Source organism: Apteryx rowi, unplaced genomic scaffold, assembly GCF_003343035.1.
Source record: "Apteryx rowi isolate R43461 unplaced genomic scaffold, aptRow1 scaffold_298, whole genome shotgun sequence".
Classification (NCBI taxonomy): Eukaryota; Metazoa; Chordata; class Aves; order Apterygiformes; family Apterygidae; genus Apteryx; species Apteryx rowi.
The window spans coordinates 430,198-574,376 of NW_020449396.1; the positions used below are offsets into that span (position 1 = coordinate 430,198).

Below are 144,179 nucleotides of genomic sequence, written 5' to 3' on the forward strand. Positions count from 1 at the left end.
GTACGGGAAGCCAAAATGTTTTATTTCTGATGTGCAGCTGTTCTTTTAAATGGGTAGCCCTTCTCCGGCTTTACCTTTTGTGATGGGGTATTTTGCTTGTGCCCCAAGAAAGCTCTCGTGAATAGGACAGTTCATACTTGTCAAAGCACCAATGTTGCCAGACCTGGTACACGGCATAGATGTACAGGGAGGGGGATAGGGGGTGGAAGTCCTGTTGACCAAAGGCCTCTCTCCTGTTCTTTTTCCAGCTGCTACTCAAATTATTATTCGCCTTTCAGTGAATTTTAGTCCAACACAGGAATAGACCGTCCCCGCACTAATGCATCTAACCTAAATTGACCAAAGTACTGTTATCCCCTCTGACAATGTTGGGAAATGAACCCACACAGAGACTCCCAAAGTCCACGGAATTTGTGCAGCATTTCAAGGAAAAACGCAAAAGGAGTCCTAATTTCCTTTAACTCATTTATCTAGCTCTATAACTAAACTGGACAAGTACAGTTAAAAGGGCCATTTATTAGTTACTGCCATGGGCAAATATTCTTCTAGGGGAAGCTGATGAAGTTTAGCCATCTGAAGTCTACTGACTGATATTTCAAATGGGTTAGAGATACAAGTGCTCAAGTCCTATAGGCATCTGATTACCTCCAAAATTTGAGGTCTATGTGGCTCAATTAAATAATCAAGAATTCTCAACCTAGTCAGTGTTTTTCTCACTTTGTATTTGCCATGAAATGAGCCTAGCCTAAAAATAGAGACTAGTCAAAGAGATTCATAAGTTTATCTAATCAGTGCTTTCAGGATAGCTGGTATGTGAAAGAAAATGAAGTCAATTATTTTGTAAATTAATTTTTTAAAGTATTTTTTATAAAAATATCCAATGAAAAGCTTGTTTAAAATATGAATAAAATGACTAGATTTTCACTAAAAAAAAAATTTGTTCCTCAAAAGCTGTGATTTTTTTTCTAACTGAAAAACATTATATGTGAAATAGTTCAGTGAAGAAATCTTGCCAGCCCTGGCTTAGCATACTGAGACTCTTATTATTACTAATGTGGGGATAAACACACACAGGGCAAAGGAATTACGTATCAAAGACTCTTATTTGTCTGCTCTTTGAAACCTGTACACATCTTACATTTGATGCCTACAAAAACTACAGTGAGAATGCAAACCTATGGTCTGCAGCATTATACACAGTAATGCAAAGGCACAATGAAGAGAACAAAGGAAAACAAAAAGGGAAAAGATGAAAGAAAGCAGTGCACAAAAATCCCATCTCAAGAACCGGCTGGGAATTTTCCATCAGGAGGATTCCTTGATGGAAAACATAACTTCCACAAAATCCCAGATTCCATCTTTACAGTAAAGATTTCAACTCCACAGTGGGGAGAATTGAAGTTACCCGATTATGCCGTTTTGATGCACACAGAGGAATTTCTTTTTAACCTACAGACTAAAATTATTTCATTCTAAATTTTTGCTCAAACTCCATTTAGTGATGCATCGAGATTGGTCAGAGAATTCACACTGCAGTCTGGGAGATACAGTGCTTTAAAGACCTCAGCTGGCAGGAGACAAGAGGACTTAAATTCCCAGAAGGCAGCACCCGGTTGATTATAGCTTACTGCTCCTTTGAATCAAAAGTATACCCATCAACTATGTCCAAGAATACATCAGGTTATTTTTAGAGAGTCAAAAAAGGTCTTTCTAAAATCTATTCTACATGAAATATTTCTGTTGCCGATTCAAAAATTTGCAACATTTTTAAATTCTATTTTAGGGCAAAGACAAATGCTGGAAGATTGCAATATCACTTAGGAGAAAAAAATCCAGATTTTGCTTATCTCTACATTTAATTTGACCTTCCTGCTTAAGCTTTTCTTTTAACAACCAAATTCCCAAACAGAAGCAAACCCAATGCTTCAGAACAAACTGAGATGTCATTTTGTCATTTTGGGCTCTGATAGCTTGTTTCCTAGGATGTTGTTTGGAAGAGTATTATTCAGAGAAAATGCAGAGAGTAAATCTGTTTGAGGTTGCATTCATTTGCTTTTCAGAGTAACTGGGGACAAACTGGAACTGACACAACCCATAAATGAACCATCCCTCTTGTTCTGTACACTGTTCTGACTTCCCACAATGGTGTAAGAGAGTAGGTTATTTGCTGAGCCTGTTCAGTATCACACAAACATATCACAAATCTTCTGCTACAATTGTTAATACTTTTATAAAAGCTGCTCACTTTCTTCACGTGCAAAATTTTGCAGCTGCTTGAAAATCCCATATGAAAATCATATGTTTTTCACACATTTATTTTTGCTTGGTGAGAGGTCCACTCTCACACAAGGAACTAGACACATGATATGGAATTTTGCCAAAAATGCAATCGATTCCAGTTTCATGGCAAAATTCAGCACCACGTACCTTTCAAGGCCCTTATTTCAAAGAATTAAAGATAATAACATTTGGAAGCATATCTGTCATCTCATTTACATGCCTAAGAGCCAAACTCTCTTTGAAACCTAGCCATAACTGTGACGTTGGCTGAGTGGATGTTTTACTGGATGGTTAGTAGACCACAATGCATTTCTGCAGGTCAATAAAACGGTTATAAGATTCCAGTGTGCGTCTTTCCATTACCTGGTATCATGATCTTCAGAGCTAACCAAAATCTTTCCTTAAGCACTGTTTTACCATGATAAAACTGATACTACAGAAACTTTCTAATGCAATTTAAAATGTATCCTTAGTATAAAGTATGATCAGTTCCAAGCTACACAGCTAGGCAACTCCTTCTCTCTCATTTTAATTCATAGAACTTCACCTTTGCCTACCTGGGCTCTTGCAGGAAGAACTGGACTTGTCCTTCTCACCCTGAGCCATCCTGCCCAAGGGCTGAGAGCCAGGAGGTGTGTTTTCACCCTGCTTGGGAAAGCTGTGCTCAAGCTGGTGGACTGAGCACACCATCTAGCGATGGTCACAGGCTCCTGCAGTTCCTCTCCTTCCTGAAGGACAAGTGAATCCTGACTGAGGATGCTAAAGATGTGAAGGAAAAAAAAAACCAAGCCACTTAAAAAGATATCATAAAAGGAGACAGTATTCTCTCAAGTGTCACAATGTTTAACTGGCTTTTCTTCTGACACATCATATATCACTAGGTTAAGGGCATTTGTATCAAATCTGTACTGATATCTGATGTGAGTTATAGAGAGCTGACAGGGCACAAGACAGTGGGACTGGACTGAACTGGAGAGAGCAGGAGGCAGTGGAGAAGGTCAAGGACATTTCCACATGCATTTTGTGTAAATCCAAAATAATACCATTTCAGACCAAAAAGGATCATTTACATTTCTTGGTAAAACACTTTTTAGATTATAGAAACCAATCACATCTTCTGCGTGAAAACATTTTCAGCACATTCCTCAAGCTTTTCTATGAAGTCACCTACCTCTAGAGAACTCCCAGTCCTTCTGGAAAGCCGTAAAGAGCCAACTCATTCTGTGGAGGGAGTAATGTCTCCATAGATATGTGACTTTGCAAAGAGCCAGATTGGAAACGCGTCCAGAGGATAAAAGAACATCCCCATTGAAGTAAAATCCAAAAGATCACTAACTTAATTTGGCCCAGGAATTCATACCTATAATGCAATGAACTTCAGTGGGAACAGCAGTATGTTATAGAAGGCAGCAACATTTTTATCAGAAGTGGGACACAGAGCAGTTGCAAGTTTCAGGTTCTGTGCTGCAAGTTACTAAGCACTTGTTTTAACTTGAGAAGTACTGTCCATCTCAATTCACTCTGGTAAAAAAGGGGTAATTCTGACCTGCATTGCCAGAGTGTTTCCAGGCTTTGTTTGCTAATGCTTGAAAGATGCATCAAAATCTCTGAATGAAGAATGTGTAACAGAAATTCAGGGTATCAGAATTAAAATCGAGCAAGAAAAAGAACAGTTTTGTGTATCCAAACATTTCTCTAGTTGTGCCTGGCTTTTGTTCACATATTCACAGGGAGAAGGGAACCTATTTATCTTAAACCAAGTTATTAGCCATTGGTAATTTCACAGTGATTGTAATTTTTTGTGTTAAATGGTGTTGGATGGCAGGGAGAATGGAAAGGCAGGAGGGTGCCAGCAGAAATGTGTTCTCCATTCATCCCAGTACTATATTAAAATCCAGGTTGAATTTGTGTTCCCAGACTCTAACTCAAGTATCTACTCACAGCCCAATCTTTTATTACAATTCTCAAAAGAGATCTCACTTAAAGTGGTAAGTTGCTGAGTGATAGCTATATGAGCTGATATATGCACTTTCAGAGTCTGCATCAGTCTAGGAAAGAGCCATGTTAGCTTTTTCATTGTATTTGGGGTTATGAAGAGACATTTCTTTTTCTTTGCCAAACCTCTCTGATGACTAGTCACTTACTTCCATTAGCAGTTAATATTAGGCACTCTCCCATCTGTGACCACAAAAATGAAAATGCTATTACTTCAGGCAAGCCACAGGTAATTGGGCCTGAATAAGTGGGTGGGGGTGAAATTTTCTGGTCATTATTTTACAGGCAATCACACTTGATGGTCTTTTCTGGTCTTGATTTCTTTGGTTCTGGCATTTAAAAGGGCAAAGCTCTTCTGGGCTTTAAATCAATCCTTTTTATTATTATTAACTTGCAAATACATTAAGGATTTCATATGTTATTTGCTTTTCAGTGAGAACATTATTAAAAATTAAATTAAAAAATAGAACAGACTTTTCCGAATCCTCCAGCAAATACAAATACAGATGATATTAATACTGCTCTGCTTCTCTTATAATACAAAACCATTCCGTTGCTGTGTTTCAAACTAATTGAATGTTTATTTGAAAGCCTTCATTATGCTAATACCAATAGGATCCATCTTGATGCCAGCTTCTACTGAGATGACTCATTTTCATCTATGTTGTTTGTAGAGCTCCATTGCACAGTAATATGAATTTAATGACAGAAGGCCTCAATTAAATCTCAGAGGTTTCCAGGAACCTCTTCAGCTCTTCTAAAAATTATCTCTGAACCAAGTTTATTGGCCAAAGATATTTTAAAGGCAACCTCCTCCCCCATCTCATTATGAAGGCCTGGACGGAACTGTCATCAAAACAAATGGTGGTTAGTGAATTAGTGTTTCTGTAATGATAGCGAAAGTTAATGGAGTTTGGACATCTTGATTTTAACATTCACGCTCCTATCCTTTGAGATGGATCTTCCTTTTTCTCCTGACTTTGCCACTTTGATGTTGACCTTTCCTCACTGTTATAGTCACCCTTCTTTCCCCTGTATTCACACAACCACATAGGTGCTTATGTGAAGCATGTACTCCACACTAGTAGTCCCATGTGATTTTCTTGTGGTTGTATAAATGCCTAGATGAGATCTGCAGTGACAACAAGAGGGCATCCGTAACTCCACTCTTTTTGAGCTCCAGAGTCCGATTTCTAAAGCCTCCTCACTTAATCCTTACCTCTCTTGCCCACAAGGTGGGCACTTCGAGACAGATCTTCTGCTGGCATAGCTCTTGTGAAGGCAGTGGAGCTGTGCCAGAGGAAAATTCCAGAAATGTTAAAGCCCTCAACTACAATTTTGTTGTTCAGCCTGCTTTATAAACTCGAGGACAGAATTTCACTCAGTTAATAATTGGAAAGAGCCCAAATATTCCTAATATTTTAGAATTTAATGCTCAAACATATGCACCTCCGATCTGAGGACATCAAATAATTGAGCAACCCTCTCCATCTATAGTACACATTCTCTTACACTTCCAGTTGTTAACTGACCTCACTATTAACAGCTGATTCTTCTTTCATTTACATTTCTGTTTTTACAACTACTGTGTCTTCCTGGCCTAAATCAAAGTGTTTTTTTTCCCTCCAGAACAGGTACGTTTACACTATTGCAAATCATGTCTCAATCAGCATCGTGTCTGGCTGAATAAATTCCATTCCTTCACACTCTCATTTTAAGGTCCTATGGATAAAAATCATAATATATGAAAATAGTATTACTTGTTAACATTTTTGTGTCAATATAACTTTAGTGTGCTTGACAGCTACTGTAATTTTACATCATGGCTCTCAAACATGCTCCAAGGCTGTTATACCTGAAGATACTGAAGCTGGGAACAGTTTCCTCTCAATGTGAGTTGGATTTGACTCGAAGATGAAAAACTCCCAGGCAAAAGCTTTGCTGTCTGTCACTTCCTGCCACACGCACTTCTAATGTGACTGCATGCATACAAACACCAAATCCCTTATTACTGTGCTTTGCAACTGTGTGGCAGACATGAAAAATTCCATGTCAGTCAGGAGAAATATGAATAAATGCCTTGTCATCATTGAAAGAAAAGCTCGATGAACTAAAATTCTTTTATAAGCACCAGGTTCATGTATAAATCAAGCTGAATAAAAGATTTATCACATCTCTATCTGCATTATACACACATCTTTCAGCAGAGTTATATTTCTTTAAACATATTTGTCACAGTATTTCTGACATATGCAGGATTTTTGTATCAGTAATAATGTCTGAGTGGCATTAGAATATCACCGAATATTTTCAAACCTGAGGATCTTTATTAGACATTGCCAGGAATAACTTGGTTTTCGAAGACATTGAAAACATACGAGTTACTTTAAGTAGCTGAGTGGGCTTAGCCATCCTCAGAATCAAGTTCTGTGTGAATATAGATGTGGCACCTAGGCAGGGACATGCTGGGCTTGGCTTCTGTTCAGTCCCTGTGATGGGAACTTGCACAGACTCTTCAGATTGAATATACATATGCATTTACTGAGGAGCTGAATGGCCCCAGCTCCTCCAATTACTGTCACAGTTCAATGACTGTCAAATACAATCTGCATTTTCTGTACGCAGGCGGCAAATTTTTTCAGAGCTGCCAAGATCTGGAGGAGTGTTGATACTCCAAAGCAGTAGAACCAGTGCTCTGAGCATAGGACTAGAAGCCTAAGTCATGAACCAGTAGCCAACTGCATATGGTCTGTACAGAAACTTGAGGTCTGCATTTCATGTTTGTTCACAAACTGCTTTATTTCAACGTGTGGGGGGAAAAAGGGTCCTCTCAAAACAAAAGCTATGTCAGCAGTTCAGTAGCAATTCCAATGGGCATCCTTCAAGAGGCACTGATGATCTCTTCTAATCTTTGAAGTGGACTGTCATGGAGCTGAGCACCGAGCAGACCTGTGGGCCTCTGTTACTCAAAGTATGAAAATGGGTCTGTGAACAATTTTAGCATCCTCAAGAGCTCTGGAAGTCTCCAAATCTGTGACTTCGGAATATTTTAAATTGCTAGAGCAGTAACAACCTTAATTTTTCAGACCAAACAGCTGCTAGATGTTGTGTTTATACGTTTTTTCAAACGATTCTATGGACCACTTACTACACCACTGCCTCACAGTGTGGTGCTGAGAGCAGACTGTAATTCTGTCACTATAGCATCTCAGCCAACAGGTATCTCCATGCTACATTTCTATCACTTCAACATAGATGCACTTGTTGAATTGAAGTGCTCAGTGAGAAGCAGAAAACAAAGAGGATCATTGTGTTATCCACAGAGATGATTGCTTCCTTTCAGAGAATGACAATCCGACCTCCACTTATCCCTTGGAAGAGCTATGCTGGAAGGCCATCAATCTGTTTCAATAGCAATTTAACACTGACTTTGCATAGGTATAAATAACTTAAGAAGCTGTGAAAGTGCAATGGTGAAGAGGGATTGGAGATTTTCGTCCCAAAATTAAAGATTCTCGTATAAGCAGAATTTAATCCAAAACTTCCAGACCTGCTTAAGAGACTCAGTATTTTTCTGTGCAGTTTGAAATGCTATTGTTACTTATTTGCATTGCTCACACAGGTGAAGATAGTACCCTGTGATACTGAACATAAAACAACTCCTGCCCAACAAGTTTAAAAGGACCTAAATACAAAATAAGATCCTTTCACAGAGACTGAAATTCTACAGCCCAAAGTAGGCAGCCTTTCTACAACTCTTGGTCCTCCTCTTGACAGAGGATGCCTTACCACATCAACCTCCCCCTCTCTAAAGAATTACTGTACTGTCAGGTCAGTTGGGTATTACTGGCAGAGTTAAAGGCACTTCTTGCTTCCTGCAGAAAATCTATCAGTAGTGCCCTGCACACAGTCAGTTTTAGAACTGATGCACTACTTCACTAAATAGGGCCAGATCCACCCTTACTAAAAATAGGCAAGGCTCACCAAAGTCTAGCTCTAGACTGACTTCCCACACAGACAAACATGAACTTGGTCACAGGTATTTTCTCACTGTCTGCAAGTAGCAGTAAACAGTCACACCCAGTCACTGCAGCTAGTTACACTGTAATCAGAGGCACAGAAAAGTGAGGTCATGCAAAAGGTCAAAAGCTGAGGTAGGACAAGGGCTGCTGTTTTGCAAATCTTAGTCCAGTGCTATTATTTACCACGTTCCACAACTAAACAGGTGAAAATGATTGTTGGGGAAACCCACCTGCTCTGAGAAAACATCTGCCTGGAGAGATTTTTTTGGAGCTAGGATGGCAAAATCATGACAAATTGAAAGGCTGGTAGTACACTACTTACAGACCCTTGTGAATCTATTTGATTATGTTCCTGCCCTCCTTAATTCAGACTCAAACCTCAACCTTTTCATCCCATGGAAGCGCATGGATCTGTTTTGAGGCTGGTCTCTTACACACTCCCATGAGTTGCACTAGGTGACATAGGAACGGATATTTAAACTTCAGACTTCACAGCGCAGCTTTAGTTTTTAGCACTACAAGCCACCAGTCCAAGCAGGTTTCATTTCATTTTGGGAAACTAGCATCAACAGAATTGCCAGTTAAGTCAGTAACCCTGCAAAGCATGCCAGTGCATGCTAATTGCCTCTTGTTGGATCAAGGGCTAAATTCTACCTGTAGAAAGACCTACATATCACCAGCACAGTGGTTTATCTTTTTTTTTTTTCCTTAAGAGACCTGACATTTGATATTAATATAGAAAGAGACAAGTACTTCAATAGCTGTGCTCCCTCCTGGAATTCTTGCACGCAAAATTCCAGCTTTCTTTAAAAAAAGCCACTCACCCTCTTCCTAGCACTTAAAGATGCAGAAAGAAGCTTGAAAATGACAGATCTTAAGGCTTAAAAAATAGCGAAAAGAGCTGCTGTTTTCTTTGCTGCTGTTAAAAAAAAAAGCCCCCCAAAGCCCCATCATCTGATGTCTTCGCTAATTATTTTCAAAAGGCCAGACTGCGTGACTTCAGAACACTGGCAGTGCAGGAATACTATCCCCAGAACAGGGGAAACAGGAACACACCAACTCTTCTGAGAAACTACTCTTTAAGCACTGGTTACATGTGATTTTTTTTTCCCCCCCTGAGTACTGATAAGGATATCCTGAAATGGGTAAGGCAAATACTAGCTCAGTGACCACACCAACTATAAGCATCTTCTGTTATGATGTACTTGGATGCATGAGTCACCCAAAGCAACAGACACACCTTTATTACTCTTCAGCAATTGCTATGCATGGAAAAGTCTGCTTTGGAGGCGATATTGTTATGCATTAAGATACTATTTAACACACATGATGCCTTGTGCAGAGACACCTGCCTATACAGTGATCTATACATTGCTTTATTCTGTAGGGTAATACATTCTTTCTGATCCAATTTGTTCTGTGTCTCTTCCCCATGCTCAAAGACGGGTGACTATGTACATTACAGCTTTTTGGATTCTGACTAAACGTAATTTCCTCTTCTGAAAATATATTCATTACAGTCAATGCATGCTAACCAAACTGAGAAGAAACATTTGATTTTTAAAGCAGCTGGATTTTTCCCTTTGCATTTCAGTTTTGAAAAACCCAATCCGATTTTTTTGTTGTCACATCAGCCTACTACCTACTGCTACAATCCAGAATGAGCACACCAAACGGCGGCATCAGTTGAGATAAAGGCAGGAAGAATCTCTGGGGAAGGAATGTGATGACATTTCAGTATTTTATCACTTAAATGTTGATAGCTTCCCTAATTAAGGGCAGAGTATTTACAAAATAATTTTAAGCCTATGATGCTTTCCAGTGAAGGTCTGCACCATTTTTACATTCATCAATTAAACTATCACTGCATTTCACAGCTTTTCCTTATGGAAAAATATAAAAGCAAAAAGCAGTTAGATGATTTGTCCACGATCAGATAGTGTATCAGAGATGGGACTGGAGATTCAGAGCTCCTTTGAGTAATATATTACTTTATGCTACCAGCTTTCAGCAGGGGAACAAATCAAATTCTCCATGTGGGTGCTTTTTTATTTTTATTTTTTTAAGCACACAATGACTATCATATGGGGAATGAACTACTTTGATTTTTTTTCCCTCAAAAGCAGGTGTTCTGGGTCAAAAGTCTGTTCTGAGGAACGAAAATCTGTCCTGCTTGCCTTGCCACTTGCTAACAATACCTGAAACAGGGCAGGAAGGATGCCAGAGGGGCAGCAGTAAGGCCAGGCAGCCGTTAGCAATGGCTCCTCACATCACCAGCAGGCGTTTTCGTGCAGCAAACGTCCGTTTGTCCAACTTCCCTGTGGGGGCATGACAATCCTCACTTCGCTCCCCCCCTCCCAATACCTGTTTAAATCCTACCCCCCAAAACCACACGGCTTGTTAGGTCTCAGCAAAGGACCAACTGTCCCAACGCAGGCTGAGCTGGGGTTGGATTTGAACCTGGCGGACTCATTCCCTAAAGGTCGGTCCAACGGCTCCAGCGGTCGCGGGCGGCTCTCCACACACCGGCTTGGCGGGAGGCGCCCTCGGCAAGTCGCCCCCTTTTCCTTTTCCTTTGTTCGGCGCGTTTACACCTGGAATAGAATTAAACGTCAGACCTAGCTTTTGCATTTTACCTGGATAACGTTTGCGGACGCTAGAGGTCACTCCTGCCCCGCAAAAAGGCTCTTTCCAGGCAGCTCGAGTTGAGAAAGCGGAAAGCGGCCCCGGGAAGCACGCGCCGCGCCGGCGAGGCCACGCGGGCGGGTGGGCGGGCAGCGGCCATTTTGGGTCCCGGCCCCGAGGGCCGTTAGAGGAGCTAGCGGCGGGTCGCAAGATGGCGGGGGAGCGCGGGCATGGCGCAGTCCGGCCGAGGGCGAGGTGAGGCACCTTTGGAAAGCGCCTTTCCTCTTCGCCTGGGGAAGCAGGTGTCAATGCGGCTGCAGCAGCAGAGGAAGGGCCCCGGCGTCCTCCTCACCTACAGGGCAGCAGGCAGGCGGCAGGGGAAGGGACCTCCCTTGTAACCGTCGGGAGGGTACACTCACGCTATTTTTTTTGATTCATTACGACTCTTCAGTTACAAAAATAATCCTCATAAATAACAGAAATGAGCTATTTTGAAAAGGATATGCCAAGGAACCACTAGTAACAGGAATGCTTGTTTTGTGAGCTTACAAAAAATGAAGTTAAAGCAGTTATGGAAAATGGCTTCCAAGTTCAAAGCCCAGCTGCTTTGGAAATTCTCAAAATTTCTATCTTGATTTCTGTTGTTGTGTAAAATAAAGTGGAAGATTCGGCACATTTGCACAACACACTGTGCATGAGAAGGATGCCTTTGCTGGTTGAGCTGGCTTGGATTGCCTGAGGGAAACCAGCCTTTCAGCCTACCTCAAAGCACATGGCACTTTTCCAACAGCTTCTAGAAAACTTGCCCACACCTCTTGTGCTAACCAGAGGGGAATCTCAGAGGCAGCAGTAGGTTCAGTTGTCTTCACTGTAGATCCAGTCACAAAGCAGCATGCCAGTTCATATTTCTGTGGTGTCTGCAGTCTACCCCGCCTCTGCTTGAAGCCTCTCCATCAGTGCCTGTAAATGGAGTTAAAATGATGGCATGGTGTGGCAATGGTCTTAGACAAGAAGAACACTTGCCATCTCAAGTCCATGCAATATATTACCAGGTGTCTGGGTTTTGGACCTCATGAGGCACAGGAGGAGAGTTCAGAATAACTTTGTCTCTGCTCTGTAGCTGTAATGCATTTCATTATGGGCCTGATCATCAGTGTGGTGGGAATCACATCTAAGTAGCAGTTCTCCACCACAAATCAGTTAAGTTTCTTTGGGCTGCTGATACCTTCTCAGTGCTGAGCTGCAGCACTCAACTCAGGGCTGAGCTGATGAGTTAAAGGTGTCACTGTTCCTCTGTACAAGGGCTACTGCTGGCCTGAGACAATTCAGTGTATTTCTTGTGACTATCAGCAGCTTCCTTGTATCCCCCCCCCACCAGTGGGAGAACCAGCACCTCATTGTCAGCTACTGCCTTTTGCATATCTGACAGCCACTTGTTTAGCAATGGATTGTAAAATGAAAGGAGGGTTGGGAACTAGATGCAAAAAATTGATGCAAAAAATAAAGACGAATCCTTTAATATTTCTTCTCGTTCACCAGGGAACTCTTTGGCAGAGTAGTCTGTTCAAGTACTCTTCAGCTGTCACTACATCTTGTCTTAATGTGATTAAGGTAAGATATAATATGCTTAGCATATGAGAGTAAAGTCACTAAACCAAGTGTCTTGCAGGTGTAGGTCAGGTGCAGGTGTCTTGCAGTTAGAGGTCAGATTTGGATCTTGTACATACCAGAATAGATCTGGAGTACCTGCAGCAGAGGACTGCAGACTTAATAGGTACAAGTGACAACAGAATTTGGCTGGGTTAATTTTAATCCCCCATCAAGAGCTGCTGAGAATCAACCAGCAAATCATTAACTCCTTAGGGAGTACCTTATGCTTGCTCACATTTTTCTTCTTCTCTCACTAGTAAGCCAATTCATTGAGCAGTGCTCAAATGGGGCCAAGGAAGGGAGAACTGTATTTGTGGCTGAGGGCTGCAAGGAAAGCATTTTTGAGATCTACCAGTATAAGTATCAGGAAGATGATTTCTGTTCTTAAAGAAAACGTCAATGCAACTTCATTTCTAAACAGAAAACATCTTGTTCCAAGCTTTCCAACTATGATGGATATTTTAGCATTACTCAAATAACTGTAGGCAAAATATTTCCAGATCTTTGTCTTCCTCCAACAGGCCAAAATAAAGATAGCCAATTGCAAGAAACAACTGCCACAGAACTCCAAACATTTTTTCCAGTTCAGTGTCTTCACCTTCCTCTGAGTGACTCATGATAAAGATTTGAAAATGGGAACAAAAAAGTTAGAAGGGCAGAACTGACTGTAATCCTGTTGTCATAAACATAGTAAGGATTCTCAGGTGACACAAAAGGTAGCAAGAATTGCTACTTATGGTTCCTTGGTTCTGTGTATGAAATCTGAGTGTATTCTGGATCAGTAGTGCTACTACAAATAAAGAGGCAAGACAAAAGGATGAAGTATGGAGACTACTGAGCATGAAAAACAAACAATAGAATAACCAAACTAGTTAAAGTAAAATTGCTCCTTCTCTTGTACTTGTTCTTTCAGAATATTAGCTGTTGCCATTAACTCAATCCATCAAAATGACATGGTGCTTCACATCAGCTTAAGCATCAGTCCAATCAAACAGCAAGACAGGAGGAGCCCAAAACATGCCTGGGGCTCAGAGGTGCTCTAGAAATGCAAATGATAAAACAGGTGCAGAAGCTATGCATTTTAAGTGGAGTTTGTCTACAAAAAACAGCAGAAAGAATGATTTAATAACATGGCAGATGAGTAATGAAACCTGTGTAGAGCTGTTAGCTGATTTGGTGTAGGCAATCTGGTAAGTTACTTGTCTGATGAGCAGATACTTTTTTTTTTGATTGCATTCTAGGAGCATTTTAGTATGTGTATTAGCATGTAACAAAAAGCGGATCTAAGTTTCTGAAGCTAGAAAGCTGCTTGGGGGAGTAAATAACAGAAAGGCCAGAGCTAGTCTACTGCGAGTTTCCAAGACCCTGTAGATGCCTCTCCCTTATCTGACATCTGCTGTAATCTTGGTTATTTCCAAAGACCAGGAGCCACCATCTTAAGCTGTGGGATGTTATGACTTGTGGGGCAGGATTTGAAGGGTGTGAAAGGGATTTTCTGCAGACCCTTCAGCATTAATAGGCAGTTGCACATTTGCCTGGGATGACAGAACGAGAGTCAGTGCTCAAGGCGGCTTCTCCTGATCCTTGTTGCTGGCAGTTATTCACACAGCCTATTCACCCTCCCACACTGTGTTAAGACTTTGAGCAGAAACTGGGAACTAAACTACTGTGATACTTTAAAGGAAAAAACAGGCTTGGAAAATGGAGATATTCAAAATTAGGGTTACACCTGTAAAGCAATGCACAAAACTTATTACGGTGAAGATCACTGCCCCAGGGAGTTTGCATTGCTGGCTCTGATGTTCACTCCAATTTCCTTAAGCTGAATACTGATACTGACACCAAGGGACAGTTGTATCAGTCTGGAAGTATCATGCAAATTTCAGAAGCATTTTCACACCTACTTTTTTAAATCAAGAGTTTGTATTTGAGTCTACAACCCAATGCAGTAATTTTGTTCTACAACATTATATTTCAGAGGAAAAACCTGAGTTCTGTGAGAGGAAATATAATCCTAGCATTTGCCTTTCAGTTATTTGGTGCAAATAAAGAACAGTTCTGTATTATCCACAGCAGTGTCTTATTATTAAATTCATTGAGTGTGTGGATATATTTTAAATCTGCAGATACTTGCATAATTAGCATACTTGATAAATAATTACCAAGTTATGCAGTTAATTGTCCAATTAATTATGACAAAATCAATTTAGAAATCTGAGAAGCCTTACAAGTTGCAATGAGAACACTGAAGAGCAGATGAAAAGGAAAAGAAGGTAAATTCAATTAAAACCTCATCTTTCTAAATCCAACTTCTTCATTTTTAAGCCATTTTTAAGAGGGGTGGACAACTTTTATCCTACTGCTGTTAGACACCACTCCTCTGCCATTCAGAATTCTGGTAATATTGGCCCTGATCCGCTAAACCTTTGCATAGTAGCTTAACCTATTAGATAGAGAGTTAGGTTCACTGAACTCTCTGGGACCACTTTCAGTGAGGAAAGCTACAGAGGTGCCTGAAAGCTTTGCTGTTTAACAAAACATTATCAGGAAATAGCTTTTTGTGAATTGAAATCTTTCTGTTGTTTTTTTGCAGGCTCAGCATAGGGCTCATAGCAAATATAGCTAGACAAACAGCACATATCCCATGCTGTCTGGAACACTGTTTCCAACTTGAATGACCTGTTGACACAAAGCTGTTAGCAACAAACTTTAGACTGGGACTTCTACAGGAAGCTAAAGTCTGGGCTGAACTGGGTGTTTAGGATAGTGCACTCAACCTGCATTACGCTATCTGCTTTGGGGGAAACTGGAAAACTCATTCAAGGTTTGCTTTTTAAAGGGAGGGGGAATAAAGGTGTTAGAACAGAAGAGCTGGAGACTAGAGTGTAAATCAACCTTTCTGTGAAACAGCATTTCAGTCACTGAAGAGCAAGACAGAAGGAAGAGAGAAGGCTAAGCACAGTAGGAGGGAGACAGCATCTTAGAAGAGATTGAGAAGTTCTCATGTTCAGTTTTTGACCTCTTTAAAGCACAGCCTCTACTCTTCACATATTGCTTTGCAGTACTCCCATGCCTTATGAGCTCTGTCTTTGAACAGGAGCAGGTTTACTTTTCCAACAGCTTTTGAAGTGAAAAGGAGAAAATAACTGCAATTTTAATAATGAATGCTTTCAGATGTATATTTTAGTGAACAGTCTGTTCCTCCCTTCTTGCCTTGCTTTCTCAGGTAATTGGGTACACGTGTCCTATTGAATTACCTTTCATTCTTTACCATTGTCTTCTGATGAACTTTTTTGTCACTCATTTTCTTAGTAAACAATGTTTGCCAGTATGCAACTTATTTTACTGTTTTATTATGCAAATAATGAAAGTCCCCCCATTGTCTTTCCAATTTTCCTGGACAACAGATTATATGACATGCAATTATGGACTCTTTACAACCTTGGCATAGTATTTTTTTCGCTAGTCATTTAATTCTCAGAAGTGCAGTTGTCTATTGGACATAGATATTGTATTGCCACTTCTTCTCTTCCCCTGCTCTCCTCTCTTCCATCTCCAGATCCCTGTAAATGCAGATAACACTGAGGATACATCTCTTGGGTATTTCAGGATGTCAGTATTATGAATACCCCGAGTAACAAATGAGGGGCCCCCCCCTCCATGCCCCTGTGACTTTTTTCCAGAGGTTGACTATGGCTGAGAACAGATACAGCCAGCTATTATGGCTCAGCTGACCAGAGGTAACTGTTAAAAGTCTTAAGTCTTTGAATTAGTGAAATAAAAATGTTTCCTAGTGCTTTGGACAGCAAGAATAAGCTGCTTAAGAACTCTGTTTAGTGAGATTTTTGGGACAAAGCATTGTGGTCCTGTTTCAAAACATTTGTGTTGCTAGCCACAAATTACTGATGCTCTCCAAACAATCATTCAGTCATGGCTCATATTCTTTCCTTGACATTTTCCTAGTCTGTTATTTCAAATATCTGCTTCAACATGGCTGTTATCACCCAATAACCACACACAATTTGTCTTATGGAGTTGCACTCCACAGTTGCATTACCCTTTTTCATCAAGGGAAGCAGGCAGAGTTGACATGTGTGGCATCAGGCAATATCCAGGGAAAAATGTTTGAGTGAAGTTCAAGGTCACCATAACAGAAATTCAACCTGTGTTTGGAAGGTAACTTTGTCTCAATCATTTTAAAGAATCTCTACATGAGTGTTAGCCAAGCAATGTTTATTATTGTTACTCACAGTGCAGGGTTATACTAAGAATGCTGAATATTTGATCTTTCTTAGAGTTTTTTGTTTCATTCAGCAAATACTGGAAAGTTCTAATTAAGATGGAGGAAGAAAGAAATCAATGAACATTGTGACATGTTCATCTCAGCTGCATCAAGCAAATGCTGTAAAAATCTGGAACAAGTGTAATTGCCAGCAGAAATGGTTCTGCATAGAGTAAAACCTGCTGCTCTGCCAGAATTGAAAATGCAGTAGTAACGCCTAAGTGTCCTATATATAAGCTAAATGCCAATACACCAGCCTACCCTGAAAACTGTCAGACCCCCTTTATGGTGCTATTGGTCTCAGTCCACTAACCTAGTACTAGGGAAACCACGATTTCTTGCTCCGGTCCCAAGTTCTTGTATGCTCTTAGGCAGATCACCTACAACCATATTTCTAAGGATATTTAGGCGCAGTCAATCTCCAGTGATTTTACTGCATGCAGGTGCTTTAATAGCTCTTAAAATATGACCTTTGCCTTGTATGTTCTCCACTTACCCACATGTAAAAGAGCAGTGGAACAGTTCCTCATAGTAACATATGGATTGATATATTAAAGTTGCTGAGAAACTCTGGTAGTTTGGTGATGGAAAGGTACAAGTTCCTGATCAATCACTGATGGGGATTCTGCATGTACCTAAATTAATCCCTTCATATCGCTCTCCCTAAACTGAGGCTTCTGGGCCTAACTCATCAGGTCCAGCAAGGCTGGAAGGAATGTGAGGAGGAACATAGAGGATCCTTGAACCTCCTTCCCTCCACCCCCCCCCCCCCCGGTCTCCTGGTGGCCAAATATAGGTGCACAGCTCTTTGACAGACCAGACAGACTCGCAGCACCTACACTACCAGCAGGTTCTGAGCTGAACTGAGCTTCACTGAACTCAGCAGCCCCTGGCTGAACAAAAGCCTACAGCTAGTCAGTTCCTTCAAAGGGTCATTGAAGACCTGCCTTTTGTCATGTGGCACATACACCATGCTGTATAATAGTTTGAGACTTGGGCAGGCTTTAAAAAGACTTTATTTTCATGCCTTTTCTCCAAGCCTGTTGAATTAATAGAAGTTTTTCCACATGGCTATGGCCCAGTAACTCCAGCCATAGAGCTCTTATATGCCACAAAAACTATTTGTCACTTTAGTTATAAAAAAAGTGGCACTTAGAGACATTAAGTCTCCTGTATTTAATGGGCTTGAAACTGGAGGATCAGTTCTTTGCCAGGTTCTTCCTTGCTGTACCACTTGATGGCACACTTGTATTGGCACACTACAGGCTGAAGTCAGGACAAAATGAACAAATCCCATCCAAAGTTGTTCCACTAAATTTGTTTTGCATCATGAATGTACCTGTTTAATTGATTACAGGAATATAACACTATAGTACTGAGTGGGAATAAACAGGGCATACAAAATAATTACACCAAGAAAGCCATGTATTTTGCAAATTTAATCCCAGATATTGTCTGGATAATTCATTACTTATTCATTCCTACAGTAAGTTTGATAACAAACCTGCCTTTGCCTTACTGAGCCTTTTCCAAGGGTGGTAAATTGTCCTTGCCCAGCATTTTCTTCTTTCTCTTCATCAAAAGGTTTATAGCAGGTTTGTTCAGTGCATGTGTTCCTGTATGGTTTTGTGTTTTCTTTTGTCCTTTTTATTCAAAAGCAGCAAAGCAATAAATCGCTGCTGAAACTAAACAAAGATACCTTCCATTTGACTAGACAAAAAGAATTTAGTTCATGTCCTCTGAGAACATAAAATTTTGATTCAACTTTATATCAAAGGAACATTCTCCAGTGGCTTATGTGAAGTTAATAAATGAATATGAGATGTTATCACATATGCCACTTATCTCTAGGTAGTTATAAATACATTGGTGAATGCTGCAGATGGTTACAGGCCATGGATAGAAGCAACTTGCTGGTCTGCTGGATTTTATGGCTTCATGAAGAATGTATTAAAACATTTATTAGCCCTTTTTACAGGGAATCTTAATGGAAAACATAACTGACTAGGATCTGAAGTTTGAATGTTTCAGGGACTGGGGTGAAATCTTCAGAGGGTGACTATCTTAAGAACGTCTTCCATTCTTGGGCTTGGATCAAAGATCTGAATGACAAACTCAAAAATCTGAAAATGTGTCTCAGCATAAATGATTGAGTGCTGAATGACCCTTGAATTTACGGAGGCCTTAACTCCACAAATATGTTTTAACTTCACCTGGTCCAAAATGCAGTTGCTAAAATAATTTTTCCTCCTTATCACTGTTTCTTCCCCTCCTTTGATACTCCATCTGCTCCCCAGAGGATTAAACATTTAGTGATTGCAGACTTTTTTGCCCTTGCTTTGTAGTTACCTTTGACTTTTTTCCTCCAACACTCCTTCCCCAGTCCTTCAAGTGTGTGGATAAAAGATGGGCTAGTAGTTAAACAGTGGAAAGCTCGTGCTCTTCATCCTGCCTGGAACAATGGAAGGGCAGAGTAGGAGCCCCAGAAATAAGTGTCATAGGCAGCAGCTGAGAGTTTTTGAAGAATATACTTTCCTGACTTCCTCCATTACCCAGTGAATTTCATTGGTAGGGATAATTGCAGCTTTAGGAAAAATAACTGCTAAACAATGATAGCAGCCTTCCTCAGTTACATTAAATGGAAATTTAGTCCTTGAGTACTCCTTCCAAAACTGAAGGAGCAAAATAAAGCAAGTGCTCTGGATGGTAGGGAGATAGTCTGGGACAGGAGAACCAGGTTGTAAGCTTTGCTCTGACCAAACTTCTCTCCACGCCCCATCTGAGAAGCTGTAGCTACTTCTGCCCTATATCTAATACTGGCATGATAGTAAAAGCAATGCATTCCAAGTTGGATCTACTGTTACAGAGGCCACCAACTGGTGAATTTAGGAAAGGGTCATTGTTCTCTCCATAGCCATCATCTCTTCTGGTTTCTCATCATCAGCTTGTACTTTCGCCATTATTCATCTTTCTCAGCCTCAGCCTCTTGATCTTTGAGGCCTATTCTGGTATTGTTAGCCTTCCCTCTCTCTCCCTCATTTATTTCTACTTTTGGCTTGTCCTGATACTCCTGTTCTTTATCAGCATTGTCTGCAAACACCTTGTAATTAAAAATGGGCTTTAGTCTTACGGAAGTTCAACTTTTTTGTCTTTTTACATTTCTGTGCAAGGGGAAACTGAAGTCATTTTCAGTAACAAAGGAAATGTCCTTACAGTGATTTTATGTAAGCCACAAAGTGAAAGGATGAAGTGAACAAGAAACTAGGAAGTCATTGTCATAATGCTCAGTGAATTCAGGAGATGATTCTCTTCAAATGATATGTAAGAGAGCATTTACATCAGCCTTCATAAAGGGAAGGGAACACTGCCCTAGTGAACATTATATGGGGTAAAGATGGAATAGGAAGGACAGGGTTTTTTTTGGAAGAGAGCAGCCTGTAAATTAATGTAGCCTTTTAACCTTTCTGCAGTGCCAAGAAGCACTAATCTAAATGAGTAGAAAGGCTTTTAGCCAAGCTTTACAGAATAACTCTTTAAAAAGTTTTGTCTCAAAGTGGTGTTTTCACCTTAGTGCCTATTAAACAAAGACAATGCAAAAATAAACAAACAGGATTAGATGAATTTAATGCCTTTTCCATTGCCACTGAAGTGTGATTTCCTACAGCTAAGAGCAGGCAACTTGTCTGTAGCATGTGCAGGGTAATGTGGGTTTGCATTCAGAATATGAGGTGTCTTGTACCAATGCAAATGCCTTGGGGGAAATCTGCATTAACAGTTGCGTGTTAGCTGGTAGGATAAGCAGCCCTATAGGGACTTTTGGAAAGTCTGCTCAACATACTGGAGGCCAGACTGGTTCAGGTGGGACTCCAAGGGACATGGACTCCAGCTGGTGCTAGTGAGAGGAGGCTAAGTTCTTCCCTCCACTTCCTTGCTGTTTGCAGGTTCTTGCCCTTGGGCACACAGAGGCTCTGCTCCCAGTGGACAGTCAGGAATTTATCCTACTAACATTTGCCAGGGGATAGTATTACTTCCTTATGCCTCCAACTGCATAATTATGTGCTTCCTTGGAAGGAATCTCTCTGCTGCTCAGGGCAAAGGGAAAATGGGGACATGACCATACTTTCTCAAACCTCAGGACAGGCGATCCTCATGTAATACATGAGAGTTCTTATGTGAAGCATCTGGGCACAGATATTTCTGTATCCAAATTGTTTGCAGTGCTTGGAAAAGCTATATGAACCTTTGGAAAACAGGTAGGCACAGCACATAGCTGTAATCTACAAAAACTGGGTGCATGCACATTTGCCCACCATTCAAGGCTCATCCCCTGAGCTGAATTTGTGCAGTGTCCCCATAAGGTAACCAAACTCCTGCAGCACATGCATCTACCTCAACTTTCCTTTCTCATTTTTGTGATCGTTTCTTCTGCCAATTGCTCATTACTTTTGGTTTATTTTGGGCAGCACTTAACCCCAGCAATCTGTGACAGGCACTTTATCTGTATAACATGGTATCTCTGGACTTGTGGGAAGCAGAAGTAGTCATCTGTCTGGAAGTGGCTAAGACTTACTACAGGTCACCTTGCAGAGTCAAAGGCTGGACAAAGCAAACCTGTCAGCTTTACCTTGATAAGCCCATGAGTGTGAAAGACACACCACATGCAATTTCCTTTAGAGATCACCAGGAATCCATGAGAAGCATGAATGAGTCCAAGGAGTCAGGCATACAGAAAATTACTCAGACCAGAAACCCTTGCACAGTTTCAGTTGCTATTCTAGCCGGGCCAATAAGAATTAAAGGGGTTCTCAGAATTGCATTACAAGGTTCAGAGAAAATAATCCACTACAACACACATCAAGATAGCAAGGTAACGTTTTCAGATTGCCCTCCCTATATTTCTTCAAGTCAAAAGAAGAAAATTACTCTCACAGTAGGAAAGCAGTTTTAATTTCACCCAGAAGTGTTTTATGGTCATAACCAAGTGGAAGAGCACTCTTTGTGGTGCACTTAAGAGCAGCGTACTACATTCTGCTTTTCTGTCCCCGAAACTGGCAACTTCTATCCACACATAAAAGCATCCTCTCCCTTTGTGCTGGAGGCAGAGTATGGACAGTTGGTAGAGTTAGAGGTTGTTTCTAAGAATCCCAGCTATCCTCATGATGAAGGATCAGGAAGTTAACAGGATCTCATTTTGAAGCTGAGTGAGCAATCTCTGGGCAGAGGAGTTATCATATGCCACACTACTATACAGGAAGATCAACATATAGGAGTTGACAAACTCAGCAGTGAAGAGGACTGGCTGTCAGCCAGACACCTACCAGCCCTTTTCCTCCCTCTGAGCTAGAGCCATGAATCATGATTTGCCATAAATACTTATACTGTGACACCAGTGCCAAACAGTAGCAGATATCTATCCCTGCATTTTGGTTTTCTCTTGTATGAGAAACCAAGATGTGAGACATTGTGTATTCATACAGCAGACTAAGTCATGTTTGTACCAGGCCTACAGTGGAACAGGTCATGAAAGAAAACAGCTTGGGGGGGGGGGGGGGGGGGAAACACAGCAGTCAGCAGGCTAAAGCAGCTGTGGTCCCCTACATGCACTCTGCATATCCCCCATTGCTAGCCATAGGGTCTTGTAACTCAGCACCCTTTTTGCACCTGATGCAAGACCATCTAGGAGATTTAGGCTTATATTCCTAAAGTTGGCTTTGATGTCACCTGGGCCTTGTGGAGACAGAGGGTGTTGGGAGATGCAGGGAAGCTATGAAGTTTCAAGACACCTATCTGTGGATGAGCTGACCTAGCTAAGAGAAGGGGCTACCTTTGGCCTGTACTAAAAGGTAGGTCAGGCCAGCCCTGAGCTCAGGCTTTTCAGTGAGGCAAGTATAGGTGCCACTGTGGGTTTTGACCAGTACCTAAAGCCTACAACATAAGCATGCCCAAACGTGCTCTTTTGAAGAACCCTAGCTGGCTTTATCCAGAGTATGAGTGCTTGGTTTCCAAGCAGCAGCTTTGTTTTAAGAACTAACTGCAGTTATTAGAAGGCAGGGAAAACAAGTTCATGCAGTTTGCATTCACTCCCTCACAAGAGGCTTCTGCACCTGGAAGCTGATAACAGCACAACACCTTTGTGCAAATTAAAGAACTCTTTTGCTTAAGAAAAAATAATGTCCTTTTGAAAACTGCAATTAGTTGAAATAGTGATGCAATATTCATATAAGGTCTTTCAGCTCAATGTTACTCCCAGACAAAATGTTTGTTGATCAATATAACACTAAAATAACATCACTAGAAGAGTTCAGCAGCATAGTTTCAAGAATGGAAGTCAGATAATGGTTACTTTTGCAGGGCAAGTAGAAACAAAGTCTGCTTGTATCAATCAGTATGAAAAATGTAATTTTATTCAGGGTGACAGAAATCAATTTTTCTCCTAAGATAACTAAGTATCACACAGCTTAATTAGTTTCTGATATTTGTACAACTTCACCTTTAAACTCTAGAAAAAGCACAATTCATGTGTTTGTTCTTTATAATTCTTTTCTGTTTTGCTTTAGTGCTTAGAAGAACTAGGCTTAGAGAGCTTCATAGTCATGATAAAGTCTTACTCAAATTCAGACTTTCTTTTCGAGACCAGGAGATGGAATCAATGCTCCATCAGATCCCTAAGCCATCTCATTAGCATCACTGAAACAAGCTAAACAGAAGGAAAAATACAAAACCACAAGTCCTTAAGCCTTTTAGAAAACCTTTTCCCATCAGTTGCCTTCCCAGGAGGAGTGATCAGCATATAACACAAATGAGACTTTCATTCTATCAGCCTTTAGTCCTCCACAGAGTCTATGGCTAGCCTAGTGCTTTTCACCATCACTGGCTTTTCGTATAACCACTGCTTGGCCACCTTCTAGTCCAAGGACATTCAGATCCCCAGGTTTGGGCGAGGCATTCTCAGAAAACAGCCCAAGTCTCTCTGCCACTAACAAGTTATTCAGAAATCCTAAACAGGGTCCTGTACCTTGGTGTCACCCTACCCAGTACCTGCCCCAGGCACATTTCCTGGACTCTTACACCACATGTGGCCCTTCCGGGGGCATTAAGCCACACACAGAACAGATCTCACGCTCATGGTAGAGCAAACACCCCAAGGAGTGCTTGGCTCTCTAATCAGTCATTAAAGCACAGGGTACTCACTGTGCAGATGGGAGGCCAGCAACAGGGGGAAGAAAGAGCAGGGCTGCTCCACAAGGGAGGATGAATCAGGAAACAAGGACAGCCACACCACGGGCAGGGCAGCAGCCTCACCAATGAGGACACAGTCCCAAGCAGGATAAGCAGAGCAGGGATGGCGGGTAGCAGCAACAAGTCCCAGTCTTGCAAGCAAGTCAGGCTCAGTATGGGACAGGGAATGAGTAAGGGCCCCAGGCCTGAGCTTATACAGAGCTCCTGGGCCATGGATGGAGGGTGTGTGCCTGGAGGCCCCAGGGGGGCTGATCAGGGCAATTAGCACCTATTAGCACCCTCAGGCCAGGCCACCTGGCTCTCACCTCTCCTCAGGCTGTTTAAATCAAAGATTTTACCATTGGTCCTCCACATACCCTAAGAGGCTGTAGATATTTTGATTTCTGAAATTGTCTGGATTTCCTCTATTAAAGTAGTTTTGTCATAAATGTATTAGTCAGACTCCTGCGCTCATCCCTCATCCCAGAAGAATTTTGTAGTGGTTGATCTAAACTGGCTCTTTCACTTGGGTTTGGGCCTCTCAGCCCAAGAGAAGGGTTATTTCTGAGACTCCTCCATGGTCCCCTTTTCAGTTCATCCTGAAATACTATGCTTCATTCTTTTCCTCATGCTTCCATCTGGCTGTACCAGTGTCTCTGAAGCCCATTTTAAGGCTCATAAGTTCGCAAGGAGTGAAAGAATAAAGTTGGACCTGTGAATTATTTTGCAGGTCTTCAGACCGGCCATGGTTCTGCTGTGCCTGTAACCCAACCTGAACTGCATCAGGTCACACAGAAAGCACAGGGTGAAGCACAGATTTGAACCCCATATGATTACTGTTGTGTTCTCCAGACCAAAATAAGCGCCCTTATAAATCCATGCTTACTGAGATTCACAACGTCCTGCAGCTATCCAGAGCTTTCTTGGAGATTAGCAGCTGGGGAGAGAAGGGATGGTTGCTTTAGCAGAACTGTGCAGTGCTGTAAGTGCAAAGTCATGATGTGATAAAATGAAGGATGGAAATCTACACGGCTGTGCAACGTGCAGTGATAAAGATGATTATAACCTCCAGGTCTCTTTAACTTACCAAGGGCAATGGGGTGAGAGCTTAGTTAATCAATCCAGAGGAATCCTTTCGTGCTATCTTTTCCATCAGCAAAAGAATGGAAGCACAAATGATGAAGATGATTTATACCCAGCAAACAAAGGCATAAGAAGCTCAAAGTGCAGTTGGCTCAACACAGCTTAATTAAAATAGGCATTACAGGAGACTATTGATAATGCCCTCTGAAATCTCTTCATGCACCCTGAGTTCTTGGCTGGACTCTGACTGCTAGGTAGAGCCTCCTTTGTGCTACTTGAAGGGGCTGAATTCCAGTCACAAATGCTGTGTGGATTATTCCTTGGTTGGAAGGGCACACATAGGTCTCGCACACTTCTCAGCTTGAGAAAAACGAGGCTATCTGAGGACAGGAGAGGTTCAGGTCAAGAGTTAACAACAGCCTTTTTGGAGCTCTGTGACTGTCACCTCATTTGGCCTCGATCAGGGCCAGCCTCTTGGCGGCTCAGAGCAGAATTGACCTTGGAGATTATTCATGGGACAAATATTAGCACCCATTTGAGTATTAAAGCATCTAATAATGATGTAGAAAAAAATATGCAGCCTATATGGAAGAAGGGTACAGACCATATCTTTTTGGGGCCTGCTGATTTTCATCCCCTCGTGCTGTCTGTATTAGGATCTTCATATGTATGATGTAGCTTAGAGCAGCCCCAGAACAACTTTAAGTGATAACATCGCTGGTTTTGATCTTGAGAATCATGGCGCTGGAAACAGTTTTCTAATATTCTGCACTCAAGAAGTTGTCAGCATTCAGTCCTCTGTATTTGAAAGTAAAGAATAGGATTTCCTAAAGCAGTCATGGTTAATGCTGGTTATTTAAAGAGACATGGCAAGGAATTGTTTAATTAGCAAAGATTGTCTGATAGTAATTGTCCAATACTGGACATCTGATCCCCTGCCTGATCTTCGGTGAGCATGAAGGGCTGTTTGATACCAGTGCTCGTTTCTGCATTGTTGAGAAGTCAATTTTTATTCTGTTAACCTGCACACGGGTAATTCTCAGATCTCCATCCTGTTCTGCCTCTGCGGGGCATATAGCCTGTTCAGAAGGATGCCCCGCAAAAGGTGTTCACTTTTAGTGTGGAAGGGCTACAAGTAGACTACAGTCCTCGTTCTAGAAACTGGCAAAGTCAAGTCACCGGCCCTTATGTTGCTGCTCTGCGAAAATGGGTAGGATGTAATTCACTTCATCACACACAGAAACTACTTGGCCATGTTGACATTTGCAGCCCTCTGGGATAGCCCCGGCTACTGACCTGTTTGCTAAACACTAGTTCAGCTGTGTCAGTTCTGTCGAAAACTATTTCCCGGCATTTGTGTTCTGAGCACACTATTTTGCAGAACCCCAGCTGTGGTTGTTTTCTTTCTTGGAGTAAATAACCTCTCTGCTTAGGCCATTGAAAAACCTGTGTGTTAAATGTCTTTCATGTCTTTTATCTGCACCGTGTCCCAGTGTTCTCTGTTGTGAGAAATCTCTGCTGTTCATAGCATGCCCATTTGTCATGCTTCAGGTCCACAGACTGTTAGTGGGGTTGTTTCTGAGACGCTGCATGGCACAGAACGACCCTGCTCCTTTAACCTTTATTCTCACTGCAGCGAACACACTCATCTATGCAACCGCATTTACGCTTAGAAGCAAAACTCAGAAGCACTGTTTCCCGTTCAGCAGAGACAGCAACATCTGCCTTGGTCTGGGAGGGAAGCTGAATCCTCGGAGGCACAGAAGCCTGAAGCCATTTCCTTCTGTCAGTTATTCAACTGAAGTCACTGGGAACTACTGTGGACAGTATGTTTAGAGAGATACAGTGCAGTTCACCACAACGTGACAGCAGTATGCAGTATGCAAAGTCCTTCAGTAGCAAGCAATATAAGTTACGCACAGGAATGCCTGCAATGTTTTTGAACTTACGCTGCAAGCAGTGTAGGTGAGGACCAGCTTTTTATTTGTACGGCAGTTGTAGCACTGACTTTCTGGCCCATCAGTGTTATCCGGAGTTTAGATTTGCAGTGCAAAGGACAGCACTTCCTTCTCCTGGCTCTGTACTGTAGACATCTGCACGCTTCACAAGTGATCCCCACATGTCTCCAGCTGAGCAGGTCTGAATATATAGTATGTCACTGCATTTCAGAAGCAGCTAATCCCTTCCACTTAACTAGCACACACTCCAATGAGATTGTTTTGGCGCTTATGTTTTATTCAATTATGTGAACCAACCTGAGATTCAACAGAAGAGACAAATTCATGAGATCAAGGAAAAGCTACGTAACTGTAGGCAGAAATAAGTTAAGTTGTATTAAATTGTGTTTTTTCCAGTGATTTTATTGAAAACATATATATGTATATACAGCATGAGAGCAAAAACTTGAAGGAGATAAAAAGCTGATGGTAGACCTGGATTAGACATTTGTTAGTAACCCATTTAGAAAAAGCCAGTGGTATTGTGGGCTGCATGTACAGAAGAAGTATCCTGGTGCAGTCGTTTCTTGAATGCTGTGCTGAGTCTGGACATTGTGTTATCAGTAGAGAGGTCAGAGCTGAAACAGAAAAATTGATGATCAGATCAGTGACTTGGAATGAGCAACTTGTACAGTATGAGAAAGATTAAAACTATTAAACATACTGGAAGAGAATTTCAACTTGTCCAAGTTAGCGTAGTTTTGCTGAAACCAGTGGACCCGCAGTGATTTACAGCAGCTGAGGATCTGAGCTGGCTAGTTTAGTTTTGGCAACTAACCAACCTAAAGGATAAGAATGGAGCTTAGCAGTCTGCAAATTACTGAAGGTTGTTAAATACCAAGGAGGAAGCGAAATGATTTAATGAAGCACACAAAGGTATAACTAGAAGTAGCTGGACTTAATTAAGGAAGGGAAGATTGTAAATGAATATCCAGAACGCTTCCTGCTGATGAAATATGACAGTCTGCAGAATCGCCTTTGCTTGAAACTTTTAAAACAAGGTGTGATGGAATACAAATGTCCTGCAGGTCAAGAGAGACTGTTTATGTTGTATGCATTTACATCTTCTATGGGACTGAGCTAGCTGAAGGCTTTGCAGTTTTGGGCTCGTCATATCTTATACATCCCAATAGACAAGCCAAATAATGCAAGTATACAAGCTTCTTACCAGATACATGTTATCATGTATGTCTCAGAGTCATAAACATGTGCCTAATGTATGTTTTTGCTCCTTTTAACACATATCTGCTCCTCTCAGATCTGAAAAAAACCCAGCTTGTATGGCATGCTTAGCAGAGGACGTGTTTTATGGTGAAATGGAGAAAAGTGATGACCTGTTTTATGATTACATGGAGAAAAGTGATGATAAATATGTGGAAGGATAGCCAGTACAGCCTTTCCCGAAGTTCTCTGCTCAAACTACCTTCCCCGGTTTGTCTCACAATTCTTCAAAAATGTCCACCTTGCAGTGAAGGCACATGCAAAGTGCCTGTGCAGTCCCTGGCTAAACAGAACTGGAGCTCAGCTGGAGCATTTAGGTTATGCCCACAATGCAAAGAAGAGCTCAGATATTAGAGAGATGGAGATTATCCTGAATTTACTAAAAGGGCCAAATCTGAATTTATTTCACAGCTCATTAGGGAGCTGTGTATAATAAATTACCCAGCATGTTATGTTCAGCTAACCTGCCAGCTCCCCGGTTTGTTTTATGCTCTGGGTTGTGGAATGTGAATAAGCAAACAGTGCTTATTCGACCACTGTTTCAGTGTGTGAATGACACAGATGGTGACTTCCTAGAGCTTTTCTTCTTTCCATCGAACCTAAAGTGGGCTTCTTGCAAATCTAGAGGTGATTTTCTGTGGTCTACATCGCTGAAGGCTGTTCCAGTTGATAAGAAAGGACACATTAGCAGAAAGATTGAGCTACCTAATAAAGGCAGGAGGGTCTTTTTTTTCTTTCCTAATTGGTGCCTACAAGGCCCGTTCCTCTCTGCCAAGTAAATCCCACCATCCAGTGGACAGACTTTCCAACCAGGCTTGAGATGCCTTGAGACCTTGAGGACATGATGGGCACAGGCCCAGCCTAGTTGTTACTGGGGGGGCGGGGGTAGCGTTTGGTTTGCTATCCCAGTTTGCTTTGTGGTCCCACCTCATCATCTCTAGAGTTGTGGCAAGGCACAGTGGCTGATGGGGAGGAGAGCTGGCAAAGCAGGATTCTGTGTGTTTCTCTTTTTTTAATTAATTCAACTTTTCGAAGAGGGCTTTTTAATTTTTTTTTCTAGAATTTAAACCCTCTTGGCATTTTTTTTTTATTGTCACTTCATCTTTTTTTCCTTTTCTGTTTTACAGTTATGACCTAGAATAGGTCTCCACAGAGTGTGAAAATGTTTCATTAATTTCTTTGGTCCTTCCTAGGAAAAAATAATTCATTACTGGAACAGTAAAATATATATATATGTATAATAGTAATGTATTTATTCTTTCTAATGGCAAAATCGTTTGATGAAGAACAAGGAGCTTTTGTGAGATGTTTCGCTAAGAAATATTTCCATTTTCTGTCAGTGCCGTTCATTGATGCAATTGATTTTTGTCACCGGCTGATTGTTACAGGTCGTAATTCTGGCTGCAGGAGGCTGTGTGGGGGCAATTTCTGTTTCCTGCTCTCTGGTATGTTTGCATTAAATCTGGGCTGAACACAAAAACTGAACTAATTTTCTGTGCGGATTTCTCTGTTGATTTCATTAAATCAGCAACACCTATGGCTTTCGCGCTTAAGCACTTATTTTGTATCGACTACACCCCATGCAGTTTTCTCTGAAAGAAAAATCAGACAAATATTGTGCATTCTTACCTCATATCAAGTGCCCTGTGAAAGAAATAGATGTGTCCTTACCAAATCAGATTTCAAACAGATGTGGGTAGGTTAGTGCTCACATTAACTCAGATTCTTCCGTAAAGTAAGTGACAATGTAGCCTTTAGTTTACAGGCCACTGTGAAGGGATCAGTAATATTTATAGGCACGTGAAAACACTATGCAGCTGTTAAGGCCACATCTAATGGCCACACTTTTAAAACCGGCCACTGCCATCCGTTGCCAAGACTGTTACAGATGTGGCAGCTGGGATTTTGTCCACTTGTGTGGTTGTGTGGCTGAGTAGCTGTAGCGCTGGGCTGGCGGCTGGGGACCGTGGGCGCCTTGCAGCAGGCAGTAGCTGTGGCAGACTGTGCTTTGCCTCAGTTTCACTAACTCTAGCTTGGGAAAATAATACTCACTCCTTTATATTTGTGTTGGTGACAAGTGCTCCGTTACAGCTAGGCGATAGGGCTAAGAAAAAAAAAAAAAATCACCTGTCTATTCCCCTATGCAATTGCTAACACTGGTAAACCCCCCCACCCCAAACTTCTGACTAATGTTTTCTGATGCTGACGTAAATAGGGAATGGAAACAGCATGTTCTGTGCAACAGAAGAGAGGAATTTCCATTTTCTGCAGATCACACAGTCTAGCTTAATTGCTTTCCTGTAATAATATAGTGTTGGATTTGTATGAATAATTTAGGGAAGTGAAATGATAAAGTTATCAACAAAAGACGGTTTACAGTGATTATTTAATGCATTTCATAGATATTTCAAAGACAAAAAGATATATCTGCAGGTGGAATGTGAAATACTATGTTGAGAATGCATACAAATGTATTAACCCTATTACTGGGATAGAGGGAAAATAAGAGTCACCTGAAGATAGTGAATAAAACATTTTCATATTCCATGAATGTATGCTATCTTGTTCTATTAAATAATGAACAAAAGATCTTTGAAGAATTCAGGGATAATCTCTTCTGCTATAGGTACACTTTTTTAATGAAAAGGAATGGGAAAACTTGAAGAAGGTACAGGATTCTTCTCTAGTGGGCTAGGGAATAAGCGTGGCACTATGAATACAGCAGCAATATATAAGGGGCCAGATTTTATGTGTGGGCTACACAGATCGATGAGTGCTGGGGATTTACATTAGTAAATATCCCCCTGCATGCAAACGCTCTTCTTTCTTTGCACCTTTCTTCCCCCCCGCTGAACCAGTCTTTTGCAAGCTGCGTGATATGGGAATGGTCACCTGAAGTAGCAGCAGGTTAAAAACAAAACACGAAATGTCGCAGCTTTGAACTTTCAGGCTGCGGTAGAATTTTGCACTGCCCCTCTGGCTGACACTAGTGCTAGAACTGAAGGAACATGGGAGTCTCCTCCCTTCAGAGCAAAATCCAGTGGCTACTGAAGTCTCACCTCCTGAGGGTTTCAGCCGTGGTGACAAAATGTGGATGATGTGGTGAGGAGCAGCCCACATTTCCACAGATGCCCGGTTCCTGGGACAGAGCCAGCCTGGGTGCTTTGCCTCCTGCTCTGAGCATGGGGAAGGTGGGGGTACCTTCTTGTGACATGAAGCAGGATGGCAATAGCATGTGCTGCTTTTGCAAGCCAGCCACCAGGAAAACAGACAAAACACGGTGCTTTATCTGGAGAAGCATCTTCCTGCATGCTGAATCCCCACTTCCCTTCGAGGAAGATATCTCTTCCTCTCACAGTCCTGAAATAAGCACTTGCAGGGGGACGGGGGGGGCCTTGAGAACAACCTGCCCAAAGACCACAGCTTGCCAACTGCCGTGGAGAGCGAAAGCTGTAAAGGTGTAGGCTTTGAATTTTAGGGACAAGTCTCAGGTCACTCTTGAGTTTGGATGACTGATTGCTTTATGCAAATCATTTATCCATGCAGTAAAGTCCTCCATACTGCTTATCCTAGAGAAGTGCAAGCAGCACTAGAGATCTGCCCCTAAAATGCCTTGAAGATTTCTCCTGTATTAAATCACCTTGTTTAATAAGTCTCCCTGTGTTCTTCCCTATTGAAAGACAAGTGAAAGAGGAATTTTCACTCTTCAGTGTCAGAGCAAAAAAAAGAAAGAGAGATAAAATCTTGATTTAATTGTCTTGTCTTTTTTTCCTCCATTCTGTTACCCTTTATACTATTCATTTACCCTTTCACTATTAAAATAACTATCTGATAGTGGCATTACTTGGTGAAGTGATATAGATATGCTAAGTGGAGTGTGACAGATGAATTCCATAATTTGAAAAGCTACTAGCTATGAGGTAGCAAGCACTGCCTTTTCTGTCTTTATTGACTATTAAAGCTTTGTTTTGCAGCGCATACTGTTCCAATGACATGATTTTCAATGCAAAAAGTCTGATTTTTTTTCTGAAACCAAATAGCTTCACTTCTGCGTTCAGGCGGGCTGTGTCATTTTGGGGTCATTTATACAGCCCAAAGAAAATATTTCATTTAGTTAATAAAATGGCTTTTCATCTGCTTCCTGGAATGTAATTTTTAGTATAGGTAAATTAAAAGCTTGCTTATTAATTGCAGTGCATACAAGTGCCATTGGCTTTCTTTCAGTATATTCATGCCAAAGCAAGTGGCCAGGACGTGGGCAAGGCAAAGGGACAGATCCTGAGTTTGTGTGAATCCATCTGGTCCAAGTGATCTGACCACAAATCCCTCTTAATTCCTTTCCTCGCTTGCTTTCTGCTCTAATTGCTTTGTGAAAAGACAAAATGATCATCCTTTCTGATAAGCAGACCAACGTTTCAGACTGAAACCGGAAACTTCAGTTTTCCTTCAGTGGAGGGTTTTTCACTTTAATGGACTAGGAGTGCTTACAAATTCAGTTAACTCACCTCATTTTGGCTCAGTTCAGTTCAGCAACAAACAGCTGAGGAGTAACTTCATTAAACATGTGCTGTGTGGCAGGGGAACATTGCTTTGCCAAAATCTATACTTATGTGGGGCATGTTATTTTCAAGAGTGGAAGTGCTAGGATTTCATTATGCATTTATTGCCATAGTAAAGATAATTGTATTTATTTCTCTCATACAGCATATCTCATGGACTTTAATAAACCTGAATTAAACATAGCCTAACCACTTATTATGCAAACAAAATGATAAATATTCATCTTAAAAGAAATCAGCTCTTCAAACAGGCGTTTATTTTATATATGTGTTTATTGTTAATTGAAGTATGTGCTGAAAATAGAAGAGCAGATTTTGATCTTGGTTACCCACTAAGGAATGACAGTAAATGTGCTGGGGCTGATGGAGTTTTATGTGGGCGTTGTCATGATAAAAAACTTGTCTGAAAGTGTTAACTTTGGAATGGTGGCCTTGACCTTTGCTCCATGGTGGCAGATGTACTCATGCACTCCTCTGAAAACCGGGTAGTAATGATAAAATTATCTAGTGGAAATTTCCTTAACAGTATTTCCCTTGTCTTATGGCTGGCGGGAATCCTGTGCTACTGGAAGGTTTTTCTTGGAGCTGAAATCTAAGATGCAGGTTCTGATTACCTACAGCTCTTCTTTTCTGAGAGACTGCTAATCCCAAAATTTAGAGCATGCAATGACTAAAGCATATCAGAAAGCAGATTTTTTTTATCCCTTGTGAATTCTGGATGTTGGACATTTAGAGGGATATTCACAGAGCATAACTTCAGGCAACCAACTCCAGCTGTCAGAAACAGAGAGTTTCTTTCCCAGGCTGATACAGAGAAGATGTCTGACTTAGATGCTTTGATTTGCCTTCTATCCCTTGACTATATAGGAAGGGCACAAAAACCAGTCTTCTGTGCTGGATTGTGTGAATGGCCATATTTTATTCATTCCAAGACTAAAAAATCTGAATGAGCCATTTAAAAATGACTGAATTGAAATCTCTCAAAACCTCTTATCCTGTAAAACATTACTATCTTTTCTAGATTTCAAAAGATTTCTTCTTTAAATGTTTCATTCATATACTTTTAATCAAGGATGTGAATGTGCTGTTGTTGTTCAGCCAGAAAAGTTGTTTTCTTCTGGCTGCTGTGGAGAGTTTCCTTTTGGTTTGTGCTGTCTCTGAGCTCAGCCTCCAGGTTAAATGCTGCTGAACCCCGAGTGCTTCAGTTTTTGGTGAGCTCCCTCTGGCCAAACACCCAGCCTAGACCAAAGCACTTGCTGTGATTTTCAAAATTCTGCCCACATGGTCTTTCCCATTTTTCATTTTGCGATGCTCAATCTCCCATTTTCCTCGGGGAGAAATACGTAATTTAATTTGGGGCATTTAGTACTCTTACTAATTACTTTCCATTTGTTTTGTCGTTTTAAGTCGACACAGATGCTTCACTGCCAGTTTTATATTGTCCTGTATTGTTGCTATCAGTTGTTGTGTTTCAGGATGTAAACTGTACTTCGGCTTCTTTGAGGCAAAGCTTACAACGCTATTGAAAATGAGACACATGCTGCTGCTGAAGGTTTTGCCTTCATGGGTGGCATTTCCCAACAGATAGCTGGAAATCTACAGATATTTTTAGGTAAGAAACTATCAGTATTGGTATGCACGTCTCATAAAGTCTAAAGAGCATCAAGGATGAAATCACAGAATCACAGAATCACAGAATCACTGAGGTTGGAAGGGACCTCTGGAGATCATCTAGTCCAACCCCCCTGCTCAAGCAGGGTCACCTAGAGCACATTGCACAGGATTGCATCCAGGCGCATTTTGAATATCTCCAGAGAAGGAGACTCCACCACCTCTCGGGGCAACCTGTTCCAGTGCTCTGTCACCCTCACAGTGAAAAAGTTTTTCCTCATGTTCAGATGGAACTTCCTGTGTTTCAGTTTGTGCCCATTGCCTCGCGTCCTGTCGCTCGTCACCACTGAAAAGAGTCTGGCCCCATCCTCTCGACACCCTCCCTTCAGATACTTGTACACATTGATAAGATCTCCTCTCAGCCTTCTCTTCTCCAAGCTAAACAGGCCAAGCTCTCTCAGCCTTTCCTCATAAGAGAGATGCTCCAGTCCCCTAATCATCTTTGTGGCCCTTCGCTGGACTTGCTCCAGTAGTGCCACATCCCTCTTGTACTGGGGAGCCCAGAACTGGACGCAGTACTCCAGATGTGGCCTCACCAGGGCTGAGTAGAGGGGGAGAATCACCTCCCTCGACCTGCTGGCAACACTCTTCCTGATGCACCCCAGGATACCATTGGCCTTCTTGGCCACAAGGGCACATTGCTGCCTCATACTTAACTTGGTCAACAAATGATCAACTTTTGGCTCAGAACTTGCTTTTTAGCAATATATGGAACATTATTAAAACAAGCTTTAAGTATTTTGCTGGTGAAGATGTCTACTTATCAGCATTTCAGCAGTGCTAAGTTAAGGCACGGGCCTGAGGAACCCAGCCAGCCTCCCTCCCGACCCGAGAGGTTCACAGGTCTGTGCTCCATCCCACTGGCGATGAATCCAGCCCGCATGTCACCTGTGGCAGGGGACATGCTGTGCTTGTGCATAGGATTCCTGGTGCCTTTAGTATTCTTAAGAGAACCCATCATTTCATTTAGGCGTGTTTTAAAAAGGTGTGCTGAGTAATTATCATTTAATAACAGAAGTGATCATTTCACCTTGCCTCCTTGTAAGCCATGCAAAAGCAAGGTGGAAGAATTTTGCTGCTTTCCTATTCTGCCACAGATTCTTTCATCCTTGGGCAAATCTCACATTACCTTGCTGCTACAGCTAGCTGAAAACAGGATTTTTGTTCTGTCAAAAACTGTGAGAGAGATCTTTTTTTGGACCTCTTCAAAGTTTTGTTTTTATTCTGGCTCAAGACCCAGGTATTTCATTTTAAATGTGTCTTAGTCTGCCGAGGAAATGCTGTGAAAGGAAATCATCTGAAGTGTGGAGCTTGTATTTCCCTGTATTTAGTAGACCTACGTTGTGCTTGCAACAAATTCATACACCAGTGGACAATCTGCTTTGCTCTAAGTGCCATGAATTCAGAGAAAGGCTGTGGATTCAGAGATTCATTAGAAACCTAGCACTTTGCAATATGTCCCTTTCTATTACTAAACTGTATACACTAACAGTCCACTTTGCAGCTTGACACTCTTTAATAGCTAAACCTGCATACAAATAACAACTGCAGTGGACAGTGATTGAGTCTCTTCACTAGTTATTTTCCCTGTCTGTTGTTGCTGTTCTGCTTTTGCAATGCAAAATCAGCTTTTTGAGGACAGAATGAAACTCCCAATTCCTTTGTATTGACAGCAGCGATAGCAAGGCAGGTTCTTTATCTGTAAAGAGACTTGCAACCACAGCCCGCTCCCCATGGGGCTGACATAACACCAAGAGCTCTCACACAAAGACTGCTAAACCAGACGGACTCAAACGCAGAGTCTGTGGTGCTTGCAAGTGGTTTGCTCTCGGTGGAAAGTCACAGCAGAAAGTAGATCAGAGCAGGGCCTCCTGTACGGCACAGCGATGGCCACGGTTGTCTGCAGTGCAGAGGAAAGAGGGAGAGGGAGAGAGAGACCATGAATGCACAGGCTGTCTCCATCATGCGTGCACAGCGAGAAAGCCTGGTCAATTCGTCCCTCCCAATCCGCACAACAGGACAGCGCACATGGATTATTTCTGGTACACCTATGGCAGTACGTGGTTTGCCAAATGCCTGACAGCTTGAGGTGCTGGGCATACGGAAAAATAGCTGATGGTCAGGAAGGAAAAAGCCAAGCTGTATCTCATTGCTTTTCAGGCAACACAGGACCGATTATTTAAAAAGTTTCATATACAGGATGTCTGGCAACCTGGCTGACGGGGGAGCTTTTCAAGTGCAGGACGTCAGCCACAGACACTTTAGTCTCGTGCCACAAAATGGCACAGATATTGACAGGTAGGGACAGGGTTCTTGGAGAGTTTCCTTCTTTGTAAAAATACCCTGCTTTCAAATTCCTGTATCTCATTAGATTGTGGAACTAGCATTGGTTGCATCAGGTCCCACTAGGCAGCTGAGGATTTCCCCTTTCCACTGGTAAATTACTCTGATTTCTAGCCCTGAGAGATTGCAAACATGATGCCAAGTCTTTGGTCCACCCTTGCATATATGCGGCACCTTCAGCCTTTTAGAGGACTTCCTACACTTGGGTACAGGGCTCGGAGGACATTGTTCCTACCCAGGGTTGTGCTGTATAGCATTTTTGAAGCTGCTTGTGGATCTGAGTTGCTTTGCGCAATGGCAAGTTCTGGTGAGACATGCTAGTATCTTACCTGTAGCCTGCCCGTGATGCTTCCCAGACTGTGAAATGCTGTGGCTTTCCTTGTCCTGTCTATCTGTAAGACCCTGAGCCCAGGAAGGCTACAGAAACTGCAGGCATGCTTTAGAGAGACAGTTGTCAGCCTAAAAGCAGCTTCAGCTATTTTTTTAAAAAGTGAAGATAATTCTGGCAGCTGGATGTAAACACACGGTAGCTGTCCTGAAATTATTTGCAAGCTGCTCGTGGTCATTCCTGTCTAGAAGCCCTGAACTGAAACTCAGACTCCAGAGGTGTTGAGTGACACGCTGTTGTCCTAATGTGTCAACCAACAAGTGCTGTCTTTTGGCAGCCTGAGCTTACATATTGGCTCCTGTCAAGGTTTTAAGAGTCTGCTATGGCAACCGTCTGTTTTAGCTTTGCTCGTCCTCAGAGCCAAACTACTTACTGCTGAGATGTCACATGCTAACTAATCTAAGCAGCAAGCCTCTCTCCGTTCTGCTTTGCCACTGGAAAAGGGAAATCTGTGCATTGCAAACTTTACACAAATTAGTCCGCTATTCCCTGCCAACTTTGCTGTACAGCAAAGGAGCACGTTTTTTAAGCTTTAAAAATGCTTCTGTGCAAGTGCTGGTTGTGATAAAATAAAGCACAAATAAATTGGGATGTGACAGCAACAGAGAACCAGGTGCAAAATGCTGCCTTCACTAAGAATACAAGTGTGGCAGAAGAAGCCACCAAAGCATTTCTGGAGCTAACAGTATCCCTTTCTCCACAGAGCCCAAATTTAAAACCCTACTCTCTTCACCTTGTTCCAGGCTTGTGTGTGGTGTAAGAAAGACCATTATATAGATTAAATGCAGATTTCTGTGTCTCTGCATTTCTTTCTGGTCATTAACAACGGAAGTGAGGGGAAGCCTGGAGCTCGCACAGGGTCCATCTTTGTGTGTGCGCCAGGATGCCCTGGTGCTGGAGGGGGCTTCACCTGCTTTGAGGCTGTGGGCAACTGGGGTCAGTTCTGCCTTCTCCTCAGCATCCAGACTTGGCAGGGCCAAAATCCCAAAAGCCAAGTGGCTCCTGGAGAGGTATCTGGAGGACAGCGTTGAGCTACCAGGGTACCCTGTACCTTGTGTATGGGAGGCAGGCGCCCCAGCATGGGGTACTTATGTGGATCTTGTCCTCTGAAGTTGCATAGGGACTCAAGAGCCTGGTTATCCGGGTCTTCTCTGAGAGCGGAGACGTAACCAGGAGGCAGGTCTTTCTGTGCCTGGTTTCTGAATCCTCACCCTGTTTAGGCATGAGAGAAAGGGCCAGGGCCCTCTGGCTAGCTTGAGAGCCAGCTCTCTGTTCAGCATGGTGTCTCTGCAGGCCTTGCAGACAGGCCCTCAGTGCAGTTGCTCCTTCTGCCAATATCCTCCAGCCCGGCTGCCTTTCCTGACAAAGGGTGGGTTTTATTTGGGGGTTTGTGGTGGCTCCAGGAGCTGTGAAGATGGCAGGCTGCATGAGGTGAGGCAGGGCTGCCGAATTGCGGCTAATGAGTTAGTAACCTTCTCACCTAACCCTGCAGCAAGCAGAACAGCCCCTCTGAGCACACCTTTCCGTGTTGGGCCAGGCCCTACCACAAAAATGCTCTGAGCTCAAGTGAACCTCTTGCTGCAACTGAGTTACAAAGAACAAGTGGCTTCCTCCTAGTGCCTTAAATATCAAACATCTCCTACACTGCTTTAAATGAGACTAAAGAAGCGAGACCCCAGCCTCTGATGCAGCCTCATTAGAAATAATGGTCAAAACATAAAACAGAAGGCACTAACCCTTGGCGACAACAAAATTGGGATAGGGTCACTTCTTCATGAGGGTTCACACTGAGAGTGGTGCAGTTCTGGAAGCAGATGAGTTAACCGGATCGGCAGAGGAGACCAAGCAAGAAAGAGAAACAGTGTTTCAATTTCATGAGCATGCCTGGCTTTGTTTTTTAATTTTGCTACATGGAAACATTTTTCCAAACATTTCAAGCTTGAAGAAAACTGCCACGGAATGACAGTTCTCATGAAATACATAAACCTTCTTTTGTTCGCATGTCACATTCCAAGGTTTCAGGAATTTTGCTGTTTCTCAAAATCATCCTGCTTTGAGAGAAAAGCATCACCAGAATATTTTTCAGTCAGAACAATAATGTAGAAGTAAAGGACTGATGATCATTTATGTTTTGGTTCAAAATTAATTTTCAGGCTGAGACTGAATATTAGAAATGTCATACTAAATGGTAACTTTTCTGAAAACTTGTAAGTTTATGAAAGAAGAAGGTTATGCTGACAGATGTTTCAGAAACCTAATTAATGGAGCCCTGAAGTGAAAAAGACTGAGAACAATTTGGCTTCTTGTATGAGAAGAAATAACACGTAACATTTCAAAAGCAATAGAAGACCAATCACCCCAAGAACTTCGGGCAGAAAGGATACATTATAAAATAGCAGGTTTCTTTTTGTCATTGTCAGCTTTCTAACATATCTCAATAGAACTGTCTGAAGGGGCACAGTTATGTTTTGTGGCAATTATTGATGTCTCAGGATTTTTATACATTCTGCATTGGAAAACAAAACCTTTTGAATATTTTTATATGGAAATAACTCCTTTAGGATGCTTCAGGTGTTCTAGTCAAGGTTTTCTTCTCTCTCCCTGGTCAGAAATGATTATAGAGAGATTAGATTGTTCTGAACCTCAATATCTTCCCATCCAAATGAATGAATCTTTAGAAGTGCATCAACGTCAACAAAAACTGCATATTTGAACAACATTTTGTTTTCTTGAAACTATTCCAAGTAACTCCAACTTTGTCTTGCACCTAATGGTTTTGCAGAAAGAAAGCTGCATTTAATCTCAGCAATAAGAGCAGGGATTTGCCAGTTCTGTATTGCTGCCGCTTGTGGAAAATGGCTTTGTTTTACTGCATTTCTTTTCATCATCCTTATTTAGGGGCTGATCAGCTTCCAATAGTGTGGTTATTTGATCTTACCCTGTGAAATTACAATTCATTATCTAGTCAGGATGTGCTCCAGGAGCAGGGATTAAAAAAGATGGTGTCAGTAATATACTCTATTGAAATTATGCGAGGACATGAAGTAAGCTTACACTGCCGCAAAGTACTGGGTATCAGCACCTGTCCTTCATTAATCCACTCAGCCCTCTCTCTTTCCTCTGTGAAGTGGCACGATAACATAAAGCCATGCTAAAATGCAGGGAAACTTGCTGTCCATGCTCTCGGGACTCTGACAAATGCCCCTGGAGGAGAGGCTTCCACCCCGGTGCTGCCTTGTTGCTTGCTTTGCTGCTAGGCATGAGTACAGGTGCTGAGACTGGTGGGGTTTCATCACGCACACCATGGAGCTACAGAAGTGCAGGCAGCGGCTTTCCTTAAGCGAGCGGCTGCACATCAGAATGCCGGGAGCCCGCTGCGAGGCCCTGAGATTAAGCCAAACAGTTGGAAGCAAGTTTCTGTCTCGGAGTTAACCTTTGTTAACTGAGGTGCCATTTTCCTAGACAGATTGACAATGCAATAAGGTGACAAAGCACCATTGCTAAGGCCAATCTAAAGAAACGCTCGCTATTAAAAGGGCAAAGACTTAGGGAGCTGCTAAAGGGAAAAAGGGAAGATTCTGCAGGTAAAGGTCAATGGAAGGATTTGGAATTTTCCTTGAAAGTCATTCTTGGACAAGTTTGGGTGACATTTCTTTGTCTCCTAATACTGCTTTCTAATCTTTGCCTTAAAGAAACAGTAAGGTGCAAAGCATGCTGTCTGCAGAAGGATTCAAACATGGACAGCCTTGGCCTCCCTGTCTCTGACTGTCTGCAAAATGCCAAGGCTGTGTTAAAAATCGTAGATGTCTTTATTTTTCAAAAGCGTGTAAGTTTTTGGACCTTTAGAGGTCCAGTTTTCAAACATTTCTCCTTATTTCCAAGGGCTACATGGTTACCTAAGTAAAAACATGTATAACTAAAAAAAAAAATCAGGCCATTCCACATAATCACATAATTCCAAATGCTGTGGATTTAAGGAAAAAGACAAGCATATGCCTCGAATAATGAGAGTTAGCAACATCAGGAAGAGCACAATTTGCACAGATTTATTTCATTTAAATACAAACTGAAAATTCTCTGCATAGCTCTAAATATACCACTTGTCTTCAAGAACATTAAGAGATTTAGCAGATCACCTACAAAGATTCCTTTCAGCCTCCTCATCACCAGGAGCCATCTCCTCAGGCTTCCTCTAAGCCCCAGTCCCACAGTTGTCTTTTGCAATACATCTTGACTGTCATCAGATTTAGGCTTTGTATATTGATGTGCTTATTTTGGAAGGGAGGTAGGTGTGTGTTTGTGTGTGTCAGAGGCTGGAGGTGGGGGTTTCACTTTGTACTTCTTGCAGATAGAATTACTGTGCCGGCCTGTTGGTTTTGCTTATTTCTCTCATGTCTCTTTGGGTATCAACAGGGGATAGAATAAGTACTGGCTTTGGATTTGATTTGTACTATGAATTTGCTTGTAATCAGCACCACCCACATCCCCAGGCTACTAGAGTGGGATTTTAAACAGCTGGCAAAACTCTGTTGGTGCGATAGTAGTAAAAACTTCTGATAGTATCAGTGTAAGCAAGATTAAGTCAGTGTAGAATGGCTGAGTTCTTATATGGGATCCTTAAAAAGAAACATAATCCTCTAAACTCTTGAACCTTCAGAGGATGCAGGTGTAGCTGCAGGATGAACATCAGTTTCCTAGGAAGCCCTGTAGGCAAGGATTGAGTGGGGGTACACCTGAGGGGGTGGGTACAAGGAAAGTTTCTAGTTCAGAGCTTGCTTGTGCCAGTAAACTTCAAAGGCAGATACAACTGTTACAAAATACTGTGCTGATCTACCCGCATGTCCAGTCATGGATTTAGCAGACAGACAAGCCTGAGTTCTGCTCGAAACTCTTGACAAAATGAAAGCCGCGTGTTGCCAAGTTTACAATGCACCGTGCTCATTGGGAGTGTAATTGAATTACCCATCCGTGTTTGTAAGGCAGATCTGGAGGAGGGTTTGGTTCTGGCTGCCTGTAAGACAAAGAGCATTATTTGGGAGGTGGTTTTCCTCCTTCTGACTCTTTCCTCTTTAGCAGATAATAAAACGGGCTGCAAAACTCCAGTTCCTGAGGGCACGGCCGTGTTTGACTGCTCCATAATAGCCATGCATAAACAAACTTGGAAATCAGTCAGTCTCCACATGTACCGGATACGAAGATACAGGGAGCATTATGTCATGATCTTAAGCCTCTCTCAACCTGCTGTACCTCAGAGATACTGCCTCTGCTAAGGCAAAAAGACTTTCTAGGCAGTCTGATAGTCATGATTATGATCTTCATTAATGTTAGAGCAGAGTAATACTAGAGACCTCAGACAAGCCTCCAGTCTCATTGTGCTAGGTCATGAAACAAGAAACAAATCCTAAGCATTCATAATCGAAATGGATAAAGGGCGGACAGGGATACAGCAGTGAAATGACATACGCCAGAATATGCAGAAACTGGATTTCCTTAGACACTTGACTATTACCTGTCCTCACCAGCTTGCTTCAGCTGTAGGTGTTTTATGCACCGTGTGTGTGCATAAACACAACCAGTCACTAACCTATTCCACTACTAACCTATTCCTTTTAGCAATTATAAAATGTTCTCTGAAGCAGGGGGTGGGGGGAAATCATCGTGTTACCATGAATGATAAGCAAAGTTGGAGCATGTTTTATCTCAGCCCCAGAAAACTGTGTACCCAGGGAGTTTGTGAGAAGATCACTTCTTTTGCATGCCATATATTTCAGCAACATGCAACGTACAGGCATTTCAGGGGTATTTCTGAACTAGTGGCAAAGACATCTCTACTGCAGTCTGAGACAAAGGGACAAAATGTATTTTGTTCACAAAGTGTCCACGCACCCAGAAGATCTACAGTGAGTGGAGCCAGGCACAGCAGACAGGCCATAAGCAACTTCATCCTGGCCCAGGGTCGAGGTCCTTCCCCACCAGCAGAAGGTGGCAGGTCCAGCTGCAAGCTGCTGAGGAGGTGGGGCTCTGCCGAAGGAAAAAGACGGCTATCCTCCAGGGATGCAAGGTGGCACATTTTCCATTCTTGGGAAACAAAATGCATCTAGTGCAACTTCAAAGCTTGGATATGCCCCCTTCCCATATTTCCGGATGCAGGCAAGGAGAATCCATAGCCTTGTATCCATACAATTTATTATCTGACAGACGATTATGGCACAGCTCCCTTCCTTGTGAAGTGCCTTCTTTGCCAACACCATGATTACTCTCTTTACTGATGAGAAGTGTTATTTCACCCAAGAGATGTAAGTGTCCGTATGGAGTCAGTTTTGGGGCATGTATAAGATACAGAAAATATCCTAGATACTTGCTGAGAGTTTTTCAGGAAGTGGCTAGGCCCCTTAGGTTGCTCGTACATGTTTGTTACTGCGCCCAGTCCGCAGGGGGGTTGGATCGTTCCCAGCTTGACTTTGGCAATAGCTTCTGCACTCTGACCTCATGAAGAATACTCTGGATGTCCTCAGTGGCTATGCTGTGGGTTATCAGTTCAATCACACGTTTTCCATACTCCCTAGTATCAGCACTGGTGGGTTTACGTGTCCGAAAGCAGTAGTGGGGGGGGGGGGTTCAGATTCACACCCTCCAGTATGGTAAACTTTCAGTCATTACGGCTGACTTTTGGACACTGATCTTTTTTCACCTTGTCCCTCCCATCCGCTTTGTTTTTCGAAAGCCGTGGTGCACAGGCCATAACTCATGACAGTGAGTAATCCCAGCATCGGGAGCAGCCTACTCCACTGCGGAATGGGCACACTGCATTGCAATGCTTTTCATTCAAGAGAAAGTGCCAAGCGCAACATGACCTGCTGCACATTGCTAAAGACTGACGCTGGTTGCATTCAGCCGTAATTTAACGTCTAGCCACATTCCAGCTATCCTGCAGTTGCACAAAATCATGCAGGAAAATCACAGGAGAGGGAATAAAAACTTAGGGAGAGGATCTTTCTGCTTCTCTTTCTATCCTCTGTTTACAATTTGTCACAACTTTTCTCATCAGCTGAGGACTTTCTTGCATATTTTCTCCTAAGGCAAATAGCATTAGGAAAGCCACAACAGTAATACCACAATTTGAAGGTGATTAAAAAACTTACTTCCCACAATTCTTTATTTTTCAACAGCCTGTGACAGCGTATGGGTTTGTGTGTACATCCACTGGTCTGACATGTCTTGGGGCACCTTAGCCGCCCAAGGAACTGTGTTAACTTAAACGGAGGCATTTGGGAAAGCCCCACTTGATTGCTTAGCTGAGGCAGGCGATCCCTGCTGAGCGCTGGCTTGCCTGGAGCTGGCAGCGAGGGTGCGCTGGGTGGGTGCTGCGGTGGCAGAGAGCTGCAAGCGGAGCCGGGGCAGCCTTTGCGGAGGAGCACTGACAGGGAGCAACACGGCTGTGTATCGCTTTTGCAGCTCCCTAGCACTGCTGAGGTCTAGTTCAGTCTTCAGCATTATTTAAAATAGCCATAGGGTTGTTTTGTGTTACAGGGTCAGTGCGCTCTCTGTGCCTTTCTTTCCTATCTATTACTTACTCGTTGAAAGATTTAGTTTCAAAAGCAAAAATTTAAGTTAAGTGCCAAGTGGTTTTAATAGTGACACTCCGGAGCTTATTCGAAGTGGCATTTTTGTTCTTCTGTGGATAGAACATTTTGAGTTGATGCTGAGACTGCTGTGGTAGACTTGTGGTGGTTTTAAAATGATGTTGGGGCTGCTGAGGTAGGCATGTGCAGGCAACAAAATCCCAGAACTTTGTGCAGGTTTCTTCTTAGCATGCAGCCTTTAATTATATGAGCAAATGCTACTTGGGAATAACGGTATCAAATTTCATGTACAATACACTGCAATCTGCATTTTTTTATTTCGTAGCAGCCTGGCTTAAATGCTTAAATTCCTGCTCTGCTTCAGAAGTGCATTCTAGTTGTTATTAATATGATATGGATAACAGAATCAACACAATGTTTAAAGGCATTAGCCCCCCATATAAATCCATTAAGCCCATTCCTAAACTCTCAACCAGATGAAGCAAGGAGCCAGACAAACAAATTATTGTTAGTGTTTTTACAAATGAGTACATTACATCAGATTCTTAAATCCATCCTTAGACAGCTCAGTAAGAAGAAACTAAAAGCATAGCCACAGTGTGCTACCTGGCTCCGAACTCACGAATTCCAACATGGAAAAGGGTGTGTGTGGTATCATACTATGGGGACGTGTTGATTCAGGTCTCCTTTAGCACGGGGATCTCACCACTTGTTTGCAACACAGCTGAGCTCTTGCTCCCAGCCCCTCTTCCCCCCCAGCAAAATGAATGGCAGAATCTCCAAAAACGAGGCGCTGAAGTGAGTGTAGGAGACCTTGGATATCTGCCTTTCTTCAGGCTGCATGCACCTGCATGTACCGAACCCCACATACATGGGCCTCTGGAGTCTGTGTCTTGGGGCTTTGCTCAGGTGCTCTTTGGCGTCACAAAGCTGGTGAGAAAGGAATAATCCTGCTTCCACTGAACGTTCGGAGCGCGCGCGCGATAAAAATGCGATGTGTGAGGGGCTGCCGACAAGCATCCGGAGTGACAGAGCTGCCCCTGTGCTGCTGACTTAACAGCTGACATTCTGCAGACTGAAAGGAGCTGAGCAGTCCTCTGCAGAAGGAGCACAAAGCATGGCCAGAGATGAAAAGGTGCTTCAGTAACGCCTTCAGGCCCCAGCTGAGGTCTTGTGAAGCCTCTTTGTGCCCAGCTGCCTGCCAATGCACGGTGAGAGGCAGCCTCATGCAGAGAGGGCGCACGGAGCGGGAAGGGAAAAGCAAGAGAATAGGCAATTCCCTAAGACCGCACGGGAGGTCAGTGTCATAACCAGAAGCTGAGTTCAGATCCTCGTCAGCCCCTGCCCATACCTGCCACTGTCACCCCATTTGTCGTGGCACGCGCTGGGCAGCGTTTGTTTAAGGCTTTGTATTAGAAAGCTGCAAAAAGGCAAATACGGCTGTCCCTTTTGTTGGGAAGACATCGACAGCTCAGTAAAATGGAAATGATGGCCCTGCTGCATGGCTTGGGGCAGGCACCCCCTCCCTCCCTCCCTCCCTCCCTCCCGGAGAAAGCTCCTTTCAGAGGCAGGGCTTAACAAAACGTCTGCCCATCTGCAACCAGCTCGTGTCAGCCAAGCGCCAAGGGAGGAGAGGAGGTAGAGCCACAGTTTGAGAAGCGTTATGCCCATCTGCATGGCCCCTTGAAAATATTGCCCCCATATATGGCAGGAAATTCAGTGCAAGCTGAAGCTGTCAGAGATGATTTAATTCTTGCTGAGTGCTCTTTGACTCCTCTCAGAGTCCCAGAACGAAGCTGAGGTCGGGGACTCGGGGACTGTTGGCTACCAGCCCTGCCACAGCTCTGGGAAGCTGCTCGACCACCAGCCCACACCCATGTAACGCGATGGATAAATCTCACCACAGGACTGATCACTTGTGCCCACTGTGCTGGGACTCCCCTCCGCCAGACCAAGACAAGGTACAGACACCGCACGAAAGCAAAGCTGTGTCTTTTGTCCAGTAATTAATGTTTCACTTCGTGCACTTTTACATAGAAAGGGCTGAATTATTTTACATCAAACCAGAAAAAAAAAAAATCAGTGGTGACATTTTAAGCAAGTACAGCACTTGTCACATTAATGGCAAAATCTCCACTGCTTTTTTGCATCTCCGTTTTAGACATTAGGTTATCAGTAGTAACTCTATCCCTGATTATTTTTGGTAGCGTAGCTCTCACCCATCTCATATGCAAGTAATCTGTTTGCCTTCAGTCAGTCCCCACTCACTGTGTATACAAATGGTGCTACAGTCCAGCCCTAGATCCATAACTTAATACTATGAAGACAGGGACAGTTGCCTTCAAGGAAGCTATGCTAGTTTATGTCAGCTGGGGATTTGGCTCTGTAGAGATTATTTTTTATCAAAATACTGAAACTGCTTATCATTAGCTTAGATTGAAAAAACAAGAATACATTTCTGTAAGCATTTTACTGGAATAGATTCTGATCTTCAACTGTTCACTCGTCAGTAATTACATTCTGACCATTTAAATGTATGCAGTAAATCAAAAGCTTGTTTTCAGAAGCAGCAGCTCAGATGTTATCATTTTAAATGATGTTTTAAATATATCCATTTGTAATAATTGCACCACCAAGGCCTTATACGCACAGAAATTAGTTATGATTATCAATACTTTTCTTCATTGCATTTGAATTAAAATCAATTTAGAAATATATTAATATATATTACTGCAGCTCACCAATTCATAGATTTTAAGGCTGAAAGGGGATGTTACAACAGTTTGTCTCATCTCTTGTATATAGCTTGTATATAATAGTTTATACAGTTTCCTTATAATAGTCTGTACCAAACAAGCATATCTTACACATAGAATTGGGACCTGACTGTATGTTCTGTGATCTTCACGTAGCTGTTTTTATTAAGCCCTTTACAGTCACCCTATAATTTGTCACTGTCCCTGTTTTGACCTGTTTGTACCAAAATTTCTGCAAATTTATTCTGCTTGTATATTGCTGCCTCCAGGCTAGTGGTTCCTTTTGCACCTTTCATCTAAACTCAGAGAGACAGGTATAATTCTTTGATCACCAAATAATCTTGTCTAAGTATAAAGAAGATATTTTTTCTTTAGATGCTGGCTTGTTTTGCATCACTAGCAAGGCACTAATGGATTTCAGTATAGCCAAAAGTCCATCCTTCGTTTATATTAGGTGACCAGTGTTATTATATCTGTGCATTCCCACAATCAGGGCTTTCCCTGTAAATAAATAAATAAAGGAGACCGTATCTCTTGGTAGTGCAAGTACTTTGTCACTGAAAATGCCCATTGCTGTTCCACTGAACTCAAACCTGCTCGCAGGTTCAAGCCTACTAACTCCCTGTTTCCTTCTCATACGTCTTTCCTGTATGTCTGTAAGCAGCGCACAGATTTCATTATGCGGGTTTAATCCTGCCAAGACTTAAGCACATATCCAACTCGAAGTAGCATGGATTATTCCATCGATGACGACTAGATGACTCATACACAGGAAGATGAGCATATGTGTGCATTTTGTCAGGAGAGGAGCTTTGCTTTGGAAATTGCTTTTCCTGGGGGGTCCCTGTCACTCTTGCGTTATTCTCAACTTTTGCAGAACCTTTTCATTTGGTTTCTCAGTTATTTCATAGGGCTTCTTGTCATGTGCAGCTAGACATGATATGATGACCACTAAATTTTATGCAAGTAATAGCAGAGTCAAAGATAAGAGACGTATTCTGTTCTCTCCTCTTGCCCCACACCTCCCAGAGGAGATAAAATAGAGCTATCATGTCACTTTTATCTTGTTGAAGTTTTTTTCACTTAATTAAAATTCCTTAGTGAACCTGTATGGTTTTTATGATACTGATCGTACTTTAACTGAGGTTTTAACAAACAGGAATATATCCAGAACTTGCTCTGTACCACCACTGAAAACAGCTTCCTGCACATCTGGATGAAGAAATCCATGGTGCCGTTCTAACTCTGTAATCCCAGGCAGCCCAAGGAAATTTGGGTAGAATCTCAGGATTGAAAAGTGCTGGTAGTTTATATTATACGAATTATATGAAAAGTCATACAAGGAAAAATGAAGTGTAAACAAGACTTGGAGAAGCCCTTTCAGAGAACACATGTTATTTTAAAGAAATCCTTATTTTTACAATTAAGTCTGCTTTTGTTGCAGGCTTTCATTGTGAGAAGTTAATTCTGCAGAGAAAATAAATTAAAAAAAACAATAAAAAGATCCAAGCCCTATTGTAGGTAGGTTCTGTACCTTATGCATGACTTCAAGATTACTAATAGTTCTGTTGGCTTGCACGGTACTAAACTTTCTGAAGTACCAAACTTTTACTTTTACTTCAGTTGAGTTTCCCTGGCAGAGCTGAGAGGAAACCTCTGCCTCCATTAAATAACAGAGCGTTCCTAGTACTAAATACAAGCGGGTACAAAATCCTCTCCGCATTTGTAAGCAACCTCTAAATTTTGCCGATGAACTCGTGGCATTTTGCTATTTTAACTGCTTCTGTCCTCCATGTACATCAGTAAATATTTTGAGAGTAGATGATATCTGATGTCTTTTTATAGATATATATTTTAAATGTAAATTTATTAAACATATATGTGTGTGTGTATGGACACTTTTAAACATCTAGCTCAGTAGATAACAGTGGAATTCACAGCATTCATTCCTGATTCCTTCTGGGCTCTGGGATTTCAGGGTCTGACTTGTTACATTGGGGAATCTAGATAAAGGGAGCAAGTGCGATGTGTTGTTTCAAATGCTGGTATAAATAAAAAAGAAAAAAAAAGGAAGCAGCAATTCAGCACATCACAATAGCAAGTTAAATATAGACAAGGATTACAGAGCCATTGTTTTCACTCCTGCTAAATAAGACAGTGCTCTTAAAATGGAACGCCACTTGACCTTTCATGTCTCATCGGTCTGTGATTGTATTTAACTGATGCAGGGAGGCAACATTTCCCCCTTGGACCTGTCTCTGGTTGATATGACGATCGCTCTCGCTGGGTCACACAATGCACAGAAGGCATAAACCCAGCGCTTCAGAGCACAAGAGGGACTTTGCGGCTCATGGAGGAGCTCTGTCCGTGTCCCACAACGAGACGCGCTCTTTTTTCAACTTCTCACAGCTCGTGCTCTCTGCTGGCCATCTCAGATCGCCACCAGTTCTCAAACATTCAAAAGTTACTTACTTTGAAGTGGAAATCCTTGACATGCAAAGCAAGAAGCAGATCTGCATTGTGGACAAGGTGAGTGTGTGTTATTTCCAGCTTACTGGGGATGTGCCCAGTTCACAAGGTGCCATATTCTCTTTTCTCTCTGCTGTGACCTTGTTCCATACAGAAAATCCTTTCAGTCTTCCCTCTGGGAGATACTCAAAACTTCTCATGCTCCTTGGCTGCTTTTCCAGGATTTTTACAGAATAAAACTCGCAGTGATTTCTTTTAGACCTCCTGGCTGCTCTGTGGACTCAAAGTACATCCTTTGCCTGTCTCTTGAGGCTTATGAGATTACAGTGTTTATTTCAGAGCATGATACTTAACCATCTACTTGAGAATGGGTATTCAATTTTTTAATACATTTGCAAAGCTTAGCGTCTCTGCAATGCTGTAGATTCTTGTTAGTATCTAAACATATTTGGCTGAACCCTACTTATAAGAAATGGGCAGGAACCTAGTAACCTGTTTCTTTTTCTCTCTTTTCTTTTTTTTGTTAAACAAAGGGGCGAGTTTTTTTAAAGTGAACCAAAAAAACATAAACTACAGTCAAATTTTATGCAAGTAGAATGAGAGAACTGGGTAGGAAGGATTTACAACATAGTAAGCAACAGCTGAAAAAATGCTTCATAAATATTTTCCTCACGGGTTTTGTGATTCACTGTGCCTCAGCAGAAGGGCTGGCCTCTTGCATGCCATGCCATGCAAATGAGCATCCCATTTTTTTTAAACCACAGGAAACTTCTGTAGCATAGTAGAGTCTTGAGACTTACTGTTTTGCTTGGAAAAAAAAAAAAAAAAAAATCCCTTACCCTCCCTGGCCACAGCTGGAACTGGTGAATCAATTTGCTTCAAATGTTTAGTCTAATGTCTTCGAAATCTGCAAGGTGGACTGCTACCAGATTTCTCGTGCTCCTCCTCTTTTAAAGGGTGGTTTTGTAATCTCTGTGCCTAGTTAATGGTAAATGTATTCATTTGTTCATTCTTCATACAGCAAAATAGTATATGAGATTTTTGAATCAGCCAAAGGGGAAACATCTACAAAATGATCAAGCAAATATGAGGACTTTTACTACCAGTTCTAATGACAGAATTTGTATTATTGAATTTACTGAGAATTATTTATACAATGATTAAAAAGGGTTATCTAAATATTATCTGAGCATTTCCTGCACCTTTCCCAAACCAGGGCCTCTGCCTCCGTAGCAGTGGCAGGAGAGTTACGAGTGGCGATTGTGAAGTGCTCTGTAGAACAGAGGTAAAACACAGGCAGAGAAGCAGTAGCAACTGCGTGCTGAGAGCATCCGCTCAGAAAACCGCGTTCAGTTGTACCTGGCCACAGCCAGCCCTTCTGGGCAGGGACCTTTCTTAAAGAATTTGCATTTTGAGGGTTCATTCATCTGGGTGGGTAAATCCCTTAATTTGGGCTAAAAATCCCTTCCTAAGGCAAGCCCAAAAGCATAGAAGCTGAGTTCCTTACGTCTGTGAACACTGGTTAATACTGGTGGATCTTATTTCAATTGGTTATTAGAGTAAGCAAGGGACCTTTTTACTGGCTATTGCATAACTTTCTGCTTAATTATATAAAACATTGATACAGACCCAACATGACACTTCTAATGCCTGTTTTCTGTTTGTATGATAATTATGATTAGCTTCATTTCTCAGGGTTGCATGCAATTATTTCTTGTCAGAATTCATAATAGGAGAGAAAAGGAAGCATGTATTTTAAAATGTATGTATGTATTTATTCTCTCATTGCATATTATTAGCAGTTCAGACTGTATGATTTAGCAAATGCATTTGTAATTGTTTCAGATTAATAAATCTGAAGGGAAGAACTATATTATAACGGCAGAGAGAAGACCCCTTCCTTTCTCTACCTAATGGAAACTCAGGAGGAGTGATTAGATGATTAACGCTACGTGGTTAAATACCAGTCGCTGCTTCCAGAGGGTTAGTTTCTGTGAGACTCTTACAGCTGCCTATGAATCCCATTCAAATTCATAGAAACTCATCCAACTGCTTTTGGTAACAGAAAGAAAAGCTGGTCTTGGGCTCAGTGCAGTGTCAGGGATTTAGAAGGGGTGCGTGCCGCTGACTCTGTGCTCTTGCGCAATCAATTGACATCAGTGGGCTTTCGATCAGGCGTGAATAACTGTGTGAATTAATTCCCCATCTGTAAACTGAGAATGGCATTTTCTCCTTTGGTTTTCTTACCCTTCTTAAACTTTGAGGAAGGACCAGTCACTTAATATAAGCGAGCTGAGTGGTTAGTATAGGGTCCTGATCATCTTTAATTTCTCAGGGCTTAATAAATATGGGATATTTCTATACAGTTAGTTCTTTCTTGAAGGTATCCTTGCAGGAGAGGGCAGGATATACTGACCAAGGCATCATCACTCCGACTTGGGAAAGGAAGGGCTAGGGGCAGTTTAGTGTTGCCAACTCCAAGTGCCACAAGACCCACAGCCATGAGACTGGCTTGAAGGCACAAAAGAAATACATATTTGCCTTCTGGTTTTTAAGATTGTGAGGTACATTCACATCACATTCCAGGCCTTTCCACAGTCAGGAAAGTGAGGAAAAAAAAATGAAAGAAAGTAGTAAAAGAGGAAAACCCCAGACATATTATCACACTGCCATCTCCTCCAGGAGCTGGGGCTTGAAGAAAAATACCTAGTCTTGCAAAACTTGAATTAAATTCACAGGAGTCAGCAACACTGGCAGTTCTTTTTGCACATGTGTACTTTGGACATAAAATTCTTTATAAAAGTAACATTATTTAATACTGTCAACCTGCTCTCTGGGGACTTTCTTTCTCTGCTATGGATATGATGTTATACAAGCGGTTCGTTGCACACGAGCTTTTCCAATGTCTTATTTATAGAATTTAAAAGAGAAATAAAAACAACATGAGGCATTTTTCCCCAGATTTGCTCATGACAGAGAAACTAACTTTGAGGTGAGATATCCCAGAGAAGTGCCATCACATTTTGGGGATGGGGAGAGAAGGGAGGAAACACAAATCTGGCTCAGAGCTTTTTTCCAGTTATTCTTCAAAATATCCCCAAGCAACTTCCATCAGGAGAGCAGACACTGGCTGTTTTTCGGCGGAAGGGGCTACCTTTGAGAGGTGGGGGAAAGGCTTCCAAAAAGTTAGGATGGGAAGCTAATTTAAACCTAGGCTGTGGCCCCATCCGTCAGTCCTTTAAAGCAGCGTATGAATGCACAGAGGAGATGCCCTGTGGACCACTCTCCCGTGAGCAAAGGCATCCGCACTCATACGTGGTGGCATATATAAACTGGCACTGCATTTTTTTAAGATACTCTGTAGTTGAAACAGGACTCATATAGGTTTCTTGCTAAAGGAGTAAAAGAAGTATTAAAAAGGAATGAATTTCTTCTTTGGCCAGTGCAAAACAGCAGGTGAGCCTAGATCATCACAAATCCCTTTTTTCTCACAATTTATTAATGTTTATAGATGAAATTCCCATCTGTACAGAGGAGAGTGCGTGTAATTAGTGTTGATGAAAATTCTTGTTCGAAAGAGGAGAACACGCAAAATTCATCAAGTCTTAAAAATGAAAAGAAATAATTCCTTTCTGTGTTTTTTGACAAATAATCCACATTTTTCATCATCAGTGAGAACTTATGAAAGATACATAGCTACTCAAAAACTGTTTTACTTGTACATAATTCCAAAAGCCCAATGTAGGTTAGTTTTAAAGTTATCGATGCGTAGTGATTTGATTTATAAATGCTGTTAAGGCAACTCATAACTGTTTCTGTTTCTGTTAAAACATTCATTATGTAATCTTTTTTTCTTCAAATTAACTTGCAGTAAAATGTATTTTCCCACAAATGTAGCGCAGTGTGATTAATTTTGCATGAGTCGCTTTTAAGGCAGAGAGTGTTGCACAATATATTTTAACAGAATACATCACCTTTGGGGAAAGCAGCAGAGAAAGCTTTTTTTTTCCCATCGGAAGTGTCAGAGCTCAGTGGTTTGCGTTTCGCCGCTTAGTAGCTAAGCTGTAAGCAGAGGTGCATACCCTGAGCTTCTCCACTGCGCAGTATAAGTCCTTTCAGAAGAGCTGCTCCAGGCCTGCAGGGGAGAGCTTGCTGCGGGAGCTGGGCAGGAATGAGCCTCTTTTCCCAGTGCGCTGCACCGTTAGGGTTAGGGAAGCCTCTTCCCCACTCATCCTTAAAGGAGCCCTTCCAAGCAGCCAGTGCTCTCTCCCACCAAAATCTCCATTCCACTGCCTCAGGCACTTGCATACTTGAGTACTTTATACTTTTCAAAGGCAGAACTGCCACCTCTTGCTGTTTTGCCACAACTTGCTCCCCCCCCCCCCCAAACTTCCCTTCATTTACCATCTCCGGGTATCATGCGACTGCTTGAAATTCCCAATGTACGTGATTTAACTTTTTAGGTACACTTCAGTTCCTTATTCTGACCCCTAGACGCTCAGAAAACTGAAGGCAAATCAAAAAAACTGATTTATTTCTAGTTTTGTATCTTATGATTCATAAGTTCCCAAGCCAGATTCCAGACTTTGGAAAACCCAATTACTGATCGTTCCATGCTTGAGGTTAATAACAATGTCTGTAGTTGTTAGCAGACGTATGCTGCATGTTCGTGGGTGTGCACACGCCGTGCGGTGCCTACAGTGAATGCAACTGTGATGCGAACAGGGTGGTTTTTCTTAAAGGATCTCTGGGTAGGACCTGTCCTTTCGTTACGCATTTTTGTCTCAGCCAGCATAACACAAGTCCATGCATCTGTCCAGCTACTTATATATGCAACTCTTCTTGCTGTTAAATATTACACAGTGTATGTTCTTCCACACCTTCAGCCACAAAGATAAGTTAGGAATCATTCCGATTGCTCTGAAAGTGTTGCGTGTCCCTGTCTGAGGGAGTTCACAATCATTTTTGCTTTGTTCGTAAAGCACTGAAAACAATAATGTCCTAGTATCTGCACCCTATGGCTTAAAAATTGCAATGGAGTTACTCCAGATTACACTTGCATGACAACAAAACCCAGATCCATGCGGAAATCGCATCGGCAGCGTACAGAAGTCTGCCTGTCTCTCTCCTGTGGAGTGCAGCACTGTCTCTGAAAGCGAGCAGCCAAGAAGAGCACGCATCACCGGCTCTCTTTTGCATAGACATTTCTAGCAAATAAAAATAACTTCTCCCATCATGACTCGGAGGTTATGTTTTAAATACCACATTCATTTTAAGTGAGCAAATGCAATCGTTAATGTAGGCAATGGAACTCTTTAAGGATATTCCCCACAGTACCAGGACTTTGCCATTTATATCAGACTCTCCTGATTTGCTTCATTTGTAACAGTTGAGACATGCTAGGCACTTATGGTAAGGAAGCCCTTTTCCAGGAAAGAGATACAGATTTTCATTTTCACAGGCATTTTTCACTGCCTTGTAACTCCAGCACTTACTTATAGCCAAGCAAAATGTCTGTGAAGCGCTGCCCCTATTGATGTCCTGGTATTTTATATATGCTTTGCACAGCTCAAGATGACAGGACAGGATAGAGGTTTTAGAGAGTGAGACCCCATTTTTAGCTATTTAACTGATGTATCTTTATCTAAACACAGAAACTGGGGACCAAATTTGAAGTTCTCACACAGTCCTGTGTGTTTTCCTCTAGGACTATGCCCTCTCCTGGCAAGTCTGCCTTGTATAGTTTTTTGTTTTTTTTCACCTTGCAATTTAAATATTTAATTTTACAAGACTGTTCCCGCTTGTGGAGAATGAGCAGAACCTCTGTGCTTCCCATAGCTGCCTCATTCATGCGCAGGGTTTTCGAGATCATCATCTTTCTCGTTTAAGCAGTCTGTCATTAGAGACATCCTGCCTCCATTTCAGTGCCAGAGATGCCGGCAGGAATTGAATAACCAGCTGTGTCAAAGGAGGAGGCTTCCTTGGGGAGACCACATGTTGGTACTACGTCCCACAGTATAGGGATTCCCAGAGCAACGTGGATTAGGGAATGCAGACACTAAACTGGCCAAATGCAGACTCATTGCTGTGTAAGAAATCCTCTTTATTCCACAGAATCACAGAATGGTTGAGGTTGGAAAGGACCTTTAGAGATCATCCAGTCCAAACCCTTTGCTCAAGTAGGGTCACCCTGAGCAGGTTACCCAGGACCGTGTCCAGACAGCTTTTCAATATCTCCAAGGATGGAAACTCCACAACCTCTCTGGGCAAGCTGTTCCCTTTGGAACAGATTCTTTCTTCCCTTTCTTCCCTTTAGAAGGAAGATTTTGCACTGACAGTGTCTTTTACTGTATGTTTTCACAGCATCCAGCACAACAGGGATCTGGTCCCTGCTGGGAGGCATTGCAAGAAAATATAGTACACTTACAAACATATTATAATGTCTATGCATTTTCTTGCCTATAAGAATTGAATCTTATGCCTACTGCCAGTGCTGGGGGTGATGACAATAGTATTTTCTTCCTCAGTTATTAGTTACACTTGGCAAAATATCTTGTAGATAAACATATTCAAATTGTACTTAAGCAATGCATTACACTCATTTCTTCCTGCTCCAGTAGACACTCACCTCCTTTTTATGTCAATATAGCCACAGACGGTTTCCGATGAAAAGAGGCAACTGGAGATACTAATTTTTGCTTGCTCTTTGCTGTTACCGTACAGATTTGCAGATGAAATACCTGGAGAAACAGCCTTTGATCTGTCTAGAAGAGAGAGACTGGTCAGGGAAGAAGCTGGTAACTTCAGGGCATTTAGCATTCATGAAGGGATAATTTAAAGAATTACAGAAGCCACTACAGAAGAGTAATGCTTCAGCTGATGTTGATTTTCAAAGCTTGGAAGTGCCTTTGAATGACACGTTTTATACATCCCTTATTTTGGACAGAAAATTCTTAGCTGGGGGTCAGGGAGAGACTGAAATGTAACAGACAGTGCCCCGAACGATGGCTCGATTCAAAGTTCAGTGGAAACAACAGAGGGAATTCCTGAGACATCAGGGATGCTCCAGCTCTTCATGAACATATTCTGGCCAACAGTAAGCTTGTGTAGGTCTGTTAAAACCAGCCGTGCTACAACAAGAATGAGTATTGCCAAAAGTATATCTGTTGAGACAGATTCCCAGTTAGTGTGGAAATGTTCTATTTCCCAACAAACTTACGACATTTTACCCTGGCTACACATTTGCCTTACTGCATCAAAGATAATTCACAGATAATTGCAAATTATGAATGTACTGGAGCAGTATAAGACCATAGGGAGCTGTAGGTGTTTTATTAGCCTAATAGTTAATCTGCACAACCCATGATGGAAATTTAGTTGTATAATGATATCTCATATGTGCATTATTGTAGCATTAAAATACTCCTGGCTGTGATTTATCGGTCCATTAGAATATGCTCCAGGTTCTTTCTGAAATCTTAGTCCTGTGATTCATCACAAAATACCTGAGCCATGTAGTAATGGATCTATGAATACATAACAGTATATACGAATGCTATAATTATATCTGTCTACACTTACACAATTTTTATTTTTTAAAACTCCTTAAAACACAAGCTTTGCATTTTAATATATACCGCTCTTGTGCTGCAACAAATTGTGACAGTTAGAGAATCTGTAGCAGAGAGGCAGTAAACGTCCCTTCGTAGCACTCAGTACTGTGAAAAGTATTTAGTTTTCTAGACTTCCCCATGATGTCTTATTATTCTCATGTATCACCTTCATTTCCCGTTCTTTTCTGTTTCCCAACTTCTCACATCCCCTCAAGGACCACGGGGGGCTGCTTGTCTCTCCATCTTTCTCTGTCTGCTCTCCCCAACATAACTTTGGACCCTTTGGTCAAATTTAAATAAACCTAAAAGAGGAAAAGAAGCCTCTGAGATGACTTAGTTCCACCTGTCTCAGAAAAGCGGGTAGCTGAGTGTTTTCAGGGCAGCAAGGACAGGCAGGACGCGGCCTTCACCCATGCATTTGCCAGTAGCCAGGTGGCAGCCCAGTGTGCCCATTTTGCCTGGGCAGTCGGCAAGCACAGGGCAGCAAACCAGCCGCTTTCGTGCCCAGTGGAGCCATTGCAGGAGCCATGGCAGGGATATGGGGTGACGGCAGCTGCTACTCATAGAACCACGTGTTCTGCCACTGCTATGTTCTCCTGTAAATTTTCCTTTGAGTTGGTTGATCTCTTTCTTGTTTTTGTTTTCGTACAGTTCCCCAAATAGTTCAGGGCCCTCTTGCGCTAAGTGTTGGGCGACTTGCTCAGGTGCAGTGCTTGATTTAAATGTTAGCAGTCTGCACAGACATAAGAAGTGAGCAAGCATAAACCTCTAGAGCCATCTAAGAGAAGAGGGAAGTCAAATACAGAGAGATTTCGTAGCTAAGTTGTATACTTCATTTGTGCTGGGACTGGCAATTCAAATGGAAACAAAACCCTACAAATCACTTTTCCCCCGAGAAGAATTGGTCAAATGGAGATGTTTTTTTGAAAAGTCTGTTTCCCAAATTTTGTTTTCCTTGCAGATTACCGTGGAAACAAATGAGGTTTGAATTTTCCATGGAATAGAATTTGGGAGAGAAGGATTGCATTACAAAATAATTTTGGAATATTTCAATCTGCTATGACACAATAAATATTTCATTTCAACTGCAATTTGTATTACAATTTAATAGTACATTTATTTGAATATTATTTCATATCAGGTTATTTCCCATCGCTTGAAAGGGTGTTATATTCTTATATGCTATCATGATTGATGTGTCAGAAAATAATGCAAAAGTAATGAAAGTTCCATGGAGATGAGAAATAAAAGAAATGAAAATATCACTGTGGGACGAATTTTCAGCATATTCCCGAAACAGGATTTGAAAATGAAGCCTTTTCTATTTCTTTTTTTTTTTAATTTGAAGTCAATACTAATTTACACATCCAAAGTTTTGTGAGAACAATCCTATTTTCCGGGTAGAAAAAAGTGTTCTGACAAAACCTTTCCGAGTGCTTCTGCTATTGAGCTCTCAAGGTGAATACAGAAACCTTAGTCAATTGTCTTCAACCAAGGGTTAGAAGGCAGAGAGACTTGTCAGTTCTAGTCAGATTTGCTCAGAAATAAGTGAACATGTTGAACACTGCAAAGTGTTCAATTGTAAATTGGGATGGCCGGCAAGCCTGCTATCTGTTAAAGAGTGTAAATTCTCTTTACTTCCACTCTCTTCTTTAGCAGAGGGAGAAAAAGCTCTTTCCAGTGTCTGTCTCTGTTTTTCAGGAAATTCCTTGTAAAGGAAGAGGATTTTTCTTTGTATAAAACACCCAGCTAGCAGTACAGAAAATTCTAACACAAATTCAGAGACAAATTTGGACAGTGTAAATCAACATGCCCATGTGGAACCCAGTAAAAGTATGGTTATGTGTATTCATAGATAATTCCACCCTGTAGTCACTGTGAATGTCAGTCAGATTATCTCATATGCCAAAGTTCATGTGACCACATAATAATCTCTAGGAGATTGTTAAGTGATACTGCTCTCTGCTCACGTTGTTTGGAACGGACTTCAGCTAAAACCTAATTCTGAATCTCTCCCACTTCTGGAAAGACTAGTTGGAGATCAGAACTAGCTCTTCAGTATGCTGGTTTCACTGCAATCCACTGATTAAAATATTAAACTTCATATAAAACCGTCTTGTAGTTCTGACAGTACTTGTCTATATGTAGCTACTTACATGTCATTTCCAAGGTGGGGTCATCTATTTATATCTGTTTGGACATGACCAGCGTACTGGTTCACCAGGCTTCAAGAGATCATTGTGGGACACACTGAGGGAGGCTTTCACAGCACCCATTTTTAATACTGTCTTTCAAAATTAACAGTAAGTAAAAATAATCAGATCCAGAAGCCAAGTTCACAATAAATGGCATCACTTAGAATGGGAGTTTTCCTGATTAACCTGCTGTGAATTGCTGCTGATTCCTAATACTGCAACATTTTTCCCTAAGCAAGGACAGGATGTAAAAGCAGTAGCGACGAAGGATTTGTTGAATGCTGAATTTGAAAATTACCTGGCTTTCCCATTATCTGGTTATCTATTTTGGGATCCGATCCTCAGCTACAATAACCTGATGTCATCCCTTTGAACAAATACACCTTGGCCAAAGACGTGGCTATCTGTGGTTAATGAACAGGTGGAGTGGCAGAATTTCTGAATTGCTGCAATCATGGAAAATGACTGCCTGTTGGAAAGTGGGTGATTCGGCAGTGCAGTAATAGTGACATTTCACAAAGAGAGAAAAAAACATTCAAAGGGACATGTTGAAAGAAAGACCACTTATTCGCAAAAATTCTATTATTCAAATTCTTATTGATATTCTTCTAACCTCTAACCCCTAAAATAATTCTTCAGTGCAAGAACTGTGTGATGCACTTACATACAGATCACCAGATTTATTATAATTCCTTCACTTATAAATGTGAAAGAGGTATGAAAGTGGGTAACTATCTGATTAGCTTGTACTCACAAAAGGCAGTATCCAATTCCCATAATATCTTCCTTCCGCTTAGGGCTCTTCCTTGAATCATAGCCTAAGTTACTGATAAGGTATTTAAAATCTTATATAGAAATGTGATGCTTTGTGCATTGCTGCACAGGGGAAGGATAGAACTGGAATTGATGACCCAGAAGGGCCTTGCATTCTTGAATTCCTAAAAAATGAAAAGTTGCCTTGAATGGAAAAGTAAAATTATTTTTGCTAGGAAAATACATTTGAAAAATAGAATTAGAGGTTTTTAAATCATCCTTTTCTGAATGAGAAGTGTAATGAATGCAATGCATACCTACAAAATCAGCATTTTTTGCTATTATTTTGTGAAGAAAAAGTATTGTTGAACTTTACATATGACGACAACTTACTAGAAACTTAACTGTATATAAAATGTGGTGTTAGACTACCAGTTAAGGAGCTGGAGGGAAAACTGGCTTGACCATCAGACATAGAAGATACGTGCCAAACAAGAGGTGCTTCTACAACACAATTCAGCTTGTTCTAGATAAACCAAGGATGGTCTTTTGCTCTCTTTTCCCTTTGCGTATCTGAAAAATGCTGAACTAGAGGCAAAGGAAGGTTAGAACACTTTCAGAAATAATTTAAAAGAATAAAAGAATAATAATTACAGTGGCGTGTTTCAGGGTGTTTTATTCAGTTAGCACAATGGGTGGTGAGAGCAGGTGCTGTTCCAGTCCTTACATTTCTTTAGCTTGTATTGATGCACAATGAAGAGAACAAAAGATAATTAATGGAGTACGAAGAGGACACTCTTAGTAGGAAGCTGATGTCTCAGCATCATCTTCAAGTTGATCAATATTAGAATCTATAACTCTACTGGTTGTTTTATGAGGTCTTTAAAAAAAAGGACACAGAATTATCAAGGTCATAAAAAAATTATTTCATTCTTTTGTGGCTATAATCTCGTTACTGTGCCTGGGAAAGGACGCTGTGAGTCCTCTGTGGCACAGCCCGCTCTGAAGAGGAATGTATTTGCGTTGTTTATGCACTTTTGGGTCTGCCTAGCTTTTTTTCAAGGGAGGCGAATGGCCATCCTCTAAGCCAGCTGGCCCGTAAGACACATGCCTTCCCACCCTCCTGGCGGGGAGATCCTGACAGGCACCTCTTAACTGATAAGCACCTAAGGGACATGAATGATTTTGGAGGTAAATGTCTTGCCTCAAGACCTAGAACGGAAGCTAAGACTAATTTTTTGAGAGCGAAAGTTAGATGACATGAATCCCATGGCAGGCATGGTAGCATTTGGAGGGGGAAGCACCGAAAGTGTCAGGTTGAAAAATCGGAGAGAGACGTAAAGGTAGAGTTGCTAAGCAGGGCTGAACTAGAAATTTTACACTGCTTGAAAGCAGCACTGTCCTGAAGTTAATGCATGCTTAACTGGTGCGGGAAGCGGAAAACCTGAGCTCTGTTTCGCGCTCATCCTGCCCTGTGAGCGTAGGCAGGTTACAAGCCTTGCAGTTTCCCCAGCTTATTCAGATGGGCAGCTCTCCAGAGCACCAGTTAGCCCTGACTGCTCCTTACCAGAACCTAGCACAGTAAGATACTGATCTCCCACCGGGATGCAGGCACTGTGGTGATACAGCTCACTGTATTTAGAAAGCCAGAGGATCCGCCTTCACATCAGAGAAAGCCAGTTCCTTGCCTCGAGATGGCAATGTCAGCTCTGAAATCCTGCCCCCACCTGCCCTGTGACAGGACATATCAGGTTTTGGTCTGCAGTCTTACGTGCTGTATGTTTGTTACCAGCTAAACAGCACTTGCATCCATCTCTGACAGATTCTGGGCTCTGGACCTTGCAGGTGTAAAATTATTACATATGAGAAAGCAATCTGAGGTATTTTTAGAGGTTTCTAAAATGTTAAAAAAAAAAAAAAACTGTTTCCCCAGTTCAAGTCCACAGCAGCCGTACAACTTATAAAAATAAGGCATATGCAGAGTATGCGAGGACGTGATGTTCTGCTGGAAGCTGTGGAACGACTTAAGTGTAGTGAGTGCAGATGAAATGCTTTTCTTTTGTTTTTGCACTAACAGAGAAAGATAAGCCTGCTTCTTGTATTGTCCCCTGCGGCATGCAGCCATCAGGAATTCCAGGGGGAACATCCCTCTCCTGGCCCAGCACGGTTCCACATGGTTTGGGTACGGCTCGGACCTTACTGATGCCAGGGTGAAATCTGTCCTTGGTTTGAAGGATTCCAGCCCCTGATTTGGGTGCAGTTATTATTGCTTAACAGGTACATCAGAGAGGCAAGTCAGGCTTTAAGTAGAGATTCACTTAACAGCAGTTTCTGCAGATAAGGACTTTGGAGTGACCAGTAAATCCCTCTAAAACTAAGGAAACGAAAACGAGCAGGAAAAACCTGAACTTTATGTACCAACCATTCACTGGGCACCATTTAGCACAGGTATCATCATAAAGCTTTACATTATTGAAATCTGTATTGTGTTATCTGCCTGTTTATATTATTACTGGAAAAAAGTTGACTTACTCCTAGCACTAGACATATGTATTGCATATTTGTGTTGGGTGTCAACTTACATAAAAGCAAAACTCTTTTTTTTCTATATTGATTTGTAGCTTTTGAGTCAGCAAATTTATTTCCTTGCACCAGTATTTCTCCAGACTCGCAATCTTTTCAGGAAAACAACCTATCTTAAGGTGCTGACTGATCTCTATCAGCAGAATGGCCTACTGTTCCTCTCTATGCTTTATGTACGGTTACTATCACAATTCCCTTTTATATCACTAAGCACATTTTGAAGAAGTGGGGCTAAGGGCTGAAGATGATGCCAAGAAGAAAGGATCAGTAGGTCAATTTATGCGTGAGTGCATAAATTCTAGGTGATGCAATGAAACAGGGACTGGGGTTGCCCAGCAAAACTCATTAAGTCTTTAGTTTGAAGGTGAGAAGAGACAGAGCAGCTTTACAGAGCAGAAGGGTTAGGTTCCTATGTAACTGCCGAAGAAGCGAAGTGGAGAAACTCTGCCAGGTTTTGCTTAGACTGGGAAGATCATGTTCAGCTGGAGATGGGGGTGAACCCAGACTGACCAGTGACAAGTGCCCAGGCAGGGAAAATGGTGTGCCATGGCTGTTTCTCCACCTCTGCCAAAAGAAATCCTGCTGCTCTTCAAGGTTCTGTTACATCTCACCGCCACTTCATACTGGTATTAGCCTATGCCACACAGGTGCCTAATGTCTCCAGTGAAGGAAGTTTGCTGAATTGGCTCTTCTAGTGAGGTCTCTCGCTACAGCCAAAGCAGTTCCCCACAGTTAAGACTCAGTTCTTGCTCAGTCTCTGTGCTTAAATGAACAGATATGGACTATTAAATCAGCGCCATCTGCAAGGGTATGGTCTCATTAAGACTAGACCCTTGCCTCTGCCACCTAGATCTCAAACTTGACATGCTATTTCCATAAGTGTTCCGTTCACCTTCCTTATAAATTCAAGGTACTTTAAGTTTTTCACTCTAGCAAATTCTTACTGTGTTTCTCAGACACTTCGTACAAAGTATATTAAGAAATCAATATACATAATAAAATAGAGTCTAAAAGGCCTCAGGATTGCCATCCAACACCGCGACACCTGAATTGCTTCAGTGCATGTGAATGACAGCATGCAAAGGCAAGCTGATTTCAAGCAGAAAGGACAGACCCTGACCCCTTTCCTACTGGCCCTTTAGGAAAACCCCTTCATATCTCTAAGACCCAGGTCCTAGCATGCTTGAACCTGATTTTTAAGCTCACCCTTCAAGTTGTCCCATTGACTTGATCCTGGGGGCAGTCACTGCCTCTGCAGGGCCAGCAGGTTTCCCTCTCGCCTGTTGGGATTTTACCCTTCTATTGGCCAAGCAGGGCTGGCCCAGGTAGTATGTGAATCAAATGCGACCAGTCCTTAATAATAACATACCAACATGCAAACGCAATTGATATTTGCATCATCATTGCCTAAAGAACTTGGAGACAAACTGAATCATCTCTTCATTAAACAGAAGGAGGGGAAAAGGGATCCCAGAACGAAGAAGGAAGAAAAATTAATCTGCTTGCATTTTGTTCTCTTTTTCAGGTGCCTCCATCGTATACCCTTCTTGATGTGAAACACAAATTTCACAAAGCATGTAAGTACTACAGCTAGCAGGCTGGAGGCATGGTTAGAGGCCTTTCAGCTTGGAAAAAGTGTCAAATTTATTTTTCATGAGCTCTTGCATGAAAGCTGAGACTGGCTTGACACCTCCAGTGCTAAATTAGACCAAGGTGCTACTGTAGCTATCACAGACTTGAGAGGCTGGAAGGAGAGGACTGCGTAATTTATCACTGCCAACCTATGAGCAGCAATGCTTTTCTATCCTCTGCTTTTAACATTACAGTGTCAATTCAACACCACAACTGTGTTTGCCCTCCCAGTGTTATATTAGATAAGCTTCAATAACACTATAGTGCTTCAAGATGCCTATAAATAGACTGTGTGGACCGTGTAGTTGGGAACTCAAGCACAGAGTGATTAAATGACTTATCTGAGATCATGCAGGCAATCTGGCAGGGTTCTCAGCTGACTCAGCACTGCCCAGTTCCCTAACAGTCAGGGCGACCTCGCTTGCTTTTAGCAGTGCTCTTTTCTCTTTCACATCCCGTGAGGAAGGGAGAAAATAGTGGGGGGAGAGATAATTTTCAGTAACCTTGAGTGTCACTCGCATTTGAGATATGCAGGTCTATGCAATGTTTGTTAACTTGAATTGGACTTCTTAGAAATGCAGGGGTACTTACTTGGGCAGAAGAAGATGCAACAAGAACTAAGGGCTGGAAATGAAGGCCAGACAAACTCAAATTAGGAATGAAGCAGTTGTTTTCCAACAGGCAGGATGGTTGACTGTTGGAGTAAGCATCTGAAATGATGGGCTTTCATTATTTTTACAAAATAAGGTGTCTTCAAGTAAAGACTAGATGCCTTTTTGAAAGAAACGCTTTAGTCGGACACAAATATTCAGTTCAGAGCAGGGTAAGTGGATGAAATATTAGGCTTCTCCTCTGTCTTTAGAATTTTATAAAGCACTGAAGTTCAAGGCTGCTGTGATTGCACAAAGGTTCCATTGATGAAGCGAAAGGCTGTTGACACAACTGCTCCAAAACTACTTGTTTTCACTCCCTGTAAGGATTTGTAAAATGCAGAACAGGAAAAGTCTGAAAGCTCAGCAGCTGAATATGAAGAGTGCATAAGATTTAATATTTCAGTAAGAGTAATTCTTCCCCTCAGTTTGTGAAAATGCAGTGCATTTCTGCATAGACTCAAATCAATTGAAACTGGATTTATATTGATCCAGCTTAAATCAGTTGAAGATCACTGGCACAGAAATTTATGCCAATTTAACTATAATCAGGTTTTCAATGGATTTGGGTTAAAATGGTGCAAGCTTGTGTATAAGCCCATTTAATGGTACCTGTGTTCATATTTAGAGGTACCTTACTCCTCAGATATTCCCAGTGATGTAAGCAGAACTGAGTATGAGGAAAGACAATAAGCATACAAAAAAGCATGATCATAAATGGAAACTCTGACAATGTGGCCCTTTACAACACATGTAAGGGCCAGCATATTCCTTCAACGTTTTTTTCAGTCCTCTGTTTCTCAGTTCAATTCCCCCCGTGCTGCGGAGCACACCGTGTCAGTGTCCTGTGTCCTTTCTTCCCGTTCAGCTCATTGCTTTGACCTGTCTCTTCCAACTGTGCCTAGACGTTGTTGTCTCAACAAGGTTCCCCTCCCTCTTCCTTTTCCATTTGCAAAGAACAAACTTTTTCTTTTTGCATCGTTCGAAGGATGACAGCTTACAGAATACGGTTCTTTTAGGCAAGAGCTGAGAAGGGACTGAACTGATCTGAGGATGTCTTTGTTTTGCTTGCTATTTCCAACTAGCTCATGCATTCATTGCTGTCATTTCACGTGTGTCAGACTCACGTGTTCCTTATACTCTCTTGCTAAAATACATTCCTACACACACACAAGCTTACAGTCTACCTCCCATCATACATTTTCCTTTGATCACCCATGCAATTAAGCTTTCTGCTCAGCTGGTATCTTGTCAGTGAGTGAGAGGAAGCCCTGTGCAGCACTTTCACAAGCAGCATCTCTTATCACTGATCAGTTTTTGCTGCTGGATTTAAGAAAGGAGGAAAAAGACAGAATTATGAATTGTGGCAGAGACTGTTAAATCATTAAAATGAAAGAAATGGGATGCAAATGACACACAGCATGTTACTGCTCAGGAGTTTCTAAGTGCGGCAAACGTTAGGTTGGGTCTGTGCTTATATGACAGGCAGGATGTGGACTCAGAAGGCCAGGAAGAAATACTGAAATTTTCCTCAGGCCTCACTTGAGCAAAACCATCACTGACTGAAACAATCCTGGCAAAGCCTAACATGTGGTTTCTGTTGTACAGAGGTCAGTGGAGCAATCCCAGTTGTATTGCTGGAGATTCTGGGATCTCTGTATTTTTAGTGGAGAAGAATCATTGAAGATAAACTGCCATTCCCATGGGAATTCAAAGCTTTTCTCCAGATGGAAGAGCACTATTTTGGGTCAGCCTGTGGTCACTCTAGCCACTGACCCCGGCAGGGACCAGCAGCGCCAGGGTCAGCGCAGAACAGCAGCTTGCCCTTGCGGCCTTCCAGCCATCAGCTGCACAGACGCTTCCTGTAGCAGATGTTAGACCCAGGTCGCCATCCTTAATAGCAAACATCGCACCTGCCCACCATGAATCTGTCTAAATCCTTTTTAAACCTGTTTATAGTTTTGACCTCAGCAAAATCCTCTGGGAAGGAGTTCCACAATGTAACTATGTGTTGTGGACAAAAATACATCTTTTACACTCACATGTTACAAACCTCGACACTTGTGTTGCTTGATGCTTTCTGCCAAAAATGGGTGGCAGCCGAGTGCCTGCGTGTTACTGGTCTTCACCCTGTACCATCTAAGGCATGTTCAGAGAAGCTTCAGTCAAACTGGTGCTGTGCCCTAGGTGACTTTACTGCTGTTTTCTTCGTTCCCTTTGCTAGTTGGCAGAGATGAAACCAAGCCAATAAATTTACTTATGAGAAGGAAGCCTCTTGCTCCATTTCCTCAATTGCTTATAAGGAGTTAGGCACCTAAGGTTTTCTTTATCTGTAAGGATGATGATTTTAATTGAGAAAGAAGTACCATGTAGACTAAACTTTGCAAGCTCTTGTCCCTGGCAATAGCTCTTCACTTATTACTTCACTTAATAACTCTCAACCTATTTTTATCTTTGCAAAATGCATTGGGCTGGCGTGGGGGAATCTTGCAGATAGAAAAAGAAAAACTATAATAATGATGCTAGTTCAAGTACCACATAACTAAAAATACCTCTAGAACAGGTAATATGTGGAGCCAGTGATTAGTTCATTAAATATTTTCAAGGTTACTGCACAAAAGTTGCTGAAAAAGCTCTTGAAAGTGGAGGAAGAACAGAAAGATGTGGGAGGGGTACATGCTCTCAGCAATACTGTAACAAACTGATGGATACAACCTGCTCCTGCAGGAGGGAACTACAGCTACTTCAAGCTGCAAGAGTGGGCTTAGGGAGACCAGAAATTGCCCTCTACGCAGAAGGAGCAGGCAGAGAAGGAAGGCCAGGTGGGAGGAAGCCTGGTGATGGGTGGAAGGAAAAGGGGAAGCTGAAGGAGAAACTGAAAACATCAAGTCCAGAGAGTACTGGCCTACAGATGGGAATGGGGCTCAAGGATAAGGAACATGCAGAGCTGCCAGCTATCCAAATAAAACATAAATTCCTACTCCTTCAGCTCAAAAATTGCAGGCCTCTCCATCTGAGCTAACAAATGTTACACAGAGTATTTAAAATAAGCAATATCAAGGAAGGTAAATCATTAAGAAGGAGACTGTCAGTAAGTGGCACTCAAGAATAAACAGCATCATTTCTGGACACTATGAAACTTATGAGGTTTGCTGTACAGTCTTAAGACCTCTTCTTGCAAGCATTCATACAGAGACCATAAGATCAATGATCCCTAGAAGACAAGTGAAATATGTCCTGTTGCTTTCTACTAGAGAGAGGACAAGGAGAAAAACAATGCAATTCCTTCTTCATGTTGGGGACCAGTTTCTCTTTCAGCCTTCTCCTAACAGACTGCGGGGCAGCATGCATCTCTCTGGAAGTCATAGTGCAACAGGAGGCCCCTTAGATGTCATCACCCTCCAGACCACCTGGTCAGGGCATACCCAGTCTGTCTCCCTGCACAAAAGCCAGATCAGATGCTCCTTTGCAGTCCCTTCCAGTGTGACATTTCAGTGAGTCTACCAAAGTCTCCCATTGACTTCTAAGTGACTTGAATAAGGTCTTTATTGCCTAATACGAGGACATGCCATATCACCTCAGAGGACAGAGGACAACCAATTCCAGCTTCACAGGAGGCCTATGCACAGCCTCCCTCTTTTCCTTCCTGCAACTGCTGCCAGCTCTGTTCTCCCTCCAGTTGTTTCTCCATAGTGCTCAGCTCACAAGGCCTGACCAGATGAAAGGAGAGCAAAATTCTAAAACCAGCAGGTTCTTGTTTACCCCAAACCCTGAAGGATCGCTTCAGGACATGGAGCCATGGAAGCCAGGCTGGCTTGGTGAAGAGCAAGGAGAAAAATCTCTCATTGATTAGAAATCACAAGGCACGGCTTGTGAGAGGAGCTGAAAGCACATGAGGTATTAAAACTTGTCCTTTGGGGAGGGGGGGTCTTTAGTTTTTTCCTTTCCAAAATGTCTGCTAGGGATTTTCAAGCTTTATGGCTGCAACTTTCCTGTTTTTAATGACCTGAGAGTTCACATAATAGCATGACTCCAAGAGCAGGGGCTTAAGGAAAAACTCCACATTTTGCCAGTCCTGTGCTAAAATGCAAGAGCTGAACCCAGTGCTGCAGCTGGAAAGGACGACTGTTCTTACAGCATCACGTAATTCCCTTCTAGAGGCTGGCCATGATGTTAAACAGCAATGCTCAGAGATGAGAAAGGATGCTGTAGGGTTTAGTCATTAAGAGTAGCACCAACGAGAACAGCGACTGCTAAGCCAGTGCCTTGCCTACCGGCTCTGTATAATCAGCACTGGTTGATAACACAGTCCTGCTGAGAACCTGCAGTTCCTCTGATTTCTCCACACTGGCTATTACTGCTGGATTCTCAGGTTGAAGAAACTTAATGAAATCTGTCAATTTTGATGCCTGGAGAGACTCATGTGCCTGATGAATGCACCTGCTGGGGACTCTAAGAAGCTGAATTATGCTATTTATGGCTCTCCCAAGCTGGCTTCCTAGTACTGGCTTGTCAATCAACCAGGAGCCCTTCATGTATCTCACAAGATGAAGAGACCCAAATAAGCTATATCTAGGGCACAGAGGCTTGCAGAGGGATCTTTCTTCTGCTCCGTATTAGGAGATCAGGCTCTGAAAAAAGAGGTCCATGATCTGATCCTGCCATAAGTGGCCTTCAGCTGGATGCTCTCCATGGATAGATAGGCAGCCGCAAAACATACGGTTCTTAAATCTCAAACTCCTTCCTCCCTGTTTTTACCCTAAGTAGTTCATGCTAGCCCAGAGTCACAGCTGTAATCCATATGTGAATGAGTTTTCAAAGGGACAGGCAACATCCCCCCGTGCAGGCTGTCTGACCGCAGAGCGCACAGCCCCCGCGCTGCGTCCCCAGCACGGATTCGCAGAGCGCACTGGGTTGGCACTCACATCGGGCCATGGTTTGCAATAAATTTTCCACTCTCTGCATTCGTAACAACTCAACTGGAAATTAACAATGAAGGCGAATCACTAGGGACGGGCAGTTACTGCAAATGGGCGCTAAGAAGTACCGTGATTTCATCTGGATAAATTGCTCATTCATCTGTGTTGGCTTTGTAAATGTAAATGACTAGATTAGGAGGAAATATGATGAAATTTATTTCATATCATATTTTTAAATTATTTTTCTTTTGTCTTAGCTGCACAACAGCTAGCAGTAGAAGACTAGTTTACGATGGATTTCAGTATCTCTCAAATGAGACAATTCCAAGCTCCTTTTCCCACATTATGCCTGTCGACACAATTCAGTTTACTAGGAGCTGCTTGAATTTCTTGTTATTGCCACAGTGAGGCTTGTATGTACTTAAACTCTTTACTTTTTGTTTTGCAAGGCTCAGCACAAAGTAAGCAACAGCTCCTGCCACAAAAATCAGTCGCTGCCATCTTCCTCCCCAGCTCCCAATCTGAGATCTAATCCTTGAGTAAATTGCTTCCTGCCCCTGCAGAATGTGCCTGCCAGAACAGAGACCTGAATCCTTGCCTTGGCTTGCAGCTTTAGCCATGAAGCCAGACTGTCCCTTACGCTTCATTTTTGATCTACGCGAGAAGCAGTAGCAGGAGGATGACCTGTCCCCTTATTTCTGGCACATCTGAGCAAACCTCTCCATACAAAATACAAGAGTTTGTCTGCTGGTATAGATTTGTGTGATTTGAATTTATGGCTTATCTGCCAAAATAATTGAAGCACACCTATGAGAGCTTGGAATACGTTCACTTCTTTTGTAATAGCTAGCCACGAAATGAGAATGGCTTTGCTGACCTAACATAGTTAAAAGAAAGCAGAAGCCAAACTGAGTTAGCATCACAATATTCATCTTCAAAGCAACTACAAATTTAGCTTATGCTTACTCCCCAATTTTTCAGTCTCTCCTTTATCATGAATTCCATGTTGGATTTACAGAAAACTAATTCTGGCCCATTTTGAAAAGGGAAAGGCCACTGCAGGGAGTGCCCTAGCTGCAGTCACAGTGGTGTAGCTGCTGGGTGGCCCTCCAGAAGGTGCCGTGTGCTTCACAGACACTTTGTTTTGCACCCTTAGCTCTGGTCAAAGCCTTCCATCCAAGCCCTGACCCATGTGTCTCTTGCTCATGTTGCTAAAACCCAGAACTTGCATTTCGGCATTTCTAGCTGGGGTGCTGAATTCTAACTTCTTGCTCCTGGCTGACAGGCTGGCAAGAAGAGCAAGCACCAGACTAGGCACCTTCGGTTCACTTTGACTGAGCACTTGAATTTCATTTGAAGGGTTGTGAAGGAAGAGATATTAAATCAGTCTGAGAATCATCTGATCAGATATCCCTGGAGTTTTGCTTTCAGAAATGTACATGTGGCTATAAGGAATATTTTCAGTGTGCATTGAGTTAAGAAATTATGGCTGAGGTCTAGCTTACCCAGCTTGTTTAGGTGCAGTACACTTAGTCACCTGTTACCTTAAGCAAGACTCTGAGGGTCAGATCTTTAAGGCTCTTTTCGTCTTCTAAAGATATCACTAAAGGTCTGAGGGCTGACTGGGATTTTTAAGGCTGATGATTCCCATTGAAGGGAATGTGATGTTTAGGATTTGGGTCTTTAAGGCTTAATTCAAAATGGGTGGGAGTCATGCTATTGACTTGGGTGAGTTTTGTGTCAAGCACTTTCCCAAAAGGGAGCTTCATTTTCCCATCTATAAAATAAGAATAATTTATCTACCTTTCACCCACCTTGGGCTCTTTTGTCTGTTTTGGCTGGAATCCTGTAAGAAACATTCAGAACTAAGACAGACTTAAATGTATGCCTAATGACCTATTGAACTGGAGGGAGGAAGGTATCTAAAACACAAAACATAGGCTATCCATTAAATGCTTGTAAAAATAAGCTGGCCTTCAGAAAAAACAGAGATGTTTCAACTGGCAATAGAAAAAGTGAAGATCAATTCAGAAACTTTAATGGAAATTCACATTATTTCTCTTTTTTGGCAGCTGCTGCGTCTGATGTTATTGCATTTCATTAGCAGGATTACAGATATCATTTCAGATGAGTAATATAATAAAAGAAAAGGCAGTGAATCTATTGAGACATAGCTTGAAGCAGAACTGGTCCTGTCTGCTCTCTGGGATATTGTTCCCAGCTGAGATTTACAGGGCTCTAACAATGCATCACAAATGACAGCCTATGTAAACAATTGGAGAACAAATGTGAGATGCTATTTAAATGCCTCATTAAGAAAAGGATATTTCGTAGCTAGATTCTTTGCTTTTCACGCTTTTGCAGTAGATTTAATTGACAGATCTCGATGAGAAACAACAAAATGTGTTTATCAGAATTGCTTATTATTACTCACAGTGGGTCTTATTGTAGTGCCTGGGGCTCATCTGAGAAAAGGACAGTGCAAGGCACTGTACAAGTAATCCAGGCCTGAGCGAATGTGCAGTCTCAGGCACAAAGAAGAGTTAAAGCCTACCAAACTGTTAAAAGAAAATGCCAAAGTCATTTTGATTATTAAGCAGCTCCTAGATCAATTTAAGCGCAGGTATTCCTAGATCGGTTTAAACTCAGATATTCCATTTTTGTCTGAATAACAGTCTATTGACTTCCAGCCTTACCCTGATGTTCACCAGTAGATTTATGTGGGCTAAATGTTTACTGAAGGAATTCAAGAAAATAAAAACCCTGGTGGGTGCTCATGGCTTGTGAAAAAAATTTCGTGTCTGTTAATGAGATGGATGCCTGTTGATTATAGCAAGGTCAAGATCACTTGAGGTCTTTAAAAGTGCTCTGCAGCTACCGCAAGTTTTTGATAGGAGTTCCTCTCGCTTTGGACACCAGAGTTGGGCAGATGGCTTTACAGAACGATCCAGCGGCTTCTCTTAGGGGGAGTTGTATGAACTGGGTCTGCATGAAATTCCCCAGCGGCTTCTTGTGAAAGAGAGTCCAATAGGGGCTGGCATAACAGAAGAGGAAGCAAATCCCCCCTGCTAGAATGAGAGGAACTTAGCTCCTTCCTGGACATCTCCAGGAGTGTGTGAGAGAAAACTGCAAGGCCCCTGGTGTCACCTCTGCTACACAGGTCAGAGCAGAGGCAGCACTTTCGGCTGCTAAATTCAAACCTTCCCCAGCTTCAGCAGGGCTGAGAGAAGGTGCGAGATAACAAGGAGCTGCAATTCAGGAGGTAGGGTCAGGTGAGCAGGCTGAGACAAGGGAAGACCGTCCTGACCTCTGTGTAAAGGGTGTCACTCTCTGATGGTGATTTTTCATGCATATGTTTGCTCTCTCTCTTGTTCACAGCCTTTGTGTTTGTTTATTTTTTTGTCCTGTTTGGGGGTTGGGGGAAAGAAACCCTAAGAACAACCAAAATGAGAAGCCTTTGATATTTGCCACTATTTCAAGTTAATGAAACCAATGCATCAACGATAGAAGTTGAACAAATTATTTACAATAAAAATAATGTAGTGGATGGGAACTCTGCCTCTTTCTAAATTGTCCCCAAGTTGCAATGATCTTTAATTTTTTGCTGTTGGAAATGATTCTTCATTCAAATAGTTGATGCATGAGCTATTCTGGATCTGCAGCTCATTCACAAGCTGTGCTGATGTGAAATGTGGGCTGGCCTCGCTCAGGGTCTCTCATTGCTACTAACGGATGCAAAGTGCCTATTTCTAATTGCTTTTTGCACATCTACCTCTGTGTCCCCATCTTGCATTTGCTTACATTTTACTTACATTTTTGCTTACATTTTACTTACATTTTTTTATTACATACTTACATTACATTTTACTTAAATTCCCCAGCGATACTGTGCCAATCAGCAGACTGTAACTAATTCCTATCCCTACCAATTAGTCTCAAGTGTTTGATGAAGGACCCAAGCACCTTCATCCTTACCTCTTCTCTGGGGAAACAGAAGCACAGGCATCCCTGGATCACTCAGAAGACTCTGGGAAGAAAAGCCAGTCTCTGAGCCCAAGTCTACTGTTTCACCCACTACTTCCCCTTTCAAAATATTTTCATTTCTTCTTTAGGTGTTTAAAACAAGCAAACACAAACAGGTGAACTGATGGGGCTTCTGAAAGTGCTCAAAGCCTGACTGTGTCTAGCTGAGAATTACCAGGTGGGGAGTTCTCTGGAATATGTTCATCTTTAGGAGTGCAATCCAGTTGCTCCTGGAGATAACCCCAGTATCCATTAGATCAGAGCAGTGGTTGCTATATTCCCCTGTAGAAAGCTGACACCATGTCTTTTAGTTTGACCATTGACAAGGTCTGTCTTAATGTTCACTGAGATGATTGCAGGCACCTTTATTGAAGGAACATTTCTGATCCCTAAAAAAATGACATTGTTCTTGAGGCTTTAAAGATCTGCTGTAAACTTTCCATTATAAACCGAGTGCCTGTGTGAGTCCAAACACAACATACTGGCTAGCAGCCTTGATATGAGGTAAGTTCTGGACGTGGCAGAATATAGCAACGTTTTCTGTATCATCAGGACAAAATTTACTATGGACAGATAGATCTAGGCAGCAGAGGTTTTCAGAGGCCATTCAGCATTCGCTGTACCGGCTGAGAGGAAGCGCCCATCCCTCAAAAACCTGAGAGCCAGAGGCTGGGTAGGAACAGTTATATTGCCCAGTTACCTCCATAATCAAACGCCTCCCGGGCCGTGTCCGTACGACTGTGGAAATGCAGTTTGCTGAGCAAATTTAAGTACATTATGCTTCTTTCCACATGGCTGCCTTGTGGCTGATGTGCAGACAGCCTGCCCGGGCTAATCGCCGGCTGGGAGGGCTGGGGATGGCAGGTGCCGCGCTCTTCGTGGGTGCTAGCGGCAGCTTGCAGCGCGCACGGGGGGGCGAACCTGGCTTCGGCTGCGTTTACTGCTCCTGCTCACAGCGTCTCTGCGTGCTGGCGAGGCACCGCTAGAGCCTCGCTCCCCAGCGGGGCGCCTGCGGTACGCGCGGGGTGAACGGTTCGTCCTCTGTCACAGAGCTGGGGCGGGAAGAGCCGTCCGGCAACCGCGCTGCAGTGCCTCTGAGGCACTGACGCCTCCTCTCAGCCTCGCTGCGGCGGGGGCATGGGGGAATTCAGCTGGCCCAAATAAACTTTTCCCAACAGGACACAGCAAAACGACAGCGTTTCTGACTCGCGTGCTAGTGTCTGACCTGCCACCAAAGTCGGGCAGCTCTGGGCTGCCTTTTCCTTGCGGCTCAAGGAGAAGCTGCAGTTTAGCGCTCTTATTAGTGGGGAATAATTTTCAGTGTGGTGAACTAACAAGTGAATTTATCAGAATTTAATTTGCATTAAGGAAGAAATAACACCCGTTCAAATGCGCTCAGTTAATTGTTGACAGCACTGGTGTGGCCGTTTGATTAAAAAAAAAAAAAGTGCTGCTATTAGTGGTTAGTGAGGGAATGCATCCTGATTAGATTAGAGGCTGCAGAGAGCGTTATCCCCTAGACAGTCAAATATTGAAAGAAAATTATACTTCATTAGCATATTTTATTAGCTAATTGACTAAGGAATGCTTTTAAGGAAATGTGGCTAGAGCCTGGGAAAAAAAGGGGGGGAGGGGGTAGAAAAGTGCTCTGTTCCTCAACAAGTTCAGGTATTCATCGCAGACAGTTGTTTTCGGTGAAAATGCAATGAGGTGAATTCGTGCTAAGCTTGCTCCAAGGTGCAGTGCAGAGACCCTTGGCCAAGGAACAGCAGATTAATTGCTGCCAGGAATCAATATGGGGCTATCGTTTGCTGGATCGTGGGCAATAAAAGTAGAGTTCTGACACTCTGTTGAAGGAAAATAGCTGCAGGTATGGTATCTTATGTAGTGCTCTTTGCTATAGAGACGTGTTAGATGTGCTTTGAAACCCTTTCTGGATCAGGCCCTTGAAGGAGGAATACGCCTTGTAAAGGAGGTGCTGAGCTGCTCAGCTGTGCGGAGGGGATGGCAGCTCTGAGCATGAGCAAATGTCGGAGACACACAACTTTATGCATAAAAAACGGGTGCTTGCAGATTTTAAGCATCGAAAAATCAATGGGAGTGATCAGATGGACAGCTAACGGGAAGCGTGTGGCCAGGCACCTTGTTGGGTTGGGACTTACTTGCTTAGCAGCCTGTGGGAAACGCATGCATGTCTGTCTGCCCCTGGGCCAGATCTGGCCATAAGCTGTCCTTAAGCCTGCTTGTCTCAGCGAATGTCCGGAGGCATCAAATTAGCCTGCCCACGGCTTGCTCTCCCTGCGCAAGCAGCGTGTTTGTAGCTAGCTGCATTTATATGCAATAAAAACTAGAAGGAAGAAGTGAATGTTTATGACCAAAATGCTCCGTTTTCAAATTCCACATGTCATTAAGAAAGTGGTTATTTGTGTCCCCATAGCAACTAGAGGCCAAGGTGCCTCCATAAATACACATAGCTAGATATCTGCCTTGGAAAGCTCACAAATGAAATGGATAAGAGGAAATAGAAGCTGAGAAAGAAAAGAGATTTATCTCTGGGTACAGAGCCATTTAAAACATTTACTTTAGTACCCTACTGAGATATTACTTAACAGGACACTCTGGATCTGCTCTTTCCACTGACTTCCCATATAAACATGGATGTAGTTCGAGATGCTGGTCTTTAAATATTCTGATAGAGCCAAAGGTCCTTCCACAATGAAAAATGCAGCCTCGCTCAAAGATCGCCGATCAGAAGGCGGATCCAGTGAATGCCTCCCCGGGACCAGCCCTGCACCCCAAAGCCGTAGTGGTGGCTGGAAGCAGTGCACAGGTGCCAGCCGGGCGCCGGGGAGCCCGCTGGGCTCACAGAGCTGCACTGCATCTGCAGCGGGGCCGGCTGCAACTGCTCTCTCCCAGCCCTGAAGGAAAGACCCAGAAAAGCCTTCTGAGTGGGACCAGATGAAGGGACGCTGGGATCTTTGTGCCGCGGTTTTCCGAGTGGGCTGGTCCTTCAGATGGCAGTACCCGGGGGCTGCCATTTATTACAGTGCAGGCAAGCACGGGAGTAACTTCAGATACTTTGGCTCTCGTGCCCCAGCTTAGCTTTACTGTGGTTTCTTGGGTGTGCTCTGCTTACTGCTGTCATGCTCAGGAAGCACTGAAGTGCAGTGTTAGCCCAGTAAATCCCACAGCATTTTTTTTTTCCCAAATGAAAGCAGTGGCTTCAAGTCATTTCAGCATGCTGCTCTCCTGCTGTCAGCTCAGCGAAGCAGGGATATGCAAACTCAGTCCAGCAAAGGATGCCACTGTCAGCATGGTGATATCTTTATCTGCTCCTGGTTTCTCAAAAGTGTTCCTGAGAACACATCTGCTAACACCAAGAAAAGCAACATTTATGACCGTTGCTGTTTAAGGTCACGGACACGGAATAATGGTATTTGTTCTGCATGTACTTGTCAAGGAAAGACCTTGGCAAGTTAGTTTTCAGATAATCTATGTGTCAAAGTAATGTCTGTCTCTCTATATATAATAAACCAGGAAACACCTTCCCTACACACACAATCAGGTGAATCTTTCTTAGCTACCTCTTTTTATTGCTGCATATCAAGTATCAAATCTGTAATCTGGTTTAAGGTGGCAGAATGTAGTTCAGCCAGGCTCAGTTCACATAAGCAAGTGCTGTTACATTTCCCAGCTAATGTGTAGCTTTTTGTGATCATATAAGGGATGTTGGTGCCACAATGTTACCCAGAATTTCCTATATTTCTGCAGATTTTAACAACATGCTGATGATGATTAATTATAGTAATTTTGTTGTTCATATCATCCTATTAATATCACAGCAGGTATTGCTTGTAATTATTAAGCCTATTTGTTATTAGAGATGCATGAGTGGTGAAATACAATGAGAAGCAAACAATTTAACTGATAATAAAATTAGCTGTTCATGGAAAGTCAATCAGCTAATTATCTCCGAACACTGTCCGTCAGCTCCATTTTGCATTTCTTAGACTCCTCATTCCCTGGAGGAATAGTTTTTGCAGGGCCGCATCCTGAGGAACACACCTAATTTCCCCGCAGAAGAGGTCTTCGTTATGTTTTACCTTTGTTCTCATACCAGTTAGCTCAGCTTCATAAATACTTTGTAACAAATGGGCATTTGATCATATAATTTGCTACAAAACAGGCAGTGCCCTAAAGAACTTTCATAAAAGGATCTTTATGAAACACAATAAAAATTAGAGGGACCCCTTCAATTCCATAATTATTGGAAAATACCTAGTACTTAGATTTCTTATCTGTTAAATTTTCAAAACCTTCTGTGGTATTTAAGCTGTGGAGCATGCATTAAGGTCAATTTGAATCATGTGGATAAAAAGTACCCTTGGGAGCTTTTAAAACTGCATATGGGCTTTTAAAACTGTCCTTAGTTCCTGTGATTGTCAGCTGATTCACTTACTGAGATTTTAGTGTAAATGCAGAGAAATAACAAACCGTGTGAGCAACAGGACCAATAGTGCTTGGTTTTCTGTGCGTTTCAAGGGTGCAGGTCAGGGTGGATTTGCTGACGTCTCATCGGTAGCACATCATGCTACAGCTTTTCTCTCAGTGGATGCAGTAAGTGTTTTTTTTTTTTTTTTGCTCACTCTACTCACCTGCCTATGTTTACAAACCAGTAAGAACTTCATGTATTAGAGACCTCTCTCCCTCTGTCAAATTTGACCAACTCATCCTAAACTTAGAAGCAGAGGACCATGTAACGTATCTGTCAGCTGAAAACAAAGACTAAAGACTATATAACAGGATATGCTGGATGCAGATGACCATCTTTGCGTAGCAGTATTGGCAACTGGGCACAGAGCTGAGACTGTCATTTTAGAAGTGTTTGGATGTTTTTTTAATACCACTACCTCTCCTTTTCACACCCAGTATTATCAGGTGGTTTCGTTAGTTGGATATGGTCAAATTAAAGGCGGCTGTTGTTTTTTTATACATCCTTCTCTCTCTAACATGTCAGCTTGCTTATGTTATAATTTTTGTTCTAAATACTGGCAGGTACAACAAATAACTTGTCTAATCCAAAATGACATATTTCTCCTCATTTTTTTAAAATAGAATATTAAAAATAAACATTGCATCACTTTCCAAGAAAATATCATCTTGTGTTGAAAATTCATATGCTTTAAGGTTATAGCATTAAAATATTTTCACTATTTTTCTATAATGAATGGCCTTTTCTGTTTTGGACTGAAATATTTCACAAAGCTGTAACAATTTCCTGGCTGAGAAGATGCAATAAGGTAAAAGGCTTAAGACTCATCATGAATTGCTTGCACTTCCAGAATTAGGGGACCTTGTGCACGTAGGAGAATGAAGATGGTGACACTTAAAATGGAGGCATTTGTGAGTGCGCCTTTCAGCTGAGGGATGGGGAAAGCTCTCAGGTGCATATGTGCATGCAGTTGGGGCTGATGGATTTAAAGACATGGAAGCGAACGTTCTGTATCCTCAAGTGACAGATAAGTCAAGAGGAAGGAAATAATCAAATAGGAGATGGAAAACCAGGAAGCCATTTTGATAGCTATTTAAACAGGCTGCTGAGAAAGAAACCAAAGCTGTTCTACACGAATGCTAGAAATCTAAGAAATATGATGGAGGAGCCACAACATCTGTCTCTAAATGAAGACACTGCTGTATTAGGCATTATCAGAAACTTGGCCACTGTTGAAGTGTGAAACGCGTATACAAAACCATGACCCTCTGCATAAGGGATCTAAACAACTCACAAGGGACTATCTAGAAAAATATGATCTACCGACCACCATGCAGAGCTCATGGCTGAGCTCTGATGCACTTTCATAATACTAGTAAATAAATAATAAGTATAGATACTTGCCTGAGGACCAGGGACGAACAGTGGTGCAGTACCTTGCCCAAGGTCACCTCAGATGAGCAGCGGCAAAGGCGCAGATTTCCATCTCTCTAAATCTTTGAGTACATTCGAAAATAACGGTGTACTGAGGCTAAAGCACTGAAAACGTGGGATGACGTGCCTAAACGCACGGCCTCTGGTTGCCCTTGTGAAGATTATGAGCCATACCTAAAAGCACACTGCCACAGGATCAGGTAAATTGGCTTTTATTGAAACATACTATCATATGGGGGGTGGGGGGGAAGATTCCAATTTAATGCAAGTACATTGCATTTTAGGCTCCCAAATAACTATTGATATCTGCTGTCCTGGAGCAAATCACATCTTCTGTGACAAGTCAGACAGCTGCTCTTTCTCTATTTTCTTTTTGTTATCTTTAATAGCCATGCATTGTTGTGGTGCCTTGAAAAAATATTTGTGACTTGATGGATGGGTCCCCTCCCCTCCTGCTATAAGCCCTGGTTCAGGGGTTCATCCAGGGCCTGGTCTTGCCTACAGAACTCACCCTGGCCCTGAGTGCTTTTGCAATGAGAGTGTGCTGGGTCCCACTTGGATACGTTAGTGGCAGCTAGGGTGGGGAGCAAGCTTTCGTGATGATCAGGGAACAATTTAGGTTGGAAGCAACCTCTGGAGTTCGTGTGGTCCAGGCTCCTGCTCTGAGCAGGGCCAACTTTAAAGTTATACAAGATTATTCGGGGTCTTCTCCAGTTGAGTTATGACTGTCTCCAAGAATGATGATCCTACAGCTTCTCTAGGCAACCTGTTCTCATTGTGAAGAATTTTTTCCATTTGTTTAAGGTATGGGAATGCAGGTATCTTAAATACAGGAATACTAACAATTGTAACGCAGGTCTAGAGAAAACCATGGCTGTATTCAATCAATTTGACCCAGATTTGGAATTTAAAAGACAACGCAAATCTCTTTCAGGCAGTCTGCTGTCTTAAGGCCTGTCAAAGGAAATAAAGACAGATGCTATAGAAATGGCTGCGGGGCTGCGGGGGGTGAGGCTGTAGCTGCTTCTTCACTTCTCTCTGTCAGGCTTTGCTGTCCCCAAAGCTCAGTCAACACTGGGGGCTGTGTAAAGTCTCCCCAGTCTGCTCCCATGCCAAGTCTGCCAGGTCAGCCCAAACAACCTCCAGCAGCAATTTGGGGGTGGGGTGGAGGGGTGGTTGAGCTAAGCTACATGTCTTTCCAATGCAAAGGACGGGTGCTTACCTTGTCTATCTTGCCAGCACAGCTGTAGGGGCGCAGCCCCCTGCGTAGGGGCACAACAAACAGCTGGACGAGTTAATGGCTTGAGCGGCCATGGCCATTTCTGCAGGGCTGCTCCGGCACCTGTGGTGACACGGAGAGCCCCAGGAGCAGCTAGGGAGCTGCCCCTCTTCGGACACACTGATGGGTCTCCATCCCCCATCAGGAAGGGACACCTAGCAGCAACTGCCAGCTGCTGTCCAGTATTTAGAAACAACCTTTACACTAGACCACATAAAAGGCTACTTCTAGGAAACATCCTTAAGTTGGTGGGTACCAGAGAAATCAGATGTACCCTCATGCAGTATTAGCTAGCCGAAGCCTCTGCTCTTTGTGTTGCTGTTGGTCTGTCTTGTGGGATTATTGACAGAGCATCCCCGATTAAGGACTAGTGTTAGCTGTGTGTCCCTAGTCAGGCTTTATATTCCTAAATGGGAGCTGTACCTTTGCAGCTTTCCTGACAGGCTGCCAGTTGACTGTTTGCAGTCTAAATTATTTTTCTATATATTTGTTAGGAGGTATTGGCCAGAGCAGCATTTGAAGAGGGAGTTCCAACCTCTTCAAGTATTTGGGTGCAAAGAGCTATTGGGACATATCCAGATATAGACACATTTTCTGGATGAATATTTTTTCACTAACCTTACAGAGAATCGTTGCAGTGACCTCAGGGAAAATCCAAATCGGGGAAATTTGTTTGGGTGCAAGAAGGCGGGTGCATTCTCAGAATTCAAGCTGAAGTGATTCTGTACTGTAATTCACAGGGGAAAAAAAATGCTGTCCTTGGCAGCACTGCTTTTGTTCCTCCTTCCAATGGAAAACTGGGTTTTCCAGACAGGGAAAATGAGCACAAAAACAGTATTTTAATGATAAACATGAAAAGATTTGACCAATCAACCAAGAGCTGAAAATGAGAAGGCTTTTGTTTTATAGGAGGAGAAATGCATCCATCTTCTCTTCCCTGTAAATTTCACTGAAAAAGGAGGAGTTTGTTCTTGTTCCTTGATGGAAAAAAACAAACCCTTCGGCCCGGACTGTAGAAAAAGCATCTCGGGGCAGGGGGACTGACCACGTTTAACATGGAGTTTTCGCAAATACAGAAATAAACAGGGTCCTCTCTTTATGTATTCCCTAGTGGCAATTATCCCATGAAAGCTGGGCATTTGCACAGCACACTGCATTTTTCATGTGCTGATGGAGCAGTCGGCATTGAGATTGGCCCATTCAACACTCGAGAATGGGGAAAAGGGATTTCTGCTCCAACTGTACATACTGTGTGTTCCTCCTAGTTCTCTTGTGTTCGTCCTGTGTGGCTGAGGCCCACAGAAAGGATTTTTCACCTCACATTTGTAGCTATCAGCTAAGAAAAAAGATAAATTTAGATCCTCCACCATGAAATTAACTGTAATTCTTTATGAACTGAACAGGTCCCCAGTGGTACCCTTCCCGTGTTGGCCTGCAACTGGAACGCAGTAAGTATTCATGTGCACATCAAACAGCCACCTAACATATTACTAGCCTTGTGTTAAGGTTTCCTAATGATATTACTCTCTATATATGTGTTATTGGGTGAACTATTAGCACTTTTTCATTAATTGATATCCATGATCAACTTACTAGCATCCCCATCAATAAAGGAATCTGATGATTTTCATATCCACTGCTTATAAAAATGTTTCAGCATACAGCATCTGATCAAATAACAAAGACAGGGCAGTTTTTTAATGTAAAACCAGTTGTGGAAAAACCCACGCACTGCAGTGTCAGTTGTAATCCTTGTTCAGAAAGGCTCGTCAGAAGACACAAGTGGCTGCAGGCAACAGCCTCTTTTTTGTGCCAGTTCATCAGCTCTTGGCAGACATGGAAATGGGAGATGGAGCTACCAGGGACCCTGTGGCATTTGGTCTATGGACAAACAGCTTTGTAGAGCCATAGAAAATGAGGACTCAGCACTTGGTGCAGTTTAGCACCCTCGCTGACGTAAGCAGCGAACAGACGTATATCAAAAGGGAGACACACTATGCGAAGTGGAAAAGAGAAAGAAGTGTTATGGCCATGGCAATACCCCATGCCAGTGGCTGTCAAGGTTTCCTAATACCCAGCTCCCTGCCTGTCTGCAAAAAGAGAACTAGATGCTGGTATTTTATGCTCTTCCTTGTACACTTTGGGTTCAACAGAACTGGAAGCAGATGGCTCAGAATACTGCAGAAAGGGCTCTGCAACGCTCAGGCACACATGGCCTGCCTAGGTCAGACAGCTGACATCAAAATCTTGGGCTGTGAGCCTTTGCCCAGGAAAAGGTTGCCTTCATCACGGTGGTGCCACCTATCGTAAAATAGCCTGGGAATGAAAATGGTCAGGCAAAAACTAGCAGAAGATGCCAATGACGGAGACACTGTGTAACAACTGCTTTCCCATTAGTCTTGCACAACAGAAGCGCTCTATGAAATTGTCTGTGTCTTGCATGCCATGTCTTGAATGGTCTAGATTAACAGAGACAGCATCACGACCATTGCTGTGTGTTGCTGCCCAGAGTCATGGCATCCTAATGCTTTTGTTAAAGTGAGGAGAGAATAACTCTCGTGCAAATGCTCTAAGCCACAAACCTGGAGCATAAGAGGCAAGTTACTTAAATGAATCAGAGTGCAAGTTGTCTCTTTTACATTTAAGGCACAGCCACTAGAGTGCAATGCAAATTGAAAAAAATGCTTTAACTCCTTGACCATTAATTGTGCAGCCTACACTTTAGCTGAGTCACTGAAAGGATGTGTGTTGCTCATGCCACTTCCTTTTGCCTCTTTATCATTACAGATGGGCCCTATTTGAAGGATTCCATTAGCATTCAAAGCCTTGCAGTTTCTTCCATCATCACACTGTATTTTACAGACCTGGGGCAGCAGGTCAGTTGGACCACAGTAAGTACATCCTTGTAACAATCAACACAATACATCTTAATGTACAATATGTTTTAGGATCAAATTACTTTGACTTCCTCGGCCTGTCCTTCCCCATGTCAAATGGTGTAATTACTTTATCAGCAGTCAAAACAGAATTAAATTGATAGTGAGCCAAGTTATCAATGTGCTAACTCAGACATCCAGTTAAAGATTAGAAGGTGGACATAACAATATTGCCTGAGGGAAAAAAATCAATTTTTAAAAACAATTTTAGCTTATCTTGGGTTTATATGCCTATGCAGGATCCGTAGCCAAACACATTCATTTACTGCATTGCTCTTCAGCTTTTAAAGTGGAAGGATATTAAAAAGAAAAAATGAATTTCTGGTAATCCTTTTACTAAAACAGGAAAATTATTAGATGGGAACGTCTGACTCCTTTCTTCACCCACAGACAGGGCCAAGGATGCCCAGCCAGGCTCAGGAGTCACAAAACTTTTTAATCTCTCTGTCAAACCTCTTTTGTCAAACAAAAACATCTGCTGTGAGCGGTAACACCTGTATCATGCTGTGGGTAGAATCATAGTCTGCTTTGCCTTTGGACTGCAGTTATTTCCTATAAGCACCTGTTGGAAGGTCGGGGTGGCAGGGGAGAGGCAACATGTTCCACATGAACCAGGCTGGGGGGAAGCCGAACCTTGAGGGCTCCTCTGTGCTGGATGCTATAGACTCAATTCTTTCACAGTCCAAAGACAAAAGACACTAGAAAAGCTTGAGAGGACAGTGAAGGAGTGGGATGTACAGCGAGCTTTCCTACAGCGCACATTGGTGTTAGAGCTCAGAGTAGCCTCACTACTGGACTGACCTAGCATGTTTTTGTGCGCTGTGCTAGCCGGGATAACAAGCTACAATTGTAAGGGGCAACACAGCCCGCATATGTACATTAGGCAATGGGATTCCTGATTTCTGCAGTGAGAAACATGAGTAAGAACCACACAGCTTGGAAAGCCATAAAAGCCATGATATGATTATTCATAGCAATTAAAAGAAATGGTCAGTTGGTTACAATTCTTTTAATGAAGCAACTGAATAATTTTTAACTGTTGTCATGGCTGTGGGCCAAATTAATAGACTCTTAGAGCAGGCAGCTCACAGATCCCACCCTGTTCACCTGGGGTGACCACATGGCCCACTGACAGGCCGCTGAGTGCCAGCTCTTTAAGCAGTTTGCAGATGATACACCGGTTCCTTTCACCAGTGGGTGTACAACAGTTTCTGCCAACCTCCTCTGCAAACCTTGTATTTCCCAGCAGAGAGGGCAAAGCACTGAATAACTTTTCTCTAGTCCAGCCCTCCAAAATCTAGACAGCCCAAACCTACTCCAGACTTCCTGTATAGCCCAAGCATGGGGCTGGTGCACAAGAAAGGAGCTTCTTATTGCCCTTTCCGGTATTGTGCTTCTAAGCAAGGAAGAAACCTCTGTGCTCAGAGGATAGGGACAGGGTGCTTTGTAGATCCTTACTTCCTCCATTGCTGAAGGGGTAATAGAGCAGGGTATGATCTGATCTTCACACTGTCCCAGCGGGGTAGCAGTCACTAAGGCTTAGTAAGCACTCCTACAAGTCTCTTAAAGAATGGACATGCTATTCTACAGCTCCTTATCAATTAACCAGTGCGTTTGAGGTGGATGTTACAGCTAGAAGCTGTCCTGACCTTGGGATATTACAGCTTCTGGACCAGCACTATAAGGCGACCTACCCACCTGTCCAGCTCCAGGTCATATGCATTTCTCACTCTCCACGTAGCCCCTAGCAGCACAAACTCTGGGGAGTTTTAGCCCTATGAATAAAAACACAACCTGTATCTAGCCTTCCCAGTTCTAAGACAGGGCCTAAACCCCCAGGTGGCGTCAGGCAGTTTACTTCAGTAGAGTTAGGCCAGTTCGCATTGCGAGACCTACCTGTTTCAGCAGAGATCTGTCAGGTTACTAAGGCTGAGGTTTTGCTGCATGGGGCCATACTGATTAATGCTAGTTGGTGTCCTGTTTCCCCCCAACCCATCCCATGACCTCTCCAGCATTTTAACGTCATCCCCTGTAGACCTACAAATGGGGAATTTCCTCGCGGAGCAGAAAGCGTGAGTAATGCTGCCTCACGTTTGCTACAACTAAGTAATCTGCAAGATCCTTATTTATTCTTTCCTTTCGTGGTGGTTTATGTAGCCTGAGACAGTAACATAACTAAAGCTTAATATCCCATTATAAATAGTACAGTTATGACTAGGCATTGATACTGCAGGTGGTGGCATTTTTTTATGATTTAATCTGTGCAGAAAGTTGGCTCCATGAGTTTCTGAATATTCATCTTATCCCATTCTGTTCCATATCCTAAATTATCTCAGTTCTCAGTGAGAGAAATCTTTTTCTTAGCCACATCATTTAGTTTGAATACTCAGAGATTTTATAGCTAGTCTATAGCAATAGAGAAAAAGTGCATGGAAAATTGTATTTTAACAATAGCAATTAAAAATGTATTTTTACACAGGATGTACAGTTTTACTGCTATTTTTACTTTGCTTAGAGTTCCTGTTCAAACCCCCTTGCTGTTCTATAATATTTACGCACACAGTGAAAGACACTTCTGATTTAAAGGATTGACATTTAAATAAACAAGGCACAGGATAAAAATATTCTTATCTCTTGTCAGCAAAATGATAGCTGAAGTATAAAGGGCCAGATTCAGAATGCCACATTCAGGTCTGTAGTCCAAAAATAGACACAGAAGCCCATGGAGATTTGTTGGTGCTCCAAAGGACGATGCAGTGAGCATGGATCTGGCTGGGGGAAAAGCTAAGCACAGAGGTGGATCCGAACTCCTAGCATCCTGGGGCTTTTCATCTGAGTTGGGATCTCACGTGAGATGCTCACTTGAGGAGCAAGAAGACTAAGTCTTCTCCTGGGGATTTATACTAAAGGCAGCTTATGGGTATTTTAAATGTAGGAGGAGAAGGTGGTACCCACCTCAGGGGGAGCAGTACCCTCTCCAGACATGTTGTAAAAGAAAAGATCAAAACTGTTGTCTGTTCCCAAAGCAACAGTTTGGGTCCCTAACTCTAGGAGCACATTTTGAGTTACGGAATCTCAGCTTCCCTTTTGGAGCATGCCCAGTCTCTGATTTACAGTCCTTGCCAGATGGTGACTGGTGACTCAAGAGTTTGTTGTCTCCTACTGTCTACTCTGCCTCTCCATTGGAAGTTGCTACTTCAGAGGAAGGATATTTCCTTTGCAGCCTCTGCCTTTTTAAAACATGGTTGCACGGTGACCAAAATCTGTTTGGTGTGTTGTGGTGTGACAGGCCAGACATCTGCTGGGGCTCAGACTGCACCACAGCTCCCAAATCAGCTCACCAGGTTTTCACTAGTTCTAGAGGTTGGGTTGCTCCAAAGGAGGACAAAAAGGGGTGAAGAATTTGCAGGTGTCCTCTACTGGAGCTATTAGAAGTCAATCACTTTTGACAACAAGGCCTTTTCCTGGGATGACATAGGTGCAAGCCCAAATGCAGTTGGTTCTTACAGAAGAATTCAGGCCCACATGGCTCATCTCCAGAAGGTATTTTAGGGTGAAAAACAGTTTCTTCCCATCATGGCTTCTGTTAGATCCCTCTCTGTTCTGCCTTCTTTTTTATAAAACAAATATTAGCCGAAACACATAATTTAATTCTGTGCAAGCTTTATCAATTCCTTTACCCTACCTGGCAGGGGTTACTTTAGGTTTGCTGACTGATGCCGCAGAGATACTAATGGGAGCTGAATTTACAGATCTTTCTGTCTCCTGCAAAAATTGTACCCCCAGGGGGTTTGATATTCCCACTGCTGGATGATGAGTTTTTATTTAATCTCTGTCCAATTTTGGGTCTAAGCTTGTTTGACAGAGACCCCTTCTTATACACTACAATGTAACATGCAACTTTTTGAAATGTGGTTGGCATTTTACTCCTAAGAATACACACTATGGCTGTTATCAAAAGGAAAAAGAAAGCCATTCTTCCTGTTCAGATTCAGACTTCTGTCAAAGCTTTCCTCATCTGAGCAGTGATTGCACTTCCTGATTTATCAGCTTCTGTCGTCTAGTTGCCACCAGGGCAAGCTACCAGAAGGATCAAAATAGAACTGAGAAAATAGCATAAAAGTGTGAAAAATATATTTTACCCCCAAGTCTCTGAATTTCATAAGAAGGATTAACCCTGAAACACACTACTTTAGTAAATATTTTTTGTAACTGTAACTTAAAATTAGGGATTACTTAAATACTTCGACTTCTGGGAGCCTTAAAATACTGAGGCTGGCAGCAGAGCTGCTTCATTTGCTTAGATTATAGTTACTTTGGCTGTAAATTCTTTTTGCGTTCTTACACTCCCCACACACACATGCACACACACTCACTCTGTGACTGAGTCCACACAGCTCTGATACAAACAATAAATAATCACAGAGAAAACCTTTGATCTGAGCTACCACTTCAACAGACTTCTGCGAGTGTGTATCGGAGAGCTAGCTGAAAAATTGAACTGTTTTTAATAGGTTTGAAATTATATTTTACATCATTTTCCTGGAATAATCTCAATTTTTTCAATGATTTAAGACTTTGCTCAATTTAGAAATGTAGAGGCTACTACTTCTTTAAATCTTAGAAATCTGAAAATTCATGTTTTCACTAATTGGTCTGTTCCCTTCTGGTTGGCAAGCAATATTATCACCAAGTTAGAGACTGTGGAAAATGCACAAGAAGGCAAGAGATCCATATTTGAAACTTTGCTTTTTCTACTGCTTGTGATTCCGTAAAGCAGATATACACAGTGGGGAAACACGTGTTGTATTGAATAATTAGGTGTGCCTGGTCTCTTGGTGGGAGGAGAGTGCTTGGATCAAAGTGCCTCTCAGGAACAGCTTAGGACACTTTCCTTACTTTGGCAACGGGAGAAGAGATTTTGATAAAGGTTTATAACCTCCTGATGGGATGTAGTAAGAAGCACAGACAATATAATAAATAAACAAAGAACCTAAATAAATAAAATAATAAATAAAAGAAGAAAGACCGGATCTGAGGAATTTGGAGGAAGGGGAGGGCTGGGAGTCCCCTCAAAATCTGTGGTCAGTATGAAGAAGACAGATGTAAGAAAATTTGTTTAGTCATTGCTTAGGAAGGAATTTGAGGTCAAGGTAACAGAGATGGCTGAGGGTCTGTAGGATGCATCGGTGAGGAATGTCAGTAAATATGTTTTTCAGTGGATACATATCAGAGCTTGCATATTTTGTGGCCAATTCAAATACAGTTGTGGGACAGAATCTTCCAAACTGATAACACGTGATTATGGAAATGTAGTTACACAGAAAGCTTTGCAGCACTGCCAGAGAAAAAAGAACGTGTCATTTTGTGTAAATCTGTGGGCAGCTTAAGAACGACTACAACACAAAGTCCCAAAGAGAAGGAATTCCCCAAAAGTTTCTTCAACTCTAAACCACTTGGACTGATAGAGAATTTGATCCTAGAAGAAGATCTCCAGGTAAAAAAAAGTCACTATTTCCTCTACAGCCACTTTTCCGACTAGAATTATTTGTAACGCAAGGCACCTCTCCTTTCTACAGCTGACAGTTGGTACTTGGCAGAGATTTCTGCTTGAACACATAATATTACACACAATAAATGTTGCTCTACCTTGGTGCAGCTGGCCAAGTCCTCAGCTGATCGGAGTCAAATGCTGTGAACTTTCAAAACATTGTAACCTTTCACAAAGGCAAACTACACACACAAGATCAGTTTTATTTTTCTTTTAATTAAGTCTAATAGTTTCCAGCCTCCAAGGTTATCAGGAGAAAACAGCTTGCTTTTGCCTGATTTCTGGCCATGGTTTTATATTGTTTGGGCCCTTCCTTGGGCCACATACAGTTTTGGCTGTTTCTTACTGCCCAGTGGCAGCATGAAATCAACTGATAAGGGCAGAGGAGCCCTTTCTCTTGCTGAAGCTGCCCAACTGACTGATTGGGATTCCTCAGATGCTGCTTCTAATAAGGCCAAGAAGAGCGTTACAATTATTTCTCCTGGTCTCAGCAACAAATGCCACAAGCTCATGATGAACCATGCCAGCGTGACAATTCTTCAGGTGCCAAAGGGAGTTAGGGAACTACTTATAAAATTAATTCTAAGAAAGGTGAATGTTTAGTTGCTGTTGAGCACGGTATAGGCTGCAGAACCTATGCTTAAGTCTTTATATTGATACCTTTGAGGTTTTGCTGCTTCAGGCGCACAGACAAGATAGAGGGAATTCAATTAGCCTAAACAGAGCAAGCTGGGGTTTTTCAGTTAGATAAAGCCTTCTGCTGAAACCAGTCCTGCTACTAAAGGAACAAGAGGCCACTCTATGTACGGTGCGGATGAGAGCAGTCTCTGCCCTATCTGTATTCAGAGGAACTGCAGAGGTAGACAACTGGTCAAACTCTCCCCAAATTTGTGAGTAGTTTCAGTCCCTCTAACATGTCTGTGTTTGGCAAAATTATGATGTGTGGAGAAGTTTTGTCCAGCCATTCTGGGGGTAAGGAGAGCACAAAAGAGGTCAGTGAACCAGTGTTTGGGAGAGTGAGCTGCTTTGCCCATGCTGTCTGATGACCTTGATAAGTCACTGAATTTATATCTCAGTTTCCAGATCTGTGGCAAGAAAATAACAGTATTTTCCTCTTTTGCAAAGTGCTTTGAGGCTTCTAGATGAAAAGCACTGTGGAAGAGCTAGCTGGGGTTATTAGTGTTTAAAAGGTGTTTAAAAGTGCTGTTACATTTAGGTGTCTACATAGCAGATGATGGCTGCACATTTTAAAATGATACTCATTATAGGCCAGATTTCAAAATGCTGTCAAAGCCCTGTAAAGATTTGGCAGCAAATCTGAATTCACATCGCTGTTTGGTTACAAACAGAGCTTCAGTGCTTTGCTGAGAGTATATATATAGATAGATAGATACATATATATATATGTGTATATATACACACACACACACACACAAATGTATATGCAAGTTATAAGAAAAGCATTTGTAATTATCAGTGGTTTTCCATTTTGAGCAAGGAATATGCAAAGCATGTGCTCTCAGGGAGGAATCTTGCCCAGAGGATGAGGTGGTCTGATGCCACACCAGTGGTTTCAGACAGCTCAGGCTTAGGAGAAGAGACAGGATGGAGCTGTGATTTCTCCTCCTTTTCCCCCCAGAGGAAGCATAGGACTGGCTCAGGGAGAAGCCGTATGTGTCGCTGTTCACCCCCCAGCTCCTGCAGCTGCCCTCCCTAAGGCAGCCCCAATTTGCCTATGAAATCCTACAGCGAATCCATCCCTACTGCTGGTATTTGCAAGCAATACTGAGATGCAGCCTTGAATAGGCCTAAATACTCAGTCATCACCAAGTCTGTCCAGGCAATGGAAGTTTTAGATGTCCCTGCTTGCACTATTTTAAGTTTTGTAGAACAGATCTGGTAGATACTACATGAGAATTGGAACAAAAATCATTGAATATTCAAGTAGCCCTGAAGAATTTTCCTACCTGATACAAAACTACTATTAAGGATTTTTGCAGCAGATGAAAATACAAAAATTTTAAAAAGGTGAAGATTTAAAGGTGACGCTAAAATGGTGCAATTATCATCCCCAGCTAACTATAGGGTCTTTAATGAGGTACCAAAGCATATGAAGCAGAAATTGATCCACAAATTAATAATGTTTCTTAATGATCATTATCTCAAGAATACTTAGGGTTGGGATTGAAAAAGATGTCTAAGGGAGTTAGATGCTAAATTTAATGTGATTTGAGGATTTGAGGAATTCAGCTGTCTCAGTTTCCTGGGTTTCTCTGAAATTGTAGTTGCTCCCTGTATACTCGCATATAATAATGGTCTGTCTGTCTGTCTGACATGAGCAGATCCTCCTCCTTATGCAGTTCATGCTGTCTCTTCTGACCCTGACTCAGACCTGCAACTGGTGTCTTTGTCTCACATTTATCGAAGAAACTAGGCTCTGTTAGATAATTTATATCCTGCAGCTGTTTTTCCATCAAACAGCTACCCAGCACACGCTTAAGCTATTTTATGTCTTTGGCTGTGCCGAGAGCTGCAGGCAGCAGCCCAAAGCCGTTGTCCCAGCTGCAGGTATGCTCCCAGCGCACCCACCCCTTCCCGGCTTGAACCCAAACACCCCGTTGGCGCTAGAAAGGGAAGCATCGTGCCCAGCACTGATGAAGTGGGAAACTGCCCCTACATGGCGTGGAAAGAGCTGCAGGAAGGGATCAGCACGGAAAAGGTTGTATTCTGCAACTTGTCATCAATGCGATAATGTGAGACGATGCCAAAAGGCAACACGATACAAGCTAGGGTGCGTTGAGCAGTATTACAGAAAGGGCACATCATAAGCATTACAGAGAGGAATTAGCTGATGCCCTCGGACAAAGATTGCTAATCTGTGGGCTTTTAGTTTATAAAGGTTCTTGGGGACTTTTTTCAGTTTCCCTCCCCTATTTATAACTTCCTTTTGTGCTTTTCTGCCTTTTCTCAACCAGTACGCACAGTACTATTAATTCACGTTAGAATCTTCCCATTCCCTTCAGTGGTCCCGTTGGGATGGTGTCAGGCACTAACGCAGCTGCCCCTACCAGCCGGAAAATTCACCTCACGTTCCCTCTGCATTACAAACAACAAAGAACTTTAAAGAGCTTCTTTCGCCTCTTTTGCATTCAAATCTCCCTAAATGCACCCTCTGCCTGATGAGGGCTGGGATTATAATCCCTGTCCTGGTCGTTATTCAGTTCAGTGAGGTGCTATTGGCACAATAATCGGAGAAAAGCATAAAAAAAGAGGCCTCTGAAAACTCTGGGGAAGCTGGTCCAATCTAGTTCATGCAGGATGAAATGCCTTGCTGTCTTAAGAATTTTATATCCTGTACTGTTTTTTCATTTGTCTTTAGCTGAATGAGGGAAATAAACACGTTGGAGGCTCCTATATGAGCTTTCTTTCGAGATATTTCAGGTCGCTGTTTTGCTCGTTATTTAGCAGATGCATCCAGCTTAGGTGTTGCTGAATCCCAGGGTCCCCAGGGACCTGATAATGCAGATGCTCGGAGACGCTCCAGCTAAGCACCTTGTATAAGGAGCTCTTGGCTGCGAGAGGTTTGCCCCAACAGCAAAGCTCTCCCCAGGCTGCTTAGAGGTAGCTAGAGGGTATCATGCCAGACACTGGAGAGGGGGGACAGTAAGAGAACTGGACACTGCAAGATCTAAAACATGCAATTGAATGTACAGATGCGGGAGAAAAAGGGGCAATCTCCTAATTTGTTTCTCCAGGAAGTTAATGATACTTCTGTTGAGCTATGCGGATTTTAATGGAGATGTAATTCAATATTCTCCTCCAGGAAAAGATCTTTGTTTTTATTATGGCCCACCATATTTTGCTACACCAAATATATCAAAATAATCTATGCAAGCCCACAAGATTGTAAAGAAGTAATTTGCATCTGAATATTGGATGTTTTTTGACATTTCTGCAGAACAGAAATGCTCAGTGTTTTCAATGATCACTTTTTTGGCTTTTATCAAAATTATATTTCTTTTTTTGCAGAAGCTACAAACAAGTTACAATGTCTTTATTTTCAGTTTTCTTGTTTAAAATTTCATTATTATTGTTTTTGAAAGAAATGTCAACAAAAGCTAGTATCTTAGTAATTTCCTCATATTTTTGAGCATCTGTAAAAATAAGAGGTTGACTGATCTTTAACACACAGCTAATACCTCTCCAAGCACAGCAATTTGGTCTGATTGTATTAGTCAACTATAGGATGTGTATGAAGATACTAGCTAGGTTTAATTGTGTATATTCATTGGGAATCAATAGTAAAAAAAAAAAGAAAGAAAAAAGAAAAGCTTGCCTTTGGTTGCCAGTGTTTAAAACTGATGATAATTTTGTATTAATTTAGGGCTACCTTCCCCTTCACCCACCTCAGCTCATGGGATTTGTAGCAATGTTGCTCTGCCTTTCTCCTTGGGACTCACTTGTCATTCCTGGTCAATTTAAAATTCCTGGTTCAGAAAAGAAGAGCAGATGTCGTGGTGTGGGAGAAGCAAGAGAGGGAGACACAGACTGAAGCTGACCCACAGTGTCCAAAAAAAAAAACCACCACAAAAAATTGGACCTTATCTTCTAAAATTGAATGCTACCAACCCCTTAGCTATGTTCCAGCAACGTGATGCAGTCATGACAAAGGCAAACACAGGCTTGCCTGCCAGACAGTTCCTACTTTGCCTGCCAGACTCTGGCCCGGACGGCATTCCTCCGTGCGGGTGATTAATGCTTTGTGCTGGATGTGCCCGACGCCCAGCCCCAGCCCGCAGAGCGCCTTGAGCATGGCAGTGCTGTTCCCGCTGCATGCCATCAGCAGCTTCTCTAAATTGCTCTGCGTAGCCTAGGGGAGTCCCTGCGTCCCCTCCGTCCCGCCAGCGCACGGGTCAAGTTATCATGCGGCCTGTATTTTCGGCTGTCAGAGAGAGGCTGGATTTTCTACTCATCCTGTGCCTTTCCTTCTCCTTTCAGCAGCTGAAATTAGCCAAAGGGTGAGGAGGGAACACTTGGTACAGTGAAAAGTAGCCACAACTTGCTGCCAAGTCCTGCCAGTCTTTCCCTGGCAGCTTTGTAATACATTCATGCCAAGCAGAGGATAAAAGCTGGCAGTTATGGGTGTATTTTGTGGTGCAAGTCTTCGCTGAGAGAAAAAACTTCTTTGGAGAAAGCAGCTCACTCCAAGGTCTCACACTGACCTGCCCAGACCATATTGCCTGTGCTCGTGTTTCCTACACCAACATTTTCTGTGTTTAGTGTATTAGGTAAAGATCACAGCGACTGTCTCTTGCAGTGTGTTTGCAGCCCGCCTAACATGGTTGGCTCCCACGAATAGACCAAAAAACAATTACACCAAAAATCTAATAATCTTTCGGTCCTGATGTGCTCCACAACAAATGCGTCTTCTCAAACATTCCCTGATCAAATGTGTCCATACACGCACACGCGCACACACACACACACACACACATACGCACAGGCGGCTGCTCTTGGGATCATGCAGAATCTAAATGGAGCATGAAAGCCACAGTGTCACGTTGAGCAAAATAAAATTTGACATTTTTCTTCTAAAGAAGACTCAAGTCTCCTACTTCTGGAGTCTGAGTTCTGCTATTACAGACTGAGATTTCTGAAGCCCCCTGCCCCAACATAGGGGAAAAAATGGTGCTGAAGGGCCCCAAGCAAGGAAACCTAATTGTAGACTGTTTCCGCAGGAAAACCTCTCGGTTGTTTCAAAGCTCTTCTGAAGAGAGTTTGGAGGAACACTGCATTGTGGGTCTAGGTGCCTGCCAAATCCTACTTTTGAGAAGGGTAGTCTAAATTAAATGTTACTCCTTAAACCGCAGATATTTATTCATTACGATTCTATAGCAGTGCAAACAGCCACCTTGAAGCTGAACAGTCCATTAGTTATGAATCTTTATCCCTTAAGCAACGTTATGCACTTGAGTTATGATTTGCCAGTTACTGTCCCTTGTAAACATGTTGGGCTACACCACTTTAATCCAAGATTTCATTCCAGTGGGGACAGATAATCAAATCCAGATCTCGTATCATTCTAACCACATTATACTTCCTCCAGCTGTTAAATTCTTTAAAGCGCTCATCGATAAAGATGGATAGCTTCCCGTGAGCTGTCTGTAGCTCAGCGGTCTGCCCTGACAAAAGGCGATACCTGGCTGTACGAAAGCAAAGCCAGAACGTCGAACTGAGGGCGACTCCTTGCGACCCTGGGACTGCCCCTTCTCTCCCGCTCCAAGGCCGCTGGGGTGGCTGCGCCCGGGGCTTCTTCTGCTGACGCCTGCATGGGGCGGAGGCCCCCTCCGGCGCTGGGCCCACGTTCAAATCGCCACACCAGGCGAGCGGGCCCGGTTCTGCCACTGCCCCCTGATTTCAAGCCACGATCCCTCCCTTCCAGCTGACCTCGGATGCTAGCAACCGGCATCCAAAGTTATGTTACGCTTGCTCCTCTCCTATGCAGTTGGCTTTGGATTGATACATCGCTTGCTTAATTGCGAAAAACACTGGCACGAAGCAAGTTGCCTTCTGCTTTTGGGGCCTGCATTTTCAGTGCTATTAAGATTCAAATAGGCATCTGATGGCACAGCTGAAAGTATAAAGAGGAGATAACTGTCATTTTGAGCTTCTTCCACAAAACCTTCCTGACTGGGTTAACGTTCCACACAGAAACCTCTCCCTTTTTTGCTAGATGGATTTTACTCCTTTGCTAAAGAGACAGCAGGAAAAAAAAAAGTCTACATGTCATTTAAGTCCTCAAATGCAGCTAAAATGACATTTGAAGGATGAATAGGTGTTGTGGATAGGGTTATTCTTTTTCTCATGCCTTTATTGGTACAATTTCATAGCCTGATACAGCTATTTTCTTTTTCATTTCTAGTTTTTTCTAACAGAATACACCGGGCCTCTTCTAATATACCTGCTCTTTTACATTCGCCTCTCAACTATTTACGATCAAGTGGAAAGCACGAAGAACTTCCGCCACCCAGTGGTTCAGTAAGTGACACGCGTGAACTGTTTGGTGGAGGACAGGGAGCCAGGGGGCTCCTGAGAGGGATGATGCTGAGTGTCCAGCACAGAGGAGGGAGGTTACAGAGGGTATGAGCCAGCTTTCCCACCCCACCCAAACTGCTCTTCAGAGTCAGTGGGAGTTTTAGATTGTTCTTACAACATGTCGGTATTTCAGTAACACTCATTAACCTGATCAAAAATAGGATACCAGTTGCAACAGTCACTGCATCTGCTCGCAATGGGATGTAGTACTTGCCGCAGACAGAGTGCACTCTAGACATAAAAGCTGGACAGAAGGTGAAATACTAAACAGAGAGGGTAGTAAGCCAAAGTCATGCTTGACAGAGAGGAGAGGACAAAACTTCAGGTGTTCCACGTCCCAGTCTCTTCACAGTGCCTTCCAGCTCCAAAGGGCACGTGAAAAGATGGGTAGCATCAGCATTCAGAACAGAAGGTAACTACCTCCATGCCAGCTCTCACCTAGATAAAAACAAGGAAGTATTTCAAGAGGTCTGTGTGTCATGAGTCAGGTCAAGAACAATTGATTAATGGAGAAACTTAAGCAACACAGGAATTCAGAACTGGTCATTTGCCTTTGGAAACTAAACTCTTCACAGGGTAATCGCCATGGCCACATGCAACATATTTGAGTTCTGAAGGAGTTTTAAGAAACAAAAATCTTCAGTGACAAACAAAAATAAGAGCTCATCCACTGTTACAGAAGAGTAGAGAGCACATGTTGTATGTACGTGTACACACACATACACACACACACAAATACAGAGAAGCTCATACATAAGTATACATCAGCTAGCCTTTCTTCTGTCCCTCACTCGAACAGTAATGCTAACAAGAATGAGGAAACACTTCAGGTATGACGCCATAGGAGCTGACCACAAGGAAACACATTCTGGTACTGGTTCATCTGCTAGAAGTCAAGAGTATGCGAAAAAGCAGTGAAGAGAGGACAACCAATTGATGTGACTTTTTAGGAAAAACCCCTGCCCATCCCAAGCCCATTTGAAGGACTCTTGGAGAAATAAAGCAGACCTGATTCATGGGAGGGGTAAAGAATGGCTACAGATGAGAAAGTAGCTAGCAGCTATGCCTGCTGACTGCCGGGGGGGTTCAAGGCACTGCTATCAGCAGCTGTGCCCCTCTGCAGGATGGTGGCTAGCGTGCCAGGCTGGGAACTTTCATATCTAAGGAACTGGCTTCTCTTCAGTCCAGTTTCCCCTGCTGTGGGGGCATTTGCATCTGGCAGAGGGGTGGGACATGATCAGAGAAAGCCCATCTGTCAGCTGTACGCGTCAGAGCATCAGAGCTGGAACGGCACACAGGGAACCAAGAGACTCCAGAACAGTACGGCTTCCCCATAGCACTCGGACCCGCTACATAGCAAAGAAACGCAGTAAGTAAGATTGCCGTTTATAGATGGAGGAACAGAGACTTGGAGAGAGAGTAAGGGAGTTAGTGGAGCTGGGAATGGGAACACAGAATTGCTGAATTCAAACCCAGAGCTACAAGATTCTTGCCTTCCTCCTCTTGCTCATACACTTAAAAGGAGAGAGCTTTTAGTACCACAGATGAGCCAGAAATACCTTTACCTTCTTTCAAGTGGGCAAGGAGCACACAGAAACCGTCCAGTGATCACTCTCAAAGGGTTCATTCGAGGTCCCCATCCTAAGCTGAGTTAAATTTAAAATTCCCGGCAAAGCTGAAAGTTTGCTCTGGCCTTTAGTTTAGTCATTAATTGTTTGAAATTTTCATAGCTCAAATCTCTCTGGTTTAATTATTTTGAAATTGTTTAATCTTTGACTCTGGCTACTATACAAGATGTGTAATAAAAATATTTGAGATTTCACATGCTGAAAACCACTTTTCTTTTATGTCTTATAATTGGCATGCAGTGAGACAGGCTCTGGTGGTATGGTAAATGTAACCAAGATAAAATGCCACCAGGAATCACTCTTGACATTTGTTTTTGAAATTCAATCTTTATGAGCTGCAACTCATTCTCTGAAGCAAATCAGCAGCGCCTGTTATTGTTTCATAACCTTCCTCAAAAGAGAATCAGTATCATAATTTCTAGAACAATTACCACATTCCTTTGTAACTGGGTACAAAAAAGCCATCACAATGGATTAACTTCGCAACAAAATCTCATTTTGAGTCCACGAGGAAATGAAATACAAACTGCCTCCATGCAGCTACTTGAGTTGGCAAAGGACAAGGAAACCATTCAGAAGCTATTCAGAATGTTTGCAAATGTCAGACACATCCTACAGGAGCATTAAGGTAGCCTTAAAATGTGGGAGACGTCTTTTGGAAAAGCACGGCAGACGTCTGCTTGTGTACACAGCTGTCCCGTTTTAATGTCCTGTCAGGGCCATGTATCACATTCAGAGCTTGAGGAGCTCTTTTTAATTCAAGGCTGGTAAAAATAAGTTGCTTCCCTGTAAAATGGAAGCAACTTTGTATAACACTGAAAATGATTCCATTAATCTTTGGCTCCAGATGCTTCAATTAAGACAAAACCTTAAATCCTAAGATTTCAGTACAACTTTGCAGTTTTGGAATATTAGTCCTTATTCTTTTTGTGACAATAAACTGTGAAGAAATAAAAAGCAATCTTTCACTTACCTTCATTTCCCTTCTTGTTTTTTCCAGCTTGGCCTGCTTCTGCCATTGTTTACACTATACCAGACATCTTCTGGAGACGTTATTTGTTCACAAGTTTTCCGGAGGGCACACTCCTCTGAAAAATATGATAAAGGTAACAATATATTTATCATTTTATGTAAGGCAGAGAAGATACTCATATTAAAGCAGTCCTTTGAAGAAGATAGGAAAATTAAAAATAATCTACTTTCCAGCTCCAGCAATTATGATTAGTCAAAATATAACTATAGGAAGAGTCTCAGGGCCATGTCCCCAAGGACATGAATAAGAATCAATGTCCATTTTTGCTGCTGCATATCAATGTTCACTTTGACTCATCCACCCAGTGAACTGATTGTCATGTCCAGGATATTTTTCAGACTGACTGCTACTTTTTTTTTTTTTTTTTTAATGAGATATGCTGCTGCAAAAACTAGAAATGATGACAGAAATCACACTCTACTTCCTTGGTGCAATAAAAATATGGAGTAAGAGACAGCTCTTGCATTAGGAAATTAAAACCAAATTACAAATAGAAAAAAATATGTTCTCATTCTATAGATGGAGGCCTCAGGGAGGAAGATACTGGGCTGCCTAAAGTCATCTGGCTCTTTAGTAGACCTTGAATTTCAACCATTTGTCATCATCTCATAGGCTCTCCTTCCTCTTACTTTACACCCTCAATCATTTTGTATCCCCTCCATCTCATTCAGTGTGAGGGAAAGATCCTCCCTTTTAAAGATTTGCAGAACATTTACAGTTTTAGTGAAGGAGATAAACATATGTCCATGGTAGGTGGCTTGGCTCCATTCCAGTCAGAAAGGAGCTAGTGAAATATGCACAGCTAAGGATGCTGTCTTATGATGCATGATGTTTGAAAATAAAGAGGAATATAAGCTAGAGCACCTACATGGCTTTGGAGCCAGAGTGCCACATCTGAAATGATTCACGCAGGGCGTTACAGACCCACCGTGACTGCTGTTCCCTAGTGTCTGTGGTAGACCTGCCACAGCAGCACTGTGTAAAAACACGAGAAAGAGGAAGCCTGACTTGCTGCCCTTGCACAGGGGACAGAGCTGCAGCCAGCCCCAGCGCACTGCTCTTCCTGAGACCGTACGGAGTGCAAGGAGGTCCTTAAGCTAGACATGTAGAAAGGCTTTATCCAGTAACCTGCGGTAGTTCCAGTTGGTCGGTTCGGTTGGTCATCTGGTGGGTTTCGTTTTTTTCTCGTAGAAGGGATGGGAGCAGTGACCCTTAAGCCAGATTATCTCCAGTCAGAGATATTCAGTCTCTGCTTGGGCTTTCCCTTATCTCTGTGGTTTCAGGAGGTGGAGGTTTCATTTGTGGATGAGGTGGTCCTGAATCCGTAGGTGCAGGTGCAGCATGTGACTCAACTGCATGAAGCTCACATGATTTTAATGGAAACTGTGTGCCTTTTCTGCCTATTCATTTTTGTTCTTTAACATCTCAGCTGGTTTACCGTACTGTTTGGCTAGCTCTGTCTTGGAAATGATGAGTTTAAGATATAATCACAGCTCAGCTGCTTGAACCAGCCCTTGATTTTTAATAGCTCAACTCAGAGAAATGTCCCCTTCAGTGGTAGAGTTCCCTCACTCCAGAGAAGAAAACAAATGCCAATTTCTGCAACAGACATCAAACTCATTCAGCACACTCTGAAAAACCTAAACTTACTTTCTTTTGTGCGTGTGGCCATAGAGCATTTTAAAAAATCTATATTATTGTTCCTTAACTCAAGAAGCCACTGCAAAGTTGATCAGTGATCATCTGGGTTTAACATGTTACTAGAATATATATATATAAATTTACAGTTCGTAGTTTCTTATGGCCCTTTCTAACAAAAGAAGTATCTTCTGTCCATTCCAGGGCTGTGCCTTTTACTGGGGATTCACTTCCTGGATTGCATACTACATCAACCATCCACGGTATACACCACCATGTATGTACACGTAGAGCACAAAATTGATTTTGGTTTTAAAAAGGTTTTGGTGTGCAACTTTAAGTTCTCCAAAATCAGTAGAGGTTTTGGCCTAGACTTCAAATCCTATGACTAATCTACCCAGAGATAAGGCTCTTAGAAGGAAGATTATGGCAAGGGTGGCGCTCCTGCTTTGTCACTAAACATATGTTCTTGTTCAGCAGTGGGTACTTGCTGTACAGTTTTACAAACAGGAGGCGTGAGCCATGCGGAGGAAACAGAAAGTGAATCAGTGTATTTTGCTCATCTTCACAATATGTTTGTTAAGAATACATGAGAGAACTAGAGCTAGCTCTGTTTTCTTGGAGAAGAAGAGAGATTTATTTGCTGAAGAAATGGCCTTTTTTTGTGAAACCAGTAAAAGTCAATCAGATATTGTTGAAAAAAATGAAAAAAAAAATTCCCTTCTTTTTTACTTCCAGATTTCATTCATCATTTTGTACCTTTTCATTATATTTTATTGCTATATTGTTATTGCTTTCTGATTTTTTCTTCTTGCCTGCTCTTTGAACTTTTATTTTATTTTATCATAATTGTCATAACTTTTGTTTCCTGCTACTTTTTTGGGGTGGCATTTTATCATTGCCTTTGTCTTCCTTTTCCTTTGCAACTGATACATATCTATGAGCTTTGGGGAATGTATGATTTGCTTTGTCAGTTTTAATTACACATCTTTGTATTCACAGTGAAATATCTCATTTTTTTCAATCCAAAAGTTCTCTCAAGTGGCATTTGCTTCCATTTCAAAATAATACAAAAATTCAGTTTAAAAATGATGTGATTCATTGAAAGACATTTGAATTTGGTGTGGCTTTGACAGTAGTGCTGCAAACAAGGTGGAAACCTGAGACAGAGCTCTTAGCGGTCCAGGCCATCAGATTAGTAGGTGCAGCTTCTTTACTCATTTATAGAGAAAAGTATTTGCTCAAGATGCAGTCTGAAGCCAGAAACCTTGTTCACTCCTCCAACTTTTTCAACAGAGAAAGCCTTCAGAAGAAATACTTCTAATTCCTTGCCACTGCTTTAAAATGACATTTGCAGGTAAATGGAGCAAAGCTCTCTGGCATAGTTAGATGGATCAGTAAAAGGCAGATGAGTTATTTTGGATGCAGGTGACCTCCACAGTCATACCCAGAGGTGATTATTTTGGGGACAGGTAAGGAGAGGCAAGCAGGTAATTGTGGAGTGGCAAATTAAACCAGGCTGACAGGGACCCGTGACAAGCATCTGGTTAGCAGCTACATACTCGGCTGTTGACATGTGCTGGCCGTTCTTGGGGCGAAGTTTTAGTGTATGCCCTTGGCATCACAGAGGAGTCGTGCACCAGCCAGAGAAAAAGGGCTCTCGAAAGTAGAGGTTCGATGAGACTGGGTCAGTGAAGTGAGGTACGTGCGATTTGTGTCGCTCAGCCGTGAACAAGGCTTACAGGAGAACTGCAACCCTATGGAGATGCACATGATACAGCACTATGGGGACAACAGCAGAAAGGAGATGCAAGCAAAGGGCAGTTAAAAACTGCAAAGGTTAAATGCATCGCTTGCATGGTCAGACTGTGAAGCACACACTGGATATATAGAACAGCCTCACTGCTAAAAGCATAGTAATGGATAGGTTATGTCTTGGATTCTCTGCTCATGGAGGTAAAAGGGCCTATCCAAAACACACGGCTGAAGTGGAAATCACATGCAAAAGATGTAATTCCTGGCCTCGTTCTGGCACTGACCTTCACATATCCCTCTCCTTGCCTTTCCAAGCAATATAGCAACTGCGACTGCTTTGACAAAGCACTTGGAGTTGTGAGGCTGACAAATGTTAGCTAGGAAACGTTCGGTGAAAACTGCCTTGAGATGAGTGGTGAGGACACTGGCATTTCCTAGAGTGCTGCTACTATTTGCTTTGTCTTCATATTGTGTGATAATACTCACTCTTTCTGCAGAGCCTGTCAAGAAAGAACTATTTCTGCTCCTCAGCACCAGATTAATTTCACCCATAGCAAACCATGTGCACACTGTAAAATGCAATTTATAATTTCATTCTATTTTCTAGCATTTGGCCACAGACAAGTTTCTTTTGCTGCCCTTGCTTTTCTGGTATGTACAAAAATAAAGTGTTATTAATGATTGTGGAATAGGAACAACTCACGATTTAGCAAAATGCAGTAATGCTGCTATGCAGCTGTGTTTATATATGTCCACTCCTGCAGCCCTATGTCATTTGATTGGATGTAGTGATACATATAATCAATTAAGGTTTCTGGGCCGGAAAGTCTCCTAGTATTATTTGCCTATATACAGCTTAATGTAATGGTGGTACGTGTGCTGTGCCTGAGCACCATGAGAACATCTTCTGCATTATTGCTACTCATAATTGTGCAGAACATTAATATTTAGACAGATACAAACTTGCAATTTCTAAAACACTAAAGAATTATATCCTAATCAGACTTTTCAATAGCACTGTGTTCCCTAAATAACTTAATTTCTACCCTCAGCAGCTATTAAAAACAATAAAAGATCCCTGCCAAAATGGGTGAAGCCAAGGGAAAGCGCGGTTGAGGAAGGACAGCCAGCATTTGTTTGTCAGCCTCGTGTTTAACCCTGCCTTTATGTAGCTATGCTTACAGATACCACTTCTCCAGTGCTGGGATTAAACTTTTCACCAAATCAGGAGGAAGGGGCTCTGCACGGGACCACAGAGAGATGAGGGCACTGCTGGCATTTGCACAGCTTTCTCTAACGGGGGTCCCACGAGGGGCAGAAGTTCTGAATTACAGCATTTTGGTCTCGTCTGTGCGCAAAGCAATGCCACGGACAATCGGGATGGCTTTAAAAGGCTGATGCCCCTTGAGGGGGAATTTGTAAGAAATAGTTCACATGGATCATTTTGGAGAATGTTATTGTAAGGCATCGACATTCAGGCTATTCAGTACAAGTTAAAAGAAACTGTTTCCTAACAGAATTTAACACCTGTCAAGTAGATGGCAGGTCAACATAATCTTAGCTGGGAAGGGAGAGGAAAACATACAGGTTCACCCGCAGGTGACTGTGAGTGCAGAACCTGAGAATGCTGAACCTGATGTTTCAAAGAACGCAACTGTAAAGAGAGACAGAGGCTCAGTAAGAAATTATCCCATGCAAACGTATATTCTCTTCCATTCGGTATTGGTGTTGTACTTGGAAATGCTGAGTATTAACTCACCCAAACAGTCACGGGTAACTAAAATGATCAGCACCTTTGAAAATCAAATACAGACCAATTTCCAGAAATATGAGAGGAAAAGAGGACAGTAACACATCTTGGCTCCTCCAGGCAAACGCTATTCAGAAAAGCACTCCAACAAGTCCTTAGCCATATTCAAATGCTTTCGTACATCAGGACCCTTTAAAGATCACAGTTTTGGCAGTGTTTGTCTCTGGGGTTGGCTGTGCAGTCCTCTGCTTTTCCTGCCTAAATAAGGTATAGCACAGACATGCAAAACACTCGCATGAAGAAGTCCAAGCGCTCGGTGAGGCTCGGCAGCCGAGAGCCGTCACCTCTCACTGCACACCAGGAGGCCGTGGCGGTGGCGGTGGCGGTGGCGGCGGCCTTCCAGAGCTCAGGGATTACTTGAAACCAGGGAAACCGGGTGCCTGAGTATTCACTGCTACCGGTAAAACTAGTCCTTGTCAGAGACCCTGCTTTGGAAAAGCCGTCCTTTTCAAATGACACATACTCGCTCTCCTCAGCGAACACCCCCTGCTATAGCTTTTTATGGAAAAGCTGCCATCGAGCAAAAGAACGGGTCCTCGCGGGGTGTTTTCTGTGAGATGTGGCAATCCCCTTCCTATCTGCCTCGGCAGCTGCTCTGTGGTCTGAATTCTTACAGCTCTTTGGAGAACTTTATACCTATGGAAACGCAAACTCTTCCCATTCAGACCTTGTTCTGGCAGGTTCCCAGACACTGAATTTTAAACAGCAACACACAAAATATGATTTGAAGCTGTTTTTATAGGGTTCTAAAACATATGAATAAAATATTTGGAAGATGTCTTTTTTTCTCTTTTTAAGGCTTGTCTTCATCACATATCCCTGATTTAAGCATATACATCTGCACTTGCTGTAAACAACAGTAACGAGTAATTTGTCAGCAGGCCCTTCTGAAAGATTCTCATATTCAGAGGAATTACTCGAAGCTTAGCAGGGACATTTTTCTCATAGGGTGCACATGGAATATAAGGAGGGGGAATGGTATGTAGACCTCAATATTGCAACAGCATAAATAGCGCCAGGCTTTGTCCCCCGGTTCCCCACAGCCCCACATTTCAGCTTGCTGAGACACTGACTACAGGGCGGGCTTACATTTAGCGGTACTTCTCCATTTAGAGCATCATCAGCCACATTTCTAAAGAGGAACATAAGAGCTAATTACACTTGCATGCAGCTGCAGACTCAAAGGTATGCCAAAAAAAATATCCCTGCAGAAATGCCCTTTGCTTGTTTTACTTATAATTGATAACAGAATTAGTAGGTGCTAACTGCAGTGTGTAAACCTCTTTGGGCCACAGTAGCATGTGCATCGCACATTGGAATAGGTATAGTGTTTCATGAAAACGCTTTTAACTTTGAAGCCTTTTTCTTTAAAATCATACTGAAAAGAAATAATACTGTTCATAGCCCATAATAAAAAATATGTACATTAAAATTACTTCTAATGCTGTGGCTACAATTACAGCTTCTGGTATAATATTTTATAGTAGAATTTCCTCATCTGCTTATTTAATTTTTTACATCTGTTGTTTAGGATAGATGACAGCCAGTTAGCTGTAATTAAAAAAGAATAAAAGGACTGCAGGATTTGACCCGTGACTACATATTCATGCAGAATAACAGCTTTGCTAATAGAACTGATTTAAACTTGCCTAAAAAAAACAAAAAAAAAAACCCCAAACACCACGGAAATCTCACTGCCAAAAACGGAGAAAATCTTCAGCAATGCTTTCAACAATTTTCTTTCTGATAATGGCACACTTCAATACAAAATGAAGTTACATATTCCTTTCAATTAGTTTTATCTGAAGTTTGTTATGGTTGACTTTTTGAAAATTGGCTCTCAAGAATGACAATCATGTTTCCCCTTTTTTCGCTATTAATTTTATAATTTTACACTTTTAATTTCTCTGTTTTTTAGCACTTCCTTTTTTATTCTGATTTCTTAATCTTTCCAGCTTTGCAGAATTTTAGAATGATAAATTAAATAAGAAAACGTAACTTTTTAACACTGCCTTTTTTCAGTCTGAGGGGAGAAATCAAGTCTTCAAACCCAGGAATGAATAAAACTCAAGTCAGTCTGAGACTGAAATGTATACTGCATTTCGATCTTCATCATAAAAAAAGGTGAAAAATGAAAACCATAAAATTAGATTGTTATACTGGTAGGTTTTCTGTCTCAGGTATTGAAACTGGTTTTCTCACCAGTTCCCACCTCACGTATGGGGAACGCTTTGCTTTTGATTACAGTAGTTGTAATCAATAGTGAAAGCTATAGAAGCATCGCTAAACCGGTGCTCAACTTTTCACCTCCGTCTTTGTAGGCTCGAGTGAAGGCGAACCCGGCCGCCGCCGCTCAGTCAGACTAAGCGGTAGTGGGGGGTGTGCATGTAATGCACTTCCCACAGCGTCTTAGGCATATAACTGAACTATTTTTTTAATGTTTTGCAGATATGTGAAGCTGGAAATTACTTTATCAATGTAGCTTTAGCTCAGCAAAATCATTCAGGTTTGTCTTTTCTCAGTTTCCTCTTTGTCTGTTTAAGACTGAAGTATGCTTAACCTATCCATCTTCTGCTGATGTGCAGTAATTTATATGTCTGCATCCACAGAATAAAGAAAGATGAAGTAGGTACTATGTCATCAGTAAGAAACATTAGCGACACTATTGTTGTTCCATACTTGCAGCAAATTTATCTTAATTACGAACAACTGCAATTTAAATATGTATTTAAGCATTGAAGTTCTCTAAAGCATATTGCTGATTGACAATAAAGGATTCAATTTTAAATAAGTTTCAAACCCTTTAAACTAATTTGCATAGTTTTGAGATACATATGTATCTCTCATGCCCAGTACACACACACAAACGTACAAATACACAAACATAAACTCATGAATACCTCCACAGTAGGTAAGAAAATACTTCATCATGGTACCGTCACCTTCACAGAGAGAAGCCAGTTTCTATTCCAGGAAGCATTTCATGTGCTGTAGGTAGGCAGGTGCTTACCTTCTTTGTCACAACGGGTCTAATGCAGTTTAAAAGCAGCAGAAGCCAAATAAATTTATTAACGCACTCAGTGTCTGTAAGTATTAAGCACAGTATCGTTGCCAGAACCCCAAAAGAAAATGTCACCTATGTTACCCTCTGTAGGAGCATCATCAGTGATAAAGTTGTGTTCCCCTCCTGCCATAATAAAACCATGGTTTTGTGGGTTTTCTGTTCTCTTTCATAAAGGAAGTAAAGCCTGTTTTCCAAGTCCTACCTACAACCCTTTCACATGGCTCTTCTTCCTGGTGTCCTGTCCCAACTACACGTACGAGGTGCGTAACTGTCTGGGGATCGCGTGCAGGGGGTAGGTCGCTGTGTTGCCGCTGCACATCGACCCATCTTTGCTGTTTCAGAGCCTTCTCACTCCCACAAGCGCTTACAGGCTCCTCGCTGATCCAAGCACTTTCCACCTGTCTCTTCACCCCATCCAGCACACTGCGCCGTCTCTTTCTAGCTAATTTTCCTCTCTCCCTTTTCCTGTGTGACTTCCCCCTCCGGTGGGAGCTCTGAACTAGAATTAACATCGCTTTTTTTCTTTGCAACAGGTCGGGTCCTGGATTAGTTTCACAGTGATGACCCAAACGCTGCCAGGTAAGTTTCAAGCTGCATGAAGATAGACTCTTAAGTTGTTGTTTGTGGAAGTGAATTCTGTAAATCTCAAATTTGCCCCAAATTTACAACATATGAAATATTGCCATCAAATCCCGTGTGACTGTATGAAGCTTCAAAGTGCCACCTTCAGAAAGCTGCCGAGAGCAGCTGCACCATTTCCAGCCAACTTCTTTTGATCAAAACCTGCTCTCTGCTATTTGTGAAATATTGTTGTTTCTTCAGTTTTCACAGTGCAAACAGACTTTGAAATGTAATAAAAAATTGTATTTTCACTTATAATTGATCATTTCTGATATAGGGAACTTTCTTTTCATTGTAAACCTGGGAGAGTACTTCTGAAAGGGTGAGGAAAACAGATGTACTGAGTATGTGTGATGAGTAAAGATACAGATTTCTGAGGGCATTTCCCCTGTTGCGTACATCAGGAATCCATAACAACCGGCTGCTTAGTAGTGTTTGCAAATCTTGCTTGAGATTTGCTTGCTTGCTACCTAACCTGCATCTTTAGGGACCTAAATACCCCTGCAAATGTTGTCTATGGGACCACGCTCACCAAAACATTCACTTTTTAATTATTTCTCCATTAAAAATGGAAACCAATAAATACTACTTACAAAAAGTTGCCGCAAATGCTTTACAAGTGGGAGAAGACGGGAATTTCAAAACTGCACTCAACTGCATCATGCAAAAACTAAATTAAAACTTTCATTTGGGGGGGAGGGGGAAGAAGCATTAGGCCCTGGTATGGGAATGACCTGAAAGTTTGTTGTTGCAGGGCTGCATTCAGGGGGCAGAGGGCAACACCGGTACCCCCATTCTTGCTGTGATTGTCCCAAACCTACAGTTTGCCCGGATGCCAAGTTAATGTTTCTGATCCCCCAGCACATTTTAAGGAGGAAAGGGAAATGAACTTGCAGAAAGCACCCTCAGAGGCATTCTGCACTCGCTGCCACTTAGCCTGAAGGGAGAGCTACCTGAGACACCTCATCCTGAGGCCCAAAAACCACTGCAGGCGCCCGGGCAGCTAAAGTCCGGCTTTGTGAGACCTAGCTGCCAGGTACCTAAACCCATCACGGCACCTACTCTCTACTTGCTCCAGGGACCCGCTGTGCCTCTCTGCAGTAGGACATTATAGCACGGCTCCTTGCTATGGTTGGGTGCCAAAGGTAAGAATGAAGAAGCATTATAGACCAAAAGTAAACCAGAAAAATAGTTAAGAAAGCCCATGGAAAGGCCTGTGTTGAGACTGCATCACACCAAAGGGGGCCTTATGATTTACAGGGAACCCATAGGGGATATACAGTGGGTGCAGAAGATGTAAATAGCTTCTGCGTGAATTCTGCAGTGGCACCTGTGAGCCTCAGGATATGCTAACGCAGCCACAGCAAGGCCGAGAGCAAGGACAGCATTAGCCTGTCTCCACCTACAGAAGAGACGGTAGACCTTTTCCATAAATCCTCTTGTATCCACAGAAATGGACAGCCAAAGAAAACACATGTTCCTTTTTTTTTCTTTTTTCTTACTAGTTGGCATTTTTGCTTTCCTGATGGTCATCCAGATGTCTCTCTGGGCCAGGAAGAAACACAAGCTGTATCTGAAGAGATTTTATCCAGCGGTGCGCAGAAAAGCAGCTATGATTCCTATCATCTTCTAAGCTCTTCACAAGAGTTGAAGCCTAAATGTATAGTTCAATAACTGACTCTGAACATAAATGAGCCATTTCATTCAGTAATCAAAGTCGGTCTGAGGAAGAGCTACTGCATATCTTTTTCAGAAAATTAACAGATCAAAACGAAGAGCTTTTAATTAAGTGAAAAGAATGTGGCTCTTGAATTCTTGGTTCCTGCTAAAAGATATGATTTAATTAGATTTTGTGTAATGGAGCTAATTGGGAAGGGACAAGAAAATTGCTCATGCTGGATGTTAGAATAGATATTTAGCTGGTGTAAGTAGGCACAGATTCTGTTAAAATTAACAGAGTACGGCTCACCTGCGTGCATTCAGGTCTGGTGATTTTAAGGTTCAATGTTAGATGTTGACCAGATTCTCTGTCTTTTGCATCAGAAGATGTTTCACAGCCTTATTTTTATTAAGCTGCACAGAAACAGCACGTTCTGCTTCAGCTCCTCTAAAGCATCACATCAAAGAATGACTGGTGTGCTGTTAATACAGTTTAGTACAGCTTTACAAGGTTTTCCTCCCCCCCCCCCTTTTTTTTAATTGAATCTGATAGCAAATTGTTCAATACAAATTTGCTTAAAGTGATCACCGCAGAGAGGTTTATTTTCAAGTAGGCAGATCAGCCTCGTCGTCGCAGGAGAGGCCTGCATGTGAGGTGCTTCCCATCTTGCCACTAATTTTCTGAGTGGCCTGGGGTACATCATTTCCGTCCAAAATGAGCCCTCCATCCCCCATTCCCGCACTGAACAGTTCTGGAGGCAGCAGGTGGCTTTCTGAAGCAAGCAGCGAGTTATGATCCTCTGGTTCAGTGCCCCACCGCGCCTGGGCATCATTCACCTTAGTCGTGCCACCCCTGGGCACAAGGTGACCTGAGCGGAGGTTGCTCTCAAAAGGGAAGGGGGTCCTGACAAAACCGCATGTCAGTCCCTGTCTGAACGGCCTCAGATGGACATTGCTGAACAGCTTTGGCTCCCCTTCGATTTGATCACTCAGTTCTCTCTGCTGTTTTGCTTTCCAGGGCATTATTTTTTAAGGTAGTCACTGGGCTTGTTATTCGAGCCCCTGAAAATTCTGTTTAGCTCCATTTGCGAATCAGTGGCACCTTTGTGCAGAAGCACAATTTTTAGCCATTTCAGTTACAGAGAGCAAAAGGACCCAAATTGCTTTACCAAGTATTAATGCCTTAACTCCCCATATCTTAAGCCCAGTTTTCATGCTATTTCTGTTGCACGTCTTTCCTCTCCCTTAGGCCAGCGAAAAAGCTGGCCTGAAGAACTTCAGTCATTAGAGAAATACCAAAGTACAGAAGCAAAGCAGGGCAGGTCCTGCCTCCTAAAGGCACTGTTACCCTAGCGCCAGCTCAAGCGCTCTGCCAAAGTTAATTTGCTCAATAAATGGGGTTCATATCCCTCTTCTAGTGTCTAATCTAGAGGTCCGCAACACTCATCCTATTAGCCACAGCAGCAGTGAGCTACGTTTGCCGATGGTGGCAGCTACTAGAAACGTGCAAGTGAAACAGTAGCCAAGACGCAAGGAATGCTTCACGATTTTTCCTGCCCAAACAGGCAGATAAAACATGCTTGTAACGAACAAATTTGGAAAGACGCTGTTAGCAGCACCCAAGAATGTCCCTGCATCTTGGCCTTACTTTCAGAGCCATCATCAGAAACCAGGCAGAGCTGTACAGCGTGACGGGGTTTAGCGAGTAACTCCTGTGTACTTGCAATAGCTACGTTTCGTCTTGGTAATGTAAATAAATCACCTTCCATATTTTTTAACTTCTAACCTGTGAACACCTGGATTTTTTTTCTTTCTCTCAATGGAAAACCACAATAAGCATCCAGTTCCCCGACCCTGACTGTTAATAAAGATCTATTTTAGAAAAACAGCATTTTCTGTACTCTTTAGTCACCGATAGCTAATAACAATAACCTAATAACAATATTCATCTGTGCTACATAGATGAGTCATGAAAATCTTTTCTTTTTTTCCCCCCTTTTAATTTCAGGTGTATTACATGTCTCATTCCTAGCAACGTTCAAGTTTAAAATACTTCCTGTGGGAGGGGTAGCATATAAAAAGCTAAAATTACATATTTATCTGGTAATCTCTTGATTACAGTCGTTCGGCTTAAAGTCTGTTCAAGGCATATCTGTACAAGGCGCATTTCCAGAGTAATTCCAGTTGCCGGGAATGTGGGTCCTATTCAGCAATTTCCTTAGGCAGAATAAGTACTTTGGGAAATGTTTTCTTCCCTGCTTGTCGCTTGGTCATTCAGCACCTGGGGTGGGAGGGAGGGTTATGTAGCAAAGGACTGAAGTTTTAAAATCAGCATAAGAGCAAACACTGGGCAAGATCAAATGAAGATAGTTTACCGCAGTCTGTCCGTGGTAAATATGGCAGATGTTTTGGGTTTCACAGATATGGTCTTGAATAGCTGGAATTGCTCTGAAGCATGTTAAATGGCTTCATAAATAGCAGTAAATCCAACTTGCTGCACGTTTGCAAATCCCTCCGTATCACCCTGCCTCCTCTGATTTCCAGGGCAAGGGCTACGTGATGAGAACAGGTAACCTGTCTTCCTGGTAGTGGGGACAAGCCTGGCTTTAAAATGAAAAGTATATAAAAACCATCAGTCTTTGCTTTGTCCTAAGGACAGCCCTAAGTTTTTCTCAGCCCTCAGCAGAAGGCAGACGGGGCAGGGTCACACCGCTACTAGAGCTTCACCGTGTTTTGGGGTCAACGGGAAGGAGCCAACGCGTGGCATGGCCCAGCGTGTGCAGCTCGGCCCCCCGCTGGCCACCCCAACGCGGAGCTGCCTCCCCAGCGCGGCTGAGGACCTTGCCATCGCGGCGGGTGGGGGCTGCCTTAGCCCTCCTGCCGGCCCAGCCCCTCGCTCCGGAGCTGTGGGAACGCCGCTGCTCAGCTGAGAGCAGATCCCAAAATACCTGCTTCCTGGCCCGTCTGCTTGCATCCGGGAGCCTCCGTGCTGACCCTGCAGCTTGCAACCGCTTTTCTGCTGCGATCCTTCACATGGGTAAGTCTCATCTTTCCCAATGGCCAAGTCTGAGACTTGCAAATTCAGGGAGCCCGAAGTTAAACCTTTAAATTCCCATCTCTGCATTTCTGTGGCCTGCTCTTGCCATGAACTGCCCGGCCTTGGAAACAACGGGCAGCGCGCAGGCACTCCGAGCGTTGCGACGGGGAACCGAACACTGCCAGATGCTGCCACGCGCAACCTTGCAGCCTATCTTTGGATCCCCAGTTTAAAAAAGCTCTTAAGAGACCCAGCCATGTGCTTGTCTTAGGAGACAGCTACCACATCTTCTCAGCTGACAGCACTGAAAATGATCTCGGCGAGTTCATCCTCCCACAGTGAAAGTGAGCTTGAAAGGACACTGAAAGCGGGAGAAGTAAATAAAGGCAGATGGCCATCCTTTTTTAAAGCTGCTATTATCATCAAAATATCTTGTACTTTCCATTGTTTTGTATAAAGAAAGTGACTCTAAATTGGCTTTTATCACACTAGGAACTGAGATAAAGCAGCCTGATATCAAAGTAGTCCTCTGAAAGAGAGCCTGCAGTGACAGCTAAATATAATAAAATAAAAATCATGGAATGTGAAGACTTCTAAAGCGCACTGTAAGAGGAAGAAAGCTACAGGAAAGCAAGAGACTATTCATCTATTTATAGTTTTAACAAGTCCTGCTGAACTAAAAATTAATTTGAACCATAAAGAGTTTTCCAGCAAGCTAATATTTTCCACCTGATGCTTTACTGGCTTCCCTTTCCTATATTTTCTTGGGCACAAGCTTTGTCTTCAAGCTATACTCCCTGTCATTAACATTCATGAAAGCTTTTAGAGGAGCGCGCTGTATGCCAGTTCCTGCGTTTCCACCGATAAACGTAAATGAAGTGTTTTGCTGTCACCGCGCACAAATGAATATCTACATGAGTAATATGTTATTATGAAAAGCCTGGTTTATCACAGGTGAGCATATAAATGCTGCTGGATAGCTCCAATTAAAGGCGATTTTAACATCGCACGGTTTCAGCATCATACAAAAAGATTTATTTTCATGGGCTCTGCCTATGTAGCGTTCAGCCGTATGTGACTCAAAGCTACGACTAATCTTTTTTTCAGGTAGTAGAACCAGGGCAGATGAAGCCTGGAGCGTGTCGGCCCCTCGGCAGTCACCCAGCACCCCTGGCCACCCTGAGCGGCCCCGGGAGCCCCGGCATTACAGGTAACAGCCTCTGCCGAGAGAGCGCTCCCGTAGCATCACACACACGCTCTGCTTTCATAACCTCTCACAAAAAAATCCGCCCTGGATTTCCTTGCCATGTAACGGTCAATCTAACTCCTTAACGTGTCCTAAAGTATGTGTGTTTGGGTCAAAAAAATCCCACAGTTATTAACACCTCTCCACAATACCTAGGCTTCTAACGCCTATCTGCTTTTATCTTATCTTCTAAAGCTTTTGAAGACTGCGGAACCGAGTGAGAGAAATTCATTTATAATTAAAAGAAATGTGATACGAGTATTCAATAACACTAATGAATTCCTTATTTAAAAAAGCAAACTTCACATCTTTTGTCAAAAAAAAATCTGATTGTTAGCCAGCTTCCTGCTGAACACAAAGTATTATCCCTGTGAAAAAGTAATATTGCCCTACCAGCGATTCCTTGTGACTTCCAAGTACCCCGGCACGCTCAGTAAGGACGGCTTTTGTTTTAAAATCACGGCTTTCACCATGGGGCGACTCCTCCTTTGGAATCAGTAGAGGAAAGGCTCCAGAGAAAACAGACCACATCACACCTTCTCTCTCTCTTATTCACACTGAAAAGTTGATGAATTTTCAGTTGACCGGTGAAACGCAATAGCACAAACTTACAAAACAAACAGGAATACTTAAAAAAAGCTTCCTCTCCTCAAGACTTCTTTTTTTTTTTAATAATGTGAAGCCATTTCCTAGGTTGAAGGGCATCCTTTCAGCAGAGAACATTGAGTGGAGAGCGGGAGGACCCGAATGTGGTCACAGTGTGCTTTTAGCAATTAGCAGCTATGTCTTTTCGCAAAGAAATTTCACTCTTTCTGACAACTGAGCTTGACAGAAATGGATTAAAGATGACACATCTCCAATATTGTATCTAATGAAAAACAAAGCACCCGTTCTTAAATCAACAGGGAGTTTTTGTCGCAGACGAGAACAGTGTCTTCTTCCACCCTCCTGTTTACATCGTATCGCTGCAGAATGTGCTTTGCATTTGGACTGGCCGTTCTAACTGTTATTTTGCTTATTTATCTGTTGGAGCTTGATTCAGTAGCCAGTGACGTAAAGGAAAAACCAGCTGTTGATTTCAAAACCCTCATGATGAAGAATCTACTTGTACCCGGGTATCAGTTTCTGCCCTATTGCCCCACTCATACCTCATTATTTTTCTGCCGTTTTTAGGTATTGCCATATGAAGCATTATGCCATATTTATAGGGGGGGGGAAGGAGATGCGGTGACTTGCCAAATAGCACACCTGACTTCAGCCGCGCAGCACAGAGCTAAATCTTGAAGCAGTGGACCGCAATCCTCTGCGCTACCAGAGCCCTAACTTCACCGAGACTCTCCCGTCTGTTCCTGTCGCTCCTGGACTCTCCAGGGCCGAAGGGATTCACAGACCTCTCTGCAAAAATACAGCCCTACTTCGTCCACACGTGTGCAACAGTATCTTATTATTAAACCTTCCATCGGTAGCCACAGGCGCTTCAGCATATTCTCATACACGTTTTTGCCATTGTGGAGGGCGCTAGCAGGTAAAAGAAAGCCGGGATATTGTGTCCATGTGGATAAAGGGCTGTAATAACCCGAGAGCTGTGGTCTCCCCAGAGACACAGTACTCAGCTGCCTTAGATACCCGCTGCAGTGGAAGGTAGCGTGAGACACGGGAAAGATTTATTGACATCAAGGAATGTCAATGCCAGACCTTGATTAGTGATCTGAAATTAACTTTATAAGATATAGTGCCTTGAGAACAGTTAACTAATCGGGTAATCCATGTTGATCACATGCAAACATTTACTGGAAACTGTACCTCAAACATTCTTGCACATGGTTTGGAAATACCAATTTTTAGAATAATTTTTACTCACAGGCTATGAGCGCACTCAATCCCAAGGACTCACACAGAGTAATACAAGTTATACAGGGAATTATTCCTGGTGACTAAGTGAAAGCATGCTGTTTTATTATCTGCAGTTATTTGTCTTCAGTTTTTTCAGGGAAATTAAGTGCTCCTCCTACCAGAGAAGGGGTGGCCAAGTTTCCTGCCCTTATGAATTGCAATACCAAGCCATCAGGAGACACGAGACTCATATTTGGTGTCTCAGAGAGCACGAGCTTGGAAGAGGGAGGTCAGGAGCCAGGCACTGACGGGCGATAACAACAGTCCTCCATGGACTGCCCTGATCCAGCGGGCCTGGGGCCTCCCTTGACGGAGTGAAACCCGTTTCAGCCACTGCTTCTGCCTTCTTGTCATTCGCAGCAAACACTTAGAAAAATGACTATTTTTATCGCTTGGCAAACAGTTTATACAAGCGCACTAAATCTGGACCAGTGCAACAGGCAACGGGGGGCATTCCTGCCTACTGCAGCGCTGGAGTCTTGGGACTGCAGCTGCACATATCATCCAAAGGGAGTATCTAAGGAGGCCGAAGGAAATACCTTGTGTAATCACATTGCCGTGCTGCAATTATATGTGAATAAAGCATTATAAAACATGCTGAGAAGATCCCCACTTCTCAGCAGCCCCTAGAGCAGTCATTTTTTTTCAGATATCATTGAGCAAACAGAAATAAAATCAAATCCTTCAGCGCCCGCAGACGTACAGTTGACATACACAATCAATAGGCTGCTACAAAGAGAGGAACAGCAGGAGTTTTCCTATTGGAGATAAGGAGAGGGGGAACGAAAGGGAAGGAAAAGTGCTAGCACTTTTTTTTTTTTTTTTTGCTCCTTTTGGCAGAGAAAATAAAATTGATTCATCGGTTACAGTGCAAGGAGATGAGCATCTCTAGCAGAGATTAAGGACACAAGCAAGGTCACGACACAAAAATTTCAAGCACCAGCAGACAGGACTGCTTAAACTGACTTCTGTTTTCACTGCAATTGCCGATAAAATGGTCACATTAAGAGACAGGCTGGAGGATGGTCAAAAGGTTAAATCAGGCAGGCTGGTAGGGAAAATGGACAGAATCATCCTTTTCCACACAGGGTTTCTGGAGAGAGGGTTTCTCCTGCTGCTGCCCTGACAGGCACAAAGATGGAAAACTCTGAGTGAGCCTGAACAGAAATGCCCCGTTCCTCTCTTCCTCTTCACAGGTGCATTTTCCCCTAAGCAGCGCTCAGTCCGTGCTCCGTCACCCTCACCAGACCTTCTCATCTAGAGCTTTCCCCAGGACAACTTGTCGTTTCTCAGCACTTTGGTTACCTGCCCGTATTTCAGTGACATGCTGATGGGAGATGAAAGCCGACAAAGGTTCGTGGCACCAAAGATCTGGCCTGGTATTTCTATTACCTATCTGGAGTTTCCAGTGAATTTCCTGGCAATGTTTTTTCTCCATTTCAATTTCCCGCTTCCCCCAAGGAGATGCTGTGTGCCTTTACGTTGTAGCAAAATCCTCCCCAGGCACAAGACGTGAAAGCCATCTGTTCTTTGAAAGTAATGTGTCTCAGCCAGGATTTTTTTCTTTTTGACTATTTTTTTCTAATTAATATAGCTAATTTATCAGCCTGCTTGCATTTCACACAGAACTGAAACGCTAGGCATTTCAGCACAACTTAGGAAACACATATTTCAATCCAGCCAAAATGGCTGGTTTTTTTCCTTCCAATTTTTGCTTTACAGAACATATTGAATATCTGTATAGTCACCAGGAACCAAAACGTACTGTTTCGCACCAGGAACCCCCCTGGCCAAAAGCCCTTTTCTGGGAGCCGGTTGCACACAGCGCTTCCTGCCCTCAAACCCAGCATCACTTCAGCGTTAATGACCGCCGAGGACGACGGCGAGCGCCAGCCTTCCCTTGCATTCGGCGAGAGACACAGATGGGCCGAGTGCTTCAAAGTAGAAAGCGTACTGCTTGCTTTCCTTTGCAGAGAAGCCCTTGGCCCACTCCGTACACGGGAGCCTCCGGCACGGCTGGAACTGCCCCGGAACCAAACTCGATGCTTCCGACCCTGCAGGAGTCTCAAAAGCGGCAGAAAGAGGCAGCACGCCGCCAAAGCCACCTCCGAGCAAGGGTCAGCAGAGAGACCAAGGCCTCCCTTTGCCGGGCTCTTCGCAAGCCTTTTGCTCCATGGGAGCTACTACCCTTGAAGCCCTGCCCTGTCCCCTGCCCTCGTCCCGGGCATGGCACGTTCCCGGAAAGCAGAGCGCTGCCCACAGCTGCAGATGGCTACTGTCACCTCCTCGGCCACCATAAATAAGAGAGATGGACGCCAGCAAACTAGCAGCCTGCTCTAGGACGCAGCGTTGCGATGCCTTGAAAAGAACAGCTGGCTGTCAGCAACATATTTACCAGGAATTTAAAAGACAACAGCAGCCGTATAATCCAGAGGATTTAATGACAGAGTGGAATGAATGCTGAATAAATGCTGCTTTTGATAAACTCGCAAACATTTGGGGGATGCAACAGCGATTTACATTCTTCTGGGAGAAATAAACAAATTAAGGATTTCACGGCCTCGTGGAGAACAGATTTTGTAAATGTGACTTTCAGTGTACTTTCAGTCTGGAGGAAACATGCTGTTTAACCTTTTCTCCCTTAGTACTAGAGGGAAACAAAACGTGCCATTTTAAACCTCCAAGAAGTTCCAGATTTTTGAGGTGCAGTTGACTTGTTATTCTCTCCTCCCCACATTAGCTTAGAAGAATCAGTTGCACGCACAAAATGTTTAGCAGAATGGAAATTCAAAGCTGGTCTATTGTGAAACCATAAAATGATCACACCGAAATTGTAATTTTGATGGTGTCAAAATGTTTGAGTAAAATATTTAATTTTTATAATGTTAAAATCTTCCCTTGCAACATGGTGAAATCGCTGCAAATTACAGTGCTGAGTATAATAGTTACATTTAAAAAGGACATTTATCATCCAAAGTAATACAAATAGACAAAACCATTGATGGGTGAAGTGAAACTGTTCCAAACAAAACACTCTCTGTCTGAAATCAGCTTTTGGATACCTTCCTGTAAAACATCCAGATGCCAACAAAAGAGCATTCCTTCCCCTCTCCCCCTCCCAAAAAAATCACTCCTGAAAGTGGCTTTGGCAGCTCCATGGATGTGGCGAATAACCAAACGTATGGAGAGATACGTAACACAACACATCAGACCCTGCTGCAATGACGGCGGGACCCTCAGGGATGACCAAGAGGTAGAAGATCCCGTTATTTACTGACAAAAATCTTTCCCCACCTCTTAGCACAAGAAAAACTTGCCGTTTTTTTGTGGAAGTCCTTCCTGAAGCTCAGCTCCTTTCATTCTGCCTCAGCACCTGATGCAAGCCTTTGGCTGTAAACCTGCCACTGTATTTTCATTGCTACCAGTTTCTCCGCTGATTCGTGTTCTTCTGTATCCATCCTGACTACTACCAGCACTGTTATTAATCTGCACTACGTGAATGTCTCCAGCCACTATCTGGAGCCAAGAAACGGGCACATACTTAACCCCGAGTAGACTGCGAGCCTCATACAAATCAATAGGCCACGGCTTCAGCAGACCTCAGGACCTGATGTTTAACACTGAAAACAGCATTAAAACTGTTCCACTGCCCACTGTATTCAGCTTTGCAATAAAGCCATTCTTTTCGCATTAGCAAACAGAAGCTCAGTAGATGAACATTGTGGCAACCTCATGGGGTTGCCTATTGCTTTTGCTTTCTGTCAGCTGCTGAAGGAAGCAACCATCCCTATCTCCCACCCCGTGCTCCACTGCCCCGGACAGTTCACAGGCTCCCCACCGTTTCCATGCTTGGACTCCTTGTTCCTGAGTAGTTGTTACTTCAACATCTAAAGCAAAGAAGGCAGCCTTGTGCTGTACACAGATGTACCAAGGAAGACAACCCCTAGGCCCATCTGAGCGTGGTGAGAGGCAACAGACAAGTAGAGCAAGGTATGAGAGAGAGAAGTCCTGAGTTTTGTAGTACCATGTGGAAAGAAAATCCTTCTAGAGTTTCATTACCAAACTCACCTGAGATAAACTGGAAAAAACAGTAATTTCTTGAGGCGGAAGCAAACTTTGTACAGTTAAGTCCGTGCTACAGAAAGCAAAAGATAAGAATGACCTGTGCTTTTAATGTTTTCATCTTTTCATATCCATTCACAGTCAACCCAGTCTATTAGTACCATTGGTCTAACACGAGAAGTCAATTTGATCTAACTGTACTTGCTGGGGTTACAAACTGCCTGCATGTCATCCAGTTAGAAAAGCGACATTAGCTCAGGTGTTGTCCAGAATCTAGCTGCTCTGTTGGCTTTATAAGGTACCTGGGATTCTGCTTTAATTCAATGTTCTCTAATCATTTGGATTTAAATCAATTCAGGATTGTCAAAAGCGTATGGGATCAAATGAAAATACTACATTGAAAATGCAAGTAACCATTGAAGGTAGAGTTTTAACTGCTAAGACTATATCATTGAGGCAAAGTTGATGTCATTTACAGCGAAATTAAAGCAAGTGTTATTAAGAGAAAATGAGGCATTTGTCAATAAGCATTTTTAGTGCTATTGAAAGTCTCAGAATTAACATACTTGCAATATTTTGACTAAAACAAGCTCATTCAAAGGCTCTTTCTAGCACATTAGCATCTCATTAGACTTTGAGGATGTTTCAGATCTTCCTTTCTTCACTAGCAAAGAGAGAAAGCAAATCCCAATAAGAATGATATCAAGCTGTGGCAGTATATATATTTGCTGTTGCATGTATACTTTGTAATAAAATGGTCAGAGTAGAAAGATCAGCTATTTTGCCAGAAAATATAAAGTAATTTCCATAATCCCCAAAGGAAATATGAGCCGAATTCTGCTATCCCCACCCACTACTGATGAATTTTTGTTGCATCCAGAAAGGATGAAAAAGCAAGAGCACGAGGACAAAGCAATCGATCACATATGCCCTGGGACTGCAACTCGGTGGGTGTATCTGCATGGACAGAAGCAGACAGGCCGAGCGTACAATCCAAAGGGCCAAAGAAAACTATTCCGTGTCAGAAAACATACAACAGGAATAGTTGTTGCATAATATGTGCCCAAGCGAATATACCCTGCTTGAAATGCTTTCATCTGACCAACTCGGAGCACAGCAAGAGAGAAGCAGAGACAAACTATGTGGTCTTCTGTTCGGGGTCTTACGCTTACCCGCCCTGGTGTTAAGCGCTATACCACCTTCAGCACTTTATGCATTCATCCAGATACAAATCTCTCCTTGTACTAGGCTGAAGCGTGCAAACAGCAACAACAGTTTTCCTCCCAAAATGCTTCGCACTCACGCAAAGTTGTATTTACGGGTCCTAAATGGCCTGTGCCAACCAGAGAGGACTGACACCCTCGTTCAGTGAAGGCTGCCCATGATGAGATACAGAGACACCCTGAGAGTGCCCTTCCAGCCAGCTTACATACCAGGGGAGATAAAAGAAAAAGGTCTAAGGTAATAAGAACAGATGCTTTAAGTTAGAACAAACTGGGATATAAATGTAATTGTGCTGAAACGTGTGTTGAGCAGGCTCTACCCTGCCACCCCTTTCAGATGAGTAAGGTCTCTCTCTCTGGCTTATAACTCAATTATAATGTTAATCAAAGAACTAATTGAGCTTGGTCAGCTTGGTCTTTGGAGCTTTTTCTTCTGGATTAACTTTTATTAGAGCTAACACAGACAACACGAGGAAGGCTGTAAAGGGCAGAGAGATGATAAGCCCAGTATGTGAGAGGAATGATAGTTGCCTGACAGGTTTCTGAAGACAAAATTGGGTTCTGGGAGGGAATATGACAGAGCTCTGTACCTTTCAAAGCCTGATAAGCCACACGGCATTAGGAGTCTTTCTTCTGTTTTCCATCTCTGCTGTTTATTTCTCTAACTGTGCTTCTAGCCTTTCCAGCCTGTTTGCGACCAGCCTGTGAGATCCAGATGTGACCATTTCCCAGGGGAATGCGACACTGTTGTATCTGTCTGTCCCTGAAACCAGAGACTCTACCTCTCCTCCCAGAACAAAGTGATCTGAAGGAGAAATCATAGCTATCCACAGGATATTAAATATGTGTGTATATAACAATATTTGCATGAAGCAAAAAATATGACAGAAAGGGCCCAGCAATAATAAAGGCTGTACAGGGGAAGGATGATTTATTAAAGATGCTGGCAAAGTGAACTTGCATTATTGGATATGGGCTTCAAAATTAAGGCATATGATTAAGCCATGTGGAAGAACAACAGTGAATTACAGTCCCTGACACTTTCCTGCTATTTTTCTCTGTGAGACTAATACGGAGAAAAAATTGTTCTATACTTCAGGGCAATTACAGTATTTTATCTTTTAAACTTGTTTTGAGAGGACACATTCTGCAAATGTCTTATCTCATACTGGGAAATGATGAGCAAGCTAAACAATTTCATGTCTCCTAAAATTTAAATATAAGGAGGCATTTTTTTTTCTCTTTCCCATGATGATCCTATGCTAGAATTACCTTCCTTTTGGCTATCTAAACGATATTCTCTTGATGTTAAGGAAAAAGAGCTCATGGGAACTCCCATCACATAGTGACAGAGGAAGAAGGAAGAAGCTATTTATTTTATTTAATGCACAATAGCCAAGATTAAATGGGAAAATATCAAAATTGAAGGTTCTCCCTGGCTGTACAAGTTTTGCTCATCCCTTTCATATAAGACAAGACCTGCTGGCCGGGAAAATACATGGCTAGCGTAAAGCTCAGCATCAGGTGTTTAGACACATGCGTTCGCTTCTGAAGGCTGATGCAGGGTGGGTCACTTCAGTGACGCTGATTCCTATTCCCAGGACAGAGGAGCATTAACTTTGGTGTGAGACCACCTGGGGAGACCTTGACTGAAGCTCAGGGGATGGCTCTTGCCAGCTCCGAGTGAGAAGATAAACCCAGCGGGGCACAGGCACAGGATGGTCAGAGAAACGAAGTTTGTCTCTTGAGAGTGAACCAGGAGCGCTCGTCTTGTTTCGCTTCGCAAAATGGAGGCCGAGAGAGATCTGGCTGGGCTCTATAAATACATCGGGGGTAAGCATCAGGGAGCCATAAGAGCAATTTAAGCTAAAGAACAATGTTGGCATGAGAACAAATGAGCATTAATTGGCATGACTACATTTTGGCTGGAAAGCTGAGGGTGATTTCTAGCCATTAAAGGAGTGATTTCCTGGAATAGCCTTCCAGTGGGAGTAGCAAGAGCAAAAATAAACAAAAAAGCAACAAAAAGCAAACACCAAGGAGATTCAAGGTGGACGCTGATGCATGCCTGACTGGGATGTTGATGCATGGCCATCTGCAACAGCAGCAGACAGAATTTAAGTGGTCCTTTCCTGCCTTATTTTTTGCCCTGTTAGCTTTCACAGTGGAATTACAGTTTACAGAAACTGCTATGTTTTGCAGTCTGGTGCCTTCCTGACAATTTTAAAGAAATACAAACATGTCCTGTGAGTGCAGGTGCTTTCCTGGTGACACAAAGCCTCCAGATTTGGGACCAGATCATGCTCCTGCACAGTATGAGAATATACCTACCACACAGGTAGTAACCTCCTACAACCCATACTATTCACATAAACAAAGTTAAATCTCTGCATAGCAAAAAATAGCCCCCTTAAGATCACGAACAGAAATAATGCAGCGGAAGGGACAGTCCTTTATTCTTTAATTAACTCCTACATTTCTTCAGCTGTATCGTACATCAAGCCTGGCCATAAAAGTGGCAATTTTATAGTGTGCAGAAACGAAGAAAATGATTCAGAGAGATTGAAGATCCATTTACAGCAAATGTATATGCCTTTCATACATAGCACAACAGATTCCAAACAGATACTTTACTGTCACCCTTAAATCTACTTAGATAACTTATTTACTGCAACTTCGGATGACATTGTCACAGATGAATGGCTTTGTAAAGTCCATAGGTGCAGCAGGTCACCACAGTGCGCTTAAAGGGATCTTTCCCTTAGATGCGAGATGCTGGTACATGGTGAATGGCCACTGAAATGGCTTGATGTCCATTATTTTGCCCACATAGCGTTAGGATATAAAATGGGTGGATGAACATCAGAATAATCTGAGCACTTTAAGGCAAATCTAATTAGAATATGTAACTTCTCACCTAAACTTTTTACTCCAAAACTCAAAAGATGAGATTTAAATGCAACTTAAATGTGACCGGTTTAAAAAAAAAAAAGAGGGGATAAAATTTAAAATGAAGATAGGAGTAAGAATTTAAATGCTGTAATCTCCAAAGAGAACCAGCAATCAAAGTCTAATATCCTCATATTGTGCCAGATAATGAAACATTAAGCTGAAGATAATAAGATTTCTTTCCACTGGATAGTCTTCAGCACAGTTAAACCTATGAATGAAGTGTTTTATATAAGCAAAGGGTTATGTGTCAAGGATTCTGAGGGGGTGAAAAAAATCCCAGCCCAAACTAGGTAGAACTCTTAGTTCACTCACTCTCTTTCAAATTTGTGCCATAGCTAAATGCCTTTTAAAAAAGACTGCTTCACCATTACACACGGATGGTGTCTCTGGATGCAGGAGACTTTTTTATCAGCTTCCCTAAGGAAATGAAGCTTAAGCAATTGTGCTGTATGTATGACCATATACATCTCCCCCTCTTGCCGTCCTCAATAAATTAAAAGATTAACTAATTTCAATCAAATTTGACAGAAAGGCAGAGATGTCAATAGCAGTAAATTCCTAAAAATTTTCACAGAACTGAGAAACATGGGAGAGAGAGATCTTAGCAGCCTCCAGCTCAAGGAACAGATGAGGACAAGTCACCCCATATCAGCCCCTGGAGAAGCCAACACTGGCACACGAAGTCATAGGAGACCAGGCTAAATTCATCACATTGCTGGCGGAGCTGCCAGCCCCTTAACAGGCCAGTGAGGTGCAATAACGCTGGCCAAATAACTACTACGCGGGCTGCCTGCAGTACTCGATTTCCGTGCCTGTTCACCTCTGAGGGGTTTTCTCTTTAGAGCTGCAAGGGGGCAGATGTGTCCCCTGTGCTGGCTACAGAGCAGTAAGAGGAAACTAAGCTTTATACTGCAAAGAGAAGTGCACAAGTGAAATGAATATTTTCACCTTTCTTATTATTATTATTATTTTTTTAATAATTTGCAATTTCCACTTTAGCTAGGATCTCACAAAACCTGATGGGACTGAGACACCCCCATCTCGGTGAAGCACAGTGCCCTACCTCCTTGAACTTCACTTGGCAATCTAGACTTAATCGTCTCCGGGAGAAGTATGAAATGCAGCACAGGAACCACATTCGTGGCCCTTGTGGCTCAGCTCAAGCGCCCACGTGGCGAGTTTGTAGCTGGGAGCCCGACGGGAACGGGCCCTTACCGAAGGGCACGGAGGAGGGCAGGTGCAGCGCAGCCATCCATCCCTCTGGGTCGCCGCTCCTCCGCTGGCCCATACTTGCTTTTACTCCTTACATACCATTTCTTTCCTTCACTTGCCTTTTTTCCATGATCCCTGCTGTGGGGAAGCTGTGGCGAGGCAGAGGCATGGTCATACGGGCAGCAAAGCCAGGGACGACGGGAGCCAGGTGGATTTTTTATTTACTTATTTATTTATTTTGAAGACGGCTGGAGAGGATACAGGTTAGGGAGGAAGGCATCACCGCAGTAACGCGCAAGATCAGACGTGAAGCACCACAGCACTGAATGCCACATTAAAATGAAAGCATGGGACTGCCAACATACGCGCCATCATATCATGGACAAATAATAAGCTATTCACAGATTTCTGGGTGGATTAGCATAAAAAGTAGGGTTTCTTTTTTTTCTTTTCTTTTCTTTTTTTTTTTTTACTTCTGCTAAACTTCTTGTTAAGTAGAATCTCACAGAAGTAATATTCCTTGCCACATTAGCAAAATTGCTGTGGAAAATGTGCACGGAGAACGGGAATTTAGACTGACAACAAATACCTTTCCAGCAAAGGCAAAGCCAGGTTCTCTCGGGAGCGTGTTTGGCCTTAGTAAAACAGCGAATTTGCTAGGGTTTTTTCTTTCCTTTTTAAAATAAACCACACTAACGCACAAAGAAGGTGGCAGATGGTTGCTTCCTCATCTGCACATGAAATATCTCTCAGTTAGAGAATTTGTCGCTTAATGGCTCAAAGTCCGTATTAATTATACATACTAACAGAGGGGCAGTACTGAAAAGCGCTGGATGCGGTTGTGAAGCTGAAGAGTCTTCAATGGGGAGTTTAATTCTTGTTCTTCATAAAGCAGGTGAAGAGCTCAGACAAAGAGATTTTGCCAGACAGCAGCTGAGAACACAACGTGTTGTGCTGCTTTTTCTGCTGCAAACTTCCAGGGAAAAAGCATTCCACAAAACTACCCGTGGATTTGCGGATTTGGGATATTTTTAAGCATAGGACAGAATTAGTGCCAGCTTTTGAGGTGACAACGTAATCTACCAAGAACCTTGTGAGACTTCAAAAATAAGCTATGGGTATTATTTAAATGCCATACAGGCCTCATCCTGATCTTCTGCTGGGGTTAACCACTCACTAGCTGCGTACCAAACTCTGAGACCGCAAGGAAATGTATTTGCAATGCACACAATTAAGGAGTCAGTTTAATTACACACCCACACCCTTGTGAAGCTGCAAACCTGCAGTAGAGAAGGCAGCTATTTTATGATGCTGAAAAGAAGAAAAATACCATGGCAACTTTTCTGTGCTAGTTAATCACATTTACTGAAATTTTATTAGGTGCCTTTGAAGTAAAATGGCAGGAAATAATCTATATAAATAAAGTGCTTTTAAATACAAAGGCCTTGAATTTGAGTATAAAAAGGAAACCAAATCTCTAATTCAGTGGAACCAGTACGATTAAAAATAATTACATTTGTAAAGTGAACATTTGGAGGAAAAAAAATGATTAATGTGCTTAGTAATAACATCCATCTAATTTGTATAATGAGCATTTTCATTTAAGGCCATGTTTCCATTCAAGACATGAGGAGATTAAAAAGAAATAACTCAGAGTCGTTAGCATCATCTACCCATATTTACATCAACATGCGGATTCCGAGGACAACATGGCTTTATGGCTCTGTTTGCCACTCAGTCGTTACAAAAAACAAAAGCGACAACTTTTAATTAAATTTTTTAATTTATTAACTCACATACATGCCATGAAAAATTAATTGTGGCAAATCAAAAGAAATACTAGACATTTAAATACTGATTGCTCGCCATGTCAGCAAAAGCAGAGAAGTTAGTAATCTAGCTGGATATAAATTATTATTCATTAGAGTTCCATTAACTTTCTCTAATAACAACCTTGGAAAATAATATTTTGCCTTTCTGCGCGTGGTTATAACTTTAGATTGGCAGCTTGTTTTCACTCTGTGCCAGACTGTCCCTTCTTTCTTTTTCTAGGAAGGGCTTGGCCGTTATTTTCGCTATAAGCAATGGATGATACTGGATCACGAATGAAACACTATTGCTCCTTGAGTTAGACTCCTAAGAGGTGCCAAAACTAAAAGTCACTTAAACTGAAAAACAGAAACGTCGTTGCTTGGAACATGGCCCCAAAGCGCTGCAGTGCCCAAGACCTGCTCCTTCAGAAACCTCCTGCTCCCCAGCATGGCTGGAGCATCTGCCCCTCTCCAGGGCTCCATCCCTGGGCCACTGCAAGGAGATGGACATGTCTTGGCCAGAGGCCAGGACAGCAACAGAGCCCTGGGGCAGGAGAGAGGCCACCAGCAGTGTAAGAGGCCCTACAAGCCCCTTCGGTTGTTGGGAAAGACGTTGCCTGGCCCAGGGACTACAGAGGCTCTTGGAGCCTCCTCGCCTTCCTACTGCCTCTGCAGACCCACCGCACGTGGCTCCTGAGCCTCAGAAATGCATCGCTGAGCTTTGCCCTGACAGCTCAGTCGGGCTCACAGCCACCACGTTGTCCCACTCTCCCTGCTGTGAGCAGGAGGAAGTTGCTGAAGAACTTCCCTAGGGAAGATGCCGCTTAAATGCATTCAAGTTCGCCCTTACGGGTTCTTAGCTAAGGGTTATGGGTTCCTAAGTTCTCAGGAACCGCTTCAGCAAATAATTGATAACATCCACTACACACAGGCTCCATGCGCAACCCCAAATGTACCCAAGGCTGGTGGGTAGGGAGGGAGGTTGATCCGGGGAACAAGCACAGGCGAGCTCAACCACGATCTTTAGTTTGGTGTTCCTGCCCATCCCCTGTACCTTAGCTCTTCTGACGGCTGTGAGTCTCTGCGCGATGCAGTTCAGCGCGTTTCCATTCAAACGCGAGGGAGGTTCCACTGGAAAACTGAATCTGCACTATATTACCTCTCTCCTGCAGTGGTCAGATTGATTATATTCCCCAAGCACTCCCTAAAGATTTTTGAGCAAAATATGTTTTCCATTTGCTAGTTAAGTGAATGGAGAAGAAAAGAAAACGGTTCAAATTCAATCCAGATTACTATAAGGCACCAAGAAAAAAAGAGAATTCTCTTCATTTTTCAAGGAGACTTGAATAGGAATTTAAAAAAAAGGAAAAGGTAAATCACTTTCTGTAAGTGTGTTATGTTCTGTTTTCTGAATGTTTAATGACACTTTCAGGCTTGCAAAATTATTAAACAAGACAAGGGCATTTGAATTTCTCCTGTGTCTCTAGCCTTCTCCGTACCAGAAAAATTTAAGTGGTTTTTATGTTCGCTCACTGAGCTGGTGATAACTAACTGTCTGCGCTCCCAGTGCTGAAAGACTGAGTGCTTACAGGAGAGTTGCAAAAACACAATCTGCTGGTTTATGGGTTAGGTGCCCAAGGTCAAGGGGGCCAACCCCTTAGTCTGAGCGGCGCATCAACTGGAAATTAATGGGGCTGTTAAATGTTAAGCGGAGCTTTAGTCACGTTGCTGCGCTCAGTGCATGGGCACAGGGGTGAGATGCGACGGAGGGCAGAGCGGATGATCTAATGTGTCTTCCCGGCCTTAAAATTTATGAAAATGAATAAAGCCTGAACTTAAACTCTCATTTGGGTATAAAAGTGCCTTTTCCAGTTTGAATCAAGTTGGGTGGAAATATTGCTAAACTCTTCTGAAATTAGAAGGCCCAAATTCAGCTCTACAGCCATTTAACCATGCCTTAGTAAAACAGCCTCAGGGATTTCCTCGCTTAGGCAAACCCCTTTCAACAGCAGCTCTTGCAGCTAGGTGTACCTCCACCAGAGATTCTTCTCAGGTGTACGAGACCTGGCTTAACCAGATGACACCAGTTTAACCAGTTCAGTGATCTGGCAGATGAGCTAGGGTGAGCTTGCTGCAGCCCTGAGAGCTGTCACAGCCTACTATCCCCTCTGGGGACATTGCCACCAGCATCCTGCTTCCTACGGGATGAGGACACGTGTCTGCTGATCCTTCCTCCAGGGAGGTAATCTCCAGCGAAGGCGGGAGGAGCAGCATCTCCAGCCACCCCATTCCCATGAGGCCCTGCGAGGCTGAGAGGGCCGATCCGCTGCTGCTGCCGGCAGAGCTGATGGTGCCGCTGCCCTCCCCATCCTGCCATCCTCCGCTCCTCCAGCATGAGAGCGTTGCCTCCAGCTCAGACCGTTTCACCGCTCCTTTTCACAGCACAACCCTGTGAGGTGCTCGCCCGCCTCATCTGAGGGGCAACACTCTGCCATGGCTGCAGGGGGGGAATTGCTTCCACCAGCTCGGTTGCCCGAGAAAGGAAATCCTTTAAGCACACCCCAAGATACATAGGGGTGTTTATTGCTGCTGGACCCCTAAACTTGCTTCTTTTCCTTCCAAAGTTTCCCAAGGAGTGAGGAACCTCACCGCACATAGACCTGAGCTTCTGGAGCTGTTTTACCAGTATTGGTCCTTTTAAGAAGAAAAGGCCAGGCAGGATAGGAAACCAGACTGCCATTTCTACGGTAAAACAACGAAGAAGCTGTCACAACCATTATTCAGCTAATCAGGGATAACGTCAGTGACCTCATTCTGTCAGAAAATCTGTACGCCGGCGACCTCGTCCTTTATCAGGAGCAACGGGAGGCGCCAGCACGGCCACCAGTGCCGCGGAGATGAGGAAGCAGCCCCGCGCTCCCCGAGCGGCGATGCACGCCTGCAGCTTCTGCTGACGCCTCCCATTTCTCACGTCTGGCATCTTTTGATGCCAATATTAATAATTTATTTGAATATCCCTGGAGGAGTTGACAAGCATACCTTGCTAACGCGAATTAAGTGATGATGGTGGGATACGGCGTTAATTTGGGGGGGCACCGGTGGCCCGGCTAGCTAGGAAAGGAGAGACAGCGCGCGTGGCCTCACTGCAGCTTGCCTGGCAAACCTGCACGCAAGGTAACCTAACCTCCCCGTCGTACAAGCTCCGCGGATAATTGGTAGTGCCTTAGAGCTTTATTATTCTAGTTCAGAGTCCCTGACCTGTGTTTCCAAAACGATTAATAGATTTTTTTTTAAGCCATTTTAATAAATTTGTGAGGACCGTTGTAATTTTACAGACTTATGATCTGCATAAAGCCGGGCCGAAGATCAATATCGAATAATCTCTGCATCGACCCCATAATTCCTAAATGAGCCCTAGCAGCTGCTTTAGAGAGATGTCACGGAAAGAGATGGATCATTCACCCCAACTTGAGGTTAGTTGTTCCTTCACTGTTAAGCTTTCCCACATTATTTATAGACTGAGTTTGGCCAGCTTCATTTTCCAGCCAATTATTTTCATGATGCCTTTTTATCTAGAGATTTCTAGTATCAAAAATCCCTACTGCATTTTCCTAACTGTGAAGTCTTTCTGTGGTTCCTGTTGTTGAGAAGCTGAGCGGCAAAGCCGTGATGGGAAATCACTGAAGCCCAGAATTTGGGAAAATGAACCCCCAAATTGCTTTCTTATCTTTAGTGGACAGGAAAAGAACTGGAAGGCTGAGAAGCCAGAGGCATGTGCAAGGCAACCTTTTGCAGTTTTCAAATTGAATTCCTTAATGGCATTCTCATTAAAAGGTTTTTGCTGCCAAACGCTGTTTGCTTATGCCTTCAAACTGCCTGCATTAATGATGAGCAACTCCACTGCAAGGTATTTATGTGCTGTTGTCTCGACACTGCCACAGACAGCAGTTTTATTAAGGGTGAGAGAAAGACAGAGATAAAACTTTGGGAGCGAATTCACAGATTAGGCCTCTGCACTACTCTGCAAACAACCACGCAATATCCCGGGAGAAATACTCTCAGCGCACGGACTGCTAAAGCGCCCTGCAAGCCTATTATAACGATTTGATGCAGGTAGGTTTTTTGCAGGGGCGATATTCAAACTATGCAAGCATAGGCATGCCCTAAAGAGCAGGTTTCCAGACAGTGGATCATTCTTGCCGCTCTTCTCTGTACCTCTAATTCCCCAGTGTTCATGGATGCAGCATTCGTGTAACAGCTTCCCTAATTCTGCATGCAAAAATAATGCAAGTTCTTTCATCCTCTGATGACGCCCCACTTGGAAAGTGGGTGATGCCCGCTTTCCCATGTTAAAAGTCGCGCGTAGTTCAAATGAAGCCTTGTCACCACGCAATCCCACTTGTGCTGTACAACTTGATTGTCCCCATTGCTGTTTTTCACTCTACCAATTCTGTCATTTGCTAATTTTCCCAGCAAAGGCTGGACAGTTTCTTCCAGCCCACAGAAACAGATAATGTAGAGTAATTGATCCAAACGGATTCCTGGGGGACCCAGTAGGTATGTCACCAGTTTTTTGCTGACTCCCTCTTTAATAATGCTTTTGAGCAACTATTGATAAACACACTTGCAATTGGTTCGATAAGAGAGAGATGCGAGATGAATGAGATGAATGTCAGCATTTTGCAGAAACCTGCGGACATGCTGACACCATCGGTATCACCATGCTCAAGCTCACCATCAAGGACAGACTCGCTCTTCTTCCAAATGCTTGGAGTTCATTTCAGCCCAAGCTCCAAAGCACTCTCAAGCAGGAGAGCCCAGCACTGAGTTGGACATGGCCAAGTAAAGAGCAGCTCAGCCACTGTACTTTGAACTAAAACCATGCTCAAAACAGCAGTGTGAACAGCAGCGCAAGCTGTGGGACCTCATGCGCTTATGCCCCCTTGGACGCTTGCAGCCCCCCAGGCACGCAGCAATGCACCGCTCCGAGTGTGCTCCTGCCTCCCTGAGCTCTTGCCTCCCTCTAGCACAGCCAGGACCCAGGCATTTGGCTTTCTTTCTACTTCTGAGAGGCCGTATACACCACAAACAACTACAAAGCTCATCTACTGATTTTCYGAACTGGCACAAAAAAGCCTGCCGGGAAAGAGGATGAACTGGTGAGGCTGCTGTGCCCTTCCAGCCTGCTGTTCTGACAGTCACCTGTGAAATGAAAAATCCAGGTTCAATCTCATCCACCCTGACTGTTGCTGTAACTTATATGAAGCGTCGACTGAAGAAACTACACAAACCAAAGCAAGCACTGCTTAAAAGACCGTGTGCAACCAGGAAAAAGCAAAGTTACTATGAAAGCCAAAAGCAGAGTTACTTTCATGCGGATTATAAAACCCCATGCCACTGTGCAGTAACAACAGGTTGCCAATTATTCATATTTAAATACTAAGCAGGAACCGAGGATATGTATTTTAAAAGGCTAGAGGTAAAAAAGGAGCGGAGAATACACAGGCTGTGCGTGTTGCTGGCACAATTTACTTGGAGTAGTTCATGAAATAGAAAATCTGTAAACTGAGGCAAGATTTCCAGAAGTTTTTATCAACACCATTAAGCTTTAATGCTTTTTCTACCGCTTTATGGAAATATGATCCTAGAACAAGTGAAGCAGAACCAGTTAAAATAGGACTGAAATGTGTTCACTTCAGCTACAGGCAGAAGACAGGCCTGGGGAGAGAGGAGAGGGAGCCGCAGCGCTGTTTGTAGCTACCGAAGGATGCCAGAAGGAAAGTCATGGAGAGCGAAAACGACTAGGGTAAATCTGGGAAAAAACAGAAAAGTTCAGAAGAAACGAGACAAATCTGGACACCAAAACAGCAGAGCTGTATCCACTGCATAGCAGGACTTAAAAGTTTCCAGTCGGTATTGCAGTAGCCAAACAACATGCTTTTCAAGAGGAAAGAGCTATCCCTGTTGGTGCTGCAGAGTCGTACAAGCACACTTGGAGCTTCGGCAAGTTTTGCAATCATCTGCTCTGCTGAGTACGCGCACGCTCCGAGTCGACGCAGCCCCTCTCCAAGGAAAAGCTAGGGCTAGATGGAGAGCTAGATGGGCACGCAGGCAAGAAACCTGGCTGGAGAGCGAGTACACATTTGTGCAATATATGTTTGCATGGGTAATGTTATTAATTTTTCTGCTATGCTTAAAACTGAGAAGTTGCATAGTGCATTTGGAATACCAGTTATGTTACCACCAGAAGCCATATGGAGCAAATTCTAAAGATATGAATTAAAAATGCACTTAATATTTCCATGTTGTAGAGCTAGATTTTACTTGCCATACAGATTCCCAAGGTGACTCATTGGAGAGAACTAATGAAACATTAATGCTTGCAAAAGATTTTAGGAGTGGTACTTTAGGAACTATTTGGCTTTGATAAAAGGTTTGACTGCCTGATAACCCTGGAGCCTCTAGTTATAGCACAATATTTATAAATGGAAGAGACATTTACAGCCTCATAAAAGCTTCTGTTTATGGTTATCAAATTGCAGCGTTGCACTGAAACATTAATATGTAGGTTAGCCTGTTTCTTGTAGCTTCGTTATGACACCAGACTAAGTAGCTGAACGGGCGTAATGAGCAAAAAACCCCAAACCTCAAATGACATGGATAACGCACGACAAGGAGAGAGGACGACAGCCCAGACGCTGTGGCCAAGCGGGTAGCCTGCTGATGGCTCCTGGGGCAGCCGGCTCAAGAGGACGGACGGGGCGATGCCAGCGCAACGTCTCCTGCCGACAAGCAGCTGCTTTACGTTGCGTGAAACCTTTGAGGCCCTAGGACACGGCACAGACCACAGAGCTGACTAAAACAGGTCAGGCTGGAGTACTGTGTGGCACCTGGGCAACCATCTACCTCCTGCTCGGTGGCCGTCCATCCGTTTGTCCCCCGTCACCAGCACCCCAGTTCAGACACGTGACACCGGCACCCTGCTCTGGTTCTGCTCTGACAAGCATGACTTCAGGGGCTGCCTACATCTACGAGAAACAGCATCTCTCTTCCGACTGGACAGGCTCACGTCTAGACCCACATATGGGGCAGGATTTGGAGCGGAAGCCGGGCAACAAGCTGTCCTTTATGTCTGTGAACATTTCCATCAATCAGACAAGTTCTGGCTCTGAATCCCGTGATCCTTGGAAATGCAGCAAACAGCAAGACAACACAAGGTGGATGGGGCTGTGAAAACTTTTGTTTCCCCTGTTCCACCTGATTAAGTAGCATATTTGACACAGCCCAGCAGCCTCTGATGCTCTGTACAAGTGCTGGTGAAGCAGAAATAGCGTGATACTTTATTTTCCTCTCTGATGGATGCATACCCATGGCAGTCTCTGAACAAATGTACTTCAATTTAAAGCATTATGAGTTCATAAAGAAATGCAGCACTGGCATTGAACGCTTTTATTGTCAAATCAGCTCAGAATATAACCTCTCTCCTTTGAGCAAAGTCTTGAGCAAACAGACCTCGCAATGTAATGTGAAGGTTAACGAGCGCAGCCACTGTCTGGCTAAGACTGGCAGAAAAAAGCTCCACAGGCTGCTTCCTTCTTTGAGATCCCCAAAGTGGCTTGTGAAAGCCATAGTTCCTTGCCCTGGTTGTGGCCCAAGCTCCTGGTTTCAACTACATCATCTGTGATGCACCTGTGGCTATGCTGGTGGCAGGCTGCGCTGTACAGCTCTATTATACACACATAAATATATATATATGTGTGTGTGTGTGTCTCTGTAATATATACCTCACATATATTTTTGCATATTCTCTCTTTGGAAATACCAGCTCTTCAGGGAGTTCTATCCAGTGGCGAGGGTAAGGGCTGGAAATACTGGATGCCAGAAAGACGCACGCTTTTAACCTTTAATGAATCTGTATAAATCCCTAAAATTTCAAACATTAAAAGAGACCTAAATGGACTATTCAGTTTTTCCACTAGAAATGAAATGTCTCTAACAACGTAGCAGGAATAATATTTTCTGCTGAAATATCTGTTGGATGCCAATTTCCTGGCCAGCACTACGAATTTCTAATGAATTCCAGCCAAACCAGTCTTCCTAAATCACGCATCTGTTTTGAAAAGCCTCCTTTTGGATTTTTCTACCCACTGAGAATGAAAATCTGGTGCTTCATCCTACAGTCATCTTTTTTGATACAACCTGTTAAGCAGAACATGAGTGAGACGCGATACGGATCCTCCAAGGCTTTTCAGCACATACACCCTGTGGCCCTTTCTGCAGCGAGCACGCAGGCTGTTGATGGCTTTCGGTCCCAAGTTCAGCACTTTGGGTTACAAGAAGCAAGTCCTACAGACAACTACACAGTCCAGAGGTGCAACATGCTGCAGAAGTGCTCCTCGTGTATATCTGTAAAGAGCTGGGCAACGTAATCATATCTGTATGTCTAGAAATCTCTCACAAGCTAATGGCAAGAAAATAACGAACCGGGAAAGTCATTAAAAAATACAATCTCAGCTGAAATACTCATTTTTCTTTATAGAAGGACAGAGGCTCTAGGAACACCCTGAATACAGATGGACGTACCAAGCTAATTGCTGAGCTGCTCTGTTACAGCGTGGGTTAAACCTAGCTGAAAGAGAAGTGCTCAATCACTAGTCTTCACTTACATTAAGGAAGGCAGCAATCCTCAAGTCACGTCCATGCACAAAAACTGCTGGATCCTGCTCAGGAGTTTCCCGCAGCTGCAGGGCCCTGCTGGGCATGGCTTACGCGGGGCCGCATGTGGAAGGCAAGACGGAAAGCCTACCTCGGTCTACACAAAGAGCTACCTTGAACAAGAAGCAAGCAAGAAACAGCGTCCAGTTGTTTCAGTCTATTCGTGCTCAGGAAAACAGCATATACAAACTTGTCTTCAACGCTGCTAATCTGCTGGAGCACCTCCACTAGGTATGGATGGTCAGAGCGAGCCCTCAGGATTACACGACAGTACTTATTTCCATAAGGGTGGCAGAAACTCCAGGTGATTGCCTAGCCACCTTCCTTCCCATCCATCTTATGATCCTCCTTACTTATGATATGTTTATATCTCAACCTTGTCTTCATACTTAAGGCTTAGCGACTTTCCTCCCCTTTCTTAGGAATTTAAAGACTTGATATGAGTCATTAAAAAAAAAAAATAGTGCAAGATTATTCTGATAATGGTACTACAGACACATAAATTGTAACTGCTTTTTCAATTCGCATACTGCATTCCTTCAGCCGTGCACCCTGCTGAAAGCAGCGTGATAACTGCAAATTTAAGATTGGTTCTTAATTTGAAGACCTTTGAGTTTTGAGACTGTAAACTCACATTTTCAAACTGCACAACATTTATTCAAAGGCACCAGGGTTATCTGAATTTATTTTTTATTATTGGTGAAAAACCCTTCAATATATTATGTCCTGATTAATTTGAACACAAATCCCTGGAATAAAAGATAAGTGAGAACGCTCACGCACTGAAGTTCCAGCACAAGCAGGTTTTTGCAAGGGAAACACACCCTACCTTTTCAACAGCTTGCTTGAGAATTTAAGGAAGATGCAGATGAAGCTTTTAATGTCTTTGTCTATTTAAAAGGTCCTCTGATCATCTCTAACAAACCACTAAAGGCTCGGTTCTGATTAGCTTGAGGTCAAAACACTACAGAAGCACAGACTGTACTCATGGCGCGCTGCTATCATTTCAGTGCCAGGATGTCGCTTTGCGCAGAACAGTTTGCAACAGAGACCAAACATGGAAAGCTTTACTGCTTCTAGCCCTAAGCACAGCTTCCGTACAGTTCAGACCAGCGTGTGCCCAGAGACGCTTGCTCCCGTTTCTGGCTGTTAGTTCGACGGCGGCCCCGCTGCGCGCGCGAGCCGTGCTGGCACGAGGCGTAGCTGCGCTTGCCAGCTGTGCCGGCTCCGCGGCACTCGGCCGTTTCCTCGCTCGCAGCTCCGGGGACGTCCCTCCTGCCGGCAGACAGCTGTTTCCCCCGCAGGGACGCTCCAGCCTCGCCATCTCCCGCGCTTCGGGAGCCCTGCTCCCGCTGGGAGCTTCTCAGCCCACAACCTGAAACTCACTGATTCCCCCGCAAATAAGCTCAAGTTTTAGGCAGGCTGGGTCGCCCCCTTCTCCAGCATCTGCTATGCCGTGAAAGAGCTTAGCTTACCTTCGGGTTAGAAAGCCTGACATGGCAAAGCCCTTCCCAGCAGGGCTCACCAGCCTGGAGGAGATGACTGTACTCCGAACACGTGTCCCACCGTCTCTGCGCAGCTGAGGGATGCTTCTTGTGCTTAGCATCAGGGCAGCGCAGCCCTTCAACACAAACAGGCTCCCCGTGTTTCAGCCTGGTTTTTCTTTAAAGGGAAGGGTGAGGATACACAGGTATTTCGAACAAACAAACCTTTCCTAGCCGCAGGGTGAGCTGAGGCCGTGCCTGGGCCTCGGAGACAAAAAATAAAGATGAAAATGTGATGGGACTGTAACAGGCTCCAGCCCGCAAATTCCTCCAGCAGGAGCCAGCACACCATTACTGCAATTTACAGCTGCCAGCCCCAAACACAATTAATGTGCAGTCGCAGCCAGAAGACCATCTTTGGGGAGAATGTGGGCTACTTAGCTCACTTACCCACAGTAAAAAGGACTTTATTTTTAGGGATCACTGCTAACTGCAGGCAGTTTCTAGGGGGCCGTCAGGACTCCAGCAGATGTGGGAGCAGATGGCAGGACAATAATGCTTTTTTGGATGATTGACTAATACCTTTTGCCAAATGCCACTGGTAATAAAGTTATTTTGCCCATCTTGGACCAAGCAACAAGGAATTTTGATCCCGAGAGGTGGCAGGAGTTGGGTTTTGCTTTTCTGTATGTGTTTGTAAGCACCGAGAAGCACCCGTGAACTGTACTCTACTTAAGAAGGTTTTTGCATTCTTTCCCTTCGCCCAAGAAATTGCAGTCCTCTCTGTATTTCGAAAAGGTAATACAAATGTTTAATCAGTTTTGTTGTGTCTTGACTCTGTTGAAAGCAGGATGACGTATATACCAAAGCGAGGGAGTAAAATCTGTCCGGCAGAAGGGAAAATTTATGGCTGCAATTTTACAGAAGGGTCCCTACGATGCAGTAAACTGCAAGAACGAAGCATGAAGAGTTTATTAAAGCCATAAGAATCCTGAGATGAGATTACAGCCTTTATACCATGCCATGCTTCAGGTTTGATAACGCACGTCTCCCACCTGCCCCCTCCCCCTGCCAGCTCTCCTGTAAGAGAGGGGGGGGAAATCCACCGTAGATTGATTTTGATTTCACATGTAGCATTCTCATTCATTTTCAAGGCATCAACCGATGCGGATCAAAGTTACAAAAGACGCTGACATCAGCTTTCACATCGGAGAGCTTATCGCTGCCTGATGATAAAATTGCAGGATTATCAAGGAGTGCGTCTGCAAGTCTCTGGCTACTGTAAAAAGCCTGGTGACACATAAATGCACAATGTGACACCGTTACTGTATCATCTTTACTGGAACACTTAGCAAAACATTTTCAGTGTCACCAACGGCCAGTCATGCCTGTGACTGTATTTCTCCATTTTGTAGCCTTGGAAATCAGAATTTTGTGGGCAGCACTTTTCCTTTGTCCCAGATGCCCCCAGCTCTGCAACGGAAAACGTGCCAGGAAAGCTCTGGAGCGCCATTGCCAAGGAATCCTTTGCCTTTTTCAGACCTGCTGATGGAGACAGTGTCACCATGACAGTAAATGATCCCTTCGCACTGCCATTAGAAATGCTTAGTTTATCATTCTAGTTTTTTTTAAACTTGGTTTTGCTCCTGAACAGAACCTCAGGGGTCAAAGGCACCGTGTTCCCTGGAGTTCACGCACGCCATGTCTTTTTGTTTGCTTGTCTGTTAGCAGAGGGGACGCGCCATAGAAAGCCCTACCTTTGTTTAGTCTTCCTCTTTAACATGGAGGAAGGGTACAGCCCTAACTGCTCCTCACCTAGGACTTAAAATAAATTGGAAAACAATTTCCCAACAACCATGAGGCTTACGTGCCAGGGACCCAGCCTTTGACAGCAGAGAGGGGAAGCAATTTCCCTGTTTTGCTAGCAGCTACCTGCCCCTCTTCTTCCCTCTTGCATGCCCTGCCACAGGAATTCAGGGAAAGGGCCATCTGAAGGAGCTTGGACGTCTAGCTAGACATCTTACTAAAAGCCGGGATGGTTGTGTTACTCTTTGAGTAAGTTTTGGAGAAAACAAACCTGTGCCATTTCTAGGCCCCTCTTCTCACTCTTTTGGGAATAATACAGGAGGGTAGATCCATCCTTTCTGCATAATTCCAGCACTGCCAAAATGTGTCTCACCCAAAGCCAAAATGTCCTTACAGATTACAAAGATGGAAAATTAGACCTCACATGTAGGCTTGCTTCTCACCAATCATAAGGGGGAAAAAAAAGGCCATGTTCTTATTTACCACAAACCCAAATCACTACAGAAACCTTTAGTGAGAAATACTCTATGAAGACTTAACTGCAAAATACAATACTGTATAAAGCATCAAGCTGTTCTGAAGCTGTTAAGACAGTCCCAGTCCAAAAGTCCTGGTATAAGTGCCCTGGATAAGTAGTCCAGTGAATTTTGTACGGCGCTAGCCTCAGTCATGCCAGTCCTTGCAGCATGCCAGCTCAGACGCTCGGTGCGTATCTGCCTCCTGCAGCTGCCTCCACGCGGAGGCATCACGGCAAGCGGTGTATCTCCACTCTACCTCAGTGTCTTCCTGATTATCTTTGATTTGAGAGGGTATAGAAACAAGCTACTGGTATGGGTCAAGTCGCAGATGAGCTGCCTCACAGTCAGAAACTAAAGACATTTGCTTAGGTTTATCCAGGAGAAGGTTATGTCAAAGGCATGATTCCAAAAGGCAAGAGATTTGCAATAGGAGCAAACGAGGATTAAGAGTCATATCCTCCGGGACAGGACATATCTCACCTGCAAATGAAGGTCACATGCCACGCTGAATAATACAGTCCAGGATAAATTAGAGACCAGAACTAATACAATCACACAGTAGTCCATCCTGACCTTATAATGACATATGACATTTGGGGTATAGGTAAAATCAAGCTCACCGTAAAGAAACTCCGTGGGCTGCTTATACTAGTGCAACTAGGAAGGCACAGAGCTCACTACAGGTTGCAAAACGCATTCCAAGTAGGGTAGGTGCCCTGGGCATTAAGCCCAGGCTGAACTCTACCACCGGGGCCACGCTGGCTAAACTGGCTTTTGGCTAGCCCCACCATTGTATCCACCCCAAATATTCTAAGGCACCAGTTTGATGAATAGCATCAAAAAAAAGGCCCTTTCCGAGGAAAGGGACTATAGTCGGCAGTAAGAAAGAAACAGAAAGCCCAACTGGCTGATTAATGGGAATAGCAGTTTGTTCTTTGATGAGAAATAATCATCTGACACCCGGGAAAAGCAGCCATGAGCGCTACAGTAAGAAAACCTGGGCAGGAGTTGCAAAAAATGTCTTTTCTGGAAAGGCGCGGACCATCTCCCTTATATATGGCGTGAGCTCATGGTCACTGAAGCACTGAGTGATGAATACCTCTCTTCACATTTGAAAAAACAAGTCTGTGATACAAACCCAATATTAAGACTACTTAAAAGCATTCTAAGACAGAACTCAGACTGAGGACATACGAAGAAGCGCCACCCGGCAGTAGTAATCATACGTCCTAGCAGTACGTGTAACAGTCCAAAAGCAATTTTTCCCCTAGAACTAGTTAGAAAACACTTCCACTCACTGGGATCTGCTGACATTTTACAATGAATTTGTATTGCAAACTAGCATAAAAGTTGAAATTTCTCGTGAAACTGAAAAACTGGGAAATGCCAAACAGCTATGATTTGATAATGTTGAATAATTTTGTTTAAAGAGAGAGGAGGATATTTTAGATCAACATTGAAGAAGCATAAAAGGAAATATAAAGCACCTCTTTGCATAAAATGAATGTTATAATACAAAAGTCTCAATGGAATTAAATGAAAATTAAATGCTTTAACTCATTGAAACAAAGCAATTCAGCATTATTTAAATGACACGAGCAAGCTGTTTGCTTCCACACCTTTCCATTGAAAATGGCATCGAAATGTAAATGTGCCCATGAACTTTCGGTTTTGCTTAAATTGCACTATTCCAGCAGAAATTCTCGTTCTGTCACATTTTTCTTAGCTCTTATTTCTGCACTTAGGATATGGAACCTGCTGTGAAAAAAGCCCCACTTCTCTGTTCATGGGTAAGCAAATCAACTATGTTATTATTTTCACAGCTCTCATCGGAACAGCGGAAGCTAGTAGAGGCCAAGGTCTGTTGAAAATCCCTTGAAAATGAGCTCTTGACAAGTCAGGTGCGGCTTTTTACAGCTATAAGCTGATAAAACCTAACAAATAAATCCAAATACCTCACCGCTGTTCTCAAGCTGCTTTACCCTGCAGCGCTTCTGGCCACTTTGACATGTGCAGTGTCCTCTCACTTGGCAAAATGATATTGTCCAGGCCAGCGAGGACCATTTGCTACAGGTGAGGATTTGCTAAGCTGCAGGAAAAGCCAGGCTGCTGCCGAAGACACCACTGGGAATTTAAAATCTAGATCTTCCCAAGTCTCTTCTACCTACCAAAAGGTTATCATTGGATCTGCAAAATGGCGTGTGATTAAAGGTCAAGCTGTTAAAACAGTGCACGTTTTAACGCTATCGGCTGTGAACCTGTTGAGTTAACGCCCATACTAGTATTCTGGCTGGATTTCAAAAAAAAAGGAGAAAAAGGCTAGATAATGTTTTATGCCTGCTAATAATATTTATGGCTAAGCAAGCTCAATCACTGGAGATACCTAGCACCAGTCTGGAGCATCACTTGTGTACGTGCCCTATGCACAGGCGAGGGCACAGAGCACGACTTCCACTTTACCAAAGGGAAAACTGAGGCACAGAGGGCCTTGCTGCCACGCACCATTTTCAGATCTTTTTTTACACTGAATTTTGACCCAGAAAAGCTGCGTCTTTTAAAAGTCATTAGCAATACCTGAAGTTTGGGTTCTGGTTAAGAGCTTCTGATCTGTTAAAAGTAAAACAGGTTCATTCTGACAGAGACAAAAGTGACCTGAACTAGACATTTCAAACTCCATGTTACAATTTTTGTGCCCTGTTGGCAACTCATTCTTATTCTTTCTGATCTCCTCTCCTGTTGGGTTTATTTTTATAAAATCTTTCAGGTTGAAAATTGGATTAATGATTAAAGAACCTTTTCATTTTTTCTTTGTGTGAGATTTTTCCAGTCCAAGATGTTTGGTGGCTTTAATTACTTTTGACAGGATTCGTTACAGATATCTATTCAGATAGTTCAGTCATATTGTTTAAGTACTTTATCTTAGTATCACTCCTTACAATTACTTCTGAAGTCATAAATCTCTTGTAACTTGACTTTTGTGTTCCTTTTGTTGCCTGCTTGAAAGCCATTCACACTGAAATGATCTCATCACAGTCTTTGCAATTGAGACACAAAATACTGTTAAATATATATTTCATCTTCTTCTTGATCAAAAACATGCATTTCTAAATATGTTATATATTTTTATGTTTTCCCTTTGCACAAGTGTCCTATGAGCATCTGTGTTCTGGCAAAACTCTGGAACCACAGCCAATTTACATGGAGTCCCAACCCATATTTCTTAAAACGTGGCCCTAAAACATTTTCCTCAGAATCCGGTGCAAATACATTACACCACAATTTTAGCAATCCCCGTGGACGAGATTTTATAGCGACTGGCCTCGGAGTCGGTCACAAAGAATTATTCTACCCCCTTGAAGAGTGCACAGCAGCAGGTGCAACGCAGAGCAATAAACTGATTTTGCACAAAAGCAGGGGGGCTATCACACCGCCACCGACAAAACCTGCCTTCAGACGTATGTAACGGGAAGGGAAAAGGAGCACCCTCGCACTGGTCTGGCACCAGCCGTGGCGGCAAACGGACCAGGAAGGGACAGTGCAGAACTGCTCCACCTCCCCTTCTCATTTATCTTCACACTCATAGCCTCAGTGGTACCACGGCTCCGACGCAGGATAAAACGGTGGGGGGAATTTATGGAGGAGAGACAGCCAGGAGATCATGGTACATCTCCAGACCCCGTTATCAGTGCATGCAACAGTTCCCTACACAAAACCT

The 144,179-nt window shown here is 42.8% G+C and overlaps 1 protein-coding gene across 1 annotated transcript; it reads left to right on the forward strand.

Moving 5' to 3' along the window:
• The first annotated feature begins 49,927 nt into the window (after positions 1-49,927).
• TECRL (trans-2,3-enoyl-CoA reductase like) lies at positions 49,928-110,479 on the forward strand. The gene is made up of 12 exons (XM_026069470.1): positions 49,928-50,202; positions 64,812-64,863; positions 83,119-83,163; positions 84,503-84,606; positions 97,125-97,240; positions 99,926-100,031; positions 101,801-101,873; positions 103,959-104,002; positions 107,610-107,667; positions 108,400-108,485; positions 108,759-108,804; positions 110,352-110,479. Exons 1-12 carry the CDS (start codon positions 49,969-49,971, stop codon positions 110,477-110,479), a joined length of 1,092 nt encoding a protein of 363 aa, XP_025925255.1. The 5' UTR covers positions 49,928-49,968.
• Positions 110,480-144,179: the final 33,700 nt, after the last annotated feature.

Excerpts from the sequence above, each read along its gene's own strand:
- TECRL (XM_026069470.1), top strand. The coding sequence starts at position 49,969 with ATGCACAGAAGGCATAAACCCAGCGCTTCAGAGCACAAGAGGGACTTT. Across the intron at positions 83,164-84,502 it reads TGGCCTGCAACTGGAACGCA|ATGGGCCCTATTTGAAGGAT; the intron begins GTAAGTATTCAT and ends TTATCATTACAG. Across the intron at positions 107,668-108,399 it reads AGCTCAGCAAAATCATTCAG|GAAGTAAAGCCTGTTTTCCA; the intron begins GTTTGTCTTTTC and ends TCTTTCATAAAG.